This window comes from Anopheles ziemanni, chromosome 3 (assembly GCF_943734765.1).
Source record: "Anopheles ziemanni chromosome 3, idAnoZiCoDA_A2_x.2, whole genome shotgun sequence".
Taxonomy (NCBI): Eukaryota; Metazoa; Arthropoda; class Insecta; order Diptera; family Culicidae; genus Anopheles; species Anopheles ziemanni.
In genome coordinates, this window is record NC_080706.1 from 95,562,220 (window position 1) to 95,695,428 (window position 133,209).

At 45.2% G+C, this 133,209-nt stretch overlaps 27 protein-coding genes, 1 long non-coding RNA gene and 1 other non-coding gene across 34 annotated transcripts; 17 read left to right on the top strand and 12 right to left on the bottom strand.

Annotated features, from left to right (window-relative positions):
* Positions 1-14,106: 14,106 nt before the first annotated feature.
* On the top strand, positions 14,107-16,047 carry LOC131286447 (uroporphyrinogen decarboxylase). Of its 2 annotated transcripts, none has more exons than XM_058315396.1 (2): positions 14,107-14,355; positions 14,728-16,047. In XM_058315396.1, the coding sequence occupies exons 1-2, from the start codon at positions 14,347-14,349 to the stop codon at positions 15,781-15,783; spliced, it is 1,065 nt and encodes a 354-aa protein (XP_058171379.1). In that variant the 5' UTR covers positions 14,107-14,346; the 3' UTR covers positions 15,784-16,047. The 2 variants fall into 2 exon arrangements, with proteins under 2 accessions (XP_058171379.1, XP_058171378.1); XM_058315395.1 differs by lacking the exon at positions 14,107-14,355 and adding an exon at positions 14,505-14,574.
* Positions 16,048-16,233: 186 nt separating this feature from the next.
* On the bottom strand, positions 16,234-17,206 carry LOC131286622 (large ribosomal subunit protein eL31). The gene is made up of 3 exons (XM_058315601.1): positions 17,119-17,206; positions 16,606-16,850; positions 16,234-16,518 (listed from the first exon to the last, which is right to left on the bottom strand). Exons 2-3 carry the CDS (start codon positions 16,827-16,829, stop codon positions 16,368-16,370), a joined length of 375 nt encoding a protein of 124 aa, XP_058171584.1. The 5' UTR covers positions 16,830-16,850; positions 17,119-17,206; the 3' UTR covers positions 16,234-16,367.
* Positions 17,207-17,431: 225 nt separating this feature from the next.
* Positions 17,432-25,613, bottom strand: LOC131289723 (uncharacterized). Its single transcript, XM_058319026.1, has 8 exons — positions 25,243-25,613; positions 23,918-24,087; positions 23,104-23,847; positions 20,371-23,026; positions 19,889-20,310; positions 19,649-19,818; positions 19,318-19,421; positions 17,432-19,249 (listed from the first exon to the last, which is right to left on the bottom strand). The coding sequence occupies exons 1-8, from the start codon at positions 25,574-25,576 to the stop codon at positions 17,502-17,504; spliced, it is 6,348 nt and encodes a 2,115-aa protein (XP_058175009.1). The 5' UTR covers positions 25,577-25,613; the 3' UTR covers positions 17,432-17,501.
* On the top strand, positions 24,186-25,130 carry LOC131288846 (RWD domain-containing protein 2A). Its single transcript, XM_058318023.1, has one exon. The coding sequence runs from the start codon at positions 24,186-24,188 to the stop codon at positions 25,128-25,130; it is 945 nt and encodes a 314-aa protein (XP_058174006.1).
* A 415-nt stretch (positions 25,614-26,028) lies between the features above and the next one.
* On the top strand, positions 26,029-29,035 carry LOC131283975 (Bardet-Biedl syndrome 7 protein homolog). The gene is made up of 2 exons (XM_058312823.1): positions 26,029-27,922; positions 28,000-29,035. Exons 1-2 carry the CDS (start codon positions 26,029-26,031, stop codon positions 28,383-28,385), a joined length of 2,280 nt encoding a protein of 759 aa, XP_058168806.1. The 3' UTR covers positions 28,386-29,035.
* Positions 27,992-30,386, bottom strand: LOC131283976 (alkylated DNA repair protein alkB homolog 8). The gene is made up of 3 exons (XM_058312825.1): positions 30,279-30,386; positions 29,089-30,222; positions 27,992-29,027 (listed from the first exon to the last, which is right to left on the bottom strand). The coding sequence occupies exons 1-3, from the start codon at positions 30,384-30,386 to the stop codon at positions 28,413-28,415; spliced, it is 1,857 nt and encodes a 618-aa protein (XP_058168808.1). The 3' UTR covers positions 27,992-28,412.
* Positions 30,387-32,266: 1,880 nt separating this feature from the next.
* LOC131285933 (putative helicase MOV-10) lies at positions 32,267-35,164 on the top strand. The gene is made up of 4 exons (XM_058314786.1): positions 32,267-32,652; positions 32,713-33,336; positions 33,401-34,442; positions 34,511-35,164. The coding sequence occupies exons 1-4, from the start codon at positions 32,267-32,269 to the stop codon at positions 34,883-34,885; spliced, it is 2,427 nt and encodes an 808-aa protein (XP_058170769.1). The 3' UTR covers positions 34,886-35,164.
* Positions 35,165-36,318: 1,154 nt separating this feature from the next.
* On the top strand, positions 36,319-38,520 carry LOC131286747 (E3 ubiquitin-protein ligase RMND5A). Of its 2 annotated transcripts, none has more exons than XM_058315744.1 (4): positions 36,319-36,456; positions 36,536-37,359; positions 37,434-37,588; positions 38,026-38,520. In XM_058315744.1, the coding sequence occupies exons 1-4, from the start codon at positions 36,321-36,323 to the stop codon at positions 38,105-38,107; spliced, it is 1,197 nt and encodes a 398-aa protein (XP_058171727.1). In that variant the 5' UTR covers positions 36,319-36,320; the 3' UTR covers positions 38,108-38,520. The 2 variants fall into 2 exon arrangements, with proteins under 2 accessions (XP_058171727.1, XP_058171728.1); XM_058315745.1 differs by having other exon boundaries at positions 38,044-38,520.
* A 1,404-nt stretch (positions 38,521-39,924) lies between these two features.
* LOC131289854 (MAP kinase-activated protein kinase 2) lies at positions 39,925-48,576 on the bottom strand. The gene is made up of 7 exons (XM_058319191.1): positions 47,395-48,576; positions 44,028-44,167; positions 43,573-43,637; positions 41,954-42,236; positions 41,633-41,843; positions 41,425-41,550; positions 39,925-41,360 (listed from the first exon to the last, which is right to left on the bottom strand). The coding sequence occupies exons 1-7, from the start codon at positions 47,590-47,592 to the stop codon at positions 41,265-41,267; spliced, it is 1,119 nt and encodes a 372-aa protein (XP_058175174.1). The 5' UTR covers positions 47,593-48,576; the 3' UTR covers positions 39,925-41,264.
* Positions 48,577-49,426: 850 nt separating this feature from the next.
* On the top strand, positions 49,427-51,205 carry LOC131287437 (U6 small nuclear RNA (adenine-(43)-N(6))-methyltransferase). Its single transcript, XM_058316485.1, has 2 exons — positions 49,427-49,580; positions 49,642-51,205. The coding sequence occupies exons 1-2, from the start codon at positions 49,476-49,478 to the stop codon at positions 50,995-50,997; spliced, it is 1,461 nt and encodes a 486-aa protein (XP_058172468.1). The 5' UTR covers positions 49,427-49,475; the 3' UTR covers positions 50,998-51,205.
* Positions 51,206-51,518: 313 nt separating this feature from the next.
* On the bottom strand, positions 51,519-56,571 carry LOC131289620 (exportin-5). The gene is made up of 6 exons (XM_058318914.1): positions 56,446-56,571; positions 55,880-56,150; positions 53,131-55,811; positions 52,692-53,058; positions 52,462-52,630; positions 51,519-52,393 (listed from the first exon to the last, which is right to left on the bottom strand). The coding sequence occupies exons 2-6, from the start codon at positions 55,996-55,998 to the stop codon at positions 52,031-52,033; spliced, it is 3,699 nt and encodes a 1,232-aa protein (XP_058174897.1). The 5' UTR covers positions 55,999-56,150; positions 56,446-56,571; the 3' UTR covers positions 51,519-52,030.
* Positions 56,572-58,122: 1,551 nt separating this feature from the next.
* On the top strand, positions 58,123-59,266 carry LOC131287699 (nucleoporin Nup37). Its single transcript, XM_058316775.1, has 2 exons — positions 58,123-58,339; positions 58,411-59,266. Exons 1-2 carry the CDS (start codon positions 58,190-58,192, stop codon positions 59,233-59,235), a joined length of 975 nt encoding a protein of 324 aa, XP_058172758.1. The 5' UTR covers positions 58,123-58,189; the 3' UTR covers positions 59,236-59,266.
* A 115-nt stretch (positions 59,267-59,381) lies between these two features.
* Positions 59,382-60,388, top strand: LOC131286753 (small ribosomal subunit protein uS2m). The gene is made up of 3 exons (XM_058315750.1): positions 59,382-59,519; positions 59,588-59,647; positions 59,705-60,388. Exons 1-3 carry the CDS (start codon positions 59,492-59,494, stop codon positions 60,337-60,339), a joined length of 723 nt encoding a protein of 240 aa, XP_058171733.1. The 5' UTR covers positions 59,382-59,491; the 3' UTR covers positions 60,340-60,388.
* Positions 60,389-60,399: 11 nt separating this feature from the next.
* Positions 60,400-61,446, bottom strand: LOC131285934 (uncharacterized). The gene is made up of 4 exons (XM_058314788.1): positions 61,389-61,446; positions 60,977-61,324; positions 60,811-60,918; positions 60,400-60,734 (listed from the first exon to the last, which is right to left on the bottom strand). Exons 1-4 carry the CDS (start codon positions 61,444-61,446, stop codon positions 60,400-60,402), a joined length of 849 nt encoding a protein of 282 aa, XP_058170771.1.
* A 234-nt stretch (positions 61,447-61,680) lies between these two features.
* On the top strand, positions 61,681-63,740 carry LOC131285935 (RNA-binding protein 28-like). Its single transcript, XM_058314789.1, has one exon. It carries the CDS (start codon positions 61,681-61,683, stop codon positions 63,694-63,696), a length of 2,016 nt encoding a protein of 671 aa, XP_058170772.1. The 3' UTR covers positions 63,697-63,740.
* A 30-nt stretch (positions 63,741-63,770) lies between these two features.
* LOC131289889 (oxysterol-binding protein-related protein 11) lies at positions 63,771-64,700 on the bottom strand. The gene is made up of 2 exons (XM_058319228.1): positions 64,519-64,700; positions 63,771-64,448 (listed from the first exon to the last, which is right to left on the bottom strand). The coding sequence occupies exons 1-2, from the start codon at positions 64,598-64,600 to the stop codon at positions 63,892-63,894; spliced, it is 639 nt and encodes a 212-aa protein (XP_058175211.1). The 5' UTR covers positions 64,601-64,700; the 3' UTR covers positions 63,771-63,891.
* An 891-nt stretch (positions 64,701-65,591) lies between these two features.
* LOC131289322 (polycomb protein suz12-B) lies at positions 65,592-69,773 on the top strand. The gene is made up of 6 exons (XM_058318554.1): positions 65,592-65,855; positions 65,924-65,970; positions 66,037-67,727; positions 67,788-68,145; positions 68,218-68,512; positions 69,370-69,773. The coding sequence occupies exons 1-6, from the start codon at positions 65,648-65,650 to the stop codon at positions 69,771-69,773; spliced, it is 3,003 nt and encodes a 1,000-aa protein (XP_058174537.1). The 5' UTR covers positions 65,592-65,647.
* A 1,120-nt stretch (positions 69,774-70,893) lies between these two features.
* LOC131286694 (G patch domain-containing protein 1 homolog) lies at positions 70,894-73,920 on the bottom strand. Its single transcript, XM_058315683.1, has 2 exons — positions 73,788-73,920; positions 70,894-73,720 (listed from the first exon to the last, which is right to left on the bottom strand). The coding sequence occupies exons 1-2, from the start codon at positions 73,846-73,848 to the stop codon at positions 70,977-70,979; spliced, it is 2,805 nt and encodes a 934-aa protein (XP_058171666.1). The 5' UTR covers positions 73,849-73,920; the 3' UTR covers positions 70,894-70,976.
* A 755-nt stretch (positions 73,921-74,675) lies between these two features.
* LOC131287310 (methyltransferase-like protein 22) lies at positions 74,676-77,109 on the top strand. 4 transcript variants are annotated; one of them, XM_058316347.1, is made up of 6 exons: positions 74,676-74,710; positions 75,632-75,738; positions 75,880-76,245; positions 76,310-76,495; positions 76,565-76,744; positions 76,808-77,109. In XM_058316347.1, the coding sequence occupies exons 2-6, from the start codon at positions 75,666-75,668 to the stop codon at positions 77,107-77,109; spliced, it is 1,107 nt and encodes a 368-aa protein (XP_058172330.1). In that variant the 5' UTR covers positions 74,676-74,710; positions 75,632-75,665. The 4 variants fall into 4 exon arrangements, with proteins under 4 accessions (XP_058172330.1, XP_058172329.1, XP_058172331.1 ...); XM_058316346.1 differs by having other exon boundaries at positions 74,684-74,710; positions 75,165-75,738; XM_058316348.1 differs by lacking the exon at positions 74,676-74,710 and having other exon boundaries at positions 75,055-75,738; positions 75,880-75,919; positions 75,962-76,245.
* Positions 77,110-77,641: 532 nt separating this feature from the next.
* LOC131285936 (uncharacterized) lies at positions 77,642-78,566 on the top strand. The gene is made up of 2 exons (XM_058314790.1): positions 77,642-77,956; positions 78,027-78,566. The coding sequence occupies exons 1-2, from the start codon at positions 77,672-77,674 to the stop codon at positions 78,564-78,566; spliced, it is 825 nt and encodes a 274-aa protein (XP_058170773.1). The 5' UTR covers positions 77,642-77,671.
* A 517-nt stretch (positions 78,567-79,083) lies between these two features.
* On the bottom strand, positions 79,084-79,744 carry LOC131285937 (uncharacterized). Its single transcript, XM_058314791.1, has 3 exons — positions 79,503-79,744; positions 79,163-79,442; positions 79,084-79,094 (listed from the first exon to the last, which is right to left on the bottom strand). The coding sequence occupies exons 1-3, from the start codon at positions 79,692-79,694 to the stop codon at positions 79,084-79,086; spliced, it is 483 nt and encodes a 160-aa protein (XP_058170774.1). The 5' UTR covers positions 79,695-79,744.
* A 218-nt stretch (positions 79,745-79,962) lies between these two features.
* Positions 79,963-81,374, bottom strand: LOC131287265 (zinc finger protein 277). The gene has a single exon (XM_058316300.1). It carries the CDS (start codon positions 81,318-81,320, stop codon positions 79,965-79,967), a length of 1,356 nt encoding a protein of 451 aa, XP_058172283.1. The 5' UTR covers positions 81,321-81,374; the 3' UTR covers positions 79,963-79,964.
* A 591-nt stretch (positions 81,375-81,965) lies between these two features.
* On the top strand, positions 81,966-83,797 carry LOC131288571 (uncharacterized). The gene is made up of 3 exons (XR_009189264.1): positions 81,966-82,104; positions 82,990-83,405; positions 83,499-83,797. It is a non-coding gene; the product is annotated as an uncharacterized LOC131288571 (long non-coding RNA).
* Positions 83,798-84,366: 569 nt separating this feature from the next.
* Positions 84,367-93,183, top strand: LOC131285939 (uncharacterized). Its single transcript, XM_058314792.1, has 2 exons — positions 84,367-84,799; positions 84,914-93,183. The coding sequence occupies exons 1-2, from the start codon at positions 84,367-84,369 to the stop codon at positions 93,181-93,183; spliced, it is 8,703 nt and encodes a 2,900-aa protein (XP_058170775.1).
* A 3,569-nt stretch (positions 93,184-96,752) lies between these two features.
* Positions 96,753-103,062, top strand: LOC131287798 (kinesin-like protein KIF12). Its single transcript, XM_058316882.1, has 11 exons — positions 96,753-97,231; positions 99,401-99,581; positions 99,650-99,871; positions 99,963-100,103; positions 100,945-101,086; positions 101,148-101,384; positions 101,468-101,586; positions 101,651-102,114; positions 102,190-102,429; positions 102,501-102,665; positions 102,825-103,062. The coding sequence occupies exons 1-11, from the start codon at positions 96,753-96,755 to the stop codon at positions 103,060-103,062; spliced, it is 2,628 nt and encodes an 875-aa protein (XP_058172865.1).
* An 899-nt stretch (positions 103,063-103,961) lies between these two features.
* LOC131289746 (ubiquitin-like modifier-activating enzyme 1) lies at positions 103,962-112,780 on the top strand. Its single transcript, XM_058319054.1, has 7 exons — positions 103,962-104,130; positions 105,054-106,200; positions 107,732-108,781; positions 110,444-110,695; positions 110,781-111,089; positions 111,275-111,651; positions 111,718-112,780. Exons 2-7 carry the CDS (start codon positions 105,304-105,306, stop codon positions 112,130-112,132), a joined length of 3,300 nt encoding a protein of 1,099 aa, XP_058175037.1. The 5' UTR covers positions 103,962-104,130; positions 105,054-105,303; the 3' UTR covers positions 112,133-112,780.
* Positions 112,781-116,267: 3,487 nt separating this feature from the next.
* On the top strand, positions 116,268-118,540 carry LOC131288630 (uncharacterized). Its single transcript, XM_058317781.1, has 4 exons — positions 116,268-116,396; positions 116,825-117,015; positions 117,080-118,061; positions 118,307-118,540. Exons 1-4 carry the CDS (start codon positions 116,268-116,270, stop codon positions 118,538-118,540), a joined length of 1,536 nt encoding a protein of 511 aa, XP_058173764.1.
* A 510-nt stretch (positions 118,541-119,050) lies between these two features.
* Positions 119,051-121,041, bottom strand: LOC131287634 (matrix metalloproteinase-2). The gene is made up of 4 exons (XM_058316701.1): positions 120,744-121,041; positions 119,886-120,683; positions 119,659-119,818; positions 119,051-119,585 (listed from the first exon to the last, which is right to left on the bottom strand). Exons 1-4 carry the CDS (start codon positions 121,015-121,017, stop codon positions 119,216-119,218), a joined length of 1,602 nt encoding a protein of 533 aa, XP_058172684.1. The 5' UTR covers positions 121,018-121,041; the 3' UTR covers positions 119,051-119,215.
* Positions 121,042-132,456: 11,415 nt separating this feature from the next.
* Positions 132,457-132,538, bottom strand: Trnas-cga (transfer RNA serine (anticodon CGA)). The gene has a single exon. It is a non-coding gene; the product is annotated as a tRNA-Ser (tRNA).
* Positions 132,539-133,209: the final 671 nt, after the last annotated feature.

A 133,209-nucleotide genomic window follows, 5' to 3' on the forward strand; every position in this document is an offset into this window, starting at 1 on the left:
CTTTTCACATACTCTTCAGCCATTCGCCTAGGACCTTCGCCAGGCCAAAGGATAAGATCATTACGAATAAAATCGAAAAAAGGTTTGCACCGTCATTGCAACCTTCGTGGACGTTGAATTAAAAAGGCGATGTTTGCGGAGGAGTTCAAGTTTTGGAAGAATATAGGAAACCCTTTCCCCGAAGATCGGATGAATAGGGTTTTATTAGAAAAGGACGAATAAAATGGAAAGCATAACGACTCCGAACGAAAGCGAAAATCCACCTCCAACGCGAGGAACACAATGAAGAAAGTGTATTCGAAAGCAGGTACGGGTTTTGAGGGCTTTATTTGCACACGATCGTGTTGCTGTTCCTTCGGGAAAAAGGTTGAGGTTAGGTCTCAAAGGATTGTCAAACAAACTCATCTTTCAATTGAACAAACCCTACAACCGATTACTTCTCCCATCTCCGGTCAATGCCCTCCGAAGCAAACTGAAGCATATTTGGAAAAGAAAGAAAAGCAAATTGCATAAGAAATGGGCCCCTCAACGAGCGATCTTGCGACACGCAGCAAGCTGATGAGTTCGTCCCTCAAATTGGGCCACTCTACACCGACATCGAATGCAGCGAAACTCGTGTCAACACGCGCATACCAGAGTATGGGCGCCATTTTTTACGAGCAAATCTGTCTCGAAGCAAAGTTTCTTGAGGTTGCTTTCGAAGCTCCCCTTGCTGCCCTTATCAACCGCGGGTGGGGAAGGGAACTATGCAGGGCATTATCGTTCTATCGGGTCCCTCGTGCTCCATTTTTCCCTTCCTCGTGTGCGTGTGTGTGCGGTTCCCGTTTTAAAGGTGTGTGAAACCCAATGGGGGTTGGCCCAGATGTAGCATTCTAGAACCGGCCGGGCGGCCATATTCCGTAACACATCCACGTTCGCAAACACTAAAACAGTGGATAAAACGACGATTGCTGCAATCGAATAAACGTGTTTTTCTTCCTCGTTTCTTCTCCGCCATTCTTCAACAAACTTTGGTTCCAATTATCAACAGCTTACGTACGCGTGTTCGAACCTTGAAGGCCACGTGTAACATGAGCTTCCGGCAGGCTCCGGGGGTGACAAACCTGAACCAGACGGTGGCTGGGAGAGGTGGCCGAAAGAAAAACCCGTCTTCGAAATGCATTCTGCGTCTCCGCAGGTTTGCTTTTCGCTTTCTACCAGCACCACTCCGAAGCCAGGAGAAGGAAATCGCTTCAAGAGTTGACAAACGGTTGACAAATAAATGTGCCAAAGCCACAGACGAACGCAGTTCGATGACCCCGATCCACCACCGGGCCATCCGGGGTTGTGATCGATCGAGTACAGTCTCTTACCCCCCCCAAACTCCGACGACTATGCAACTGCAACTGCCTGAAGCCACGCCGTTGTTCATACAACAGTGATAATGCAACAAACCTTCGGGCGAGGAAAAAAGACGGAAGAAAACAGACTCATTCGGATGGGTTTGTGGGTTTTTTTTATTTGCTCACAATGATGCCAAAGGCTGTGTTGATAAGGCTGCGTTGCGTAGTGAAAGCGAACCATTTTCCAATCGTTTGCAGCGAAAAAACGCTGTGGACGAAGGGCTTCAAGAGAGACGAGGCCGTCGATGGTCTCCGCAAATGGGACTTGCAACTGTATCCGATTGGTCCGCTGGGTTGCATTTGACTTTCACTTATCACCTCAGCCGGTCGGAAAGGTGCAAACGGTGCTCGCAAGCAAGCAAAAATGCCACACGCCGACGAATTGTGAATGATTTCACAATAGTTTTATTCAAAAACTGAAAATAAATAACAAACAACAGTTGAAGAGTTGAGGTGATAGATCCAATTTGAAAGAATAGTTTTAAAATCTGATAACGATAGCACTACGAAAAAGGTCTGACAAATTCAAAACTTCAAATTTGACACACGTCTGTTTGACATTTGACAAACGGATTACCGGTTCTAAAATACTCATGAGACGTTTGAATCAAAGTGGTCCAAAAAATGACCTGTAACGAAACAATTCTTGGGGTCCAAAGAAAACCTGGCAGATCGCGACAAATTTTCCGACACACAAACATTCTTTACACCTCCCTTGCGTGTTCTACTCCATCCAAAAACCTCCAACCTCCGACGGACCGAGGCGACAACATTATCGTTTATGTTAATGGGGTCCCAAAGTGCTTGTGATAATTATTAGTAAGGTTTGTAATAATACTTGTGGGATGAAAGCAAAAGAGGGATACCAATAGAACAGCGTGTACAACATCGCGAATACACGATCACGCCCGGTTGTTGCTCCGTGTTCTGGATAGCTTTGACCAACTCTAGAAGCACGAAGTAAAACGTCGTGTCACGAGCCAAGGTAAACGAATGTTGATTTTAGCAGGTTTTTTGATATGCAAAAATATCGCGCCAGCACTTAACAAACGTCCCAGTTTTTCCTCCTTCACCTCCCACCCTCCCCCCAGCAATCACAACATGGCGGGCGGAAGCAAAACAACACCGTAATTAAAGCACCTGTAATCGACAATCCCGCCCACCCATTAGCAATACAAATTTCTTCTCCCAAACTCCTTCCAAGGAGTTTTCCTCCCCTCGGGGTAGGCTTCGGGTGTAAAAACTTTCCCTCGCCGCGGGTTCATGATGAGGATCTGCTGATAGCGAGAAAACAGCAGTTTAACACCCCGTTGGCCTTCGTTTGGCAAATGTAATTAAAATCAATTCGAACATGCATAAATTTTCGGGGCCGTTTTTTTTCGGGTCGGTTCCTCCGGGACTCGGGGTTAGTGAAGTAAATTTGCCCACTTTCACCCCGCGGGTGGCACGTTCTCAAGAAACCAGAAGAATTAACCAGCTTATTGGATAAAGTGTGTGTTGTGTCGTGTTGTTTCTTTTGGTGTCGCTCTTTCTCTCCCGCGTAAAGAACGAACGCCGTGTGGGAATGATGATCGATTACCAGTATACCAATGTACTTTCTCTAGTTCTTTTTTTATTGAACACTCGGGGTTGTGGGAATTGATAAAAAAGAAAGAAAGAAATGTGCACTCGGTGGCGCAAGGTTGCTGGCGCTACTTTCCCAGGGCCGCTTCGATACCGCCACCATCATATCATATTGGCACCACGCCGCGGGGTTCTGCAACCATCAGAAAGTGCATCCCCGGGATGGAAGGATGGAAAAGGTCGGCGGGTGCACTAAATAGCGGATTTTTCCATCGGAAAAAACGCACGCGTGCGAAGGGCTAAACAAACGATTGGGAAATATCTTTCGGCGCTGGAATGCCATCGGGTGCGATCGGATCGAAACGACCGACTCTCGATAGGGAATAGCCCTTCCCGAAAAACGCTCCGATGGAAGAATTGATTATTTGATACTTCGCCAGCGCCCGCATCGGAACGTTGGGTTTTTACTGCTTTTTTTTTGGGTCCGTGGTAACTAGAAAACAACCATGAGGGTCCTAGTTGGTTGGTTTGGAAATACGCAAAAAAAAAAATTGAAATGCGTTTTGGAAAGATTGAAAGTTGATCTACGGACGGAGTTTGTTTCTTGTTTATTTTTATGTCATTAATTTGATTATTGCATTGAGTGTTGATGAGTTTGATAAATAAAATCCAACATTAAGTTGAAAGTAAAAAAAAAGTTAGTTCATAAAATGAAACAGAGTAGCAGAAGAATAAAAAAGCGATGGCTTAATATTTAAACTTATTTCAAAACTCATCAAGCAATTGAACGTTTTGCATTCCAAACTCAAAATACTAAAACATTTCGAAAACAGTGAAACACATTAACATTGACAAAAATCGAATCAGAACCCAGACCATCGTAGAGGTATTAATTTGTAAAAAATTTTAATTTCCTAACTTAAGCTATCAGCGAACCGTTTGTGGAACGCAATTTCAAGCCTTCAGTTTTGTTCGTTCTCTAAAAACCTAGTCCATGTGTGTGTGTATGTGATACGGTGAGCTAAGATTCCTCCCAATTTGCTCATCTATATTCCGCACGCAAATAGAACGCGATCGTAAAAACCTCCCGAAGGCCAAAGCGGCCACAACCAAGCCGACTGGAAAGAAGACCACAGAACACCAACTTCTTAACTCCTATTCTACCGAAAAAAAAAAAGTCTACACGCATGAGGTGCCAAAAGCGCGCGAAAACAAGAAGAAGACGCGAATTTCAACCCCTTCCGATCTTCCGTCCTCCACCCTCTGCGCATCCTCTCTTTTCCTCCGCTCTCCCCTAAGGGCAACGTCTTTCGCGATCGTCGCGACTAATTTCCATAATCGCGAACAACACGGTCCGTTGCGTACGGTGGTGCGTGCACCCATACACTGGCACTGGTCGCTGTTTTTTACTACCTCCTCGTGTAGGAGATCGCTTACCGCGAAAAAAGTGTCCTTGAATTGATGATGGTGATGATGATGGCGCTGATGAGAGGCAACAAAGGCGAGAAGGGGCTTTCAAGGGCGCCACACGGGGAAGCGCGGGGGGGAGGGGAGAAAGAGACCGGCGCCGCAAATGGACGAATTAAAAAATGTGCGAACAAAGAACGCGAAAATCCCCTCCCTCCTCCAGATTGGGGGGAACCACGATCGTTGCACACACACTCCGTCAGGCGAACACACTTGCGCAAACGAAACACGCACCGCGCGAGAGACGGCGCGCAGAAACCGATCGTGCAAAAATGGCCTCCAAATCGCGATCGCAGCACAAACAAAAAAAAAAAGATGGGGGGAAACCAAGCCAACCAACCAGCCCGAGGTGAAACGTGGACGCAGTTGTCTATTCCCTTGTGTCATGGCGTCGCGGTGCGTGAGTGCGTGTCCCTTTCACTCGCACTCGATAACTCGTCCATGTTTTGCGCACTCTGTGTTTCTGCCTGGGTTTGCTGATAAATTCGCCAGCGGTGGAAACTGACATTACGCAACGGCGAACCGCGGGCCGGAGTTTCGAAGGAAACTGGCGGAACGTTCGAGGTCCGCCAAACGCGATTTACAGAGTCGAAGCCGTTGTTCTGCCATCCGAGACGCGAATACAAAATGGATTTCTTTAATGTATGATTCGCGGAATTAAATTAAACCATCGGGGTTCAGCAAATCTTACCATTTCCCATTGAATGGTTCCATTCGTCTTGTAAAGATCGCAATGGTACTTGATTCGTTTTGAAAAACAAAACTAGTTGAAAGTATCCACTTGGAATTACTCGATTAAAAAAAGCCGTCTCCTGAAGTCTTTCCGAACGAAAGAAAACCACGCCAAACGTTGAAATTGACCAGTATCTTACACCGACCACCAATGTCCCGCCACTTTTGATACGTTCGTTAAGATTGGCGCTCGATATGGCGAATGCTTGTCAGACTACAAGGCAAACGAACAAACCAAACCACACGGAGCAGGAGAGGAGCAGCACACAAAAAAACGGCGGACAAATTCCGAAAATGCTATTTACATAATTTGCGGACGGGAAACGACATTTCGCGCACGCAAATCTCCCATTATTGGACGAAACAAAGTGGCACTTTATCAAATATCAATAGCACGAAGCGACCAAAAGGGGGACATGCAAGCATGTAAAGGCAAAAACAACAGCCGAAAAGAACGGCAAACGGTGGAAAAGGGCAAGGGCATGGGTACAAAAAACACGTCTAACTTCGGCCCGAGATAAGCGAGCGACAGTAAAACAGAACAGCCAGTCCATAAGATGTGATGTAATGACGAATAAAACTGGAAGACTGCCACCAGTCTGGGGGGTTTTTTTTTCTAAATATCCAAGTCAAAACCCACGGTATGGTGGAAGTGGGGAAATGGAGGGGGGGAGGTTTATAATTAAGTTTAATTGCTACCGTTTATTTCTGCGAAACCCTTGACGAAGACGTTAAATGTGTCAGTGTACATTTACTCATTAAATAAAGAGCTCTTAAGTCTGACCAACTGGCAAACGGCTCCTGTGACTTCCATAGTTTTAAAAACCTTCCAGCTTTAACTTCTGTATCGCATGACCCCTTTTTCCGTCTTTGTACATTTTCGACCATGAATATGAAAATGTAAGCGAAGAGGCTTTTAGTTAAATATCAGCTGATAAAAGGAAATGAAGTTGTTAATCTTTTAATTTTTCTAACCGATTCCAGATGATTTTCCTCGGCCAGTTGCAAGCTCAAGCATAACTGTATGAGCAACACCAGCCACTACTCTATGGTAGACTTTTATCTCGGAATAATTTGCACTATCAAAAGCGTGACGAATACTCACCCTCACCATGGAGGAACTCAGGCAAAGCTACGTTAAACCCTCTGTTGCATTTTAAATAACGGGATGGGAGCTTGTTGGATGCGCTTTTAAAAAAAGAGGGTACCTATTACTTGAACTGATCTTTCAGCAGTAAATGTATGACCAACTGCTCGCACACATGCGCTAATAATATCGCAATCAGTGCAATACATAATTGGCCGGCTTGACCTCTTCAAGAGGCGCAACCCGAGAACCGATTAAATACCGACCGCAAACTTTCGACCAAAGTTTAACTTTCAATTTTGCTTCCCCACTATTCGAGCCGGTTCATCGAAGCATGCCATGTCGTGAGGTTGTGATTTACAGTACCTTTCAGATTTTTGGTGACACTCAGAAAAAGTTTCTTATTTGACAGTTTGACCAAAACAGTATTGTGTTAAACGAAGATAGAACATATATCCATTAAATGAAGAACAAAATTAAAAGAATTTCAGAAAGATGTATAAAATGATAGCTACGCACTGTAGTCTACTTATAAACAGGTAAAACCCACATAACGAAAGAAAGTTTGCAACAGGCTAATTCCGCACGATTTCCTTGATTCGAAACCGAAAATCCTCGGTAGTAAATACGAAAGGCCACCCAATGGAAGCCGGATGGCAAACCTGGAAAAAGTGTGCAATATAACTGACGAAGAAGTGAGAGGGGGGAAATGCCACGCACTAAGACCTTAAATTAAAGCATAAATAATAGTTATAACCGGTGCGCGGGCCTGAAAAGGAAAATTAGCCCTTTTTCTCGCCACCCGAAGGGAAGCGGGTGGTCACAGTTGAAGGAAAAAGTAAATCGAAGGAAAAAGACAGACTCCGATCTTTGACGCCATGGTGTTGGAGCAATTTGCGCGCCCAAAAATAACGACCGTGTAAAGTCATAAAATAATAAGTAAGTAATATATAAAAATACACTTCAACGGGCGGGCGAAAGACGAACCAGCGCTGGAGAAACTTTCCTTTTTGGTGAAAACGCGAAACTTTTTCGCCAAACTCTGGCTGTTTCACGTCGTGCGGGGAAAATTGTTTGAACGACCGAACCGATTACCTTTTTTTAAAGCTGCCTTTTGGGGTCTCGATAGCGTGCCATTGTTACTACGACAGGATGATAGGTGATAGAATAATTTTACGCCCCAAGCAAAGCCAAGGATATGGGTGTTGCTTTAACGATCCCTCCCTCTCTCTATTTCCCTGCTCCAGTGCAAAGCAAATAAACCGACCATAACTCGGTTATTTACGATCGCTATAGCCCGCTTAGTTGTTGCTAACAACTTGTACACGGCAGCATGTAACAGTCCCTAAATTATCCTGCCCGACATTCGCACGGCAAATGGCGATTTTGCAGTGTGCTGATCCCGTTTGCCTTCGCCGTTTTATGGTTCCCATGATTGTAACGGTTGTGCTGTTTTAATTTAACTTCTTCGTGACACACCGTCTTCGCAGACATCCTTCGCCTTATTGTTCCTTTTGTGGGAGCGAAGCGCACCAGTTTCTTGTGTGTTGCCCTTGAAACCACCTTCAGCCGAAATGAGGTCACTGATCGGGAGTATGGAAGTGTCGTTGTTTTTTGAGTCACCCATTTTTTCGCCCGATGCTCATCCGCTGCGCTGCGTTTTGAAGAGGTTTACGTTACGTTTGCTTCATTTTCTCTCCATCCGCGGGATAGAGGCCGGGAAAAGCGAAACCAACGCATGGGCCACAGGACGGGGATTGTGTTACAGCGTCGTTTCCTTATCCCCGGCACCGATAACCGAACAGTGACAACCGAATAGAGGAAGAAAAAACGCACGAAACCACGCGCACGCCCAAGCCGGTTGGTCCTTTTCCTGTGCCTTTGGTGTTCTTCTTCGTTGGGAGGCACTCTTCCAGCTCTAGGTTACACAAAACTAGGAAACGTGGTGGATTTTCTTTACGATTTTGAATGTGTTTTGCTTAGGGTTAAAGGCAAAAAGCTGAACCATAATCAGAAGCGCGAGGAGATGCAAAGGCAACCGAAAAGAAAGATAAGGAAATTTAACAGTAGTTCACAAATCAGAAAAAAAAACTTTAAGGTAAAGTTTTTCTGCCGACGAAGAAGAAGCTATATTTTTTGTAATCATTTTGAAACAAATAACAATCATATATATTATATCAAAACCAACCAAATGCAAACAAACTGAAGCAATATAAACTACTCGAGCGGATGCAAAGGCAACCCAAAATGAAAGATAGGAAAATCTAACAGTAGTTCACAAATCAGAAGAAAAATGATAAAAGTGTTGTCCACAAAATTGGAATGATTTTCACTAAATTTTAAATCTCATAATCTGGAGGTTTTAAACAATTTGATTATGCTTAAGTTCCTAAACGTTCCGAACAATCACATAAAGCATATCAAAACCAACCAAATGCAAACAAACTGAAGCAATATAAACTACTCGAGCGGATGCAAAGGCAACCCAAAATGAAAGATAGGAAAATCTAACAGTAGTTCACAAATCAGAAGAAAACTGATAAAAGTGTTGTCCACAAAATTGGAATAATTTCACCAAATTTTAAATCTCATAATCTGGAGGTTTTAAACAATTTGATTATGCTTAAGTTCCTGAACTGTTTCGGATAGTGATTAAAACTTCCCTTAAAGGTAAAGTTTCTCAGCCGATAAAGAAGAACCTATATTTTTTATAATCATTTTGAAACAAATAACAATCAAACCAACCAAATAAAAACAAACTGAAGCAATATAAACTTCTCGTCCATGATGTACCTTATGCGGCGCCGTTTTGAAATCATCCCGAAAGGGGTCCCTAGAAATAAACTGACCGAGCGGGAAACATTATCCCGGAAGTTTTGGACACGTCGCGAAGGATGAATCGGTTCCAACGCCACGATTTTGGGGGGGAAAGGGAACTTAGAAGGGAGGATTAGAAAAACAACACCGAGGACGAGCAATCTCAGGGCCTCCGATTGATGATCCAGATAGGCGTGGGCATCGAAGCGGGAACAACGAAATGCTTTAAAAAACCAAGTCGCGACAGGACAGGTTCGGGCTAGAAAACGGTCTTGGAGGTAACCCTAGCCGATGGCGAGCTGTTCCCGGCCGGCCGAAAGGATCTAGTTGCCCGTATTTATCCGCGCCTTGTGACCCTAAATTATTACGTGTTGTGTTTCCCTTTCGGCCACGGTATTTGGGATGCGTGGATCGAAAACTGGCCGCAATAAAATTGATATTAAAATCAAAAAAACCTTTGCTAGCAAGAAAGGACCGCCGAATGCAGACTGTAGCTAAAACCGCTTGACCACTCGGCGTCCCCTTTTTTTCGTTTTTAGGTTCCCCATACCCGATCCGCCCTACTGGATGCTGTAAGTCGAGAATGGTTGCGTTTGGATAGCAATACGAGAAAATCAAACACCGAGCTGGGCCGAAAAGGATATTTGCGTTTTGATTTCAGCCTCAAAAAGAGAGGATGAAGAGAATGGAATGTCTCGAAAAGGGTCAAACGGTTTTGTTGCTAGGATTTGTAGATGAAATTGGGAACTAGTTCGACGGAATCGAAAAGAATTTCCTCTTTTTATTCTGTGGCATATTCCGTGGATCTTTTCTAGGGTTTTGTTAAGAGTAATATAAGTTCAAATCGAAACTAACACTTGTTGACTTGGTAAACATGCTCATTGTATTCCGCAATTTCAATCCAATGTTGACCAAAAATAGTTAATTATTTCGTTTCATTTTTTTTAAACAACCTCCTAACAAAGGTTGACTCAAAAAAAAATAAAGCGATTCTCTTAAGTGAGATGCAGTGAGCGCATAGTTGATGGTTAAAAGTTAAATAGTCACCGAAAGAAAAGCGAAGCTTAGCGAAATGGGGCCAAAGTGGGGAGTGAATTAGAAAAAAGAGTCATACCATAAATATTTACCACACGATGGCGGGGATTTGGGGAGGAAGTGCAGAGTTGTTACACGTTTCCTCCTTTCGACGATGGTTCAAACAGAGCCAACCACCATCACGACACCTTAATGCCATCTGACGAAGGGAGAGAAAGAGAGAAAGAAGTTCGTTTTTCCCATCGGATGACTTCCGAGTGTGGTGGACATAGTATTATGTGGCTCACCGGAGAACCTTGGGCGTTTGGCCTGCGGGGAAGCTTGTGCTTCAATTATGTTTCCGGGATGCACATTTCAAGCGCAACGGATGCAGGTGAACAAGGGTTTCTGCAATCCGAGGGAAGATGGTGGAGGATGGATTTTCCCATCAATGAGGCGTGTTTTATACCCTTATTACACAAGGAATGTATCTGTCATATTTTTCCAGAAGTTATCTGCCAAACGCTCTTGACAGATACATTCCTTCCTCAAAATCGGAATCAGGCATGACCGGTTCCGATTTTCTTTCGACTGGCATTTATATGTCAAAGTGGCGATTTGTTTACTTTTTGCTTTGTTGTTTGCAACGGATTTTGTTCGTTACTCTAGGATGAACAATACGCTAAATTCAATCGTGAAAATGATCAAATAACTGCAAAACCCTTTTTGTGGAACTTTTCGTTATTACACGAGCGGACATCATTTTTATGTCAAACGCCCTGCCAGAGCCCTCTTTGACAGTAAAAGGATGAAAAAATATGACGGATACATTCCTCGTCTAATAAGGGTATTAGTGTTAAAATAATGTCAAATCAATATCAGAATCTGAAACCGATGACAGTTTAATGATTTTTCTCTCCAAGCCGTCGAAAAACTTGTCAGTATATTGTTTCAATACATCATAATTTTTCCAACGTATTATTCATTGAATTGCAAAACTCAAAGTGGGTAAAAAATGAACTAATAAAGAACAAAAAGGATGTTTATGCATGCAAAAGCCATTAAGGAGCACTCAAACGTTGCAAATGCATTCACAAGACCAATCCAAGTGAAAACCTTACATTAAATTACCCCCGCAAAAAAAAAAAAGGACCACCGGTCTATTGCCATTTTTGTCGTCGAAACTCATTTGCGGTGTCATCCTGTTTTTTTGTAACCTTGTAAGTGTTCTCTTCTCTGCTGTCCATTTTTTTTCTCCTCCACACTACCGATTACTGCAATTGCGTGCGGTTTCGTACTCAAAGCCCGTGGCTGATTCGTGCCACGTGTACGTCCTCGGCTCCAATTCTGATCAGTCGGGTCGGTTTGCGTTTTTTATTCGCTTCTCCCTTTTCCCGCCGTCGACGACGAATCACATTCCCTTTCACCAAACCGGGGGCTCTAAAACGGGGAGAAGGGTGGGAAAATTGGTTGGCGAATGCATGGCTCGGCTTTCATGCTGTGACCACGAAACGTTTGATAGCCATCATTGATGGCATCCTTCCCCGTCGCCGATGTCCATCCGTCCGAGGGAATGCAATTTAATTGCACCACCGGATTGCCATGTCCGGTATGCGGTAGGCGAAGGGGAGGGGAACAAAATAATAATAAAAAGCGAAGAAAAAATCACAAAAAACGGCAAGCTTTCACAGGGCACAAAGATAGCCATCGGGGAGTTCGGAGCTTGGACAGTTTGGCGTCGCCATTGTAAACCCGCTCGCTCGGTCGGGGAGCGAATGGAAATGGTAAAAACACGTCCAGCGGGAGTCCCCGGGGGGAGGCTGGGGGTTGGGCCAGACCAAGGGGGGTGAAAGGTAATTCAAACACCACGCGAGCTCGTGGCGTCCTTGCGCCTATGTACCGGCTCGGAGTGGAAAACATCGGACCCGAGGGCCATGCAATAAAGTGCAATGCCTAGAGTACAGATATTGCACAGTTTTCTCCTCTGTCCATTTGATGGAAAACCGCCCAACAGTGTGTAGAGCGAAAAGACACACGGGCGGAAAATGGTAGAAAAAGCCATCACTGCACCCTAATCGCTTCCAAATCGATTTGAAACGTTCCGTGAGGCCATCCGAGCGAAGAGAGAGAGAGCGAGAGTCCTAGCTTTGGTCCGATTGGCAAATAATTCAATTGTATGAATAAATGAAATTCAATTTATATCAGCACCGCAAGCTGACCTCTCCGGTTGGCCGCGACTTCGCAGGAATTCGATGCACAATTTCTCGCCAGAGTGGGAGAGATTTTACGCGAAAACCCCTCCCATGGCGTTTCCAAGAAGAAACTATCGAAATTTAATAAAATGAATCGATCTTTGAATGCAAGAGGATTGTGTAGAAATATTTCTAAGAACTTCGCCATCCACGTAAAAAGTCCTGCCAAAATGAAATAACCACCCTTAAGAAGGACCAAATGCACCGTTTGGATAAATTATTCAACTTTTCGATTTCATTCGCTGATATTTTTACCACTCCCGTTCTCCATTTCGTTCCCACGGCCGGCCAAGTGCAGTCGCGTGCAATTCGTTTATTGATACGATGCATTCATGCAACAGCATTACACCGCCTGAATCCTTTGAAGTTTGCAAAGACCATTTGCCAGCAACCGGTCGCGCGGGACCTTTGATGTGGCATTAGAGGCCCCGTTTGCATAGCAAACAAATGCTTACCGAACCCAGAGGAGGCCAATCATTCTGTGTCTTTCGTGTTCCTTGCTTTTTACAGTCATTTTGATTTCACCTCCTTGCGAATTAATCAATGAAAGTGTTGGGTAAGGAGTTGAGGTTTTCTCTCGAGGAGCGTTATTACCAAACGACTGACGATGACATCGCTCGTTAGCCTGTAAACAAGCCGTGGTGGATTCGTTCGCAAATAGTACTGTTAAATATTTGCATTCGCAATGATATGATTGAGGTCAATTAAGGTGACTGTCTGCCCATTGCTGCTTCAGTTCAAGAATTAGTAGGTAGCTTTCAAATGTGAAGCGCATGGGAATATGAAGAAGAAGGTACGGGTCTAGTTGGTTACGAAAATTAGCGTAAACTTTTTTAGCAAAAGGCAACGTCTAGCTATGCCGTGGTTAAAATATGATCATCCATACCAACTCGTAATTGGATCGATCTACAAATAGACCACGAACAAATCGTTCCGACGCCACAATGCTCTGTATGTACTTTCATCGAAAGTGAAAAGTAATATTAAACATAGTCTTATGTTAATTTATATTTATGTATTCAATTACATTAACATTTTTCGTACGCTTGTCGTAACCGTTTATGAAATACAATTTTGAACTGTACCTCTTCGTTTTGGCCCCTGCTTTTATGCAAACCTACCTTCTTTACCTACGAATGCGCCTAAAAGGTGGCTCGGATTACCCATCACTAGTTCAATATCTTCGCCGAACGATAAAGTAGTGATGGGTAAACGAATCCCTACAGGGATCAAATCCATCCAATTTCGATTCAAATCCATTCTGAGATCCGGATCTTCAAATCCGAATCCCAGTCCATCTTATCATGCGTGCTTACCAAACTTACCGATTTTTTCATATTATTTGTTACTTTAACAATTATACAATCAATGGTTCGTAAACGTAAAATCGGTCCAAAGAATCAAAAGTTATTACCAAATTGTCAAATTTTTGACTAAATGGCACATCGAGGATTAAGGTACCTTGATCCGTTAGTGTGCACACAAATTAATTTTCTCAAAAACTCAGCAACAGCAATTGTTAAGTTATTAACAAATTTGTTATTTCAGCAGAAAATACCAACCAAGGTTTCTGCACCTACGCCTCAGAATTTCATAAACTAAGAATTACGGAAGAGTCTTTGTTGCACAAAGTTATCAGTCTCTAAAATACCTTTCATTTGAGGGGTCTGGCGCTAAAATTGGCCAAGCCACTAAAAAGTTATTGACAAATTAGTTATTTTAGCCATTATTTCAAGTTTTGACACTTCATGTTTGTACCCGAAACCTCTTCAATTCAGTTGTGTCACAGCTGGTTGGTCTGTGAGACGTGTTTTTGGCCGGTCGCATGATAAGCTAGTGTAGTTTTATTGTTGATTACGTTTTCGCAACACATTTTGCCCAATCCTCAGCTAATCAGTGTTCTCGCAATCGTTTAAATTGTGCCTGCGCGGAAATTTGCATTTCCAGACCCACAACACCAGTGATTGCACAGCGTCGGAGAAAGACCCGGTCCCAGTTCGTTCGCTCGCCCTAGCTGTTTGGCTGAATAGTAATGGAAAAGGTGCGCTTAAATTAATAAGGTTCAATTGGCAGATCATAGAACGGTTTCGATTTCCTGACGGCGATCAGTATGGTGGAACCTCCGGCCAAAATGTTCATCATGCGTATGGCACTCGGTGTTATGGTCGGTATAATTACGATTGCTTTGATCGTTGCAGTCGTAATAGTAAAAAATCCGCTCGAAATGCAGTTAGTCGCGCAGGCGAGAAAATGCTGTGATGTAAGTGAAAGTGCAGATCATTTTCTTGATCATCAAAAGCGCACGCACATTGCGAAGAGAGCAGTCATGAAGGATAATTGAGAAATGCTATGCAGTAAGCCAACAACAAAACCGAGCCGGCTTTTTCATTTCTGTTACCTCTCCCTGTTTTAGGAATTTCCTGCACTGAAAAATGATAATCTACTCCGTGCGGCCCGAGGCGAGGCCGTCGATCGAGTCCCGGTGTGGGTGATGCGCCAGGCCGGCCGTTACCTTCCAGAGTTCCAGGAGGTCCGTGCTAAGCATGACTTTTTCACCGTCTGTCGTACACCGGAGCTGGCCTGTGAAGTCACAATGCAACCCCTCCGGAGGTTCGATCTCGACGCATCGATCATATTCTCGGATATCCTCGTGATTCCACAAGCACTCGGAATAACGGTCGAAATGAAGCCGGGAGTGGGTCCCGTCTTACCCGAGCCGCTAGTTGGTCCGGCGGACCTGGAGCGGCTCAATCAGACCGGCTCGATCGAGCGACTCAAGTACGTAGGTGAAGCGATTACCATGATGCGACATATGCTCGATGGGAAGGTGCCGCTTTTCGGATTCACCGGTGCCCCGTGGACCCTGATGGGTTACATGATCGAAGGCGGTGGAAGTAAAACCATGTCGAAGGCTAAGGCTTGGTTGGCAGATCATCCCGAAGCGAGCCAGAAGCTGCTGGACATTCTAACCGATCAGGTCGTGGACTATCTCGTCATGCAGGTGAAAGCCGGCGCGCAGATGCTGCAAGTGTTCGAATCGAGCGCGGATCACCTCAGCAAGGAACAGTTTCTTTCCGTGTCGCTACCATGTTTGAAACGCATCCGGGATGATCTGCTTCGCAAGCTGGCAGAGCAGAAAGTCCCAGCCGTTCCAATGGTGCTCTTTGCCAAGGGAGCGATGCACTCGCTGGCCGAACAGGCACAAACCGGCTATGAAGTCCTTGGCCTGGATTGGACCATCGACCCGGAAGAGGCACGAAAGCAGGTTGGACCGAATGTGACGCTGCAGGGAAACCTGGACCCGCAAGATATGTACAAAACCCCGGAGGAACTGCGCGAACTCGTACTGACGATGGTGCGAAAGTTTGGCAAACATCGCTACATAGCCAACTTGGGCCACGGTATTACCCCACAAACGCCGATCGAAAGTATGACCGTTCTTGTGCAAGCAGTGCATGACGCACTGTGAGACAGGTGAATGTTTTAGCCACAGAACACACCGGGTGGAGGTTGGTGATAACATAACCGCGGGTCGAGTTTGGCAATCGTGACCCTACCCAAAGCGATAGACAGATACTGTCAAACCTGTTAAAGCTGTTACAACAAGCAATCGACGATGTTTAGCATTTCATCTACAAATAAGCTTTTCATTGAAACCGACACCCTTGATATGAAAAACTTTCAATCAAATAAATTGAGAAATACACAATTTGATTGAAAATACATTCCATAATTTGGAGCATAGAAGTGTAGAATGTATTATTTCCAGAAAGTTCCATCCGAAAGTGTTAATGGCCACCACCTCTATTCCATTCACAACAAATGTTCGTACACTAGTTCTTCTTAACTGTGGAAGATACTCCCCCATTACGCCATTTCTCTACAAACACAACACTGAACACATTCACCCCGATCGCCAAAAAACGGACACTATATGTTTAGAGCGGGAATCCGGTGTTGTTTTCCCTTTTGTTGCACCTCTTTATTCTCACTTAAAGAATCACCCCGCAAAACGAAGCCCTTGTCTATTTACAAAGCCTCGCCTCGCACCGTTTAATCTTCCGTCGATTCGACGTTTTCGGTCTGGAGTTCCTTGAACGACGGCACAGGAACGTAGGTGACGAGCGTGTACAGCTTGTTGGGCGAATCCTCATCATCGTTACGGCGGCGGGAAAGGCGCACACGTATGCGGAAGGGTGGGTTCCTGAACAAAGGACACAAAAACACGAACACGTTAAGACGAGACTCCAGAATCATCTTGCCTTGCAGCAAGGCCGGGCGCTCCACTTACCTGATGCCACGGTGCCAGATAGCCTTGTTCAGGCGGGTATCGATACGCACATCGGTAGTGCCCATTTCCTTCTCGGCGAATTTGCGCACGATCTTGATGGCTCGCGGAGACCGCTTCTTGAAACCGACCTTGTGCAGCCGGCGGTTCAGGTTAATGGTGCACTCCCGTGTCACCACCTCGTTGATAGCCGACTTTGGCTTCTTTTCACGCTTGGCCTTCACCATTTTGGCGGATTCTTAATTAAACTGCAATTGAAAGAGAAAACAACCCATCAACCCATGCCTCCCTTTAAAAATCTTTCATTTCACGCCGCAATGCACCACGATACCAGTCGACTGTTGACATCTCGGTGCACCGTCAAGCGGCTTCGTACACAACACCGACTATCAACTGGAATTTTCTCTTGACATCCACTTGATATCGACAGAATTCCATGTTTCTACAGTTGGTCCACAGTATCTACATCGATGATGCACTGAAGTCAACGTATTTTATGCGAAAATCACTACTTACAGAGTTATTTCTTTTAATTAAACGAAATGTGTCTGCCTAGCACTCTCAGATGCCGGAAACGAAAGAACGCTTACGTGGAGTTTTGACAGCTACTGTCATTTCCACAGAAACGCACACCCGGTCTGTCAGTTTGGCAACGCAAGTAGGAACGCAAACTTTGACTGGTATCCTTAGAGCTCTTGTACACTATACAACGTAGAATTGATATTTTGGTGTGCAATTAAATAATTAATAATAAAATATTTATAAACTAGGAGTACAACTGGCGCTTGCTATGAATAATAAAACACATTTATACAGCAATCTTCATTTAAATAACAATCAATATATTTATCAACATATTCACATCTTGAATATGTTTGAGAACTTTTTTGAAATAACAATCAAACAAAAACAACATTTACAAAATCTGTAGACTCAGGGCCTACTATGGCAACGATTTCTTTTCGTGCTTGCCGGAACTTCAGTACCGATAGCCGTTTCGCTTTCTGACGAATGGTATTGCTAGTCAACACCTCCCTGAATCCGGTTACCCCTTCATATCTATACACTACTAGTGGATGTAACCAATTTTCCGTTAACGTGTACAACAGTAGCTCGTTCGATGGTAGCACTGAAAACTGCAACTGCTTCGGAACCTTCGTCAGTATCAATTGATGTTGTGTGAATGTGCTATTTAAGGTGGAGAGCGATTTACGCCATATTTCTATTGATCCGTGATGAGCTGTGTTTGGGGTGTGCTCCGAATTGATTGCAAGCATTAGCTGATTTTCGTACCTTGCCACACTGATGTAAGATGGACGCGACACGGATATGGTCTGGTGATGCTTAAGGTAAAAGTTGGCAGTTGGGCGCCAAATTTGAATTCTTTCGTTGTTGTCAAGCATCACAAAGTGGTTCTCCAAGGCCACGATCTGTATAGGGGCTACCGTTTCTTCAAGCTGGCGCACATCGAGTATTGGAATCAGGTTTTGTTCCCGCAAACAACGAACCTCAAAGCCGATCATTCCCTTAGAGTACATGATTATGCAATCGAGTTTACCTAGCTTCATCCAGATGACATCCCGTGCTTGAGTGCTATTCATAACGTAGAGAGCCGCAAATTTGTTCACTCCCGTTGGATCAACATGCAAATCTAAGATCTGTTGTATAAAGTAGTTGCTTTTCTGTTCGAAGAACTGTAGGAACATGTGTTGATTTGTTCCTAGATTAAGCCGCTTCATATTTACGATCACACGTTCACGTCCAACGATCGATGGGATGTTTTTAGCAGGCGTTAAACGCGATTCTTTGCTATTCCACAGATAGAAATTAATTGCTGATGGTCTACCAGATTCAGCCAAGTGAACAGCCACGACTTCGACTGGTTTTGGAAATAATGGTAGGGTGAATACTAGCATCCTCACTGCATTAATCGGCAATGATTTCAGTTTATCAAAATGGCTAAAGACAGGACTACTTTCAAAGACATTCTCGGACAGCTTCTCATTCACACTGTTCAATGAGCGTACTTGCGCTGCTAGTTCATTTACACCAGTGTGATAGGAAGTGCTTAGAATCAGATGCGTTATGTTCGTCCCGAATAGCATGTCTCCTTCGAGCAAAGTTTCATCCACTTCTAGCGGATTGACAAGTGTTACTGAGTTGTTTATCGTAAGTGGATTTTTGTCCTTTCTCGCGGCATTAGTTAGAAACTTCGCTACATCTTTACGGTTTATCGTTTGCGCATGTAGCGACTCAAACACTAGAGGGTAAATTTTGTTTTCTTTGGGGAACTTAGTTATCAAACTCATGGTACCGTTTACCCTTTGTGGAACCGATTTTAACAGCAAGTGGTCTATATCGTACCTTACGCCGTTCACCGTCCCTAGCACTTCCACATTTCCAGTAATTACACCATCAACGATTCGAAGAGTGCCCTCAAGGGTTTGATTGCCTTTCAAACGCAGCCCATTCTTGTACCACTCATCCATATCTACCTCTTGTATTACACATGGTGGAGGACACACGATGCTTTCCACGTGCAGCTCACGGAATCGTTTTGCAACCGTAAAATTGTTAGCAGGAACATCGGTACGCATATAATCCGTTTGCACGCTGTGTCCATTTAACATATCAATGTGAAGATCTCCTAGAAACACAAAAGAAAATTGATTGAACTGAGGATTCATCGGCAGTTTTGTCTACTATAAAACAAACCTAATATTTGCAAATTATGGAACATCCAATTTCCCGTGATTTCTTGGTTTTCGTTGTGACGTAAGGCATTTCTATCATATTCGTGCACATCTAATCCAGGAGAGCTAGAAAAAATTAAATGATTATTGAAACAAACTATTAATTCAAATTTTTGAAACGAACAGCAAACCATGCGTTCCACACATGCGTTTCGCTCAGCTGTCAAAACACGTGCGCGGCAGCTGTTTTGATTTTTTAAAGATCTTTGTTTTGTTTTGTTATGGTTAGTTTCAAATCGCAAGTGGCCGTGATCATCATTCGTTGCTTTCCTAAACTATCGGGTATGTCTTACTTTTTCATCGATTTGACCATTCCTTTGAGTCCCAGAGTATCAAATGCGGCACCTGCATAAATCGTGACATCTCCTTCAAACAGCAATGGAGCGGATATATTTTGCGGTCTTTTCCCGCTTAAGCATCGTGCCTCCACTACGTTCCAATCGAGATGATTTACTGGCTGGCCCTTTGAATTAAAAAACAGTGTATAATTTGATAAGAATTTAAAAAAAACAAAGGTTAGTTTGATAGCTTACATTAGTGTGCAGCGAATTTTGAAATTCAACACTCTCAAAGTGGTATCTCCCGGTAAGCACTGTCGGGCGATGGGGTAGCCACACCTCGTCGTACAGTTTTTGAATATTATGTCCGTTCAAGTGGATCATGGTCGGATCGTGTTCGAAGTACACATTGCCACGTACTTCAACATTCGGCGGTAAACGCTCAGCCCTTCCCTGGTCGTCAGCCGGGGAAAAGAACTCCATCAGCTTTGGGAAGTGAATTCCATTCAAATGGTTGAGTATGTGGAGTTCTCCCCTTGCCTCCAGTATCTGCGAAACTTGGACCGTGCCCAGCGATTGTATCTCGGGTGACTGCTTAAGAAGTACATCGTTAGACAGATTCAATCCAGACACCAGTCCGCCTACCGAACATGGCTCGTAGGAAACGATTCCTTCATCTGTTGCAAGGAATGAAAATGAGAACTACGGCATCTTGGAAGAGACAAATTTATACTCACGAAAGATGGCTTGGCTGATGTATTCTTCCCGATCGGTACGATATACATTTTCCAGCAATTGGTCCATTGTGGTATCGCCGTTAAGCTTGCCAGTGACATTCAAATGTTCTACCATTACCGTATCGAACGTTTGCTCAACGGTAAATGTTTGGTCACCCGTTCGCATGAGCCATGCACGGCAGAACAAATTTTTCGGTATTCCGTTGATAGAACCATCGAAATACAGATGGTTCACCGTAATGTCACTCTGGAAGGAGTACAACTCTTGCTTTACGATGGTGCGATTTTCCCTGTCGTCCAAAATATGCTTAATGCTCTCCACTGCGATGGAGTTTATCGTTGAACCATCGAGCAGCACCAGCTGACCGACGGTGAGATTTCTAAAGCTTTTCTGTCCCACCACAACCGGTGCTTCCGTTGCTACATCCGTCTCAGGACGCAGAGTATCCTGGTAGAGATAATCCATATCGTATCCAAACACCAGCGAACTATTGTCGCTCTGCAGCTCCTGGGCGACTACCGCATTTTCCACGTAAATGGTACAGTTTTCAAATCGTACCGGTGCACTGACATTTTGAGGTATATCGAATCGCAGTAGCCTGTCCATTCGTTTCCCTTCGAAAAGGATGTTTTTCGCGTTTGTTACCGACGTGATGATCGTGTCGAAGTGAATTGTTCCCTCGATCGTTTGCTCAACACCTTCAGCTCCGCGACGGAAGATTGTACGATTAAGCTGGTTAAGGTCAACTTTATTGATTTCGTTCGCATCCGCCACACCGTCGATGATGAGGTCTCCGACGAAAGTCTTTCTTCCTGTTATATACTGCACGCTGCCTGCCGCCTGCGGTACGAGGTCGTCTACTTCCAACTCGTTGATTTTGTTTGCACCCAGGTGCTCCACAAACACAGGTTGCAAGAATCGAATCACTTGGTTCGACGCCGGCGTGCCATCCAACCGCAGTCCGTGCGTAGCGAGTCGATGGAAATCGTGCGAACCGCTGGCGGACATAATGTTATGCGCCCACAGTGGACCATTGAACGTCACGTTTCCAAAGATCGTGTAGTTCCCATCCAGGACGAGATCTTCAACGGTCGTTACAATAGGATTCATTTTGCTGAGTGCCTCTCCATCAATCTTCCCCTGCAACTCGATTGGCTTTAGCAACGTCACATAGTCGAACGTTTTCGTTCCGGTAATGGATTGCGTTTCGTTCGAGTCGAGCAAGAGCACCTGCAGCTTACCACCGATGACCGGAATATGGTTAAGACGATCGCGAAGAACCAAACTGTCCACCGTTATCGGCTGCACGAACTGAAGATCCTGTAGGATTTGCTGTGCGCCATTGATTCGTGCGACGTTCTCCCATTCAATGCCAGACAGGTTCGAATCAGAAATAACTATATTATCCGCTGTGATCTGATCGACAACCAGCTTTGAGCCCAACTCTTGGCTTTCAGCCTCATGCAGAAGCACGTTTTCTGTCAGATATCTAGGATCCATTTCGTTCAACAGCCCGGTCAACTTCAGATCATCCACATCGATCGTATCGAAATCGTTTCCATAAGCCTGCGGCATAGCGCCACGAGCTTTGGCAAGCAGTGTTCTCGACTGATCCATCATGCGATGTACGGCAGCGGCATCGGTAGAGTTCAACCGTTTACTTGTCAGCCGATTTACGTTCAAATCTTTCACTACCAGATTATGCCCACTTAGTACCTGATCAACGCCAGGAAGCAGCACGTTACTGGGGTGGAAAAATATCCCGTCGATCAGCTTGTTCACGTACAGATTGCCCCCAACCACCACCTTTTCGGCGGTCACAGAAAGATCCTTCCATTTTGCGGGTGGATCATCGGTCAACAGAAGACTCTCGGCTGCGTGTCCATTCCAGAATCGAACATTGGCGAAACGGTCGACTATTAAACGATCCACCACCGTTGCATCAGCTTCGACTCGTGCAGTTGAATCTTCCGCTTGACGTGTCTTATGAGCACCATTGTTAAGCACCTTCACGTCCAGTTGTTTCATTTGGCCGGCTGGGGCAATCAATTCCGACACTTCAAGATCACCATGCCAGTGTACAGTGCCATTCGTTAGCACGCTTTCCTGGATGGTTTTCTCGACCCGATCCATCTTCTCATTCACTCTCTGCACGTACTCGTTGACCTCCACCACGTACGACAGATGGGCGTCGTCGATCAGAATGTTTTTCGTTTTAATGGAACTTGCCTTTGCCTTGCTCACAAACGAATCCTGCAGTTCTATATGTTTATCTATTGAACGGGCACCGTCCGGTGCATTGTCCGGTAGTTCCGCAAGCCGATTGTACAATTCCTCCAGGTTCACCTGAGCGGTCTGTTCGTGCATTCGTTCGCACCATTCGATGAAGTGAGCGTACACCTGTCGCAAATCATTTTCCACCCCGTACTGTGGAGTGAAAAGATTAACCGACTTCCCAAAGAGGTTACTATTGGCAATGACGATCACGCTTGCGTTTACAATGTGCCTGTAGACGCGCATATGGGACACTCCGGCTGCGAACGCTTCACCCGTGTAATCTATTCGCGAGGGTACCAGCTTCCAGCCATCGTACTCATAGATCAGCAAAGGTTGATCATGACATAGGACAAGTAGCAGGAACTCACCATTTTCATGCTGTAACAGCAAAGAGATCGTATAAGTTAAAAAACGACGATAGTATAAGATTGATCATATTACTTTTTCAAACTTACCACAACAGGAAGAAACATTTTTATCCCGTTCAGTTCCACGGTTTGGAAGGGCACAAAGAATCCATCGACAAACTTGTATACGATCGAGTTTTGATCAGCATCTCTCGATGTCGTTCGCCCTTCTTCATTATTGCCCTTACCACCGCCGGCCGTCAGTGAGTTTCCCGTCATGAGAAAGTGCTCCCGGCGCTCGCGGTCTTCTATGAAGAAATAGGCTATATCGGACACAGAGTATGTATAGATCTGCTGGTGAAGCGTAAGCTTCTGCGTATCCGGATTAAGGACGAAAATGTCGGAAAAGCTATCCTTTCGCGTTCCGCCGGCGGTCATTTGCCTTGCGACTGCAACAAACATCTGTTGTTCAATCGAAAACGGTTCTATCTGGACAGCATTGTAGCACGGCATGTGATCTACTATATCGAAGTTATACCCCGACCAGCGGTACAGGGGACAAACGTTCTGTCGGCTCGCATCCAGATTGGTGTAGGTGTGCGTTAGGTACACGTTCTTTCCATGCACCCATAGATGAACCGTGTGCTGGTTTGGTTGTCCGAACGTTTGCACGATTTCCGTTGTGCCATCCTCTTGAATCTGAAACACGGGCGATCCCTCGTCGAACACATTCAGCTCCTGGTCGTGATAGTTGGCCACCGCTACGAAACCGAGGTGTGCGATCGACACGCAATCAAAATGGCGCGCGGTAACGGCTTGATGTTCGAGATATTTTTCGAATTTTCCCTTAACCTAAAAGAATGAGAATTGTTGAAACGCTTCGTATTTGTTGGTTTACCATTTACGAGAAAAATGTGTTTACCCTGCGATAAAATGACACGGTAGTTGCATTAATGGTTCGGTTACTGGTCTCACTGTGGTGAAGGGCGGCGGCAAATATAGTTTTTCCCACCCGAAGTAAACAGATGTCGACGGGAAAATTAACAGGAACGTAGCCTCGCTCACGGAAACCTTTGAGGTAGAGATGGCGTGCTGGAAATAAAACATTCAACCATCCGCGTTGGAATTAAAAAATGTTTAAATACTTATTCGGACCCTTCTCTTTATATTTTCAGAATATTCTAACAGAAATGGAAGCGAATAATGAAGAAGAAGAATTACAGCAGAGTCTGCTTCTGAAAAACCTGCAGAAGCAGCTGGAGGAATTTCAGATGCTATCGGCGATATTCTGCACTCCTGGCGAACTAGAAGTAGACGATTATGGCTGCATAGAGAATCTAACTAGTTTCACTAACGGTGAAAAGGTGAATCTATCCACAAAGCTGGACTACCGATTGAACCTTCCCCTGTTGGCGGGTGAGAAGGTGCAAATACTGGTGGAGCTGCCTCATCTCTATCCGTCGCTGGAAATACCTCGCATCGTGATCCGTTCGGCTATCATTCAGCGCGACCAAGAACGTATGCTAACGGAACGGATTGAACGGTACATAAGCGAAGAGGTCATCGAACGGGACGAACCGTACGTTTACCAAGTGATCTGTTGGATACAGGAAAGTTTAGAAGAACTTCTACGATCAACCACGGAGAAAAGGGATAATGAACCAAACGGCTCTTCTAGGAGCAAATCTTCCATCGAAAAAGAAGCTATCGTTTTCGAACGTCTGTGGATTTACTCGCACCATTTAAAGAGTAAAACCAAACGGCAAAAGATCATCAAAACAGCTCGCGATCTTGATCTGACAGGATTTTCTAGGCCAGGCAAACCGGCCATTATTTGCGTAGAGGGAAACCAGCACGACACGCAAGAGTTCTGGAGAATCATCAAAGCGCTTAAATGGCAGAAAATTCAAATAAAACTGAACGAAACTTCTGGGGCCGATACGACAAACGATTTCAGTGCCTTGCGTCACTTCAGTGCAGGATTCCACGAGGAACTTTTCTGCGAAACTGACGACGATGAAGACTTGCCCATGAGCATGAGTTTGTTCATGAAGTTTCTTGAAAAGAACAACTGTAGTTACATCAAAAAAATTATATTCGGGTTTCAAGATTCAAATGATCTCGCTGCGAGCTAGCAACACAGAACAAATGTAGAAAGTTGTCAGTATTTGCATCGGTCAATGCTCAATTTGTTTAATAAAAATGTTATCACGGTCATTGGCCCTGGCCACGTTTTAATTCCATTACCTGCAGCTGTATCAGCCTCAATGGCCGCGTCGGCATCGGTGTCGGCATCGTTAGCTTCTCGTCGGGTTCGGTGGCCATTGCCCGCGTACTGTTGCCAATCGTGTGCAAAACTGTTTACTCTTTTTGTAATAATGGCTTCCAATACATTACCATCGACGTTAACATTGTTCGACAAATCCTGTACTAGATTCTTTTTATAAACCTCCTTCAATAGCTCAAACTCATCGTCGAGCTCTGCGCTGGCACTCTCAAATTCATGTTCAGCTTGTACTACTTCCAATACCACAAAAACCACCGGTAACAGTAGCCAGTACTTTTTACACCACTTTAACATTTTAATACACAGGAATCCCAGTTTCGGAGGTCTGCACGACACCAGCATCCAGACGAAACTGATCGGGAATCGGAACAGGGATTACTTTTCAGGCTCGTTTGTGCCTTCGTGGACACACTAACATTTACTTAAATTTCCAATTATAACTCATATTTATTTTAAAAGGATATGGTATTGATTTTACCGGGAAAAAACTAAAAGAATTTTTCTTGTGCAATTTGGACGTATTCAAAGCAAGTCCCCGACTTACCATTTTAAACTTGATCGTTTTACACAATTGAGCTGCCGTTGAATTAAAATCATCCAATTTGAATCGAAGCCGCGCAGCCGCCAGGGTACGTTACTATGGTTTTCTATATTTTTGGTTGCCATGAAACCATTCAACACACATGAGTTTCATTTTGAAAATGCCCACGGTGTTCTTTCGTACAAACGCTGGATAAGTTATCATCATGGAACTAGAGCTAACGCGTGTAGACTACACAAACGTGGGATTAACTGGTCCCTGTTGCTTGCAGCTTTTGCCTCCATCGAGCGGAAATAACAGTAGCGCATCGAGCAGCAGCAATAGTGGCTATAAACAGCAGCAAAAAGTTGCGGTTGGTGACCAGGATGGTGTACTGCAGCTGTTCTCAATGAAAAAGGATGAGTTGCAGATCCACTTCAAAACGCTACCGAATGAAAAAATTTCCTCAGTCAAGCTGGGTGGACAGACGGGTTCGGTGGCGGACAAGATATTTACCGCCTCGGAGAATAAGGTGCGCGGTTTCAACAAGAAGGGAAAGCTGTTTCTCGCTTTCGAAACAAGCCTGACGGAAACGATTCGCTCGATGTGCATCAGCGGCAACGATCTGCTGGTGTGCGGTAATCACGTGTACAACCATTATCGGGACTGCAAGGAAGTGGGATCGTATCTGTGCGGCGATGTGATCGTGGACGTAGCGGCCCTATGTCCGAACAACAGCAGTCGACTCATAACGGTGTTGGCGTGCTCGGGCCGTGTTTTACGAATCCTCGAGCATTCCCGCGTACGACAAACGGTCGAGCTGGAGAGCGTCCCGACGGTTCTGTATGTCCCGAAGGGTCTAGGCGATAGGGTGCTCTGTGGCTTTGCGGACGGAAGTGTGCTGCTGTTCCATCTCAACCTTTTATCAGCGGATGTGAAGCGAGAAACACTGATACCAGATCGCGACCCCGCTTCCGATAGCAGCGATGGAACACCAAGCGCAGTAACGTGCCTCGCTACCTACGACCTATCAGGAGACGGTAAGGAGGAACTTATCGTGGGTCGTCGGGATGGCACGCTGCAGGTGTTTGCAATGAACTCGGACGATTATCAGTTCGAGATGGAATGCACCCAAGTGTATGGGGAAAACTTTCACGAAAGCATTTCGAGCGTCCAGGGAGGGTGTGTTGGGGCCACAAACTACACCGAAATCGTAGTCTGCACGTACTCTGGCCGGGTGTTTGGCCTCACAACGCAGTGCATCAGTAAAAGCCTCAGTGACAAGGGCACCCGTGTGGATGATGCCGGAACACCGGCGGGAACTCCGTCGGTCGATTCATCAGTCAAACTTCAACGCATAAGGGCTGAAATATATGAGCTCGAGCAAACGATCGCCAAAGAGCGGGAACGATATCAACTATCCACGCAAGCCCTCTCGTCCGGTCTGTCCGCAATACCGATGCTACCGGTAAACGATACCTTTATTCTCTGCAAAGACGATGCAACGTTCTTACTGTCGTTAGAAATTCCGACACCAATCGAGCACGTGTTGTTACAGTGCGATGCTCCGATCAGTTTGCTGGATGTTGAAAAGAACACGGCCGTTGTAAGTTTCAGCGAGTGTGACAAACTTAGCGGAAACAGCCTCCTGGCGAGCTACCGCTGCCAACTAAATACAAATCGTATCGACCTTAAATTTCGCACCATCGAAGGTCAAAGTGGAACACTGCAAGTGTACATCACGCCCAACTTGCAGCCCAAGTGCTGCCAACTGAAGCGATATCCTATAAAGCCACTTTCGTTGCACATGATCGTGCACAATATCACCGATGAAGGTCTTGCTAGACCGATGAACGTACTTACGCTCCGGGGACCATTCAGTCAGGCAGAAGTACACAATTGGATGATCAACAGCATTCCTGAGTTGCCAGAAAAGATGTACGAAACTGGGAAGGTGCGGTATTCTTTCCGACACGTATTCATCGGGACACTGTTGGTGTGCGAGTATGGGAAGGGAGAAGCCGTCTTTCGTAGTGACAACATTTCGACAATATCGATACTTAAGGATTTCATCACCAAAGAGGCTACGAAAAAGCGCATCAAGCTTGAAATATCCACTTGTAAGAAAGTTTTCGGCTGACACCATTCGAAAGAGAACTACATCTCAAGTTATTAAATGATTTCTCTCTGTTTCAAGCTCTCAACGAGTCCAGCATTCCATCGCTGATTAAGCTAATTGAACCGAAAATCGTGCACTACAATAAACTCACCAAAGACTATCAGGTCGCCCAGGCCTTGATTGATTTGGACATTCGGGACGACGAAGAGTTCAACACACTTTCCGAGGAGTATCGTGCACTGGTGCGCAACCACAAAACTATAGAAAATGAATACCGAAAGCAACCGACTATACTGAACCGAATCTATGGCATTCTAACCGACTTGTACATCGATAAATTTAAATTCAAGGGAGTTAATGTTAAAACCAAGCTACCACAGTTAATCGAACTGCTGGACAATTACAATTACGATGAATTGGTTCGATTTTACAGCGTTGCCAAGGCGACCGATGAGGAAAATTGACTCATTTGTATTTATCAGTTAAGCTTTCTATAATTCTACGGAAGATCCGTCTTTCTTTTCGAAAAGCACGCACCAATTGCCCTGATCGTAGTAGCTTTCTACTATTTCTAGACGATTTTCGTTTTCATCCAGACAAAGTTTATCGAGCTCATGCTCTTCAAACACGTGGTAGTAGCGAAGAAAAGTAGCTTTTTTCTCTGATGGATTTTCATCGCACCGCAACTTCCAGGGCACTAGAAGGTCCTTATGCTGAAATGGCGTTCGGTTTGTATGTACCGGTAAAGTACAATCGTTGATGCCAGCCACTGTCTCCAACTGGATGATCTCTGCCGTTGTTGCTTGTTCAGTTGATCTACTGTTCTGTTTGTTCTGCCGTAGGTAGCTGGACATTTTGGAATTGGCTTGTTGGTTTTTGGCCCAAACGTAGATCAAGGCCCGACCACCGGGACGAAGGACGCGCATAATTTCCGCTATCGCTTTCTTGCGTCGATCGTCCGTGGCAAGATGATGAATGACCGCAATGCTGATGCAGGCATCGACGGACTGGTCTCGAAACGGTACAGCAAGGCAGTCGCACTGGAATACGTTGAAACTACGTTCACGGCAGACCTGAAGCAAACCGTCGCTACGATCACAACCAAACTAAAATAAAGAAAAGGTTTTTTAAAGTTATGTATGTACCAAAGTAACTCATGGCGCTTACCATAAAAGCGGATCCATTTGAAGAAAGATATTTTCCATTCCCACATCCAATATCCAGAAGAACTGCACCAGGTTGTAACGAGCGCACAAACGATTCCACGCGAGGCCAAGGAGAGTGTCTAGTGTCGCTAAAATGTTTCGCTATTTCGTTGTACACCCGGTGAACGTTTTCTGCTTCAACCTGAGCTGCATAGGACTCCAGCAGTGATGCTTGCTTTTCTGTCGCTTTCTGCACGGTATCACAGAGTTTCGGAAACATGCAATCGCACGCATCGGTTTGTCGTAGTTTGCGAAATGTAAGCGATACACGCTGCGTTCTTCGGCGCACCGTCAAGCCACCGTTCACAGACGGAATTGTGTCCATTTTGCGAGGAGTGATTCCATGCGTCCAATCGTAACGGCTTTCTCCGGACATGATGAGCAAAGAACGGGCCGGAAGGTCAACGTAAAACTGCCTTCCACTTGAGGGATTTTTAAATTCCATGACAATGGAGCCACCAAGAGACAGCGAAAGAATGGGATCCTCAAACGCACTGTGCGTATCCACGTGGGGCGGTATCCCCTGCCCCGGTTCGTATTGGTTCACCGTGAGTTGGTCGGGAACGTGCCAGTTCATAAGAGGATACATTTTTCGCAACCGGTCCCATAGTATGTCACAAACTGATGGTATTTTCCGCTCCAACGGATTCGCCTTATCCACATTGTTTGCTCCATAGATAAACTCGTACCCGAAATGTTTCACTTTGCGATGTTTCAATTCGGCCCTTTCACGTTCCTGGTGAATGTTATTGCAATCGACCGCTTTCAATAGCAGATTCTCCGTTTCGCTATCGATGAAATCCTTCTCTAGAATCAATCCGTTGGGCATTTCCCCACTACATACATTGTGTGACGATGGAGGAAGTTCCCGACAGAAAGCCAACAGGAGTACCGCCCCATCCTGACCCAATTGACACTGCCCGTTGAGGGTCTCGTAGGCCGCTTTGGCTGATTCCATCAATGCAAAGTGTAAATAGCAATAGGATTTACCAGGCGGGAAACACACTTCCTGCACGTTGCCATATAGTAATGCTTCCTTCAGAAGCGCTTCCTGCTCCAACCCCGTGGAAAGTCCTGCATTGCAAACGACGATAGTCTGAGGAAAACAATCAATCCTTTAACTCACGATACGGTAGCAATGTCTGTACCCACCTTTGTAGCATCCTCGCAAAACTCAGTACCGGCATCCTTTTCGATCAACTGTTGGCACCGTTTGATTTTCTTTGCGATCTTTTTTTCAACATTTTTCGACAGAGGCATCGCGATGCAAACCTGGAACAACCAACGTGCGCACTGGCTGAGAAATGTAAACAAATAATGCCGACCAGCACAAAGTTGACAGCGGCATTTTCCGAACATCGGGGCCGACACGAACATGATTGGCTGAACATCTACGAATGTGTTTACAATTGAAAACGTGCACAGATTTTCGGGTTTCTGGTTAAATGCTTTATAAAAGTCATGGTAATTTCTAAAAAGATAACATATTGTTTCACCCGAATTCCCAGTTTAAAGTTTACGTTCGAATACCACTTTCTTCCTAGTTCCCGAATCCAGACCACAATGCATTCGTGGAACTTCAGCCAATAAACACTTGTTCCGCTGGTCAATCGTGTCGGCGCAAAATCCGATCAGTTTGCGGGAGTACGCCGGAATGCGCAGTTCATTCCAAATTTGTGTACGTTCGTGTGTACCGGTCGGGCCTTCGAATACGGCAAAGTTTTCTACTAGATATACAACGGAATCTTTTTGTTCGACACTAAGGATAGTTGATAAGGAAAATAGAGAACCGTGCATCGCACTTTTAGTAGCAAGTTTTAGAGTAAACAGCAAAAAATGACGCTAGGTACTGGATTGTTCTTGTTATTACCTGCATTGAAACGTAATCTACCTCTACTCGTGGATAAATATTTTAAATTGAAAAGTGTTTCGGAGTTTTGAACGTTAACTTTTTTCTAAATGACTAGTTCAATACAACTAGGCATACACTAGGTACTTAAGTGTTAGCTTTAGCGGCGTTAAATATAATACGCAAAAGAAATGAAGTACGCTGAAGTTGATAACGAGCTAAACAAAAAGTTAATAATCGTACGCGATCGTAATTTAACAAAGATGTTTACGGCCATAAACATTTCATCGTGTTAGGAAGACATTAAACAGTTCGAAAATATATTATGGCCCAATGCGTCTCTTTGTTGGAGACGCCAATGACTCAGAACAACAATAGGGAGCCTCAACGTTAATCCCGGGGATTCCCATCAATCAGTTTTGTTTTGCTTCCGTTTTCCTCGAAACATAATGATCGGCCTGTGATCAAATTCAAACACAGTGGTTAAAAGTAATTTTAGAAGCACTACGTCATCATTGGGCGCATTTGCACCGTATTTGCATCTTTTGCTTACATTGCAAACTGCAAAGGCGATCGTGTGATCTTGAATGATGCGCAGCAACATGACCCATAACTGTTGCCGTTGATCATGGCAGAGAAGAAACGCTTTATTTTGATTATTTTTCTCATTCCATTCAACCAAGCACAAAGTTGTGTCGCTGATGCTTGCATATTATGAGTGGCAAGATGATTGTGGATTGGTAGACTGTCGCGTTTTCATCTTATCTTTTGTGGTTTTGTTTGTGTTCTGGGCCGGTTTTGTGCTGTCGTCGACAAGCGTTTTCTTGCAAGGCGTTATGCTATGTGTGTATGTGAATTTGTAATGACCGTACAAACTACGAGAATACGGAAAGACTACACGTAAACAAAGCAGAACTTGTTGCCAGCAGAATTGGTTCTCTTTGACCGTCGGATTTGTTTATTTGCCTTGGAGATCTTGTGTATTTAAGGCTCTTCGACAACCACTTGACGAAAACGGAACATGAAAATGTCGATTTGAAGCATTTTCTTGAAATAGATTTGAACAGTTCGATGAAATATATTAGAATTGGCTTTCAATGATGAATACTTTTTGCTTATGTGTATAATGGTCGAGTGGAAAAGTACTTTGAAACATGTGAACACTATCAATAGCAATCTTATCTCGTGGTGAATTTGTTGCTCATTTTAATTGTTTTACTTTCTTTTTTTTTTTTGATAAAACACAGGAAACAAACGTGTACAACGCAAACATGGATTACAGAAAAAATACATGACACGTTGCCTGCACCGATGGTACGAATCGGCATTGAAGTTACCGGGGGTGCAGGAACCGATGAGGATATCAAAGCCCATCTTTCGCCTCGAGGTGGAGTACAGCATCTCCCACTCGATACTGTCCATCCGCATCCAGAACATGTGCCAAAAGCTTATAATACTACGATCAATCTATCTCTTCTACGGCAAAGACAAGCGCGTATCGTTGTTCAATGACGTGCTTCGAATGGTACCTGGTTACGAATTTCGATTCGAAAAGAATTTCCTATTCCTGCCGGACACATCCTACAACGTCGTCTTCCTGTCCCAACTGTCCAATACCGAGTGTCAGCTACGGGAAATTGCTACTATTTATTTTCTTCAACCCAGACAATTGCGAGGGTAAGCCATTTCTTTTGTCTTAAAACCATCAAAGTACACCATTGTTTTGCTCCTTTTCAGACCACAGTTAACACTGAAGAAGTTACCACCCTTCGATATCCCGGAGTATGTGAAGGAAGTTCATTTTAATGACTACCTGCCCAATCCACACTACAGCAGGAATGCCTCGCTGTGGCTGGAACGCTACAGGGACTACCTGAAGCAAGGGCTCAATCCGTCCAACTACCTCGAGCACCTGAGAACGCTAAACCAAATCGATGATTACACCAGTTACCTGGAGATGCTTAGTTACACCATCAACGATGCACACCTGGTGCCATTGGATATTCCAAAGCAGTACTTACTGTCCACTGACCAATTCCCCACGCCGCCAGTATTGTTAGACGTTGGTAGTTTTGTACGTGCATTTACTTTAGTGAAGGATAAATATGGTGAAGAGCTAGCGATCGTTACACGTGGCTTCATTGCCGAACGAAATGCATCGATCCTTATTGTGATGGAAAATGCACTGAAAGTTGGGTGCAAAGTGAAGATCGATTTCCCGCTAAATCGCACACAGTTTCAAATGGAATATCAGTCACTCGATTACCTGAATCGCATCGATTTTGCCACCGTTACATTCCCTTCCATAGCTAATCAGACGGTGAAGAAAAAGGGTACATTGGTGAGCAAAAAGCACACAAAGTGAGTAAAAAGTGTTTATAAGCTTAGCAAATATTTTAAAGTTGGCGAACTCATTTCCTCTTAGGTTCGACTGGTTCCAGGATCAAATCGCGGACAACGAATTGCAACAGCAAGCAATTAAAAACATTATTAACCGAACAGCATATCCTGCGCCCTACATTTTGTTTGGACCACCCGGGACCGGTAAAACTTCCACCATCGTCGAGGCGGTGCTTCAGATATACAAACTGCAGCCGCACTCGCGTATCCTGGTAACGGCCTCGTCAAACTACGCATGCAACGAACTCGCCAAGCGACTACTGAAATACGTCCAGCCAACCGATATCTATCGCTACATGTCATTGTCTACGGAACGAGATATTAATCTGATGGACCTTTCTATCCTGGAGATTTCAAATATGCACATGGGAACATATGAAACACCGTCGATGGAAGACTTTGTTCAGACGCGAATCCTTGTCTGCACGATCATGAACAGCGCTCGCTTGATACAGCTGGGTGTGAAGACGGCCATGTACGACTACATCTTTATCGATGAGTGTGGAAGCTCGAAAGAGCTTTCGGCACTCGTACCCATCGCTTGTGTTGGCACCGAAGTGAAGACCGATAGACTGATCGCCAGCGTAATTCTAGCCGGAGATCCCAAACAACTCGGTCCAGTTACACATTCCACAATCCTCCGGAACACCGCGCACAATGTGTCGCTGCTGGAGCGATTGATGGAACTGCCATACTACAAAAAAGACCTGAACAACAACGAGTACAACACGGACGTGGTGACGAAGCTGCTCGATAACTATCGTTCGCACAAGAGTATTTTCGCATTTTCCAACAAAGCGTTCTACGAGGGCGAGCTGCGTGCCCGAGCGCCTCCAGAAATCGCCGAGTGGGCAATCGGTTGGGCACGGCTACCGAATCCGAAGTTTCCTATGATTTTCCACTCCATTGTCGGCAAGATGATACAGGACCAGTGCACTCTTAGCTACCTGAACTGCGAGGAGGCCCGAGTAGTGTATGACTACGTGCAGGAGCTGTTGAATAATAACATTAATGGACAAATCATACGCGAGGAGGACATCGGTATAATAACGCCATATTCTAGACAGGTATGGGCCGAAAGCTTACCTATGGCGCACATCGAGTCAAAGGTCTAATCATTATTGTTATCTTTCAGGTCGAGTACATTAAAAAAGGTCTATCGAATCTTGGGCTGGACAACATAGAAGTGGGTAGTGCGGAACAGTACCAGGGCAGGGAGAAGCCTGTGATAATAGTTTCAACGGTACGGTCGGGTCGAAAAACGGTGGGCTTTCTTAGCGACCCAAGACGATTGAACGTCGTGATGACGCGTGCAAAGGCGCTCATGATTATCATCGGCAATCCACTCAATTTGTCAAAGGATCCTACATGGCACAGTCTGTTGCAATATCTAATGACCAACAAGGCTTTCATAGGAAGAAAGTTCACTATGGACAACAACACTCCCCTTGTTCCTCCTAAAGCTAAAGCGTCAACGATCACTTCACAAGCCATTCCTGATTTTGCCTAGCTACTATATTCTATCGGACCGGATTCGATTGTCTCTTGTCTTCTACATGTGGAAGTAGTTGTATATTTTTGTTTAGTTGTGAAATAAGATGAATAATGACCAGACAGTAAAGTAGAATCATAAAGTTTAAGATACATATTTTGCATTTTGGACGATGCAATACATCAAGACTAAACATAGGTATTTACCTTTTTTATATGCTATATTTTTTGGTTTATGCCTTACAGTTTACTGATCTATCAAATCACTTTTATACCAAGTAATGGATTATACAACGTTACCGAATTTTAAAATAAAATTTAAAAAAAACTATCAGGAAATGTATCATTTTTCACCAAGTAATGGATTATACAACGTTACGGATTTTTAAAATAAAATGAAAAAATAAAAACTTCAAGGAAATGTATCATTTTTAGTTAATAAAAGATTAATATAGTATACGATACGTTATAACATAAAAAGTGTGTAAAGAAAAGTAACGTTCTGTTCAAATCCGTCATAGTGACGGTCAACGAAACGGGAAAATCAAAGGCATCGAATCGGGAAAAAATAGTGCTCTAGCTGTCTCGCTCTACCGGTTGATGTGAACAAATTTTTTGTTTTTGAAAGCATAAAGTCGAATGAAAAGTGTATTTGGAAACATCCATTGCAAAGTGCCGTTTCTTTGGGTAACCCAGGAACTATATTATCGCTAGTAGTCGAGAGCAAAGTACCAAGTGGTCAGCACCCAGAAACGGTCCTCATTCCGTTTTGCAACAGTGTTCCCGATGGAAAAGCGGGTCTATTTTACGTCGTGACGTATAAAACTCGATGACGATGAGGAGGAAGATGGTAGCTTAAAAGGTGGCAAGAGATTTGGTGTGTTGCAAGTGCAAAAATCTCGTAAACTTTAAAACCAAAACAATCACCGTACCTTGTTGGCCCCCGTGTCTGTTGTTCGCCCTTAAAAACATACCACCGTGGCGCAGTAGAAGAAGGCGAGAATCGAAACACCACTGTTTCTTTGTTGTCTGATGTATGCGTACGCAAAAAATAGTGAAAAGTTGCGAAGAAAGTCGTCGTACGAGTGAACGAGGATTTCATTGCTACGCCAAAAGGGTTGGAATTAAGAGCGCTACGTGTAACGATTGATTGATAGGTAAATGAACTATTAATATTGTTACGCTAACAATTCCTCCATCATCCATCCACCAAATGCCGAACGAAGCCAATTTCTTCACAACATCGAAAAGAAAAGCCATCGACTAGACATCTCCCTAAGAGGAGGGGTGAAGGCGCTTGCACAGGGAAAGGGGAAACTAATCATAATCTTATCAGCTGTAGTAACAGATTGTTGATACAGTTTTCTGTTCAATGTGTTTCCAAAATAGGTTATACAAGTGCGCTTTTCCATTGATACAAGTGCGTTTTTCCAAGATCCGCAGTATCTTCGAAAATGGAATCTTGTGCTGCCGTTGAGAAGGAGGTGGAGAAAGTGATTAACAAATTTTCTGCCATTAACGATCATTCGCAACGTATAATTGGTGATGTTATATCTCTCATTGAAAAATTACGCGCATCCATCGCGGAAGGTAAGTGAACGTGATGTACCATTGTGATGTTTTTCCAATGGATATTTTCTTATTACCCCTTTCCTTCCATTGTTTGAAGGTACTCCAGATAATAAAGTTACACCTGGACAGGCGGAAGTGCTGAACGATGCTCTCACGAAAACAAAAGATAAGCTGCAGCGTCTTACCACCGAACACCGCGATCTGCACGGAACCGTGAGCAAGGTGGGCAAGGCTATCGATAGAAACTTTGTGGCTGACTTCACTGCCACCTCCCGGACGGACGCGTTCCAAAACGAGCGCAACGTGATGCTGCTGAACAAGATCATGGCGCAGCACTTTTACCGCCAGGGTATGGACGATGTGGCCGACACGTTGATCAAAGAGTCCGGTCTGCCCGCTGAGGATATCGTACCCGAGCCGTACGCCGAGCTACACCGCATCTGGGAAGCGATACACAACGGGAAGCTGGCGCCAGCCCTCGATTGGGCCAGTCGTTACTCGGCCGAGCTGGATGCTCGAAACAGCTCGCTCGAGTTTAAGCTGCACCGGCTGGCGTTCATGCAAATACTGAACGAAGGTGTGCAGGCACAAACGGAAGCGATCACCTATGCACGTACCAATTTTGCCAAGTTTGTACGTCGCTTCGAGAAAGACATACAAATCCTAATGGGAACGCTTATTTACCTACCGATCGGAATTCACAACTCACCGTACAAGTATCTAACGGCGCCGGAGATGTGGATCGAGACAGCGGACGTGTTCCTGAAGGATTCCTGTCAGCTGCTGGGCATCAACAAAGACTCCCCACTATCGGTGATAGTGAACGCCGGATGTACGGCGCTACCCGCGCTGCTCAATCTCAAGCAGGTCATGATGTCGCGCCAGGTTACGGGCATTTGGAATGGCCGCGACGAGCTACCGGTATGTGTAGGATTATGTTCGGTCTCTAACCCTGCTGGACATGGCTTTTTCATTTTTCGTTGAAACTTTTCCAGATTGAAATTGATCTCGAACCGGAAAATCGTTTCCACTCCATTTTCGCATGTCCCATCTTGAGGCAGCAAAGCTCTGAAGACAATCCTCCGATGAAGCTCCTCTGTGGACACGTAATTTCCCGTGATGCCCTAAACAAGCTCAGCAATGGACCGATGTATGTATATCTGCGGCTTTTATGTGTTTTCCCAATTTCCCCGTCCGTTCCAATATGTTTGTACCACTCTATGTACCACAAACTATATATCCTGACCTTTCACTTTTCCTACCGTTCCGCTGTGTTATGTTTGTGTAATTTGTAACAACTTTTTCACTGTGTTGTGAATTTGTCACTCTTGAATTATGTTTACCACAAGATTTCTTATGTTTTCTTTGACACGAAAAACTTTATGACGCTCTCTTTCTCTTTCTCTCTCTCTATTTCTATTTGTTGAAATCTTCCGATGATGACGACGACATCGGTGGCCATCTTACGAAATATCCTGGAATTGAAATATCCATTCCCCGTTTTAATCCCTTGCTCCTGTTTTAAATTTTCGACAATGTCCCCAACCATCCCTCCGACGCGAACTCACGCCTCATTCTAATCGATAGAATGAACAATACTTTCAGATTAAAGTGCCCATATTGTCCCATGGAGCAGTGCCCCTCGGATGCCAAGCTGATATATTTTTGAGCGTCCATTGCTTGCACGCTCCATATTTTGAGGCAGTCCACACGAAGAGGAAGCAGCAGTGAACCAGTGCTAGGAATGGCGCGAATTTTCACCACCAGAATGAAGGGTTTGAGTCTTACGAATAGTTGATGGGGAAAGGTGGTTGACCTGTACCGTGTCCGTACTACATGAAAAAGCAAACATAGTGTTTAGATAAGCAAACACGGTTATTTACGGTTCAGTTATGGAGTAAGTTAGTTTAATACTTCGAATCAGACGCAGTGAGAAACTCTCTCTCCAACTAAATAGTTATCCCAATACTGCGCATAAAACTGTTGTTAGTCGGTCGTTATTACTTCTAACCCCCCCTCTTTCAATACTCGGAGTGTGCATGTGGTTACGAAACCTTTTACTAATTTCTTGTTTTATCGTTAGGAAGAGTTCACTTAGCAAGATGTTGAAGACATCACAAATGTTGGGTTGTTGATTTTATTCTAGTTTGTTCATTTTTCAGTTTGTTTGTGAATCAACTGTGTTCCATCCTACGTAGTTGTATGCCGAGATACTCAGTCCTGGGTTAGGAGAAGGTTTTTCTGGCGTATAGCAAATACATACACGAAACAGAACGTTTCTTTAGAGTTAGGATCAATTACACGGGATATGAAAAAAAAACTCCAAACCTAATTTTCTTTATATTTACCTGCCCGTTCCGTGAAACTGGACAACGGTGTACTCAAGCTCACTCCACCAGGGAACCGTAGGTACACGAAGTAAGGATAAACCATATCGATGATGTTAGAATCTGTAATGTAGGCAGGATTCAAATTATCGATAAAAGTTTATGTCAGCATGATAAATAAAACCGCTTGCTTCATCGAATGCTGCTTAAGAAGGACCTACAAGGCTGTAAATATATTATATGTATAAATAAATAAATTTATATTTTTTATTGACGACTAATAAAACCCACATATAGGAAAAAATATACCTTTAATGGCGGATTCTGACTACAATTCATCAAACTATTTAGTTGAATTTAGTTTTATTTAATCAATCAAGCCTTTTCGCCGCGTTCTCGTCACATTAGGAATATATATTTATATCTACGGATATATTCTTCTCTTGTCTCTGCATGTTGATGGTCAAACATGATTCTGCAAAACACGATCAAGAAGTTCCCATTTCGAGGATAACCCGATCTCGCCTTACTTTTGTTAATCGCTTATTAAAATTTTCGTCTGTAATACGCACGTTTTTGAGACGTTATCATTTTTGCGTTCTGTCAGCTTGGCATTTAACATTGGTAAGAAATAACAACCTTCGTTCCAATGAGGAGCATAAAAGCCGAACGGATTGAGATAGCAGATTTACCGAATCTATCAACAATTACGCAACGTTTCTGTTTATGATTGCAACATTTAAATTGGCTTTTCCTAGAAGAGATACGGTATCGTGTTTCATTTAAAGCGTGTTCAACAAACCATCAGCCTACGATGGTTCTCTATCCACCCTGTTCTGTTTAACGATTGATAAGCACCAAACCTAATGAACACCATCGAAACAAGACAAAATTTCGTTGTATGCAGCAAATATTCTCTGTTGTTTATGTTATCATTCATTGTATTGAACGTATGTATGTTTTCTATTTGAAAAGAAGTTAAACGAACTAAACAATCGGGAACTATGTTCACATAACAAACAATTGTCAAAATAATGAAAGGAATTTTTTTCTATAATAAGCATAAACTGTGTTGTAATGAGGGTAAGATATCGAAGTGTGAAGAGAGATACATCAACATAAGCTTGTCGACAGAATTGTTTGATTGAGCTAGCTCGTGAGGTATTATACTGGTATGACTTTGGAACACGGAATGTTTATAAAGATAAGAGGGAATTGTTTTAAATTGGGACCATCCATCGTCAACTACGTTACAATTTCAAATTGTTTACCAGGAATGGTCTACAGCAAATAGCAAACGTGCGCATTAAGGCAGCAAACAATATTTACCGGATGTATGGAGTAAAGCAGCATGGATGGAGCGGGATTCTTTTTCTTTTAAAACATATCAACAACTTTGTTTTGTTTGCTCGTTAAATCTAAGTGTAATTGCATGCTTGCTTCGTGTCTTTACCAGCCAACCACTCCGGGAGGTTCTTGTCTTTTTACAAGAGTTTTACATGTTCTCAATCTAGTACGTCATACACGTGGATGGATGTAAATCACACAGCCTACCTCGATCGATAAATAAGCAGCATGTATTTTATATAGGCATCTTAATTCCGATGCATTAAAATGGGAAAGGTTGCAATCTTTCCTAACAAGGTTTTGTTTTGTTTTCATCATAGTATGTACTCGTTACACAGCAAGCTGCTTCCAAAATTGCCAATACCGCATCGCATTAACGCGATATTATTCAACGCTGAACTCTGTGCTATGCTTTAAAATTGATTAAATGCTACTCTTTACATCGAAAATCTGTCAAAATTTGGATAAAACCTTCGCCACAACTGTTCCCCCCACTTTCCTTCAATTAGCAAATTTTTAAACTAGATTCAACCCAATCATTCTTGCGATATTCACAAAAATAAGCCTTATTTGTGCGGTTTAGGGAAAAACGTATCGCCGTTACCAACACAGAATAGGTTCAACGGTATTGACACCGTCGTGGTAAATAGCTTTTTCTTCTAGTGATGTATTATGTAAACTGTCTATCGCCAATTGGCTTAACTTGACCTTATCTACCGCTAGCTACCCTTTTTCCGCGTCTTTTCATACTTTCTTCCCGCGATTATCGTGGCGATCGTACCGCGAGCTGCTCTACACATTTAATATGTTGTAAAGAGCCATTCACGTAAAATAGAAATAAAAAAAAGCCGTAACATCAACGAGAGTTTCTCCCAAGCTCTACTCAATCATTAAAAAATGGTTACGGAGGTCAAACTTTTGGATAAAATTTACGCATTGCGTGTGTTCGCATACAAAATGCAACGAAAAAGTTAGTTTTAAGGAGGAATCAATTTCGCACTGTTAAAAAAGGGATAACGAACTCATTTCTACTCGCAGTATTGAACGGGAAAACGCGCTCACGTTCATTCCGCTAAAACAGTCCCTATTTTTTGTTCTTCTAAAACATTCCCCTAAAACCAAAAGGAATTCCGTGGAGTCAGCAGCAACGGTTTAGGATTTGGTGGTACTTCCTCCTTTTTCTTCGCCACGCTTTCTTCGTTTGTTAAGCAGGGCGTTGTTGGAACTGTCCAGATTCTTGATGTGCATCTGCAAGCGCAAGAAAAGGAAGTGTAATCGTTTGTTTTTCTTTTCTTTGCCCACCTATGCTTACCTCATAATCCACGCGCATGTTGGCTAACGATCGAGTCATTTCTTCCTGCACCTCGGGCCAGATTTCCTCGCCTTCTTTGAGCATGCGGCCGGTGTGCAATGGCGTCTGAGGCACCTCAGTGTAACGCTGGAAATAGTAATGAAGCCACCGTTACCACATATGATACAAAAAAGATCGCTGTAGTTCCGCGTGTCGGAGCAAAGCTTACCCGGATCCAAGGATTCATCATCACTTGCTCGATCGTGAGGCGTTTCTCGGGCTCAACGTTAAGCATACCCTTGATGAGATCTTTTGCCGCCTGGCTGACATTTTTCCACTCGGGATTGGGGAAATCATACTGTCCGGTACGGATGCGCGCCTTCATACCGGGCGAAATGGCCAGCCCGTGGTTGCTGTAAAACGGTGGAAAGCCGCACAATCTGAAACCGGGCGCAAAGAGGAAAGCCAAGAACAGTGCTTTTACAATTCTTGCATCAAACCATACGCCGATCCGGGGCCACCCGAAAGCCATGAACGGAAGTGTGCTTACAGAATGTACATGATTACACCTAACGACCAAATATCACAGCTTTTGTCGTACTTCTCCGGCCCGAGCACCTCCGGTGCAACGTAGTACGGCGTGTAGCAGGGCGTCTGGAGCGTGTCCTTGATGAACGTTTCCTTCGAGAAGCCAAAATCGGTCAGTTTCAGTATGGCGTTCGGATGGGGCGACGTGTAGAGAAGGTTTTCCGGCTTGAGATCGCGGTGTGCGATGTTGGAATCGTGTAAATACTTGACAGCGACACAGATTTCATGCATGACCTGGGCCGCTTCTAAACATAGAGTGGATAGTAGTAGCGGTGGCGTAGTGACAGCGAGAGATGGTGGAGCAATAGTGAGAGAAGGAGAAACAAACGAAGATGTTGATATATGAAAACGAGAAGAGAAGAAGAGAAAGAGAGAGAGAAAACGAAATGATAATGTAGTGGAACGAAGAAATTTAACGATTCAATTACAACCGAAAAGTATATGAAATGCAATTGTCTTGAGAAAGATGTAAATCAGGATTATGCTCGTATGGAGAGGAAGCTTGTATAGAGTAGAACAAAATACAGCAAGAATGTGACTAGAGTAGATTATCGTACACGTGCAATAGTAGACACATCATGCACATTTTGTAAGAGTATTATCCTCAACAACAACTTTCGACATAATTGTGGAGTGTTACAAATTCAATGAACAGACATCGTCTGAAAACAAACGCTTAGTAGAAGCTTTATGCTTTCTTTGAAAAAAACCCTGTTCAGAACTCTGGTTTGAACGGCTGGTTTGAATTGTGTAAATTTGTAACGAGTAGATTCCAGTAGGCGTTTCTTGACTGCGTTTCAAGAGTGCAATTTTTTAGCAACGCAGCAGGCTAGGTTAAGTTTTTCCGGCGTTGTAAATCTCTTGCGTTTAGATAGTGGCACGAGAAGCACGCGTTTTTTATTTTGAGATAATTAAATAAAACACAACGTAGGAATCAGAAGAAACTCGGAGCGATAGTTTCAAAAGGGAGTTTCGAACAAAACAAACCCAATGAAACAGGCACATCCAATCCCATTCAAACAGCATCACCAGCAAAGATAGTTACGAAGAAAAGATGAAAACATGTACAGTACGATTACTCAGTGTGCTGTGTGCTGATGGATGATGGATGCAATCTCCAGCATCGCGGTCCGTTTGACGGAAATGTACACATTTAAGCACATTTCTGAACTTTGGACGCCATGAATCACGCGCTTACTCATGCGCCCGGAGGAATGACGCTCTGTAATGGCACGCCGAGGCGCAGCATAGTGGCGGATGGTGATGGATTGGAATTTGACCGTAACCACATGTTTACCCCAAAACTATCAGCGTCGAGTACTGGGGGTACCGTTCGTTTCTTGAACGAATGCCAGGGAGAAGACCAGTGGGTTCGGGGAAAACAACCAAGGACCAAATCATCATCCTCCAGAAGGTAAGGTGGTCCCATTCAACGGGAATGCAATATTATTTCAGCGGCTTTCTTCTAAAGCTCCCTTCTTACTTCTCTTTCGTCTAACCGAGCATTCATATGCGTTGTTGTTCTGCTCGAATATTATCTCGTATCCCAATCGACCACCTCTGATAAATGTAATGCTTTACCTCGTTCAGTAAAAGGTCCATCTTGTCGTTCCTGGATACGTTGAAACAGTTCACCTCCTTCCATGCTGTAATAAAAACAAAACAATGTTTTATTCAATCGTTTTTAGATCAATTGCGCTAGAGATTTCAATGTTTTTCAATCTTAAAATAAAACCGCGTGCGTAACGAAAAACATTGGCATCGTCATTTCAGTATCAAATCATGAAATTAACTATACAAAGAGTTTTACTTAATTTTGTTTCAATAAGATTAAACTACAATGGTTTTTTTGAACCCATCTCCTACCATAAACTGTTGGCCGTTGGCGAAAATAGGCCATTCATAGGCAAATAGTAATCAACAAAACATAAAAATCAACCAATCTGCACGGACACGATTAATGGGGCTATTTCGAACGCTGAAACGCGGGGGCGGCGGTGGTATAAGGGGGATGCAAATTCTGGGGATTGTATTACCATTCCATAACAACGAGTAAGCATCGATTGCCACTGTAGCTATTCTCGTACACGTCGATGATATTTACAATGTTTCGGCAACCACTTGCACGCCAGTGCAGCTCCACTTCGCGTCTGGCCTTGGCATTGTCGTGAAGCACCTGCAAAGGATGAGAAAGAAAGAAAGAAAGAAACGGAGAGAAACTGTAAGTGTCTTGGGTCCCGGGAGGATAAAATTCATATTTCTGTATGAGACAAACTTAAATGGGGAAAACCCTCGCTTTCAACATGTTTGGAAATATGTTTCAGTTTGCGTGAAAAGCACAAGGGTGTAAACATATTTTCAATGTCATATCCTGTTACTTCGACTGGGTGCATTTTAACGAAGCATGTGACCCACTTCACCTCTACAACCAATTGGCGGGAACCCCGTTGGAGATGGTAGGCCATTCCCACGCGAAAGTGCGCCCACCTCCCATTACTTTACCACCTGACGTCATCCGAACGAATGTCGTGCTGGATATTGGAATATACTTATCTTCCATCGAGCTAATGTAATGTTTTAATTTTAGATAGTTGGTCGTACTATTAAAATTTGTTTAGTTACTACGCTGTATAATCACAGGCCATTGGTATAAAATCGCTCTGGCTTTTTAAATTTTACGGACGTTTGATAATGATATAAAAAAACATATAAAACCTTGAATGTACAAAATAAGAGGATCACACACAACACGTGTTTTTTGTTTGACCTTAGAAACAGCCTCAATCACAGTGTTTCCAATTCTCAAAGAGAGTAATTTTCACTCACATTTTTCTTCCGTGACTCTTTAACTCTGATTACATACCGGACCATTCTTTCATTATTTCGTCATGGTTCTTATCATTAATTTTTATAGGATACAGTAAGTTATCCCTTATTGAAAGACTGACACCGTTCGAATTTATCTCACTTTAACTTAAACTTAAATTTAAGTATAAATCTCTTAATAAAGCCCTTGGAGGTTCGAGACCCCTTGCGAGGTCGGGCCCCCCGCGGCCGCTCAGCCGGCGCACCGTTAAATCCGCCACCGAACGAAAGTCAAATTTCCTGCGAAAGTTCACTGACGACATGTTTGATAAATAAGAGTCTTTGAGGAGCATTTTGAATGCTCCTTCATTCATTTTTCTCCCGCGTTTAAGCAGAAAAATTTGACAAACAAGGGTTAGCTTTGTTTACCACGTGATTATGTATCGCATGGATTAAGCATATCAGGTTGAACATCCCGGTCATTGCGGGCCCTTTGTTTGTACAAGTAATCCGATTTACCGAGGCGGGCTGCCCCCGGGCACACGGTTGACATGCCATGCAAACCTTTTAGCAACATTTATTCAAGGCAAATAGAAGCGCCACCAGTCACCCGTCGTGGAAAGTATGTTTTCACTGGACTGCGAATGCAAACCGACACATGTCTGCGTCCGCCCGTATCGCCACACAATCTCCGTTCGAGTGCGTGTGCATGGTCACCTTATGATTTATCGTATCATTTTTATATCATCGGCTGATATGGAAAAGTCGTTGATGTCGTGGCGTGTACTGCCCTAACGGCATGATAAACGAGAGCATGAGATAAACGACCCCACCAATGCTTCCCTCCCCGCGCCTGTCCCATGTGGCCCCACACACTGGTAGGTGGTAAAGATAAGAAGCAATAACTGTCACTTGTGGACGTCGTGGCCAGCCATCCCTTGTAGAAATTACCACCAGCAAAACAAAATTGTCGGGGTGTATTATTTGTGTTTTGCCTAACGCATTGCAGAGGAATTTTTGTACCATCCGATGTCATTCAAGCTGTATTAACATTTTGTAAAACAAAACACATTTTTAATGTCTTGTAGGGCCCCCCGCAGAGCAATTTTCTCCGTGATGCCAATTGCGTGTACATAATTGCTGCTTTCCATACGCAACACGACAAACTGCCCTCCCTTGGCTGCCCTCCTCTTGTTCGGAGGCTGTGATATCCGAGCATATTATGGATGATTGATTGCTACTCGCATCGAGAGGGAAAATTTTAACCTGCTCTGTGTGTCCACCCGGGTTGACTAAGAGCACACGGCCAAGGGGGACTGTTTAAAACAGCGTTGCCCAAGCGTCGTACCACTTTATGGGTGACGGCTCCGTTGGAAGGTAATCTAGGCAAGTAAATTGCATGTGTCGCTTTACCTAGACAGACGGTGACAAGAAAGGCAAGTGTGCAAAAACGATAAATCTTTGCACAATTGAGCTATTGAGAAAAGGAGATTTAAAAACGAGACAAGTGGTATACATTTGTTAAGAGTATGCACAATCAAACTATCTCTTAAATTGTTGTCCATTGCATTTCTATGTAGCAAAAGAGAATGTACAATAGTTATAAAATATATCATACCACGTATTACCAATCCAAATCGAGAAATTAACCGGCAAATTAATCCATTACGACCGAGACAGCAATGTAGGGAAAACATTTATCGTTTAGCCAATTAAATCCAGTTGTCTGTTCCGTTCCGGCATGCGGGGTTTGTTTTTTTAGTTTGGAAGCACAAGAAACCTTACCAGTTAACCCGGACGGAAATAGATTAAAAGGGTAATTGCGAAACGGATTGTGGGAGAAAAGCCAAGACAAATGCTTTCGATGGCTGGGCGAAGTGAATGCTGACCCTGGAATGAATTTAGCCATCGATCACGGGCGTTCAAGTTTTACACAAACATCGTGTAATGCTTCTCCAACAATCCATCTTTGAACTAAATTCATTCTAATTATACTCCTACTCCACTAATGTAAAATTGAAAGCGATACATGGTGACGACAAGTTATTTTTCAACTAACATTTGCTGCTTGAAAGCAAAACGGGTCGTCATATTGGGAAATCCTGCAGTCAATCGGGCCTGTCGCCTAACGTATCGAGCTGAAAATCAATTGGCAACCAGCGATTTGTAGAGAACTCGCGTGCGATGGCATTGAGATCACCAAACCATATACGCACTGCGCTATTCCCAGGAGTATTTCAGGCGCTTTTTTCTCTACCAAGTACCCCATTGATGCTCCTTAAGTACAGTTTCAAGCCGTAGGTACACTCATACGTATGTAACGGAACGGTAGAATCTCGTATGGCGTCTGGGAGGGGACGGACAAACAAACCCGTCGACATGCTGGCAGTAGGAAATAACTGAGCATTTGTGCGATGTAGCGCGTTCCTCAATTCGACGAGCTCGCATAAGCTTCTTGGATCTATGTTTATCGCAGATATGCGTGTCGCGACCTTCCGCCGGCATCAATGTTCGTTAACCCGTGGTGGCAGGGTGTCGCTGCGACAAGATAGCAAATAGAAGTGTTAAAGATACTACGAAATGCATGAAAAAACATACCTTAAGGGCGTTCTTTTGGCCCGTCTTCTTGCTCATGCACTGGACCACTTTGCCATTGATGCCGAGTCCGAGCACGGTGTTGGAGATTTCGTAGTCGTCCGTGATAAGCGTTGTTTTCGGTTGTCGCTGCATGGCCGTTTGCTGTTGCTGCTGCTGTGTGGGCAGCTGTTGCACCGGAATTGGTTTCATTGTATACATGACGATGGCAAACCGAACCGCTTTGCACCGATTCACCACTTCCTTCACTCACCCTTCGGTTGACGTTGTTTTGACTAATCCAAGTCAGATGACTCGATCCCGGGAATATCAAAACGAAGCGAACGCCGCAACGGAGCAGGCTACCCCGCGGGGAATACACACGAGCACCGCAGCACAAAAACACAATGATTGCGTCAGACTTGTTCTGTTTACGCCGAACTTTCTTCGCGGCACGGAAGGAACCAGTGAAGACTTTCGGTTGGCTATTAAATGCGGAGCATCAATGGGACGGTTTCATCTCGTTGTGTTTTATTTTTTAATATACTGTCTAATTACGTTTGTTATATAACAAAACCTTGCGAATGGCACAATCCCGCAGGAGCCAGGAGGATAAATCTTTGCACTTTGGAAACTACGGAACAATTTCACACAACCAAACAGACACACTATACTCCAGAATAACAACGGAAATAGTAGACAGGGCTTTTCCGCCGCGACGGTGACCACTTTGGGCTACTCAGGTAGGGTATTTAATTTTTCTTATTTTCTTTTCTCGCACGAGCACAGTCGGAATCTTTTTGTCATTGTGTCATCAACGCAAATAAAAACTGTACACAGTGGAGCAGCGACCACGCACCTTCCGTTCTTCTTTCGCTCCCTTATGCTGTGGAGGGTTGCGATTTTACAACACGACGCGATTTATCTACTGATGTTCTGGACAATTATGCTAATGCGCTTCCGCTGGAAACCCTGGACAACACGACCACGAAACAGGGAGAGTTGGTTGTTGTTTTGATAACTGCACCAGCAGGAGTACTCCGTATGCCAGCTACGGCAAGACGATCGAGAAACGCAACACAGAAAGGTTGTAAAAGAAAAGCACCGAAAGGTAGAGAAAAATGAGCAGCACGCTATCGGAAGGAAAGCTGGGAATTTCTAACAGAGAACACGCAATTCGCACTTCACGGAAAGAACCTCATCACACCTCCGTAGCCTTTGGGGTACTGACTTAGTGTTGGCAGAATCGCGATTGGGAAGATCCGAAGATTCGATCTCTGGGCGGATTCGGAAGGATTGATTCCCATTTGACAGACACTGATCAGGTTTGATTCGTTTGGTATTTGAATCAAATTTGATATGATTGTTGCAATTGTACGTAAAACTGTTTGTAAACTTTTTTCTCAAACCATAACTTATGTTCTAAAACCCACCATAATTTAAATAATTGAAATACTAGTTCAGTTTTAAAATTACTACTCCGACTGCCATGCTCCACAACGGTGAACTGTCAATCATCTAAAAGATAAACAAAACAAAACACCGGGGCTTCCTTCTAAACACGCGCACCAGTTCCAGTTCGGCGTCGCATCAGAGCGGATGGTTAGCAGTGCACGAGGTTCCTGAAAGGGTTAGCTGAAAAGTAAGGTTATCTTAGGCACGGCCGCGTGGTGTCGCCGAGCTGGAGCTCAAGTCAGAGAAATCCTAGCCGACGCACATCTCGTGCTGTTTGAGTAATCAAGCGGATCACGAGTTTCGTGCGATCTGACAAACGGAAGGAAATATTCCTTTCGTTACGGCGGGTGAACAGCCGCATTTTGACTGCGCACTAGCGTGGTTGGCTAGCAGTGCTCCTGGCCGCATGGTGGCAGTCAAAAGGCGACGCCTACAGAAAATCGAAAACCACAGAAAACCAGGACATATGGCCTTTAGTTGCCAGTCCTAAACCAATAGAGGTCTATGTCTCCAGGTTAGCTTGCGAAGGCCCAGGAAGCTGGATTCAATAGCCGTACTGGAGTAAATCCTCGCCGAATTGAAGAAGAAGAAGAAGAAACACGCGCACCTTCGGTTGTTCCAGCGTTACAATCTCTAAAAACCCATCGAGCATGGCAGTGAACGAGTTTATGCATCCCAGAAACCGGTACCGAGAAAGGCCCAATTTTCAGGACCTTGTTAAACAGTTTCCGGAGCTAAACCAAGTGGCCATAGTGGTAAGACCGATTTGCCAATTCTATCGAAGATGTTCTGTTCAATCGCTTCTATCTATTGCAGGATGTGTCCGGAAAAGTTAAACTGAACTACAAAGATGCACAAGCACTCCAACTGCTATCTAAATGTCTGCTACAGAGGGATTTCGGTTTAAGCTTGGAACTACCCCCGGGAAAGTTAGTCCCTACCTTACCCCTGCGATTGAACTATATCCATTGGCTGGAAGACATCGGGGATATTGCTGGTTGGCACGAAAAGGAACCTGTTAGGGGAATCGATATCGGATGTGGAGCTTCCTGTATTTACCCACTGTTGGCCGTAGTACAGACGAAGCAGCGCTGGCATATGCTGGCAATCGAGAAAGCAGAAGATAGTCTACAGATTGCGAAAGCAAATGTTATTCGAAATAGTTTCGAGCAATTCATTGACGTTAGGCCGCAAGTTGCTGGAGGGCAAACAATTCTCTTAGAAGTACTGAACAACCATCCTGACGAGCGATTTGACTTCTGCATGTGTAACCCACCATTCTACGACAGCGCAACCGGTGTTAAATATCAGAATCGAACCGGAAAACGCCGAGAACCATCGAATGCAAGCACCGGCTCCACAGAGGAACTTTGCACGGACGGGGGAGAAGTTAGCTTTATTGGCCAAATCATCGAAGAAAGTCTGCAGCTGAAGGATCGCGTTTCTGTGTACACTACAATGATTGGCCATAAGAAAAGTTATGAAGAGATATTGAGGAAATTTAAGCACAGCTCTATCCAGAATATTTCGGTCAGCAAGTTTTGCCAAGGTAATACGACTCGATGGGCCGTAGGGTGGAGCTTCGATAATCGAATAGTACTGAATCGTTTGAACGACGCCATAGATATCGAAAGCCATGGGACTGGGAAAAAGAAAACGTTGAACAAAACAATTGAATGGAAAATTTGGAATGCGCCGGAAGGGCATCAAGTATCCCAACTGGCACACCTTAAACTATATCTAATAGGAGTGCTTCAATCCATTGCTCTACACGTTCGCGTTTTGTCTGAAGAAAGCGAAGTAATACTATGCGAGCTCACTGCGCACCAGAATACCTGGTCTCACCAGAGGCGAAAACGAAGATGCAAGGAAACAACTGACCATAAACATGAGAAGCACCTGCGAAATAGCGACATTATTGAATCGTACGATGAGAATGAGAATTCACAAGAAAAAAGGCCAAAACTTGAACCTACTGCTGTATGTGATGAACTAAAGCAATCGGAAAAGCCGTATTTGAAGGCAGCATTGAATCTTCACAGGAAAAGTTGTGATTATTTTGTTGCGCTTCAGTACATTGATGGTAAAGCTGGCAAAGACTCGGTAAATCAAATTCTTCAGTATATTAAAAATATCAGTAGAACACAACCATTCGTTGAAATGTGCCTGTGAGGACTAGGCATTATCGAATTACGGTAATCGTTTGCTACTTACATCTCCAGTTTGTTGAACTAAGTTATTGAAAAAACCAAAATATAAGAAAACCGGTTATGTATTACAGTAATGTTTTGTTTATTATTTTTATATTCCCGGTCTTTTGCTGTAACGCACGCACATTACAAAGTGACATAATTATTACATAGCTCATTATTGCCTGCTACCACTCTTTTTCATTACCGATCATGTCTCGGAAAGAAAACAATGTGCTTGGAACAAAATCTGAAACCAGCAAAACTGCACCAAAAGAAGATAACAAAGATTCAAATTTTCGTAATTGTGACGCGCCATCGAGTAACTTTTACCAGCTGATTTTTTTCTTACCGCTAAACCTTATCTTTTTCGTTATTATAAAAATATTTAACAAATTTACAGCTCCTACCCTAGGAGGTCGCTGGGTGACGATGATCCTCAGTGAAAACGGTTAAAACACATTCAAGGAGGCTTTTCGTTTGTTCAAAGAAAAATGCAGGCTGTAGTTTATAACGAGGAAATTTCATTTCGACTTTCAGCATGCCAAAAATATTGGAGTGTGCCAATTCTTGTTTTACAATTTAGAACAGAAAGATGTTCCGAAAACAAAACCGAACATCAAAGTTGACTGATTTATCAAAATTGATAAATAACTAATTAAACAAGACAGAAAAAAAACAAATGCATGTACGTAACAGTTTTTGAAACGCGATCCCGTGAGTTAACGCTTTTCCTTTGAGGATTCTGCTTGTTCACATATCATCCAAACGGGAATATGCTAACGTTATCAAACTATAAATATATATAAAATAGGACTAAATTATATATACTTCATATAAACACAATAGAAGACGATACATTCACTACATGAAAGTATTCACAAATCGAACGGGTTTTAGTCCTGGCATTGATGTTCACAGCAAATGTTTGCTCCTCTCGCCAAAAAATCCGTCCGTCGGGTCGGATCAGATTTTTCAAGAACTATCTTCTAACTGCTAGCAGCAGGATCCTTCTCCTAGCTGCGTCGTGTAAATAAATGCGCTAGCCCAGTCTCCTGATTCGTTTCGATGAGGTTAAACGCATGGGATCGTTGATTGTTCGGTGGTGGTACGATCGGAGGGAGATTCAATATTTTCACCTCCTTTCTGCCATGCTGCCCAATGTTGCGGCCGATGATTTGCGAGGTAATCTTTTTGAACAAGTCCTTCTTAGCTTTATCGATTTTGTTACCCTTGGTGCCACCGAGGGCAATCTTTTCGTCCAGCTTCTGAATGTCTGCGGCGCTAACGTTCGGAATCTGCTGCAGAACCTCAAGGATGTTGGGAAACTTTGGTCGCAGTATTTCGTACGCCTGCACACCCAGTGAAATGAGCGATGTCTGGATTGGGGAGAATACATTGGTTATTGTCACGGTTTGCTTTGTGAGGGCTTATTAAACAGTCGTACCTGGTTGGATTCATGCTGGCCGTGCAACTGTAGAGCCTTGAGTACGGCGATGATTATATTAGATGCCAGCGGTTCCGTAACGAGCTGCTCCGTCGCCAAGAACCTTATGATTGGACCACTAAGCAAAGTCGCTTTCAGGCTGGAAGTACTGTCATTCCACGAAAGGACGCTAAAGGAAAGAGAAGCTTTTAGTACACAAGCACGATCGTTTCACGGACACAAAGCAGTACCTTAGAACGGTCATAACGATCGGGTTGCAGGTGTACTGGTTGCGCAGCAGTTTCGCTCCCAAATCACTAATAACCTCCGAAGTCATGGCCGATTGTGCGGCCCGTGTCAGTGCTTGCGGAGGACCGTCCATACTTTGATCGTCATGATCCATACCGCTGGCCATGGCAGCATCCCCGGCCACATTTGCCGTTGGATCGACGGCGCTGCCAACGAGCGCCACCTTCAGCACATCAATGTACTCACGCGTAAAGGTTCGATTCAGCATATCCTCCAACACCTCCTGTGTATCACTTACATCCTCGCCTAGCTCGCCCGATTCATAGAGCGAAGTAATGTAATGCCAACGGGCGGTCAGTCTTGTTAACACTGAAAAAGCAACCAATTGCACAATTATTAAAAGATCGATATCGATCAAGTTCAAACTCTATCGATACTTACTGAACGGTGATACATGGGCAAATATTGGCAGTAGAACCGCTTCGTGGAAAACCGGGGGACAGGAATAAATAAATGGCTTCAGAAACACCCGTACGATGGTTCGCAGGCGGAAGTCGGGCACATACTCCAGGCTCGAAAATACGGTACCAATGATCGCATTGGCGATGCCAGGAAGTGCGTACAGATCCCGGCCCAGCGAGGGACCAGCCGATCCCATCATATGATAGCAGTGCTCGAAAATAGTCGATAGAAACGTTTGCATACGCCCGAAAGCTGTCGGGGGCATCTTTTGCGATGGATCGAACGGATCCTGTAACACCGGTGACACACCGAGGAGTTGCTTTTTCTCGTGCTCCTGCATGCCATTCGCATTGCGGAACGATTCCGTAAACGATTGCAACGCGTCAGGCTTCCAGAGCTCATTAAGGACGCGCATCAACGAAAGGATATGCGATAGCAATGGCACTACGTGTGAGGTGGCCGGATTACGACAGATGGGGTTACCAGACTCGGTGAGGGCTACAACAAACCCGCCCCGCGAACATCGATCCGGATCATCCGGCCACGAGCAACGCTTGATGACGCCAAGGACGAGGTTCAGTGCGTACGTGAGCTGCCGCCGGTTAAAGTTGTACGGATCTTCGATAGAAGTGGAGCCCGGTTCGATGGACGGTTTGTTCAGGCCAACAAAGTCGATGAAGGTGTGCGCATTCTCCACAGCCGGTGCCAACAGACAGCCCCAAAGGGACACAGCTTCCCGGATCACCTCCGCAACGAAACCTCTTTGCCGTTCGAAATCGCAGAAATGATTCGATATCAATAGCAGCGCCTCCAATAGCGTCACCTGTTCCACTTTGCTCAACTGATCCGGTTGCCGAATGAGGTTCTGAACGCTCGTGTTGATCTGGTCGAATATCGGCAGCAGCAATAGTGGGTATTTGTGTGCGATCTTTACCATCAGTGAAGCTGCATGCCTTCGAAGGTTTTTAACCGCCGTCGAGCGCGCTTGGCGCGTTTCGCCTGGAGCCTGGAAAACGAGGGCAGCGAAAACCTTTTCCAAAACACGCGGTAAGAGCTGCACACCGGTCATGGCAACACAGTTTGCCGCCGTGATCTGGCACGAGGACATGCTGAGAAATACGAACAGCGAGGAAATGCACGAGAGAAGCACGGACAGGATGAGCGGATCGGTCGAATCCACCTTCAAACATTCTTCGAGCAAGCGGAGGCCTGCAGCAACCGAGGGCCGCTCGGTGACCATCAGAATTCGAGACAATACACCATCGAGGACGTTAGTTAGTGCATCCCACTCGAGGTAAACCGGATCGGAGACGGTGCAAGTGGTATTCCTTTCCGTAGTGGACGTTTTTTGAAGCCTTGCGTTCAACCAGGACTCGCAGTAAGAGAACGTCACCAGCGGTGATGTCAGCGTCGCTTGACGAAAGATTTCCAGAAAATCCGTCCTGCAGCGGAAAAAGAACACTAGCCATTCCTCTTCCCCGTCGTAGTCTAGGCTAGCGAATGTTTGCGGATGCATTGTGACTTCCGTCGGCCGGGTAACTGGATAGTTTACCTTTATGATCTTCGGACCGATGACCTCGATCACCTTTGGAATGTACTCGAGCACCATGTGCTCCTTCGAAATCTGCTCATGTTTCAGCAGGCTTGTCCAAATCAGTGCAGCCGGATGGGCGAGGCTGTAGCTCGAATGGCGAGTGAAAATCAGCACCGTAGCCAGAAAGGTAGCCAAGCATTGAGGTCGAATCGGTTGGCAATCCTCTTTACCCCACAGAGTTGTTAACTGGGAGGCTAATCCGGTAAGCACTTGAACAAGCTTCTTCAGGAACTGGTAGTACGCCTCCGTTCCGAGTCGTTCGTTCTGTGTTGCAGCCTGATACAAATGTTCCACAGGAGCTTCCTCGAAGAGAAGCAGCAGCGGCTTGCGATCCTTCAGCTGCCCTCGACGGTTCGCTATTTGCCCAAGGCACTCCGCTGAAGGCTGCTGGAACTCGACGTCAGTAAGCAGGATACATAAGATTTGGAGTAACCGGCCGTTGGATGCCACGATGTGATTGATAGAGACCCATTCTACGAAGCCGGTCAACGTTTGCAGTGCAACCTGGACAACACGACTGTGCCCGAGAGCCTTATGCTTATCCCCCACCGAGGTTGCGTTTCGAAATTCGTTCACATGCAGTTCTATTAGCCGGAGGAAAAAGTCGAATATCTCGGACATGTTTACCGTCAGCGCCTGATATATATCCTTCCGCCGCTGGTTGGATTCGATCGTCTGCAGCAGCGCCACATCTTCGACCAGGCGAAGAAAAACCAGCAGCACAAGCTCCGTTTGAGCGGTCCCGTTCGAACATGCGTTGCTCAACTCGGCTAGCAGTGTTGTCCATTGCTGAGGCCACTCGCGCTTAATCATTTCTACGATGATCCGCGCCACGCCATCCTTGATGTGCGCCAGATTTACATCTTGCGCTTCCCCGACACCGGCGTTCAACAATTTCATCGCATTTTCTTTGATGAAGATTTTTTCCTGCTGTGAAATGCTGTTCCATTTGAACTTGATCGTATGCTCCATCAGTTGCAAACCGAAATGTCGAACTATGGGAGGAAAGTTGCCCGTTACCAGCGAAAGTCCAGCTTGGGCGCAGAGCGGAGAGATATCTTTGAACCTGAAACAGAAAGCAAAACATTAATCTAAATTCAAAGAATCCCTCAATCAAGTAATCAAGATAAATACTGTTCACATGCAACGTAGGCATCCATCCTTGCTTCCGATGTTGCTTCTGGATCCATGGTGATCTTGACTGCACGAGCCAACTCATTGGCCAGTTCTGCCACCTCGTGGGCCATTTCCATCGACGGTACAGTAGTACAGTAAGAACGCAGGGGTTCTTCCTCGATACGTTGAAAGGGTGGATGGCCGCGAGAGCGCGGGAATAAATTTTAGGCTTTGCGACGCGCACTGATCAGGTTCACTCGCTGGCAGGAAGTTTGCACTATGTGATCGGCTAACTAGATTGAAAGCAGAAAACATGATTTCATTGTAACCTCTACATCATCGGTGAAAAACAGTTCAACAAAGTTCATGATTGGCAGTACGTTGCACACTGTCCGGGAGCATTTCAACATTGAATTATAGTAGTGCATTGTTTATATCTCCAGTTTTTGACTCATGCTCCACGAAGAACGCCAATGCAAAAATGTGTTTCCCCCATCATCTTGCCCACCGTGACTTCCAGTATGAAGCATGCATGGGTTGCCGTAGGCCTTTGGAATTGGTACATAAACTGGAAGCTTTGGAACTTACCGCACACTTGTCCTGGTATGCTTATGCTAACACTTCACCATTTCTTATGCTAGTTCACTGGGTTTTTCACTTTTCCTCAAACGTGGACAGCGAATATGGAAAATTTGTCGCACGAACTAAACTTGTAAACGCGGTCTCGCAGCGAAATCTTCTTCTCTTCTTGCGCGTCCCCCTTTTCTTTGGCTCTACCAACGACATCTGCTTCTGTCTAAAAAAACTTCAGTTTTGACATCTTGCAGGTCGAGCAGAATTCAGTTGGCGCAATGAGGCAACACTTTTTACCATCTCGCACCGAATTCAATGTATCGACAATTTATTTATCGTCCGCAATATGTGGGGGATCTTAAAGAATCCCTAGATGAAGCAGTTAAGCTATTTAATTTGCACAACCAGTGCTGACAGCCCAAGGAGAACCCTGCTGCACTTGCCTACCAAAGGTATCCATGCCTACCTAAAAGAACCTTGCCAAGTGTATTTTTGGTAGGCATGGACACCTCATAACCTACCAATAATTTGTTTTGGGAGGCACCGCAGTGGAAAGTGGTACTGGCTGTCAAACCTTTGTTTGTTTACTGTTTACTGTGCAAGTCTGGCCAACTAGCTGCGAGTTAAGAATAACGCTTTCGCGGGTTTGAGTGTCGGAATCGGAGTGAAGTTTATTAAACAATGTGTTAAACAACATCATGAAACATGGTAGGAAAAGGGCAGGAAAGGAAACAGGATGAGACGATGACCCTTAGCGACAGGCGCCGAAACTGCAACTCAGTGTTAATAGTTGGTCGGTGTCGGTTGGACATCACGGCGATCATCGGTTGTTACCGGGTGTAACATAGCATCGGTGGCCCGTGTCCGATAGCAGCGCTTGGATCGACCGACTCGGGGTGGTTAACCGGGGCCGGGTTAACTCGCACCAGACAGTAAGTACGTGTGTAAGAACCCACAGCAGAGAGTTCTTTCTGATGATGATTTGTCCGCACTTTTCACACATTTCAGTGTCTCGACAAGGAGGAAGAAGCGGCTTGAAATAAACATGAATGCATTCTACGTGTTTTCAATGGGCATGACGGAGTGGTGCTGCACATCGTACATCGAAGGAGCCTGCTACGATCCGTGGTCGCTGTTTGCCAGCACGAACCAGAGGAGGCGTCGGACGATTTCTGAACATTTCCCCTGATTGCCTTCCGAACCGGACGATATGTATATAATATTATCGTTGTATCAAAATAATAAAACAATCAAAAATATTTTCCTGCATGAAAATAATTATTTTGGGAAAGAAAAGATATCCTGAACCCAGCTCATATAATCTACTACGAATGGGTATACGTTTTTTACGCGTATAGCCAGAAATAGGTGTTATAAACACGTTGCACAGTCACGTTGTCAAAACAGTTCTCTTTTGCGGTGTCCCGCAAGTATCAAGAGAATTGTTTTACCATTCTTTTCAGAAGTGTTTTACATCCAAAATTGCATAGGAAATCTGCTGCAAAAGAAGGTGTAAAACACTTCTGAAAAGAAGAGCGATCAGGTCTCAAGAGAATTCTTTTACATCAAAATGACGCCAAAATTTCTCGTTGGGAGCACATTCCCGCGAAATCCAGCAACTGCTCGACGAGAAATCATGACCTGACAGCATTTTGCTGGCTGTCAATATACCGGCAATTGCGCTTGTTTGTGTTACCTTCGCCAAAACGGAATCGAAAGAATTTTGTCTACGCGAGTATCATTTGCCTGATCAAAATGATGGATTTGAAAGGATCGCCAGCGAACCACACCATTACCCTTATGGACCAGATCATCACGTTCGAACTTTCCCCATACGAGTGGTCCCAAAATCTGCTGTGCATTGCGCTGCACAATAAACTTGTGCTTGGATCAGTTCGCTTTCCGGTAAGATGGCTTGCAAATCGCGTGAAAGATCATGTCCGTACTTATTCTCTGATTTCCCGTCTTCCCTGTAGGAAGAAAGCGAAAACGAGGGTTTCAGATGGCAACAGCTGAAAGATATTTATCACGAATGCCTCCCTCGGTGCGTTGCGTTTGCACCGGAGACATCGCTGGTCGTGATACCGAAGGTGGTAATACTAGCAACTGCTAGTTCGGATAACAAGATTCGTATTTTTAAAACGGATTTGGACGACGACAAGAAAAACGACACCGTCCAGATCTTAAAAGGACACCGCTCGCACGTGAACCATGTTAGCTGGGATCCTGATGGTGAATTTTTGGCATCTTGTAGTGATGATAAATCTTGCATACTGTGGGAGTGCGCTGAAGGCTACAAACGGGGGCCTACGTTTGTATTCGACGCAGCCGTGATGGTATCGAAATGGCACCCGGAAGAGCCAGGACACTTGTTGATTGCGGTAAAGTCAGGGGCTCTCCATATCTACAATGTGCGTGCGAAAACATCAATTTTGGTTGTGGAAACGGACACCAACCCACTTACGTGCATGGACTGGAGCTTGAACAATTCTAGCTACGTTGCAGCAATGGCTAGTGGCATCATTTATCTCTGGGATCTACAAAATTCAAACTGGCCAATGGATACCAATGCTATGCACAATGAATGTGGACATGTGGTGAAATTTTCACCCCGTTCAGATCATATAGTCGCCTCAATCGGAAGGCCAAACGCAACGCTGAAGGTAATGCATTTGAAAAACAAGCTACCGCAGATTGAATCGAAATTGGCTACCTACGGTGGATTGTGCTGGCATTATCAGTTGCCATATGTTGTTGCAGCATCCGATAAAAAGTTGAATTTTTGGAAAATCTCATTCTAAAAACTACTGTTCTAATAAATTCCCTTATTTCTTTCAAAAACTGTTATTTTTCTTTTTTTGCCACTCTATCTGAATCGTGAGAACATCCTTGTTTTCCAGCAACCTTATGTAAAAGGGATAGTCGAAGAAATGTCAAGGGAAGTCAACATAAACAGCACGCTTCGGCAAAACACCGAAATATAAAAACATTTTACAACACTGAAACTGCGTTGAAGAACTTCGTAGAGTGAAGTGGTTCCAGCCTGAAGCTGTAAAAATGCTCTCACGAAGATTATGTTCTGCGGGTATGTTGGGTTTTCATGAAAAAACCGTAAATTAGCTCTAACATTGTTACATCATTGTGTGATCATAGTGTTGCCCCGCATGATGTCTACATTGCCGATACCGGAGCAAGCGGTAGTGAGTGATAAAGGTAAATTCACATTAAGTTTTTATGAACAGGTAACGTGAAATTTCGTTTCTTACACAGGCTTCGATATGCTCAACCACCCAGACTTTTTCGGAGTTCACAAGCTGTTCACGGTGGAAGATCTCTTCAAATCCCGGGTCCACATTGGCCACAAGGAAGGCACACTGAACGATGGCATGAAAGGATACCTGTACGGTAGTCGGCTGGGACATTGCATTATTGATCTCGACAAAACTGTGGAGCATTTACGTGCGGCGCTAAATGTCGTTGCGCACATAGCGTACCGTGATGGGATTATACTATTCTTTAACCGGAATGCACTGAATGCACATGTCGTTGAGAAAACTGCCAGGGAATGTGGAGAATTTGCCCATACGCGCTACTGGCGAGGGGGAGTTTTTACTAACTCCAAGGTTCAGTTTGGTGCCGTGACCCGTTTGCCTGATTTATGTATCTTTTTAAACACCATGAACAATGTGCTTGATATGCACACTGCTGTACGTGATGCGGCTAAGATGAATATTCCAACAGTTGGTATCGTGGACACGAATTGCAACCCCAATCTCATCACCTACCCTGTTCCAGGAAATGATGACACTCCGGCAGCCATAGAATTATATTGTAAACTCTTTAAAAAAGCTGTCCTTCTAGGTAAGGAAGCAAGAAAAGCGCATACGGTTGTCGAAAACAAGTAAGTTGTGCTAGAAGATAGAACAGATGCGTAGATCAAATACAGTACTTCAAGATAACGTTGTTCAACTACTTTCACTTTTATTACCACTGCCTGCCCATTCTATTGTTTCAAACTGTACTTCGTTAGTGCATGCGTCGATGTACGCAATGACACAGAATTTATTCACCACTACCGAGAGGCGACAAATTCGAATAATGTACTTTAAATCAAGTTTTTGGGAAGAATTTTTCACCACATGCACCATATGGGAAGCGTGAAAACAAATTGGATCTCCGGGGTACAGCAAGAAATCGCATCCAAAAGCATCTCCGGATGTTATGAAGCCGCCATCATTCCATAGTGATTCGAAGACTTGATACTTGATGAGATCTTCGGCATTCAGAATCAATTTTGGTTCTGGGGTCGTTGTCTCTGAGGAAAGAAATTTTTATATCGTAGTTTTGTTTGGTTGAAGCATTTTTTTTTTTCTTACCAATATTGAGTTGATACTTTGTTGGAATTTGCACTAACGTATCAAACTTTTCCTGCTTAATCTTCTCCATTTCTTCGGCAAGCAACTGTTCTGCACTAATTTTAATATCTGAAAGAGCAGCACAAAGTTTAGAATCATCGCTACAGAGCAGCAGCATTAGCAGCACCTTCAATTTTCGTTCCTGATTTGAGCAGTTTCTTTCTTTTGCCCTCCACAATCTTTGGCAAATGTTTGCGAAAAGCTTCCATTCGTTTTTCGATTACAGGCTGCCGTATTTCTTCCTTCTGCTTCTGAACCAAACTTTCGTGAAGCTGGATCTGTTCATCACTAGGGACATTCATGAAGGCAGCATTTCGATCGACTAGTTCTATGGCATTTTTCGCCAATAGAAATTTCAACTCCACCGTCGAAAGTACAGCGGGCAATCCCTGCTGGTTAATATTCCTCGGGTGAGACACTGGCACACCAATCAGATTGCCAACAATTCGAAACTCGGACCGCAGCCTAAAATAATCTGTACAAGCGATACGTTTTAGTTACCGGCATTACAGTACACGAAATCAACACCACAAAATTACCATTCGCATCATAAACAAGGCCTCGATCGTGCTGAAAATTCACAATTATTTTTGCCATGTTGGTTGGCGGCAGTTTAGCACGTTGTATCCGGACCGAATTGTTTTGCATTGCGACCGTGGTGTATATATCTCAAGGTGTTATGACGCCCCTTCTAGCAACCTTGCTTTCTATGACAGCTACTAGGAACAAAACAAACCTAACCACACGTGTTTTTGTTGCGGGTCGTCGTATCACGCTGTTCGCCAAAAATAAGTAATTTATCCATATCTCAGACAATTTACTTAAGAAAAAATGTCTCCCATTAAAAATACAAGCAAGTGTGACGAGAAACAAGTGAAAGGAAATTCGACAAACCTTGACGAAGACGAAGATAAAGCGGAGGTGCAGGCAGATATCAACCGGCAGACGAATGCCTCCGACAAACTCAGCCGCTCTGAAATTCGCAAAAGGAGCAAGATATTCTTTCATCGTCAGCATCGTGTCATTATACGGAATCTTTCGTATCGAATCACCGAGTCGAAGCTGCGAAAGGAATTTGAGCGTTTTGGAACATTGGAGGAAGTTAATATTCTAAAGCGCCCGGATGGAAAATTGGTAGGATGCGCGTTTCTTCAATATTCGACAAAGGAAGAATCAGATCGAGCTATCCAGGAGATGGATAGTGAAATATTCATGGGACGGAAAATAGAAGTGTGCTACGCAGTTGATAAGTCGGATTATAAGAAGGTTAAAAACCGAAAGGAAGTCAAAACAGAGGAGATAAAACAGGATCCCGAAGAAGTTATCGACGACGATGCTGAGGTAAAAACTGAATCTACCGACGATGAAGATGATGAAGACGATGATGCAAATGAGGAAGAGGAGGAGGAGGAGGACGACGACGAAGACGACGGAGACGACGACGATGATGATGATGATGAGGAGGAGGAACAGAGCGATGATGATATGGATGAGGAAGAGCAGAAGCCAGTTGTTGATGAAAAACCGAAAATTAAACGAAAGGACAATCATTCGGAAGTTGAAGAAGGACGTACCGTGTTCGTCAAAAACATACCTTACGAGGTTGAAGCGGCCGAATTGAAAGAAGTCATGGAACAGTTCGGTACGGTCCAACAGGTGCTGATAAACAAGGATCGTATTTCAGGACACTCGAAGGGGACGGCGTTTGTAATTTTCAAACTGAAGGATTCCGCCCAGATGAGCTGCCGTCAAAATTTGAAGCTTCAAATCCATGATCAATTTCTGGAAATTCTTGAGGCTCTGCGGAAGAAAGATATAACTGACCGTACGAACGCAAAGGCGGAGAAGAGATCAAAAGATTCACGTAATTTGTACCTGCTCAAAGAGGGCATTATAATGGCTGGTTCACCCGCTGCTAAGGATGTTTCCAAAACCGATATGGCACAGCGTTTGCGCTTGGAGCAACGAAACAACGAAATGTTGAAAAGCTTCAATCGTTTTGTAGCGAAAGACCGTCTTACGGTGCATAATATTCCGCCCCATTTTTCGAACGATGATTTGCGCAAGATTGTTATTCAACACACCTCCTATAAGCCGATAGAGTGCCGTGTAATGCGTGATTCTCGCCCATCGTTTGGCAACCCGTTGGGCGCTTCCCGTGGATATGGGTTCCTTTCGTTTAAGCAACATGAAACTGCTCTAGAAGTGTTGCGTAAACTGAATAACAATCCTAGCGTGTTCGGTAAAAACAATCGACCGATCGTCGCTTTCAGTATAGAAGATTTAAAAGTTCATAAAATTAAGCAACAGCGGTTGGAAAAATCCCGTTTAAAGAACCCAACCTACCAAAAGAAAATGGAAGAGATTAAACAGAAGAAACAACAAAAGGTTGTTAGTAAGAAAGCAGCAAATCGACTAGAGCTTCAAAAGCTTGCCGTTGCGCCCAGCGTTGTTTTACAAAAGTTGAATTCGAAAGGAGCCAATTTAGTTGACACGTCCGGTATAAAGAAAAAAGAACGTAAACGGGATATCGAGATAACGCCATTTACCGGAGAAATTGCAAAGAAAGGCCGAACGAGTATCAGGTCGAATCGCAAAATTCATCATCAAGCCAATTCCCACATGGAACGCATTAAGGCAGAGCGCAAGGAGCAAAGAAAGAAAAAAGTAAAACAGGAACACGCACAAAACCGATTGCAAAAAAGTAAACCACCACAAAAGAAACCGAAGTTGGATCAGGAACTTCATAAAGAAGATTCCTACTTCAAACAAACCGTTGGCAAATATAAGGATATGATTAGTAATATAACAAAACAATCAACTAGAGGCAAATGGTATACCGGGTAAATCCTGTCCTGGTTCATGTTATGGTACAGAATAAATAGGAAATAAAATCACTTTTACAGAATAATGGAGTTTATTATTAGTTTCATTTGGATTCGAAGTTGACAGAGAAAGTTTCGACGTAAAGGAAACGGTAAGGACCAAGGAATCATTATTTAGATAAGAAAATACGTTGTGTGAAATAAACGGCGATTAGCTTTAGAAACTTTGTTCTAATCTTGAATCAGGAGCAAGTTCTTGATGTCGCTGTAATAATCCCAAGCATTGCAATAGACAATGAGTGCTTGCGGCGGACAATGCCTTCACTACCAGAAGGTCCGGATCGGTGTGTGATAGTGGGCTGCTTAGATTCTCGATGGCTCTTGCTAGAGCTGCATTGCTCAGTTCCGTCTGTTGCAACTGCTGTCGTGCGGCACCAAACGCATCATGTGCGGCAAGCTGATCCCTCGGTGGCAACGCCGTTCCGGTGGAGTTTGAATGGCTCTCCACAATCGCCCGCAATCCGTCCACCCATTCCTGCCGAGCACGAGCATCAACCGCCCGAAGCTTCAGCATATCGCCAGAAGCGCAATTGACGGTGAATGTTTTGGAATCCTCATCACTGGGGCATATCACAGCACCGGCTAGATGCACCTGCCCGCGGGGCGTACCGCTCACGATATGGGAGCTGCTTGAATCATCTCCAGATGGTTCGCACAGATAGTAGCTGAGCAGTCCAGCCTGTGCATCGACGCTAAACCAGCGGTACTGCCAGCCTGAATGAAACATAAACCATTGGATTAGTACAGTTGTGACTAATGTTGCAACTTTCTCCCCTATCACTACCTTTTACCACGTTCGTGTATTTGTAAAGCTGGCCACTCAGTGGCTGTCGATTCATGCTTAATACTTTGCTAAGGTTTTCCATGGTTGATATGATTTCGCGGGGGTACGAAGATACTTTTTACACGCCAACTAAACAATGCAGCAGCTCTGTTCCTAAGATAACAAACACAAACAATGCCAAAACTTTTTCCAATGTCTACAAGCTGTAAATTTTGTATTTGTCACAATACCGCACGATCAAGGTGTACACAGGCTTGTCTTTAAAGTTGAATAAATCACCAAAAAAGTAAAAAATAACTCGATGAAAGTCTATATTTAACTAACTATTTCCAAATTGTTTTATGTTTCTAGAAGCAGCACGAAAAGCAGACTTATTTTAATAAGTCTTGGAACTTTAATGCCTACCTTGAACTAACCGGTGTCCAACGATCTTGAGCAATTATCATGTTTCTGTCAAATTATTTGAGAAAAAAAACGATTGTACTAAAATACCAAGCGTCACTGTCAAGCGCTCGCTACCCTTTTGAGCGGGCAGTGAGTTATTCTGATATTCTAGAGAAATTCTTGGGAAAATAAGGAACGACTGAAAAAAGGCTCTATTCGTATAGTTTTCTTATAGCTTGACGAAGCATTGTATCATACAGGGTAAATTACTAAGGTAAGCAATAAGAGAGTTGACTGAAACATGGTTTCTGGCTTGTGATTTGGGTAATTTGGTCCGTGAATATGAAAAGCCATTGTAAGTGTGAAGAAGCGTAACATTGCAAGTCGTTCCCGCGTCCATTGCTCCGTGTCAAGGCAGCGATGGTTGGTTTTCTGGGATTTTTACTGCACGCGGTTTTATCACGGGGATATCGTGGGGCGAAGTATACAGACTCGCCAGACATACGCGGCTAGACGATTGCAAGATAATGCATCTGGCACTGTTGTGTGAGAGGGAACGGGACGGAATTGTTTTAGGAACAACACAGAACCACAAGAAGCCGCGTAACACACTGGTGCAATTGTTCCAGATAGTGTGCTGTATTGATTAATGGGGTCTAAAGTGGCTTTCGCTTTGTTTTCCAGTTTCTATTGAGTTCGTACGAGTAGGTTGACTCCTCAAATTGTTCGGTGATAGCCAGCGATCATGGAAAGACATGCTATGAAACACGCAAACGGTTCACCAACGGAGGGCAGTAGTACCCCTCCTATGGCCAGCGGAAACGACACTGCTAGCGGCAAAACCAAAAAGATGATGCCCAAGAAAAAGGAAAAGGAAGGCGAACTGGTGTACAAACAATGCAAGTCCGAGTTCTTGCAAACCGAACAAGAGATTTTCTTACAGGCTTTCGAAAGTAAGTGTTGCTCAGATTGTTTTCGTTCTTGGCCATGGATTAATGGGACACTTCTTTTCTCCTTCTAGAACCTTCCCAAATATACAGAACATTGGGAACAAGAAATAAGCTCCAGGTACCCGAAGGATGTTTTTTCCTTATGGCCATTGTCTAACACATGTCCTTTTTTGCTTTTCGGTAGCCAATCTTTCTTCATCGCAATCTGTCGTACATGCGCAACCGTATGTCCCGATCTCACAAATCCCGCCAGTCTTTCAAAATCGATTCGATGCTTGCGCAAAAGTTGAGCAAACTTCGCAGCGAAAAGGCAAACATTCTGTCCGCTTGTGGTGATTCTTTGTCACTGCTGTTTTTAGGAATTTTCGACAAGAAGAATGGAACGACCAGAATCACAACCGATGCGGCGGACGGTGCGTTTGACGATGAGCAGGATGAACAAAAATTTAGCTCGAGGCGATACGGGCTCGTTGAAACGTTTCTGCTCAAAATATCTCACAACAAGCGGAAGGACATTTCGTCCACGCTAAAGCAGGTCTCCTTTGGGAAGACCGATGTATTGATAAACCCCAAGGCTGATCAGATGACCACCAGAGACTTTGACGAAAAACCACCGGTAGTGCACATACCGACAGAGTCGTTCAGATATCTGTGTACACCAAATCACGTTGCAGGCCCGCAACTGTCAATCCTACTGCTGTTCCGTGTCCATCTCAAGGCTTCACCAACGGCAGCCAATGGCAATGGGTTCTGTGACGCTACCGCTAACGGTCACCTCAAAGCGGAACCTGCCAGCGATGGTGAGGAACCATCGGCGAAGAGACAGAAGCTGCACACCTTCACCAAACTGATGACCGGGGAGCTCAATATTTGGGGTAAGGAAGGTCCCATTAAGCTGCAGGAGGGAGAATACGAGCTTAAACTGCGTGAAATGATGCCACAGCAAAGGGCTTTCGTCGCGAAGAATAATTCCCCGTTGAAAAACTGGGGCTCGGAAGGGAGCGAAATGATGGACTACGAACAGTCGGATGATTGTAGCAACACCTCCAGAAACGATGAGCAAGCCGAACAAGAGCTAAAAGATTACTTCGAGGAGTTCCGGAAGCACCCGAGACTGAAGTTTCGTGTGCAGTGGACCAAAGATTCCGAGTGCGGGGTTGCTGAACTCAGTGCTGTGGGAAATGGGTGCAGTGATAAGGAAAACTACAAGCCACCGTCCTCACCGTCGGAGTCATTCAAGAAGGGTTTGAACATCAACATCAATAACAATAGCATTCTTACTCCGGCAGCTGCCACCGGGCGCATGAATGAAGTGGAGCAAGATCAATCATCATCCGATGGCAGCGACTTGCCTCCCAACAATATATTCCTTCCGGACAGCAATGCCTTAGTGCCTACCAGCAGTAGTAGCAACGGTGACGAAAGACGCATCAGCGATATTGCGGGACTGGAGCACGGCCACGAGGTTAAGCGTGTGATCTATCAGCTCATCCACAACAACTACACGCGCCAACAGACCGAGACGACTGAATTTACCTGCCCGTGGTGCTCCCTCAATTGCTGCATTCTATATTCACTGCTAAAGCACCTGAAGCTGTGCCATGCGCGCTTCGTCTTTAACTTTGTGCCGATTGCCAACGGAGCACGCATCGATGTTTCGATCAACGAGCTGTACGATGGGTCGTACAACGGATCGCCCCACGATCTGCTCGGTCCCACGATCGGATACTCCAGACGGGGCCCGGTACGACGAACGGTGGTGACGAATCTACTTGTCTGCCGGCCCCGACGACAGAAGCCGAGCCTGTCCGAGTTCATCGACACGGACGAGAACGAGTTTGATAGCCAGCGACCGTACATAACTGGGCACAGCAGGTACAGCAACAGTTCACTTTCGTAAGTGCAATGTAATTCTAACCGTTTCGCTCTTGCCAGGATGTATCACCACACCATGACCTGCCTTCCGGTGTACCCACGGGAACTGGACATCGATTCGGAGGGCGAAAGCGATCCGCTCTGGTTGCAGCACAAAACGATGCAAATGATCGACGAGTTCACGGACGTGAACGAGGGCGAAAAGGAGTTGATGAAAATGTGGAATCTGCACGTAATGAAGTACGGGTACGTCGGTGACTGCCAGATACCGATTGCGTTGGAGATGTTTATCGATATGCGAGGTCGCGAGCTGTGGGCTCGTAATCTGTATCGCAACTTTGTACTGCACATGAGCTCGATGTTTGACTTTGGGCTCGTGTCCGCCGATGTAATGCAGCGAACCATAAGAAAATTGCGTGTAAGCATAGTCAGCATTGGCGTTGGTTTGCGAAGAGTTTGAGATGATTTAGTCTCACTCTTTTTTTTTTAGAAAATTCTACTGAATGATGTGGAATTGCAGCAGCAAATCCGGCAGTCTCGCGACCAGCAGATGAGCTATTGGAACAACGTAACCGTACACAAGCAGGCGCAAAAGACGGAAGCCAGAAACGGCGTCGGAGAGCGAACTTTAGGCGCGGGCGCAAGTTCATCTTCCGGCAGCAGTATGGCGTCATATCACAAGGCTGTGCATGGCGGTAGTAACAGTGGTCCGGCCAGTGCTAGCGACGGCCAGCAGCGCAAAGTCAAGCCCACGATTACGCCGGCCAAAAACACTGATCCTTCAGGTGGGTATACGTTCCGCTGTTGTGCGGTCCAGCTTTAGCGGCACTTTTCTTTAGGACCAGCAATGCAAAACAAATCTCGTCTAGTTTTCGATATCGTCAGCTTTATGGTGCACGCTAGTGTTATTAAATCTATGATAATGTGTTGTACAGCATTGTTAGTGCAGTACAGCAATTTCAAAGTAGTAATGAAACATAGTGAATAGGCTTCAAATGTATCCCAAACAATGGAAAGCCTAACGGTTACAGCATGAGAAGCCATTTTCCCTTACCACACAGTTACCTTCAGACAATTCGAACGTTGCTTGAAATGTTTGTGGAGAATCTGGGGTGTTAGTACGAATTTTCTGAGCACAGTCCATAATATTTTTAGAGAAAACAAACAATCAAGAAAAAAATCCAATGATTGGTTGATCTTTTAATTTCAATTGGTACTTTTGCCGATTTCTTACCATTTTGGCAATCCAAGACACCGGTTCTTATTCCTTTGCACTCATGATTTTGGTTACCCACACTTTTAGTTATTCACCACAGATTCGTATCGTCTGAAAGCACCTGAAATTGATGGAAAATGGTTTTAATTTATAATGTTTTATGCTGGCTTTGAGATATTTTATTTTTTGTTGTTCATGCTCTCATGCACCATTACGGTTTATGGTGTCTCCATTCCGTCCATTTGTCCGTTAATCCTTTATTTTCAGTATCTTCGTTTGCTTCTTAAACTAACTTTGTTTTATGTTTTTTTTCTATTTCGTTTTCATTTTCTTTTATTTTCGTATTGCTGTTAAATAACCCTTGCGTGTTATGCGCTTCGATTCTGGGTTCGCTTGTTACTGTTGGCTGATAATTTTGTCATGTAGCCATATCTCCTCCGCGTCGCCGAAGCGCCACTGCTGCGGTCAATGGTGCAGCAAAAGGCACACCGTCCAGCTCCACGCAATCATCATCTCTATCATCATCCAGTCATACCAATACACATTCCACTGGTACGCCGTCCAAGGGCGGCACGGGGAAGGCGGTGCTGAAAGCGCCGGCCCCGCCATCCTCATCGACTCCCACCTCTGCTAGCAAGAAATCATCCTCCGCTTCTTCGGCGGTGTCCAGTAGCGCCATCGCCACATCCTCCTCCTCATCAAATCATAACAAGCACCACCAGCATAGCCAATTCAAAGCCGCCATGCTGTCCCCTGTAATGACGCGAAGGAAATCTCTTTCTCTAGGAACGCATCTTTCGCAGTCGCAGCGCAAACGGTCCCTCAACTGAGACTACGCGGCAACGGCTACGACTCACCAATGAACTCATAGCGGACAAGTGGAAAAGGAATATCCTGCGAAGAAAACAAGACGAGTAAAAAACCGAACTACCTAAGCACATAGTACTGCGAACTTATAGGATAAGATAAGTCTTATCATTCTTTTTTTATACGTAAATAACAAACAGAGAAGGTACAGGAAAAGGGCAACGAGGGAATGCCGCATAAAAGCAAAATTCTTTAAATTGACTCGGAATTGCAAGATAGAATTTGTTGGGTTTTGGAGCTTATTCATCGGCGATGTCGTGTCATCGTCCTTCAGCAGCGAACGACTCATTCGCTTTAGTTTTTGGCTAAGGTAGTATAACAATTTTAGGTCTAGATGATGGTCACAAAGATAAATTTCTTAAAATGAGGACAGTGAGGAATAGATGAATTTATGCCGACGCATGTGATCCTCGAATTGAACAAAGATATATGAATATTACAAGTAAAAGTATTCTTCTCCGGCGATTAATTTAATGACCCCTCCGAGGAATATAGATACAGCGAAAGTACTGCCGTTCAAAAGAAGACGAAATGTCTTTGAGGTCCTGGAGAACCATTTCAATATACCCCTCAGGGAGGATGGTAAGTGGAGGGAGGAGAGGGAGAGAAACTTACAAAAGCTGCTGTGGTTGTAGAACAAAAATGGAATAGTTCTGTTATTTTGGATTTTATCTGGTCTAAGCCGAGAGAGGATTATTTTCGACCATTCACTGCCATTTATTGCACGGATTTTTGTATGGAAAATTGTTTGCACGGATGCTTTATTCTCGCTCCAAATTGTTTTATTGTAATCATTATTGTTAGAAAAAGGGGGAGCTTTTTGCTCGATACACTATCAGACATAATCTTTTATTGAACTCCACAATGGCGGTAATTTTATTTTAGTTTTTTTGTTCCCCGGGGGGCAACACTGCAGTTTATACTACTTTCTTTTGCATTTTTACGTTCTTAAATGCCTTAGATTTTGCCCCTTTTTTGTTTAGAATTGAATTATAAACGCAATAAACATTGAACTAAACGGAATGTCTATTTTTTAACAAGTGAATGCAAGGTTTAATCAAGTTGAGAAAGAAATGAATAAGATAACGTGTGTGACTTTTTTATAAACAAGATTTTATTATACACACTTTGTATCTACATGCAAGTACACGATAGTATGTTACGTTCTATCTTCTACTTTTATGTTTGTGACTGCTTTTTTTCTTGTCTTTTTTATGTTTACTCTTCGATTTACTCTTCTGATGTTCCTTGTGTTTTTTCTTCTTTTTTCCTCTTCCGGATGAGTGTCGGTCGCTGTCCTTTTCGATCCAAATTTCCTGTTTACCTCCTTTCGTTCCGCCTTTATCGTTTGTACCGAGCAGATGCCGCAGCCGGTCATCTAGATGCACCTGCGGAGCATCGCCGGAAGATCCGGAGGCAACCATCGTCGTTGGTAAACTCGGTCCATAGTATTCGTCCTCCGAGGATTCCGAATCACTCGCGGAAGAATGGGTTCCGGTTTCATTTGCTCCATCGACTGCAGGAACGGATTTCGCGGTCTCTGTGAGCGCATTTAAGCTAGGTTGTTCTCCGCCGGACGGTTTTTTAAACTCGAACAAACTCTTAAAGATTCCTCTCGGAGGCGAATTGTTTCTCAAAATGTTTATCTGTTGTACCGGCTTAATGGCGACGATGCTGTCCACCATCTGCATCTTTTGCTCATCAGTTAGTGCTGGCTTAAGGTCCTGTTTCGCGGTTTCATTGTCCTGCTGCTCGCTTTCCTCATCGCTGCTGCAGAAGATTGATTTAAACAAGTCACGTTTTTCTTCCGGTTTTTTGTTGGTCGCTTCAAGCACCTGCTGTTCCAATCCGGATAGTTTTTTCACCACCTTGGGAGGATTGGCCTTTGTAGTGGGATTTTTTTCCACCGGTTCGTGGGAAACCTTTTCAGCAAGTTTCTGGCCTCCTGTTGGCAGAGTGAGGGATTCGTCCGATGCGAAAAAATCTTTTGACGAAAGTCTCTGACCAAAACTACCCGCATTTGCCACGTCAGCAGGCTTAGTTTCTGTTGGCTGGGAAGTGCTCGGTAAAATGACAGGTGTTACGAAGTCTCGTCTATTGGTCACTGGCGTCTCTAGATAATCGAACACCGAAAATTTTCCCTTTTCTTTGCTACGCTTTTCCGTCTCCGTATCATCGTGCATCATTCCACCGAACGGCTCGGGGACATTGAATCTTTTACATAGCTCCTTGTGGGGTTTCCACATCGTACGGGTGCGTTTCATTTTCACCTCGCGCTTTTCGGCCGCTCCATCTTCGCTGATTGTTTTGTCCGCAATCAAGGCCGATGCCGTTACAAACCGATCCGACATCAACCCATCTAGCGGGCGGTACATTCGTTCCGCTTGAATAAACTCCTTCAGTTCCCGTTCTCTCTCCCAAGCAGAGAGATTAAGTGGCTGCAGTGATTCAAGGTACTGTTCCCTAGTAAGATATCGTTCGTTTGGTTGGAACGTTAGGAAACGCTCGTACCGATCTTGTTTGTCAGGGATTGCGATGAATGGCTTGAAACCTTCCTTCGTTGATCCTAGGTACGGATTAAGCAGAACCTTCGTTTCGTTCAACAAACCCTTCGGGACGGTTGAAACAGGAACATCCTTTTCCTTCGCAATTTCACCATTTTCCATAAGTTCCCGAGTTCCTTCGTCAATCACATCTTTCGGTACGAATTTTGAACTCTGCGCGTTGATGCGTTCCAGAATTGGGTTCTCAATTTCCCTCTCGCCGAGTATAGCTCCTCGTTCTTTAGGATCGAGATCATGTCTCCCGAGACCCCTGACTTTGTACTCGTTTTCCTGTTGAATTTTTCTCGATCGCTCCTCATTTAACGGGTCAAAGCGGCTCCTTCGTTCAGTCCAATTGCGGGGTTTAAAACTGTCCGGCATGCTCGAACGGAACACCTTCTTCACCAGCTTCTGAATGTTGCTCGCAGGACAAAAACCATCCAACGAAGCTCCTTGCTGTCCGGATTTGATTGCTGGTGTACCACTTTTCGTTTGCTTCCCATCTTCAAGTGAAAAATCATACCGTGACATGTCGTCCCGTGCGTACACATCCAGATCGTCGTCGTCCTCGAGCGCACCGATACCAAAAGCTTGGCCACGAATGGAAAGTTTTTTGTTATTTTTATCGACCACCTCAAAGGTGTCGAATAAATTGAACCGCTTCGTAGTACCACGATCCAGACCACTGTAGCCCAAGCCGAAGGTGTTGTCCTTAAGAGCCGCTACCAACGGATCGAAATCATCCGGAGCAAATGTTACATCGTAATCACTGTCCGAACTGTCGGACGAATCGTCCTGATGTGTATTCTCAGGTGGTTCACTCCGACCAGGTATTTCGCAGCCGTAGGTTTTCATTACATACCGTTCCTTGTTGTTTCGCTGTGTAGTGCGTTTCTTTTCACCCTTCGACTGGCGCTCTCCTATGCCCTGCCCTTCACGCCAACCCATTTTTTTCAACATCTTTACGGCCGTTTTTTCCTTTGCGGGTTCAAGTAACGCGCGAAGTACAGGTTGCCCTGGTATTGGACCCTTGGAAAAGCTTAGATCCAGCTTTCGTTTAGTCGACTTATCAGTGCTACTACTGTGCGCGAAATCTTCCTTCGCTTGTACCCGTTGCGGGGCGAATCCAAACTCTCCCAAGTCTTCCTCGTCCATGAAATCCATTGCATTCTGTTGCAGGTGGGTCGATGATTTCGCAGAACGGGAGCTTTTGAATTCCTTTGGCTTCCAGCCTTCCTCCGACCCGACCGTGTTCCAATATCCGGCCGAAAATCCACCGGTGAAAGCGCCATGGAAACGTCTCTTGCCATTGCTGTCCAGCACGATCTGGTCCTCAACCGTAATCGGTCGCTTAGATGGTACAGCATCTACATTGTAAGGATATCGAAGCAACGTCAGCCTTTTTTTGTCTTGGTGAAGTTTTTATTCACTTACCTTCTTCGAATGGTGGCAGTGCCGTTCCGTAGCGACACAACGTTTCTTCCTCGTCCTCCATTGGACCAGTTATTCAGGGCAGGATGTATTGAAAGTTACCAAATTTTGCTTCGCATAAACCGTAATCTTTCTGTTGTTTACATACAGTTCCGAGTGCCCAACTAACAAAATTGCCAAGATGACAGAACCGTGGGGGGACTGCTCCGCCACTCGCGAGTTTAACGCGCGTGCTGTCAACATTTTGTATGGAATTTGACATGTACGCGCAACAAAATCAATTCGGATTATTTTATTTTAACCGTACATTACGCGCATCAAAAACGCGAGCAACAGGGAAGTAAAATTAGCCTGACTTCGAACAGAGCGTTTTGCATAGCACCTGGCGAAAAAAATCGTGATGAACCGGGAGAACGAGAAAAATGTTTTGTACACATAATTTTTACTTGCATGTACCAGCGCAACACGGACGTTTTACTCGGGGAATTCACCCTTTTCGTAGGTTCGATAAGGTCGATCATCAAATATCAATTATTATATCAGCACTTTTGTTTGAAGGGTGGAAAAAATGGGAACTGTCAACTTCCCGCCGTGAGTACTAAAAATTTACCATACCCTCAATTAGTACTTATTCAAAATGTCAGCTCGTTAGATTAATTTCGGTTTAAATTGTTGATTAAAAAGTTGATAATGAATTAGTATACTAGGTACAGTTAATAGGAAATATATGATACGGATAAAATCCTGGGAAAAACGCACATATCTCATTTCCATAAATTGTCATGCAGTCAAGTTTACAGTGATTAGTTTTAGAGCATTTTCGCTGATGACGCCATAGAACAGCTGTTTTAGCTTCCGAGCATGTTACAAGTGATGCCTTGTTTTGTTTACATCCGCCCCAGACGCCACGCGCAGCAAGCACGAAAGTGAGTAAATAGCAGCATACCGTGAAGAACGTGGTTGAACTCAGTCGGTGGTTTCGTCTGCTGACGCAGCTAACGACTAACGCAACCCAGGTACCAATAGAAAGCATCTATTTTTAACCACCAGCCAGGGCACCATTACTCTCTGTGGACCGATCGTCTCCTGCATAATCGTTATTGCTACCGGATTCCTGCTGCCTTTTGACCTAGACCTTTGATTCGATCAGATGATTAATGTCACACGACCAAGCCGGAGTTTAGGAAAAGGTTCATAAAAACGTGGCATTCATATGCTGGAAGAGTTGGAATAATCAAGGTAGCTTGCGGGAGCAACGAACGTAGGCCGGATCGATCGTAAAAATAACTTTCCAAATCACGTGCCGTTTTCACTTTCTAGCTCAAAAATAGAACAAAACAAATAGGTGATTTACGTTAGCCGTATTCTTACTATTGAAAGGAAGCTGTGGCATAATGTGCGGCCAAGAACAACGGGTTTGGTCACACTATTTTCTATGTATGCAAGGGCTTGTTCTATGTGACACGAACATTGGCGATCTTCACTAACATCATCGATTCTAGCTCGCTTGCCATGGGACATGCTGGCTTAGCAGATGGCACAATACGAAAGATAGACAGTGACCGTCACGAAACGGTAAATTATTTATAATCAACACATTTCGGTTCGCTGTTTAGTTGTTAAACATTTTCAGTCCTGTTTCGTGCGCAGAACCTACCGAAGCTGTCTCTGGCAGAGTGGTCAGGTCACACAATTCTAATATTGTCGTCAGTTGAGCATGAATGCTCCGTAGCAACACGTTGGCGGTTCGAATTGTTAACAAACCCTTGTTCTTTCTGCACCGTAGATGGTGCCAAGTAAAGAATAAGGAATATTAAAAGCAAGCCATACAAACCAACGGTCAACAGGAAAACAAAAATTCGTGGATAACTGTTAAACATCATGTCGACGTTTGAAGTGACCTCAGAATTGTACGCTGAGGCAGAGTTTTGCAGTACGGAGACGGGTAATGGTCGTGAGTATTTGTTCAGTAATTAAACGCCTGCCATACTAACAACGCGGTAAAACGTGCTGCAACCCGCCCGATTATGTGATCTGTGTTATTTAATAATAATTTTTCTTTTTCTCTTTTTGTGTTATGGGACGCACCACACAGATTCGATTTCTAAATTTACCTTCGTCTATCCAAATCAACGGCATGACCATCAGCAACCGCAGCAGACAGTCACCGTTGTCAGCGCGAAGGAAGTGAAAGGTGATCAAACGGTTCTCAAAAATGGTTATGATAAACAAACAGCAGCCGACAGCCAAAGTCCACGACCATCTTCCAGGGAAAGCGTTGCAGATAGTGTTGAACCTGAAGAAGATACCGAAGAATCGGAATTTGATTATGATGATGGAGAATGTGATGAGGAATCGGATGGGACGACGACGGCGACTACAGCTTCTCCACTGCCCATCGAAATAGACAAAGACGGCGATCTCATAGTTGAACGACAAAAACGAGGAGTTATAGAGATTGGTAGATCACAATATTATAGGCATTTTAAATAGTTTAATACTTAATCGGCGTTTTTTTTTCACAGAACATAGGAAATCTACTAAACTGGATTTGGTAGGTCTACAAATCTGGCGCGGGGCGTTGCTTTTGGCGGATTACATTTTTCACAACGAGCGAAAGTTCAAACAAAGTCATATTCTTGAGCTTGGATCTGGCGTTGGATTAACGAGTATTGTCGCCAGCATGTACGCCAGGGAGGTGATTTGCACCGGTAACATTTGATTGATACATCTGCTGTAGGGAAATCTTTAAATAACTGATTACTTTTCCTTCTTTTCAGACATTGACATTGGCGGTCTGCTAGACCTAATACGAGGAAATCTACAAAGAAATTCACACCTAGCAAACCCACACTGCCGGGTGGATGTGAGTGAATTGGACTTTAAAGTAAGCTACCAAGACTATCCTCGTCAGCTGAAAGATCGACTACAACACATTCAATATGTAATAGCTGCAGACGGTAAGGTTTCTAATTGCAAGACCGCTTGTACGACAGTTTAATATTTTATTTGCTTATTTGCAGTAATCTACGATGACGACATAACGGAAGCATTCGTTCGGACGATTGTAGGTCTGCTGCTGAAACTGCCAAAACTGAAAGCGATTTACATCGCGTTGGAGAAACGCTACGTTTTTACGTTGGAGGATATGGATTCCGTGGCACCATGCTACGATTATTTCCTCAACTATTTCCAGAAGCGCAATAACCGGTTTGGAGTAAATCGCTGGAAACTTATTAACGTATGCATCGATTTTCCTCGGTACTTTGACTACGAGAAAGTGAAAGACCTAGTGTTGTTGAAAATATGCCATGCTAGTAAGTGATAAGAGAAGGCGACACATGTGGTCAAGCATGTAAGAGTGTTTTAACCAAATTTGGCTGAATACAAACAAACAAGCATTGTGATGTGAAAATAGTTATGATTTGTGCTAAGAAGTTTAAAAGGTTCGTTGGGGAAAAAGAGATATTTTCGATTGTTGCAACTGTCAATTCGAATCAGTTTCATGCCGATTTTCGAACTGGATTTGATGCTCACCTTTCTGGCAGCACTGGCTTTACAATAAAGATTCAAATCAATTCTTTTGATTGATTTGTGACTCCGTGGGATAAGGCAAAAGGTAGAACACCTCATATAATCGACGTTCTACTGTATTTCTTTGATAAAAATAGATTCATGATTTTTTCCTATCTCGCGCCAAAAACTAAATCTGATTCAAATCCCAAGCAAATCAAATCCGCTCCGAATCTGTCAAGTGGGATCCAATCCTTGCAAATTCCGTCGAGGGATTGAGTCTTTGGTCTTCCGACGAATCCAGGTTGGTACATCACTAGTTTACCTTCAAAACAAAAAATTAACCGAAACGCAACAACAAACTGATATCCGAAATGAAGCAAACAAATCCAATCAACATCGTACTTGATGTGCCACTTATCACACAGAAATGTGCTTCCAGAATATTGAGGACTATCGTGGAGGTATCGATGTTTCAAAGAAATCAGATTCCTTTTGTCTATGAGATATTTTGTGGTCAGATAACGAAGTGGGATTCACCGACTGAAAACACGGCGTCCGACGATGATGCTTCTGTTCCGAAGATGCGGAGCATGCATTTGACGAAACAACGAACTAAAGCTAGAGAAACGTTAACAAGCACACAGGTGCTATTTGATGTATGTATTATCGCTGCTCCATAATAAACGCGAGAACAATATTTTAATCTTTTACATCTATCCTTTTCAGACGGTGGACAAGATCATAACGGAACATTCAACAGTTCGCGAGGTGATGATTTTATTTGGTAAAACAATTTATACTGCTAAAGAAGCGATCATTGTTAATCTGCCATCGATTAACACGAACCATGTGGGACAAAATCATCGAAATGGGATGAGTCAAAATCTTCGAGAAATAGCTAAAACGTTATCACTATCTAACGAAATTTTCGACAATATGCAAGTGAAGGATACAACAAACATGTTTGTCCTTTGTAAACCTTTGTTAATTCCGCAAGTTTCCGGAAATGGCATCTTTCCAGTAGATGAGTTTCAACTTCCTTCAAAGTGTATACAGTTCGTCATCAATCTGAACACTTCGGAATTGGTACCCGCCACAGCTGTGTTTGAAATATTTGACGAAGATCCTGAGGCGCCCAAAGTCAGCAAAACCGGGACGGAACCAACAGCACCACCACTAGAAACGGCTAACAAATGGTATCAGCTCGACGTTGTAGTCAAAGGGTTTAAGCTAATCCGCAGGAAAGGGTGCCACATTTGGGAATGACTTTGAATACATATTTTATTTTACAACTTGTTGGTTGCATGTCTTTCATTTTAGCTTATCCTTATTTATTACCGTAGGAATGTGGTTACAGTTGCTTGCATGATGAAGATGTTATAAACTTTCCTCTGTTGATTGGTTAGCAGTATTTGGTTGCGTGTGTATACGACGCATATGACCGGTTAACTCGCTGGATGTTGTGAAACTTTTACTGCATTGTGCGCACGTAAAACGTTTCTCTCCTCTGTGAACTTTCATGTGCACATAAAGCCCATTGCGTGACGTTAGTTCTCTGGAGCATTCGGTGCATTTGAACAATTTAGTTGCTGTATGCGTCAAGCAATGTTCGTTTAATTCAGACCACTGTTTGTAAGCCTTGGGGCACATGTTGCATTGATACGGTCTTTCTCCGGTATGGGTGCGGATATGCCGAGTCAAGTCATCGGATCGTAGAAAGGTCTTGCTACAGAACGTACATGTTTTCACATTACTACCGGATTTATCATGCGTTCGGCAGTGTCTACGCAATGTCTGTGATTGGGTGAAGCTTTTGTCACATTTATCACACTGAAAACGTTTCCGTGTTGGATCTGATTTACTGCTTTCGCCCTTTCTGAGCCGTTGTACCGGTTTGATGGATGCAGCGGATGAGTGACGGTCACTGAGTTTTACAGATTTTCTGGGCGATTCCTTTTTACTAGGTGAATGTTGATCTTTGTGAGGGACTTTAAGTTTTTCAGTTAGTTTAAAAACACTGAAATGAGACTCTAACAACTGATCCGTTCGCCGACATTGTTCCACAAATTTGTACGCATCTTGTGCTCGTTTCGCACAATTCAAACATATCATAGAAGGCAGCGTTCGTCCATGCGTCTCTATCTGCAACAACAGAAGAAATTATTAATACTGAACCAGATGAAACTTTTGTTCCATGCTCACCTCGTCATTAACAAAAACGGTAAGAATATCGCGAAACGAAGTGACCAGGTCAGTTAGCTGACACTGCTCCACATAAATGTCTTCGACTGGATAAAGTTCAACTTGGTTGTTTGGCTCCTCGTCACTCGACAAACAAATACGGCATATATCGGAAAGAGTTTCTAGGGTTGATATTTGTGTTTTGTTTGCCATTCTTCCTAATCACGCACATAAAACAGAAAACAAGCGTTGTTCAAAAAAGATGTTCGTAACTCCAAAAGTAAACATCAACTAAAATGACAGAAGCCAAGCGCTCATATGATCATGTTGATCATGCGGTGATATGTTGTGCTATGAAAACAATAATTTCCTGGGTCCATAATTAGGTCAAAAATATATCCATTGGCTACCATATTCAATCAATAATAAATGTATTTTATTTCTTTTAGAAACTGAAGCGAATGGTTGTATTCTTCATTATCTTCATTGTAAGCTAAAATTTTCCAACGATAACGATTCCGCATCGATATTGATGCGGGCATTGAAATCTTCCGAAATAACTATCGATCCATCCTCTTCCGACGTGGTAGGCTCTTCATTATCAATCTCCTCCAGATGACACAGGAACTGGTCGTCCTCGTACGTGGGGAAGAAATACTCCGGCTGGTCCCAGCCACTGGATTCCTTGCTGAGCCGGTAGTGCTCCTCAGCGTCCATGTGTTCGCAAAGGCTTTTATAATCGTTAAATTGCTGCTCGCATGCGATACATTTGCGGATGTGCATCTGGCGACGGATGAAGTTTACCACCTTCACACGCTGATAGAAACTCATCCCATGAACCGTCTGTGTGAAGTCGAAGGAATGTTTATCCACCATGTGCTGCTTCAGTTTGTCGATGTTCGCTTCCGAGTGTGTACAAAACAGGCAGGTCGTGGTTTGCTCTTCCCCGTTCCAATCGGACCAGTCCGAATCGGAATCTTCGTCTGAATTGAAAACGCTGCTCTCTTCTTTACGCTTGGCGATTGGGACATACTCTGGCTTCTGTTTTAACCGATAGTTGACTAGGAAAAATCGATCGTAGTAATGATTGTCCGGGTTGATCCGCTTGTGTCCTTTCTTCCGCATATGTTCCTTTAGCGTCGGCCGGTCTTTAAATACCTTTTCGCAGTACAAACAAATCAGCTGATTCAGCTTATCCTGCACAATCTCAATCAGCTCGTCTACGAACACCAGATGCTCCGATTTGCCAAGCAGCAGAAAATGTTTCGCATACAGATGGGAAATAAACTCTGGCCGTGTTTCGGAACGAAAATCGCGACAGTATAGACAGTCACGACGGTAATTTCGGTCCGTACGTTCGAATTGGTGGCGTGTTAGAACCAGGTCGAGCTTTTCCCTTTTCAATCGTTGTCTAAGCTCATAGTCCAAGGGCTCAATATCGCTCAGAAGGAAATATTTTTCATTGCTCGAGCTGGTTCCGTCCGGCAGTTGATTCAGCAGCATGGAGGAACAATATTTATCCGCAGGTTCGCTGCTAAACTTGTCCTTCCAATAATAACAATAGCTCGGGAGACAGGCTATTTCCTTCACGTCGCCCACAATGAGCCGATGCACGAGGTAAAGGTGGGCCAGGTATTGGTCAACGCCATTGTCTCGACTGTGGAAATCGTAGATGTTGCTGCAGAACATGCATGGTACCGTACGTTCGTTCACCAGCGATGTTGGAGGTTCCAGGTTGGATGTGTCTTTAGCAAAATTCAAAGGGCCCACAATTGAGCTTCTTGATGATTCCTCGTGGGAACCTTTCGAGCTAATATTATTTAATGTATTTGCCTCCATCTAACTACGCTAAATTCACTACTTTTCTGTGCCAAAAATTTAACTACCTACGGAAAACTAACTCGCAACGAACCAAAACATTCACTTTTTATTGACATTGACAGTGACATGTGGTAATCCATGCAGCACAATTGTACATTTTTTCCAAAGTAGAAAGGGCAAAATATTCTTTCTTTCGATCATGCTATTTGTCTTCTAGTATAATTGGTCAATTGTAAAAATTAGTTGGGCAACTAAAAATGTTCATCTAAATCGAAAGTTTCAATAATTATTTCAAAACTTATGAACTTGAAGCTCGAAGCTTGGTACAACTAACCTTGGTTTGTAACCAAGGCAAATATTACGATTTTAAAAGGAGCAACTCCGCTGTCAATCTAATAGTGATGTGAATGATGCTCCGGGAAAGAGATCTAATCTGTAAACTCTTATGCATAAATTAACAAATTCGTACATAAATCCCAATCTCTCAGATAACAAAAATTATTACATCGTTTCACACGATACATTTCCAGTCATGCAACATAAGCAGGTAATCATACTAATATTGGGATCGGAACGAAATTACTCCCCTTAGGGGTCGGATTTAAACTAATCAGTCCAGCTCCGATGTGGCATCTCTAGAGTCAAATAGAAGAAAAATAATACGATCGCCATTACGTTTTAGTTTGCTTGATAAACGTGTTGAGCAGGAAAAATCGAAAAATTACCCTCTTAAACGCGTCCGAACGGAATAAAATCACTTGCAAATTGTAGCATCGTACGCAAGATGCTAGGAAACAGTGCAGTAAGTTGGAAATAGTTTGCGTTTGGTGGTTAATTTTGTGAAGCAAAAATTCGCACAGGCGTACGGTGTGTAGCCCGGGACCGTGCGTCCGCGGTTGGTGCGGCATTGCACACATCGTCTCGCTGTCACCGCTGCCGCTTCCGCCGTTCTCTGTCAATCCGCTTCAGTAAAGTGGCGTTCGGGTGCTTAAAATCTGCCTCCTCTGTGTGGCGTATGAGCAATGCGTGTTACCGTTTTGCAGCAGCATCGTGACAAGAAGGCGCATAGGACGGTTTAAAATTAAGTGTTCTTCGTGTCTGCTGATCATGTAATCAAACGAAAAATTAGCGGGAATATCATCCCAGTACGGCTTGTGTTCTTGAGCTTGAGGTCTTCTGAAGCCAGTTGCGTCGTGTTTTTTTTTGCGTCTTACAAATAAGTGGTTTCCAACTAGCCAGCCCCTACTGTTTATAAGTAAAGAATATTGGTTTGTTTGTGTTATGGGAGGGGTGATGGAGCAAAACTCATTTGTTTATCACACAAAACAAATGTTGAACCGATGTATGAGCCCTCTGTTTTATGATCTCGCAAACATTCTTTGTGCTAAGCATCAGCTTCCTTGGCGATGCGACTGGGTTCCAGTTTACGGCAATAAACCGAGTGTTTTTTCGCTTTTTGTTCTGCATCGCGGAAGCGCAGCATCGTACAGCGTGAAGTGTTCTGTCAAATTAGCTTTATGTGTCATAAACACGCGTTCGACCATGGTTGGCCAAAGGAAACCAAAAGCTGATTTGCTATTTTAGTGACACGAGAATACGAGTTCTTCTGGCGCACTTTCATTCCACATGTTTGGCACTAGTTTCAAAACGGCATTAATGGTTTACACTGTGTTTTTTTTTATTACAGCAACAGAAAATGTGAAATGGTTATCTCCATCCCTAGCAGTGAATCAAAATACATCAACAAGGAAGGAAATATTGAGTGATTTGTGCAAAATCATCGTCTAGTTTCATCCGCAATCTGTGTTGGCAAAGTTCATAAAGTGAAGTGACGCAGGCTTGTGAACCACATGACTGGCTACGAAATTGGTTGTGTCGAACAACGAAAACGAGCCGGTTGTGTAAAAGTACTCTACATGAAAGCGTTGAGTTTTTTATCAAACATCCTGTTGTCATACTGATACGAAAACAACACTCTCAACCATCCATCTGGCTGTTTCATTAAGGATTCGGATAAAAACATACAACCAGCGGAGACACCCACGGGAGATAAACATTTGCACATATGTATCTGTGCGATTAATCTGAAACAATAATAGTGTGGTAAGCATAAACAGAGATTCTTTCGGGTGTTGATAGTGTAAGCCTTTGTTGTTATTGCAACAGATTTTTAGACGAACCATGTTTCTATTTCAGTGTCAAAAGTATGGACGATGAGAATGGATCAGCAGCAAAGGGAACTACATCCACCGCAATTACAACGGCAGAAATCGGTACATACGAGAAAAGCCCAAAGTCGTCGCTCGAGAAGCTCACTCTATCAACCGCAGCCGGCAAAGAACCAACGGATGGTGAATCAGCGGGGTCTGAGTTTGGTATCGAGCAACAGAATTCACCAAATAACACTGCCGATCGGTCGGAGACAGAGAACAGCGCGGCGGAGGTGGAAAAAACAATGGACGCAACGAGGCCATCGTTCTCGGACGGTAAATGTAGCGATGGAACGCCTGAGTATAGAGAGCAGGAAGAGAATGTTGGAAATTCTGAAACTACTAGCATCAACGGGGGTGACGTCGAAGCAACTAGCGAATCGGATACATCCGCCGAGCAATCGTCACATATGGCATCGTCTCAGTCCAATGAACAACAGGACCGGTTGGAAAAAGACGCAAGCATACAACATGTTGTTCACAAGAAGAAAATGTCTAAAGAGCCTAAAGATACGTTGTCAGAAGATGAACTGTCGGCTGCAAAAGACGACCCAACTAACACCGATAGCTACAGAATTGACGAGTCCTGTACACGCCATTTAGATGGACAAGCTCGTTTTACTGACTGTCCAGCAAACGATGGGTGTGGAGTCAGTTGTAATTCACCTTCAGAAGAAAAGTTGGTTAATGAAGATGAAAATGATGCTGTAAGGAGCACATACAAAGCTAAGTCTGCTACTAATACTACATTAAACCGGGATGGAGCGACCCTTTCCGAGTCATCCGCTGAACAATTAGATAACGATAGTCAGATCGAGCACACTGTACATAAAAATAGTATGGAATCATCAGATATGCATGTAAATGAATTAACAACCATAGCCACCACTAGTAATGTAGTAATTCCAGAAGACACAAAATATCCTATAAAGAAGCTGAAAGAATCCGAGCTAAATATTAGAAACTCGCTCGATTCGGAGGCAGAGCAGTCCAGCATACTAAATGAATCAGTCGATTCGTCGAGTAGTGCTGAAAGCGCAGCTGGCTCTGACGATAACAACGGTTGCCATACGAACGGGGGTGGCATTAACGGGACGGGTGCTTTCGACCACTCGTCGTTGGAAGGTGAAACCGACAGCCATTGCGGAAAAGCGGAAAATACAGAAGCAAGCAGCTCATTGACAATGCTACCTGGCAGACTGGAAACATTGAACGACGGTAATGGCGATAGAAAAGGAGCGAACAATTTAGATTTGGAGTTACCAGCTAGTATAAAGAATACGGCAGGTAAGATACGATTGCTGAGATATTTTTTTTTTTTTAAATCTCAGACAGCCATGCAAACAACTAACTCTACTGCTCCACTCTAACGTATTCTTGTGATTTAAAATCTTATTTCAGACTTAAAAATGAACGGGGAATCCAGTAAATCACCAGAAAACGCTTGCGACGAAGAGTATCCTGAGGATGAAGTGATTGACCAGTCACAGACGAATGTTAGTAACACTAGTATTACAAGTACCAGTAGCAGTAGCAGTTCAAGTGGAAGTAGTAGTACCGCCAGCAGCAACAGCAGCGGCAACAGTGGTTGTAAAAGGAATGAGGACCAGGAACCAGCGATAGGTGAAACTAATGAAAGGTGGCTCTCAAACATCGACTCTCCGATTCGTGATATCGCCATGGCCCATGTTCCTTCCTCTACACCAATGTCGGTAAATCCACTTAAACGTCGTGCATCAGAAACACCGTTGGAGCGAGACAACGAACGACGGCGTAGGCTTTCCAGCGGTGAAGTTGATTCAAAGCAGACTAAGCTTAGCCCGGATCCTTCGATTGTCCCAAATTCGCCGGTAGCAATCGCTAGCAGTGTTTTCAATGAATTTTCGGATCGGAATAGTGAAGAAAACAAACAAACGGGTTCGTGTGAGTCGATCGTAAGGGAGACGGACGAAGCTATCCAACAACCTGCTACAGATGTTGACATAAGCAAACCGAATCCGGAGGAAAGCGTCAATAGTTCCAGTGATTGTGCTGATGTTTCGGTGTCGGCCGCGTCTGATGTAGCGCATGAAAATACGCCTGGTGCGTATCTGCTAGAGCCAGCGGAAGATGCGGATAAAGAAGATGTGCCGGTCGATCCCAACCAACGACCTATGGAAGAAGGAAAAGTTAGAGCGGATGAAAACGAGGAAGATAATGGCCACACCAGTAGCAGTGGCAGTAGTTCGAGTTCCTCGGACAGCTCATCATCGTCTTCGTCATCGTCATCCTCTTCCTCGGACAGCGATAGCTCTGATGATGAGGCGGAAGAGAGTGCATCTGCCGCTGACCCTCCGAGACAATCATTGGACGAGATTCACCACAATCAGCCGTTGGTAGAAAGTCAGCAGTCGACACTCACGCATTCCATGCATCCTACGTCAGTTGAACGAGATCAGCCTGTGATAGCCGAGCACGAGGACATGTCGGAGGACGGAAGCCGGGATAGTGCTGCGATGGAAATTGACGAATCGCCGATGGAATCGGAGGACGAAGACGAAACAAAAGGGGCTGGTGGGGATGAGCTGAAAATCACACGCAGCGAGGGATTGAAGCTTTCGATTTCCCTCAAACGATCCTCTGCCGTTGCAACTCCAACGCGACCTGAAGGTTCACCGGCGGTTAAAACTCCATCGACAATGCTTCCTCCTTCGAAGCAGCAGCAGCAACAGCAATTTCCGTTGCAACCGGTCGATTTTAGTAATTTTCTGAAGAAAGGATTTCAGTTGAATGAAAATCAGGAGCTGAGAAAGATTGACTACAATCACATCCCTGACTTGAACAACACTACTCCCCAACAGATCAGCAACATGCACGTTCTGCCTAAATCGGCACCGGCAAGGATGTTCCAACAGCGTGCAACTGAAAACAGTCAGCCAAGTCCTGCGCCTTGGAACAATGATGCCGTTTTTGGCGTCGCGGGAAAGAACATTATGCACCCATACAAACCGAACAACTTGGGCGGAAAACTGGCACACGCGCCCTTTGTGGCGCCGCCATCGCATGAAGAGTCGTCCGATACGTTGGACGAAGATAACCGGCTAGTTATAGCGGAAAAGAAGCAGCGACGGTCTCGTAAAAAACCAACTCCGCAAAATCATCCACCAATCCCAACGACGTTGCCATATTCTGCCCCTGACAGTAATTTTTTCTTCACGTCAAGCGCCGCGTATGCTGCAATGCAACAGTTGCCGTACGGTAGTGCGCCTCATCCAATGTTACCCCATACCAACGGGCGGGATGCAAACTTCCTTGGGGACGGTTTCCAAACGACGAATATCGGTGGTAAAAATATGTTTCCGGTACCAACGTCTATTGCAAACGTAGCGCCCAGCTCTCAACCGTTGAATCAGTTCAATTCGATCAGCTCACTGCCGGCCACGAAGGGAGCGCGGAAAGGAAATGGAAAACGGACAGCTGCTGAGCGGCGGAAGAAACATTCGGCAACGATGGGCGCCAAGGTTGCTAGTGATACAACAATTCATCATCCAGCGCCGACCGTCGGAAGCGGGAATAATGTCGAAGAACAACACAAGCGAGCCACAGATAACGTGAGCAGTCGATCGAACTTGAAGTTTTCTACCACCAAACCGACGACGGCTAAATCGAACGTTGGCGTGAATTCACCCTCGGTACCTGAAACACCCGCTAGCGAGAAAAAGAAGGACAAGAAAAAGGTGTTCCTGTGTTCGCCCTGCGGAACGCACTACGAAAACTGGAATCTTTTCCTTCACATGCGCGAAGTTCACCGAAAGCACATTTGTCTGTACTGCCTCGGTATTTTCCCGTCGGCGGAACGGCTGGTGAACCATCTCGGGACGAAGCACGGCGTGCAGAAGAAGCATCATGGCAGCTTGGAGGAGTACCTTCAGCAGCATCACCATCATCAAGGGAAAAATGGGACGACAATGACCGCGATAGGTGGAGGAGGGCAACAACCACCGACAGCCGGTAACGCCGTGCCGCAGTTTCAGCAACCTTTCTATCTGATGTGCGCCCGGTGCGAACACATGTTTGAGAGTACGAATGAGAACGATTTGCGAACCCGCGAACAGCAGATTGCAGCTCATAACTGTGCCGACTTCCTCGAAACCTGCGGCAACTGTGGGCAGTTGAAATTGGTCAAACATCGTTGCAGCACCGCTACTGAGGGTACGCCCGCAGTTGCTGGTGATGAAGGTGTTGGTAGCAAAAAGAAGTCATCGAAAAAGTCTAACATTGCGAGGAATGTCCAGGCGGTTCAATCACCCAATGCCAGTGAGTTTACAACGAAGAAAATGTCGCAAGAAAAGAAAAAGCAGCACCTTCAGTTCCAGCCGGAACCACTCCCTGTTGGAGGTTCTATTTTACAAACCCAGTTACTTAAAAAAGCACCGCCTACTACGACCCTCAATCTGTCAGCTTCTGATCACAGCATCCTTCACGCACATCATGCAGCGCCTGCTCATCCGCCCTCGGGCGAGGTCCGTTTCGATCAATCCACGACGACGATAGCGCTGCCTCAACCGCCGGACGTCGCAGAGAACCCTCATCATGCTCTTGTAAATGGGGAACAGCTACATCATCGTGAGGAGGAATTGCCGCCCATTGTTCCACCGGTCGTCGGTTCGTTTCCTACACCGACATTCACGAACGAAGTGCACGAACCGCCAGTGCCACCGGTGCCGGCGGAACCTGTCCCGGATAATATTCCTCCTCCATCGACGACTCCTTTAGTGCCAAAGTTGAAGGTGAAAATTCCCGTTCAATACCTCACCCCGATGGAAAGCGAAGAATCATCGATGGAGAGTGAAGATGACGACGAAGAAGACGAGGAAGACGAAGAAGAGGACGAGGAAGAGGAGGAGGCGGAAGAGGATGGAACATCAGCAGAGCACCGTGACGGAGGAGAGCCTGACAGTCGCGACGACCGTGGGGTGAAAGAAGACGAGGGCAATGGTCATAATTTACCAAAACCGGAGTTCGAGAATACGCCGGAGGCATCTTCGTTAAATCAGATCAATCCGATGGAAGGAAGCGATAATTTAACATCACCAACAGATGTCGCGGTCCCAAGCCCTATGGTAATGGGGACGTCAGAAGACACGTGTGAACAGGAGCCAATCCCAATGGAGATTGATGAAACGATTTCGACGGATAGAACTGCACGCGTTAATGTTCTGGATGTTCCTTCGGTGGCACCCGATACCCTTGCCGATACGCTTCCATTGTTGCAGGCTGAGCCAGCTCTTGCAAATGTGCCCGAAGAAAGCTCACCAATGGAAACGGTCGAAGCAGCAGCCCGACAGCAAAACGAAACGGAATTGAATGCTCCTCAACTTCACGATGAAAATGACGATGTAACTCAAACGCTTTCGCAACGGGATGAACCTCCCGTTGTCGATCCCTCGGCCACCGTTGAGGAAGAGCAGTATGGAAATGACGACCCGACCGAAATTGGTGCCACAAATGAAGCGGAAGTGACGGTGGAAGATGAGCAGATTGCAGAGAATGACACGACTCAGGCGAACGATCTGCTCGTCATTGCCGATTCGGATGCCCAGCTGTTCCAGCTTCTGTTGGATGAGCCGCTGGATCGGATTCCCGTGCGAGAGTTTATCAAAATCTGCCTCCACATGACGGTGCCGTTCTGTCTGTACTGTAATCACGCGCGCCGCATAGCCGTCAGTGCCCGTCAGCTCGTCCGGCACATCATCGCAACGCATCGTTTCCAAGCGACGGTCAACAGCATCACGGGCGAGGAGCTGCAACCGGAGACGATTTTGCACCGCTTCAAGTTGGCGCTGGACGAGCTGGATGCGGAAGCGTACCTGAACGTGGAAACGTTCGACAACAGCTGGACGATGGAACAGCGCACATCGGTGCCGTTCGTGCGCCAGTTCGAGTGCTTCCAGTGCCGCTTCGTCACGCTGGTGCACAAGGAGCTCTATCTGCACAATCGCAAAATGCACCAGAAGTCGGTACTGGTTTGTCTGATGTGCCGGGGAAGCTTCTTCAGCTACAGCGAACTGCTGTGCCACCTGTGCCCGGGACTGCCCAACCAGATGACGATCCTGGACTACACGTTCCGGTGCTGCGTGTGCAACGTGGACGGCATTCCGTCGGCGTTCCGGCTGATGGTCCATCTCCGCAAACGGCACTTTGCCTGCGACGTGTGTCTGGAGGAATGCCAGGACCAGGGCCGACTGTCGAACCACGTGTGGAAGCACAAGCTGCACCATCTTTGCTACCGGTGCGGCATCGGCTACCGCAACAAGGCGGACATTCAGAAGCATCTCTTCTGGAAGCACGGCACCGAGGGGGTGCTGTGCAAGCGGTGTCTGCAGAAAAAGTGGCCGCACGTGTACCATTTCTGTATGCCACCGGCGCAGTTCGTTTGCGAGGTTTGTCAGGCGTCGTTCGGCCGTTCGGTGGCGCTGAAGGTGCATCAACGGTTGCACAACGGCGATGCGAAGTATCCGTGCACGGAGGATGGTTGCGAGAAGCGGTTCATTTCGAAGAAGCTACTGCTGAAGCACGTGCAGCGTCACTTTCCGGAGGTCGATGTGAAGCAAGAGCCGAGCGGGGAGGAGAATGTGAACGCGAGCAAAGAAATCGACGATCCGGTTGGGTGTAGCGAAGAAGGTGTAACGGAGGCGAAGACAAGCAAAGAACCGCAGTTGGGTGAGATGTGCCCTGGGAAGTCGGAGGGAAGCGAATTGGAAAGCAAAGAAAAACACTCCGACGATGAAAATCAACTAAATGCAACTGTAGAGCAATGTTTGAAAACGGAAAGTGTTGGCGAACCCTCCGACGCAGCGAGACAAACCGAAGGATCGATTGCTGAAGCCCTGCCTTCCGGTGGCGGGGATGATAAAACATCCCAAGAGCACAAAGAAGAGACCCCCTCGCACGTTGCGAACGAAGAATTAACGCCTGCCAAGAAGAGTAAGAAAAAGCGCAAAGCGAAGGATGATGACCGGTCGATGGTTGATCTTATGAACTTGCCGGCATTGAATCTTTCCGAGAGTGACAGCAGCGACGATTCGGACAATGAGAGCTCGACCTCGAACAGCTTCAGCTCGAAGCGTTTCCAGGAGCATTGGGCAAACAATGCCGAGCCTTTGCCGAATACGAGTGAAGTACCTTCAGCAGCAGCTGGACCGTTTGAAGATGGCGAGGGAGCACAGGAAAAAGTGGAAAGCATGGATACGACGGAGGTGGGTTCAACCGTAGGTCCTCCGACGTCCCCGAAGGATCCCAGTCAGCAGCTTACGGAGCACCGTGAGGACAAGGGAGTGGCGATTTCCGAAGGCGTCACCAGCGTGGTTGATCCGATAGCAAACATTTGGAATAACTTCAAGCGATACCAGGCGCACAATCGCACCGCTAGCCGGCGTCAGTCCGCGGACGAGGAGCAGCGGATGGAGGACGAGCTGGTGGAGAAAATGCTAAAGAACACGATCCTGCATGTGTCTCAATCGGATCACGACTACTGTATGATGTATAAGGCATTGCTGGTGGCCGAATTGGAAGCGACCGAGGGAGGAGAGCAACTGTTGCAGCAGGAATCTCTGCTGTTGAAATCGGACCGGGGAATGGAGCAGGGGGTTGGGATGAATGTTGACCGCGAGGCCGCGCGGAAATCGCAGACCCGCGCGCATAAACGTACGACGGATCATTCGTCCGATAGCGATAGCAGCGATTCGGATTCGAGCTGTGCATGTGGCTCCAACTGTAGCTGCAGCTCGAGTTCCAGCAACAGTTCCAGCTCGAGCTCGGACGATTCGGACAGTTCGGACGAGGAGAGTAAGAAGCGCACGGCAGCGAAGAGAGCGCAAAAGGCCGCCAATGCTGGAAGCCACGAAGAAACGGTTGACCCGAAGGCAGAATCAGCTGAGATTGGGGACACAGCAGCAGGGGTGGATGAAATTCAGTTGCCTCCCCCAGAACCCCCGGAACCGATCGATCCGGACAGTGTGATCGTAGATTCGGATCTGCAGACGGACGAGTCGGAAACGGACGAAGAGTTTTACGACGAGCATCCGCAGAAACGGGCCAATCAGATGTTGGCGGAAAAGCGGCGTGAACTGCTGGCACAAACGTACGCGGCCAGTGGAAGTGGGGTCGGCGGTAGTCCGGGCATAATGAACTACGGTATTGTGGAGAACAGCCGGCCATCAACACCGTCCCTACCCCCGGAGGAGCAGAAAGAGCAGGGCAAGAAGAAGCTCAAGGTTAAGAAGCGTAAGCGAGAACGAAAGTCATCCAAACGAATGCCAGTTTCGCCAGTTCCGATCGCCAACGTGACGACCGTTGGGGGCGAAATGGTTCTTCCGGGTAGTGAGCTGGCAAGTTATGGTACGGTGACAACTGCTGTTTCGCACCATTGGATGGACCAGCAGCATCAGCCGGAGCTGCTATCCGGATCGTCACACGAAGTTTCGATCGTGAGCAATCCGTCTTCAATCGGTCCACCGTCGCAACATTATCAGTCCGTGGCTACAGGAGGAGGAGGTGAGGGTGGAAAAATAAGCGCACCAAGGTTGAGCACAGGAAACAGCTCGGAGTCGGATGCTCCTCTCAAGCGGTCGCAACGGTGCCGGAAGCCGAACAAATTCTACGGCTACACCAGTGACGACGAGAGCGCCGCCGCGTCCTTACCCCTTCCGGCAGGCATACCTTTATCGGTAAACCCAGAAAAGTCCATTCTTTCGCTCATGAAACCGACTCCACCGCCAAACTTGGTGTGGAGCAAAGAGGATCTTCCGTCGCCGCCGGCCAAGTCTAGCGGTGGTGGTGGTGGTGGAGGAGGTAGCAAGGCCACGGCTCATTCGAACCAGCGACGCAGCACTGATCACCTGACACCGGTTTCGTCGCGGCGTAATTCGGGTGTTGGAGTGCCGCTCGAGTCGGACCTGGGTGGTGGACTGCTCGTACCCTCGATGCAGCCGGCACTACTGAGCACCGTCCCTACGACACCGCAACTTCTTCTCCAACGACCACCGTTGCCGAAGCTGAAACTCTCGCTGCCCAAACGGACTTCCGGCACCAAGACACCGAAGCGAAACCAAACCACACCCGGTAGCAAGCGTCGACGCAAGGCGCCACCGAAGTCGGCGCCACCGCTGGCCGGCGTGCCGCCCACGATGATGCCGAATTCGGCGCCTCTATCTGCACCGATTGTACCACCACCAGCTTCCGCGTCCACCTTCCAGCCCCCCATAGTCGACAATCGGCCTAAGATTCCCCCGATCGGTTCATTCCCCTCCGTGCAGACGGACCTGTTTCGCCCGAGCCAAATCCGGGTACCGGCTGGGTGGCGCGCCCCGCGTGAGGGTGAATCGGTGTACTGCTATTGTCGCGCGCCCTACGACGAGGTGTCCGAAATGATTGCCTGCGATGGCGAGAACTGCCGGATCGAGTGGTTCCACTTCGAGTGCGTCGGAATCATTATGGCACCGAAGGGCAAGTGGTTCTGCCCGGAGTGCAAGTTCAACCAGCCGCCGACGGTGGTCGACGACGATGAGCAGCGGCCCCCGCAGCATGAATATGGTGGTAGAGTTATGCCACAACCGTCAGCCGGCGTAGCGCATGGTATGGCGTCGTCGTCATCTTCGACCGGTGGAGGGGTATGGGGACACCATCTCTAGTAGAAACGGGATTGAGACAGAATAGATTAAACCGACTCAAACATACATACACACACACACGCTTATTACTCATAACCATGAGGATGGCTGATGAAGGAATCGTAACAAGTGTAAGTTTTTACCTCGACAGCCTCGTCCCCCGTTTAGTTTTTTAAATGACATATGAGTAAAACAACAATAGGTTAGATTATCCTGTAAGCGAGCTACTGTACTTTTAATGTGGTAGGACGGTTGGCTTATGATACACATACGTGCATAATACTATAGACGTGTGGAATAATATTCACGGAGGCAAAATAGTAGCTCCATTATGTATGTGTAGTTTTGCAAAAGGACTCGGCAGCAGCATACAGATCGTAGATGAGCCTCTATGTTTGTCCCTTTGTGTGTATGTGCCCGCGAGCGCTTGTGTGTGAGTGTGTGTGATATAAGAGAGGTCCTGGGTGGGAGTATGGCGAGGGGGAGAAGGCGATCGGTTGGCGTTTATTACTTACTACTAGAAGAAGGGCACTGTAGGGAAACGGCAATATGTATGCAACACTTACACAAAATATGGCTAAGCTCAGTATCATCGAACGCAAAGAATGCAGTAGTACTGTATACTAACCGGAAAGCTGGATACCCTTTGGCGGGCGTAAGATACACTCATAGAACACGTCTAGAAGAGCGATGGTTGCACGATTTCGCTATTGCGCCCTACCGAAGGCACGCGCGTAGGAAGGAATGATAGGAAAGGCAAAACAGAAGAAGACAGTTGATCTCTACTATGCACTACTAGTGAGGGAATAAATTGTTTATAGTCGAAGATTAATTTGTGTTTGTTTTCCCTTATGTTATATAGTCGTGCTCACGGAAAGAAATGTAGTGCTTTCGTAGATGTACTGTTTAGTCGGGAAAGGAACATGATTGTCGAAGGATTATGGGAATGTTACTACCCAATGAACATATAGGAATGGTAAAAAAATGGCAAATTCTACAATTTAACTGTTTATTTCTACTTTTATTTTCATTTCAATACCCAATAGCAACCAAATAATTCTGCAAAGAGTAGTATAGCATTTAGTATCCTTGAACCGTCTAGTGTGATAATGTAAATCGATTTACAATCAGTTTTGTTTCGAAAGGTTTTCCGGCTTGACGGAAATGTAAAATATCACCTCCTTTTCATGGCTCAAAATTATCCGATAGATTTCTTTTCTACAATAAACTAATAACATACGCCGCCATGATGGAATGCGGAGAGGTTATGTCCCAGCAGAGATTCGACGAATTTTGAACAAGCTGTTGAAGTAATGTTTAATCTTGGCAAATAAAGATCAATCTCAGAGATAGAATATACATGCTATAACCCGGCCACAAAAGGTTTAGAATGATTTAATGTTATATTTTCGTAGACAACAAATAGTGCACGGTTCAAAAAAGAAAGAAATTAAAAGAATTCTACTTTGCCTAATTTTTTCCAAGCTTTTATGAATGAACACAACTTAATTAAAATAAGCAATAGTATTCCTCCTATCAACGTGTTCCAATATCCATTATAATCACTTCGGTTGATTTTGTACGGAAAATTTGCCTCTGCCTCGAGTCGGTAAAGCGCACGTGGTTGTGTCACAGAAGATTTGGAACCCCCAGGAAATGGCGCTTCAACTAAGGTCCGTGCGAAGCGAGGGCTCTCGTGGTCATGTTTCTCTCACACAGTATGACCACTAGTGACGTCATTGAAGGCGAGCGTGAGCAAAAAAGGATATTAGTAAAGGCTACCTAGAACCTTCGCTTTCATTCGAGTGCTGATCGTCGCCGGACGAGGACCGTTTGTGCGGACGAAATTTGACCCTTACGGCAGCGGCCTACAGTGAGGCGATGGTATCTTTAATCTTGCAGAGTGTTGTTAAGAACATTGTTGATTAGACAGTTGCCGATGTTGTTGGTTTTTCGCGTAGCATGCGTTGAGCGCGAATGGCGGTTATAGTGTTAAATCCAAGCAACCTGCCACGTGTCGAGTACATTTCGATCATTAACGGTTAATGGTCCCCGTTATTAGTGCGCTGGGCTCGCGTTGTCTGCCGTGAATTGTGGAACTTGTTTTGTCCCCTCGGGTGTTTGTGTGTGTGTGACGATGATAATGTCCACAAGGTGCTGTATGCGTGTTGCATCATGAATAATTAAGCAACCTTCTCGTGGGCAGACCGTTGGAAAAATGGAAAAATACGTCTGTCGATATGGCACATAATGAGCCCGGAAAAAGGGGGTTGGGAAATGCCTGTGTGTGTCCAGAAATGTGTGCCAGACGATATCCGGGAGTGCGGAGGTGGCCGACCGGTTCGAAAAGTCATAAGTTATGCAATGGGAGCGAACTGCTTTTGTCCCCTTTTTCTGTTGACACTTCGCGGTACAGCGAGTGGCCAAGATAAGCGTGTTGAGGGAAGTGAAAGTATCAGTAGGCTAGTCAAATAGAAATCCGAACGGATGAACATTATTTTGGGAGCGAAAAAGGACAACTTCTTTCAGTTATTCGTTCAAACTGCTGGACATTTCGAATGCAGTTGTTTTAGCTGTTTAAAGTTTGGAGACACACATATTTTACTATGTTCTTTTTTTTATACAACATTGACACGAACTAAAGCGCACAAAGGTGGCAGGTTGATTGATTGATTGAAAATGAATTAGAAAGTTTATCAGCGACACGGATCATCCCTGTCGTTGGCACCATTTTTCGACCGGCATGACGCAGACAATTTTCATCGAAGATCCATTTCGTATGCACGAGAAATGACCAATTGCAATAACTTGCGACTTGTGTCTTTCCCGCGAACACATTCCGTTTTCGTTTCGTGCCACATAATTTTTATCGTTATCCGTTTTGGAAACAATTATTTCGTCGCGAAGGAATTATCATACTTTTGTCAACTCTTGGCTGCATTCCTTTGTCCAAACATCAACCAGTGAACGATCTAATTGGATCCGTCAAGATAAATAGATGGCGTGATGATGGGTCTCATGGGTCAACGAAGGTTTCGTTTTCTTTTAAAATATAGGTCATTCGAGGGTTCCTCGTCAAATTGCTTGAAGCTTGATGCTTGCACGAATTATCATGGTGGCACATGGAACGGGACAACTGACCTGAACTCAACTGCTATGTCGTTTTGAGGTTAAACATGTCCACGCTGTTTAGCGATAGAATATTGATGTGCGAGTTATTCGAAACAACAACCGATACGACGTGGTTAACATAGTGGTGCTTTAAATGATTCCTGTTCGGAAACCACAAGTCCTCAATGTTTCACCTAACCATCGTTGCGATTAATTTTTCAGCATGTATACTCGAGAGACCACATACCGTGAATGACAAGTGAGTGGGGGTAAAAAAGGACGAAATAAACCTCTAATGGACGCAGGACGTTGGGTACGGGGAAAGCCAAACAAATCTACACAAATTAATGACAAACACACGCCACCGGTCGTGTATCAAAGTGTCGGGTTGAGTCGCCCCCGATTTCCGCATATGACGTACAGTTGCGTACGTTGACTACAAGTGAAGTGCGTCGTCGATTCTCTATTCCGGCAAAGGGATGGTGTACAAAGCACCAGGCACCTCCACCTCGTCACGTGGTGTGTCACCGCAACGGCCGCCACACCAGCACAAGCACCCGTCAACAATGCCATCGTCCTCGTCGTCGTCATCCCTGGCTCGCGGTGGCCAATCGCTGATGAACCTGAACAACTACCGAGATAACACGGTCGTCCGGGGCCGACGCCGGGACGCTTTTCACACCAACGGAACGGTGCGCAAAGTTAACAACACCGGCAGCGATGTGGCGGCCGGTGCCGGCATGAAGCGATCCAACAGTCTCAACAATAAGTACAACAATGGCGCCCAAGCCCGGCGCTCCAACAGTATCGAGCGAATGAACAACGGAAAGGTGTACCGGGGACGTAGTCCGTTGCGAAATTCCACCTCGAATTTGAACGCCGGCGGAACGGGATTTGGGGGAACCGGTGGCGGAGGTGGCCGCAACCAACCTATTCTGGTCCGTTCGCGAGGAAATGAGTAAGTAGAAAATCCTGGGACCTTTGCAAATAACCTTCAATTCACCGTCATGGTCATTAGAACGTCTTATGGAAAATGTTTCCATCGTGAAAGCGTAACAATGTGGTACCAGAGGTGAATGCTCGCAACCTCAGACGTATGCTGAACAATGTGTTTATTAATATTTTCCTTCGAATAGAAGATTAAAACGCAAAATTATAACAACTCAGAAAACATTTATTAATATCTTTGAATCAGAGACATCGATAAATCAAGCGATTATGAATTGCTTTTATTAATATCAATATTACACTTGAGGACAGCCTAGAAAGCGGTCAGGATATCGGTCTGTCATGTAAGAACTGTAGTTTAAAATCACTGACCTTACTCAGGGATTCCTCAATGTGATGTCTCGCTTAACCCAAACCGGAAATTCCTATTCCTCGGCCTAAAAGTGTACAATTTGGTTTGCGTGACACGATTAAAAAAGGCTCCGAGATGTCACGCAAGGTGACGAATATTGAGAGACAGTAGGGCACCACAGAGTTATGCACTTTACAGTTACAGATAGTAAATGTTCATTCCACTGAGCTTTATGAAATGATAAAATAAGTTTGTATTTCAGTTAGACCTTGTTGCCTACAGAGGGTAACCTTGTTGTGAAAGGTTCGATTAGCCTTTAATGCTTCTATGTTGTCATCAGGGTACCAGTTTATTGGTTACAACCACTGGAATGTTCCTCACCAGAAATTACACCGAAATTGGAAGCTATTATCCGTGGCCGCGTTGACGTATTGGATTGACCGTTTCGTAAAGTTTTCGGTCAGTTTTCCGGTGTGGCGTGTTAAAGTGACATGTTCATTACTCATGCTTAGAGGTAGATCGTCCCTGGAAGATAGCCGGAAGCCACACAGCTAGAACTACACGGGGGAACATGAACTACAACTAAAAGAGATCACCCGATGTCAAAAGCGCACGGAATGGCACCGTTCGAAAAATGTGGCCGTAACGCGGAGTAAGCTTCATGTTTGCGGCCCCAAAAGGTCCGTTCAGCCATCGATTGACCACAGGGCTAAAGTTGAATATGTTCATAAAAATCAATATTCGTTTCCGCTATGATCCACTCGTGGTTCCGCTCCGCGTGAACGTTATTGTGGGGCATTATTAGAAATTGTCTGGCTGGCGGCTCCAACTAACGTGTTTGAGCACACCAATGCTGTCAGCTATAATGGTGTGCAGTTAGTGAACACGTACCGATACCCGTTCCGGATACGTAAGGACATTCAGTAGTTTCCAACAGTCTCGCCATGGCTTTTCCATAACATTTTTTCTGGACTGCTGTGGAAATTACCGCTTTTCAGCTTGCCAACTTTTTATCGACTCAATTCTGTAAACTTGCTGGCATTGGCTGGCGAAGGTCAAGAAGGATACATGGGCCCTGTGTGGCCCAAGGAAACACTTCGGCCCATCGTCGGGGTCAATAGACGTTCACTCGAACTTGACACCCCTTAAACTGCGCACTCTTTCAGACGCTCACACCTTGGGTAGAACGCCGGACCCTTATTTGCATATTGTCGACCGTTCCTTTTCCATCCGATGTTGAGCCTGTAAAGTGAGACAAGGAAAAACTAGTTCCTACGTATCAGCAATCTTAGTTGGGCGTACAAACAACAATTGTTTTCCCCTAGGTTTTCTCAATGGAGGAATGGAAGTGTTTCAGTTGGACTGCCTTCGCGTGACTATTAACGCTTGTTAGCTTTGCGCGGATTACGGTAAATATGGTCCCTTCTGAAGTGAGTTTTCGTCGTAAAATCCGCTTAACGGTGGAACGGTTGGGTTTCGGGGTTTTGGCTAAGAACGGTTTATTTTTAGTCAGATTGATTATTTCATATTCGTAAGTTGAAAGCTTTAGTTTTTCTTAGGAAGGTCTTTTACAGAATTAGGAAAACTATGAGGCAGTCGTATTGAAAAATATGACCATGAAGTTTTTCAGGGCATTTTTAGATTGGACAGATTGGAAAAATTTTGGCGGAATAAATGGAACACGAATCAAAACGAATTGAAGAGTAGAGTAGATGGATCTAAGTAGGAGTAGTTTTTTCATCAGCTACTTGGAAAGTGTACATGAAAGGGAGGAAACATGTGCTAGAGATCCATTTACTAAGAATGCCTGTATGAATGGTTTCGCAGCATCGGCAGCATGGACAACTTGGATAACATCACCCAGGCGTCGACCGGAAGCAGCAACTCTATGCCTGGCACACCGGAAGATAACATCAACGTCGTCGTGCGGGTTCGGCCACTGAATGCAAAGGAGGCCAGACATGGCGACGAAATGGTGGTGCAGTTTCCTGGCAATGGACAAATAGTGGTACGTAGCAAGCGGTGAAAATGTGGCGGGAAAACTTGTAAAATTATCATCAACTATTTTCCGGTTAGTGCGAGGGAATCCCGCTGCCATCGGGTGGCGCAAGCCAAAAACCGAAACTGTTTTCGTACAACGTGGTCTTCGAACCGGGTGCCACGCAAGATGACGTGCTACAATACTCCGGTATCAAGCGGTTGATCGAGATGGCAATCGAAGGCTTCAGCTGCACTGCATTTTGTTACGGGCAGACTGGATCCGGTAAAACGCACACACTCACCGGGCCACCGGAATTGGTAAAGGCATTACACATTCGTTCGTTTAACTTATAGGGTTTATCGTAATTTTAACAACTTTCCATACGTCGTCTCTACTTGTGTACTTTAGTTTTACAGTAAACCAGATCCTTCGCACGAGGACCATGGTCTGGTGTTTCGTTCGTTTCTTTATTTGTTCAAGCTGCTTCAGGAACGGAAAGATACGAACTTCATCCTGAAAGCCTCCTTTCTTGAGATTTACAACGAAAAGGTAAGCAATAATGGGCCCATTCCCACTCGTATGGAAATCAATTTAAATTATATCGATCACACCGGTCGCATTGCACAATGGAACAAGTAGTGGTTTGCAGACATGAAACTGCGTCATTACTATTTAGAACTTTGCAGGCCCGCATTTACGGTTTATCGAAGAAGCTGATTAAAATTTAAATTTTCATTATCATCAGACCGCAATCCGGAATCCGGAATGGAAGGCTGAACCACCAATCGATTGATTATTGGATGGGCTTGATTTGAATTTTATAGCTCGTCTTGTTTACTCCATCCATCGTGGTATAGATTTCCGAAGCTGATAAGCGATGCTCTTTCCAAAATTAAGCAACCCGAAGGTAATGCACATATTGTGTACCATTCGCTGCAACCGGTGTTGAGCAAATAAATGCCAGCGGTACGGTATCGTATAAAAAATGAATGAATAATTGGATAGTTGCATGACTGGTACTGTCTGTGTGTGGCAAGCTGATGGATCGCTTTCCCTGAGGTGGAGCTTGACTGACCCGTGGTTGGCATAAACCAGGTGCCCTGAAGTCAAACTGACCTTGACTGTGGTTCATAATTTGTATGGCCCATAAATTGAATCGATACGGGAGGGAAGGAAGATATTTTCGCACCATTTACCGTCCACCAGCTCCTGAAACCTGCCAGGACGGTAGAGAGATACCACAGTGCCCCTCCGTTAGATTACCGGCAGGGTAAAGTGGCGTTGATTTATGTATGCAGAATTGAGATCGATTTTTGCCTTGAAATCGAATGTTTTTGTAGCGTTAGACTATAAGCAAAGGTTCTTATTTATTATATTTTTTCATCCGCAGGTTATAGATTTACTCAACCCCGGCACAGCAAGGAAACCACTTGCGGTTCGATGGTCGAAAAAATCGCGTGGTTTTTTCGTGGAAAACCTTTTCACGGTCGACTGTGAAGAGTTGGACGATCTGCTGGCAGTTCTGGAAGAAGGTAAACGGAAGAAGGCCTACGTGTTTAAATTCATCCTGCAACGCGTTTCTTGTTGTTTAAGGCATGCGAAACAGGCACGTTGGATCACACCTGATGAACGATTATTCCTCCCGGAGCCATACGATACTGACGGTGCACATTACCTCGGAGCAGCAAGCGGAAGGCGGTGTTTTCATTTCCAAGCAAGGTAAAATCAACTTTGTCGATCTGGCCGGTAGTGAGATGACGAAGAAAACGCACAGTGAGGGTAAGACACTCGAGGAAGCGAACAACATCAACAAGAGCCTGATGGTTTTGGGTGAGCCTCTTTCTACATGTGCATCATCAAGCCAATTTTCTTGATTTTAATGAACAATGATGTTTTCTTTTGAATATTGAAAGGTTACTGTATTGCATCACTAAGTGACTCAAAGAAGCGTAGTGGACATATTCCGTACCGGGATAGCAAACTGACGAAACTTTTGGCCGATAGCCTGGCGGGAAATGGTGTGACGCTAATGGTTGGTTTCATTTTTGTTGAAAAGTTTCTTGAAAAGCAAACTCTACTTGATGCTATTCTTACAGATTGCCTGCATATCGCCAGCTTATTCGAACCTAACGGAAACGGTCAACACACTTAGGTACGCAGCACGAGCCAAACGTATCCGAACGAAACCCATCATCGTGATGGATCCGCGGGAAGCATTGATCCTGAGCCTGAAGCGAGAAATTGGAGCATTGCAGGTTGAAAATGAGCACCTAAGGACGGCGCTAAATTTGCAGACGGAAGCACAGGATATCAACAGCCAGGTGGACCTGCTCGAACGGAGACCGATTCCAAGCACGCCGCCCAAGGTGGATCTTGATAAAATAACCGACATGGAGAGCAACGAGCTGAAGGAGCTGGTGAAGGTTTACATAATGGAAAACCAAGCCCTGCGACAGGAAAACTCCGAGCTCTACTCTACTCGTGAGCTGATAATCAGGGATCAAGAACTTGTCTGCAGGGAAAACGAGCGGCTATTGAAGAAGCTGGAAGATGTTAATTCGTGAGTACCAATGATCGTATCGTTGATTCAAATGATGGTTATAACACGCGATCGTGTTTATTTCTTTTTCCATAGAGTTTGCTGTCGGTCACCGATCATACCAGCTCGGCCGACGTTTTCGGCAGAGATGCTCAATTTGTCCGCGGCGAGCGGAGATGGCGACGTGCCGAATATTTGGAGAAACCCGCTTAGTTCTAGTGCCGACAGTATGGGCCGCTACCGGAATGAATCGTTGGATGGACGGGTGTCGGCAAACGAAAACAAAATTCCCGATTTAATACAAAAAGAGCTCGATAAACGTAGGATCGGCGACAGGTGAGCATCGAAGGAGGAGGTAAGGCTTAGTATAAAATTGAAAAAGTAATTTTTCCACTTATGTTTCACAGCATAAACACTATCGCCAACAATTTAAAGCGCAACAACTCTTGGGATAATGCTAATCGTGCCGTTGGATCTGGTCAGGGTGTGAAATTAGCCTCTCGTAAAAGCTCCGCAGATAGTCGCCATTCGGATCCAAGTCAGGCGAGGACCTCTCAAACACGGATTATCGAGTAAGTCAACTTTTACGCCCCAAAAGAGCTGCAGTAAACATGGATGCCTGCGTCTCAGAGAATATTCTTCAGATATCTTATTTCGTTAAAGCATGTGCATTTGATGGAATTGGTTTGCGATTTGTATTTTGATCATTACCATCCCGTTTTTAATCGTAGCCTCACGCAAAGCCGCTATCCGTCGGTTAGTTCTAGTGGTGTTTCTCAACCACCCTGGAGAAACACAGTGAAACGAGCATCAAGTGCACAGAAACCGTCGTCGCCAATGTTTCTTCGGAAACAGAACAATCTGCTCGCAAAGAGCAGATCGACAGACGAAGGCATTGTGCCACTGAACAGAAACATATTTGGCAGTCTCCTATCGCTCGATGTCGAAGAAGACATTGCGCTGTTATGATGAAGACAATAAAAATTATTTCTTATTCGATCGCTCGCTGCCTCGTCGGTGATTAGTGTATGTACGTAGATGTTGGTTTTCCGTCCTAGAAATTACGTCTTACTTACCGGTAGATGCAGGATGAATGTTTAACCTGTGTTTGTCTAGTTTTAATGAACTATGCATGAAGCTGCTGAAATTTTGTTTGTCGATACATAATCCCATGCTTAATAGTGCTTACTACTTTCACACTAATCCCCTTTAAAAAGCACTGCCACGCGAAAGTCGAACGAGAAAAGTGTAAAATGAATAATCATAGTGGTTTACTCCTTTTTTATTTGCAGCATGATAAGTTAAAGGACACAGCGGGGAACGACGAGCTTCGCAGAGGCACTTTTTGTGATACAGTACTTTTGAGCAGGGATTTTAAGGTATGGCCGAAAAGAGTGCAATATAGAATAAGCGACAAAATGTAAACAATTACGCTCTACATGCTGGAATAAAACGATAGAACCAATAAAATCGACTTGCAAAGAAAGGAGTTCCAAATTTTTAAGTTAACCATTATTTCAAGTTGTGACCAAGGTTTCTGAAACATGTTGGCGCGCTGCTGCTTCGTTCTAGTGGTGGGTACATCGAATCCCCAAATCCGAATCCCAATCCATCGTTTATTCTAATCTGAATCCCCATCAAATCACAACTGATAACTCGCTTTTTCTGTAACAATAGCATGACACACATTTCCGAAGTGAACTTCACACGCGAGTTCTGTTGATCTCGAATCGCAATAGAATTATATCTTTAGAATCCGTCAGATGGGATTCGAATCTTTGGAATCCGTCTAGGGATTGAATCTTCAAGTCCCTCAAATCCCGATACTGCCAACACTAGTCATTTCGTTTGGCATTAGTCGTGGGTAACACAGGTCACAATTTGTGGTTCAGCAGCGAGAACTTGCAATTTTTACAATTCCAACTACGGCTTACATTTAGTTATTCCGGTGTAACTATTAATTGCTTTCCAACCGAAAGACCTGCAGTCGGTGCACGATCCAGATCGATATTTGATTGCAAGCCAAGCAGCGCAATGGTAAGTGTTGGTATTCATGTATCTCCCGCATCCCACACAAGCCACAATGATCGTTCTGGATGGTACGAAAGATATTACCGGAGTAGCGTGACGCGGTGTAGATCGAAAACTACGTCAATCGAAAGGCATGCAGTGGATGAGTAAGAAAAATACGGCAATTAAACGCAGATCAAATGTAGAAGCATCTGCGAATGAATGCCGGTGCTGCCTAAAAGTAAATCGGCGTGTGTTTCATCATCGAACAAGTCTCTACAAAAGTTACTACGGTTCCGGTGTATTAGAATAATAGTTCGTGTATGCTCTTCGAACAAACAAATAAGTCTATATTGTGTTTTTAATGTTTTACCACAAAGTTATTTTTTTACAAAGTTTAATCAACATTAGCAGAAGTAGAGTAATGAAGCGTGACGCATAAACGTGCACATATGCTACCGGCGACAGGCATTTTGATTTCATTGCTAGGCGAACAAAGTTGTTCTGCGTTAAAAGCTTGTAAGCACGACGTTTTCATTAAGATTCGATTGTTTAGGTATGTAAAGAACGTGAAAGACACGGGATCGCATTTCGAAACGATTCCAGCTTGAACGCAGTGTCGAACGAATCAAAGTTTGGTTGAATTGGGGCAGCAGCGACTGTGGAATTTGCAATTGAGTTGCATTTTGCCCGAAGCAGCGAAGAACGAATTTATTCCGAGGAGTGCGAATGTGTGAGTGCGCGTAATTTTGTGCAGTCGTCGTTGCAGTCCGCGGCGACATGGCAAAGTTAGTGGCCTTATGTTAGAAGAACGATTGACACTCGAAAGCAGCAAACAGAAAAATTCCTTGTTCGGTCTCGTGTGTGTGGTTGCGCTTTTCGCCTTCGCATTGAAATCGGTTCCTCCATGTCGAGTTGAAAGTGTTTTACGTTTCCAATCTACTTCACAGCAACTTTAGCTTAGTCGAGTCGCCCTCTACGATCAAGCAGTCTTCATGGTTGTGTAGCGTGTGGTAAAGTGCTAAATTAGAGTGTTCCAACAGCCCCTGGTTGGTGCCGAGGGCCTGGCATTGTAGAAATCACGTGTAGGAAAACGAAAACGTATCGGACGCTGAAAGTAGCCACCAGCGGTTGGGCCGAAGGAAAGGAAAGAAATCATCCCCGTCTCCGTCTTCGTCACGGACGCACCGGTTTGGCTTAATGTCTAGTGCTGAATTGCGTGACAGTTTCGTCGATCCCCCAGCCGCCAAAAAGCGGAAGCTGCCATCACCGACGCCGTCGCTGACACAGCCGCCCGAGCAGCAGCAGCAGCCGCCGCAGCACACGGAACAGCCGCTGCAGCAGCCGCCGCATTCGTCATCGCCTAGTGAGGGCTTCGCACCATCGTCGGCCGCAGCCGCCGCAGTAGTAGTAATGGCGACGTCCAATAACAATGGCTCGGCTCCCGTTCCGTGCGAGAATAACTCCGTCGGTGGGCAGGAAATCGACGAGGGCCTGTACTCGCGCCAGCTGTACGTCCTGGGGCACGATGCGATGCGCCGTATGGCCCGCTCGGACGTGCTGATCTCCGGCCTGGGCGGGCTCGGCGTGGAAGTGGCAAAGAATGTGATTCTCGGTGGAGTGAAATCTGTCACCCTGCATGACACGGCGGTTTGCACGGTCGGCGACCTCTCGTCGCAGTTCTACCTGTCCGCCGACGATGTGGCCAACGGGCGCAACCGGGCGGAGGCGAGCTGCCGCCAGCTGTCCGACCTGAACCACTACGTCCCGACCGTGGCCTACACGGGCGAGCTGACGGAGGAGTTTCTGCAAAAGTTCCGTGTCGTGGTGCTGACGCTGGCCTCGCCTACCGAGCAGCACCGGATCGCAGAGATTACCCGACGTCACAACATCGCGCTCATCACCGCCGACACGCGCGGCCTATTCGCACAGGTTTTCTGCGACTTTGGTGTCGATTTTACCGTGTACGATCAAAATGGGGCCACTCCGGGCACGGCCATGGTTGCCAGCATTACCAACGACGTCGAAAGCATCGTGACGTGCGTGGACGAAACTCGCCATGGCTTTGAAGATGGCGATTATGTTACTTTTACTGAGGTAAGCGAACGCAATGTTGGGTGGGTCGAGTGTGGTGTGTTGTGTCACATACAAATTTCGCTAAAAGCGAAAGGTAGGAACCGTGTGGAAGAACATGCTATGTTGCCGAGAAGAAATTTCCTGCACACAGCAGCACGCAATGCGAAGAAATCATTCACCGTGTACCTTTGTGTGTGTGTGAGTGTGTATGCGCGATTGTGAGCTACTGTAAAATTTTACTCCGCAAGGAAAATGATTTCGAAATCTTGTCTCCGTTGTTTCTCAAGTGCGAATGGAAATCCACATCATGAATTATCATCGCAGATGTGTTTACGTGGGCTGTGCATGGTTGCAAAATTGTTATGATTAAAATGAGCCCAATATCGATTAAAGGATGACATGAGTCATTATTTTCATGTTTTCTTGTTCAATGAATGTTCTAGAACCGTCAGAAGCGCTGGAGTACATAGGGAGTTAGTGGCTCTGAGCTTAAAAAACATCACTTCGAATATCAAACACATTCACTTCATTTCGGTGTTTTCATGCTACGGAACTAAAGCGAATGATGGCATGTTTATTTTCGCTGATGGTACTACCAGTTTTTCTTTATTTGAGCGGTTAGCTGCAGCTCTTCGCCCCATCATCATCATCATCATCGTGATGTTGTTGGCTCAATCATCACACTTACGTGAAAATGCAGCTCGATGAAAGAAGATATACGAACAACAATGGTAATGCGTCGTTGTTGCGTTAACGTTACGTCGTGCTGCGGATTTCTTTGTCCGACGATCGGTTCATCTTTTTTTTTGTTAGTTGTCTCTCTGCTGCTAGAGGTGCAGGGAAGGGAGGGTGGAAAGTGCACCAACATTTAATACCCAAGGTACATTAGCAGAGAGAGCTTGTTTTCCTTCCTCAGTTTGAATCCAAGACATGATTTTCATATGCCATGACAGATTTTTAAGTATGTTTCAGTATTTTTGATCAAATTGTATTAAATTGTTAGATAACACTCATTCGGTCATGATTTGATCAATATACGACCGGAAGACTGATCGGAACGAAGGGCAGGGTGATAGAGTTAATGCATATCGGTTGTACATCAATGTGTATGCGTATTAGCCATGGTAACCGCTAAAGAAGTTGCCCTCGGTTGCCACCGGCACACGGTGGTAATCGATATTTTCGATTTCCCTCGGGGCGACTGCAGGACGTTTGTTTCAAACAAAGCTTCGAAGGCAATCCCGCTTGCTTTTCGAACGAAGAAGTATGCCATGATGTCATGTTTCATGGCTGAAACAAACAGTACAGTAAACTCAATTAGTGAAAATCGATGTGATGAAGTAAGCGCCTACTGATGATCGTCATAACCTTTTTGACCTGGGATTTACCCAAATATACAAAACATAGTAGCGCACGGTTCGTTTGGCAGTTACTTTCCATTTTAAAATTTTTCGAATCATGCCTGGGGAATTGATATTATTTTGTTATTTATTCACATTTTATTGCACGGTTTATGTATAATTAATCTTATTTCTCTCTATTTCACTTTAAGGTTGAGGGTATGACCGAACTGAACGGTTGTACGCCGATGAAGATCAAAGTGCTTGGCCCGTACACGTTCAGCATCGGCGACACGACCAAGCTGAGCCCGTACGTGCGCGGAGGCATTGCGTCGCAGGTGAAGATGCCCAAGCAGATGACGTTCAAGCCGCTGGCGGAGGCGGAGAAGGCGCCCGAATTCATTATGACTGACTTCGCCAAGTGGGACCACCCGGCAAATACGCAGGTTGCATTTACGGCCCTCGGTCGCTACCAGGAGAAGAACGGTCGCCTGCCACGACCCTGGAACAACGCGGATGCGACGGACTTCGTGGAGATGTGTCGCGAGCGCGCGAAAGAGCTGTCCCTCGAGGAGCTCAACGAGTCGTTGCTGACCAAGTTCGCAAAAGTTTGCTCGGGTGATCTCTGTCCGATGAATGGCACCATCGGTGGCATCACGGCGCAGGAAGTAATGAAGGCCTGCACGGGCAAGTTCACGCCGATCTATCAGTACTTGTGCTTGGACGCAATCGAGTGTTTGCCAGAGACCGATCTCACCGAGGAGGAATGCGCCCCGACCGGTTCGAGGTACGATGGCCAGATTGCCGTGTTCGGGCGCAAGTTCCAGGAGGTGCTGGGCAAGCTGAAGTACTTCATCGTCGGTGCCGGCGCGATTGGCTGCGAGCTGCTGAAGAACTTCGCCATGATCGGTGTTGCATCGAAGGACGACGGCGAGATCATTGTCACCGATATGGATTTAATCGAGAAGAGCAATTTAAACCGACAGTTCCTTTTCCGGCCGCACGACGTTCAGCAGCCGAAATCGCGGGTTGCTGCCCAGGCTGTGAAACGCATGAACGGTGACATAAAGGTGACGGCCCACGAGAATCGCGTCGGTCCGGAAACGGAGCGCTTTTACGATGACACATTTTTCAACCGACTGGACGGCGTGGCTAACGCACTCGATAATATTGATGCACGCATCTATATGGATCGGCGTTGCGTCTACTATCGTAAGCCCTTGCTAGAATCGGGTACGCTCGGAACACTTGGAAATGTTCAGGTAAGATAGTTATCAATAATTTGGTTTGGTAAGACAAAGAACGTAGTAATAAGAGTAGGGAATAAGCGTTTTCTGTTTTCCTGGGGATACTGAATGGATAAAAATTCAGATGCCTACGTCAGCATGTTCGAAGATTACTTTTGTTTTGTTTAGCTAAAACCAGAATCAGTTTGTTTATGTTCCTGTTTTCCATGAGATGCTGGACGTTTTAAATTTCAGTTGTCTACGATTAAGACAGGAAGAGCATAGTTTATCGGCTTGTGCTTGCGACCCTTCTGGCGATCATCGCTTTCAAGGAAGTGTACATACATAAGTTGATAATAAATTTTCAATTTACCAATAGAGTTAGATAAAATTGGTTTCGGTTGAATTCTTCTCGGTGTCCATATGAACACAAGTGTTTTCAAATGTTCCTGTTTTCCATGAGATGCTGAACGTTTTATATTTCAGTTGTCTACGATTAAGACAGGAAGAGCATACTTTATCGATTTGTGCTTGCGACCCTTCTAGCGATCCCCGCTTTTAAGGAAGGGGACATACATAAGTTGATAATACATTTTCAATTTACCGTTAGACCTCTATTTTGGTTGTGGTTAAATTTATGTAAAATTTTTTCTGGCACTCCCCAGTATAACAAACGGCTGACCACCGGTTTTAAATAATATACCGTCGGTTAATAGTTCACGGAAATCTCCTCGAAGAAGAGGGGCCAAGAAGTCCCACTCCCACCTCAGATCAGATGTCGTTACCATCTAAAAATAAAAAGCAATTATGAATAAATTCACTCCTGTTTTCCATGAGATGCTGAACGCGTAAAATTTCAGTTTTCTACGATTAAGACAGGAAGAGCATACTTTATCGGCTTGTGCTTGCGACCCTTCTAGCGATCATCGCTTTTAAGGAAGTGTACACACAGAAGTTGATAATACATTTTCAATTTACCGACAGAGTTAGATAAAATTGGTTTCGGTTGAATTCTTCTCGGTGTCCATATGAACACGAGTGTTTTCAAATGTTCCTGTTTTCCATGAGATGCTGAACGTTTTACATTTCAGTTGTCTACGATTAAGACAGGAAGAGCATACTTCATCGGCTTGTGCTTGCGACCCTTCTAGCGATCACCGCTTTTAAGGAAGGGGACATACATAAGTTGATAATACATTTTCAATATACCAACAGAGTTAGATAAAATTGGTTTTGGTTAGATTCTTCTTGGTTTCCGTATGAACACGAGTTTTTTCAAATGTTCCTGTTTTCCATGAGATGCTGAACATGTAAAATTTCAGTTGTCTACGATTAAGACAGGAAGAGCATAGTTTATCGGCTTGTGCTTGCGACCCTTCTGGCGATCATCGCTTTCAAGGAAGTGTACATACATAAGTTGATAATACATTTTCAATTTACCAACAGAGTTAGATAAAATTGGTTTCGGTTGAATTCTTCTCGGTGTCCATATGAACACAAGTGTTTTCAAATGTTCCTGTTTTCCATGAGATGCTGAACGTTTTAAATTTCAGTTTTCTACGATTAAGACAGGTAGAGAATAATTAATCAATTTATAATCTTGCCCTTTCATCAAGCATTTCTTTTTATAAGAAATCAAATATGTGGTCAAACAGATTCTAAATATATTTTCTATTTTATAAATTATCGCCCATTTAGGTAGTTGTACCGTTCTTGACGGAATCGTATAGCTCATCTCAGGATCCTCCAGAAAAGTCCATCCCGATCTGCACGCTGAAGAACTTCCCGAACGCCATCGAGCACACGCTCCAATGGGCACGGGACACGTTCGAAGGCATCTTCAAACAGGCTGCAGAGAACGCGGCCCAGTACATAACGGATCCAACATTCATCGAGCGTACTCTTAAGCTGCCCGGCGTTCAGCCACTCGAAGCTCTCGAGTCGGTGAAGGTAAGCTATAGTGAAAGAAGGGAGAAATCAAACGATTAGTTAGACTCAGTTCGTTAATATTTTATTGTTGATTCTTGGTTTACAGAAAGCACTGATCGACGAAAGGCCGAAAAACATTGAAGACTGCGTCAAATGGGCCCGACTGTACTTCCAGGAGCAGTATTCGAACCAGATCAGCCAACTGCTCTTCAATTTCCCTCCCGATCAGACTAGCTCCACCGGGCAGCCGTTCTGGTCGGGACCGAAGCGTCTGCCGGAGGCGATCACTTTCGATCCGGAAAACTCGCTGCATTTGGACTACGTTCATGCGGCCGCCAACCTGAAGGCGGAAGTGTACGGCATTCCGCAGCAACGCAATCGGGACGCTATCCGAAAGATAGTGGAGGCTGTTGAGGTAAGGTTGGAAAATTATTCATAATTCGTACAGGATCGGTTCCCTTTTGGACCTGCTTGCAAGCGGTTGATGCTTGTTCTTTCAATATTACAACAGTCAAATAATGGAATGAGCTGCTCATCTTATTGGCAAATGTAACATACAATTGGGAGTGTTATCTAATCGCATCGTTAATCTTTTCGTAGGTGCCCAAGTTTACGCCACGCTCCGGCGTCAAAATTGCCGTCACTGATGCTGGCATGCAGGCGGAGGAGAATGGAGGCGGTGTAGGAGGAGAAGAGCTCGATCCCGACCGCATTAGCCGGCTGCAAAACGAGCTGGCCTCGTTAGGAAAGCTCGATTTCACCATCACCCCGCTCGAGTTTGAGAAAGATGATGATAACAACCTGCACATGGACTTCATTGTGGCCGCTTCGAATCTGCGCGCAGCCAACTACAAAATCCCACCGGCCGATCGCCACAAGTCGAAGCTGATCGCGGGCAAGATCATGCCGGCCATCGCTACCACGACGTCGCTTGTCGCTGGCTGCGTCTCTCTGGAGCTGTATAAGCTGGCCCAAGGGTAAGTGTTTTAAATTTCGTTGAAATTAGCGTCCCATCCTCTAACGGATTGGTTGTCGTCCCGCAGCTTTACCGCACCAGAACGTTTCAAGAACGCGTTCCTTAATCTGGCCCTGCCGTTCGTTACCTTCTCCGAGCCGAGCCTGGCGAAGAAGTCGACGTACTACGACAAGGAGTGGACCCTGTGGGATCGGTTCGAGGTGAAGGGTGAGCTGACGCTGCAGGAGTTCCTCGATTACTTCGATCGCGAGCACAAGCTGAAGATCACGATGCTGTCGCAAGGGGTCTGCATGTTGTACGCATTCTTCATGACCAAGCAGAAACAGCAGGAGAGACTGAATCTGCCCATGTCCGAGGTCGTCCGGAAGGTGTCAAAGAAGAGCATCGAACCGCACGTGCGCGCCCTCGTGTTTGAGATCTGCTGCAATGATGAGGCCGGTGAGGATGTGGAGGTTCCTTACGTGCGCTATGTGCTACCCTAAGGCAAGCTTCTTTTAAACCCCGTAGCTTGCAAATTGAATTTCAAACAACAAACAGTACAGAAAATAAAAGCAAAGAAACATAAAAAAGGAAGAAAAAAAAAACAGAACCGATAATCTATAGCAGCAAAATATAAGAGCAGGAAGAAGAAAAGGGAATATCTTACGCGTCAAGTGATTCAATCTAGGTTTTCTTAAGTGGGAGTAGTAGTTCGTTTGGACATTTGCCACGTGCTATTATCGATCGATCGCAAAACGCCACGCGCCACACACTTCATTAACCTGTGCACTTCTGTTTGTCTAGCCTATATGCTTGTCTCTGTCCATTTAGAAAGGATGAAAATAACAATCTTACAAGGAGAAACAGTATTTATCGACACCGAATGAGGATACTGTATTCTTTCTTTCTCTCAAGAATCAGGAGCCGTAGAATCGCTGGTTATGTGGAGAGAATGTGTGTGTGTGTGTTGTGGCTGCGTTTTGAAAATGCGTGATCAGTTAATCCCATCGCGCATCTCGTCATACGTGGTTTGGGAATCGGTAATCGAATTGCCCCATTTTTCCTCTAGTGTGTTTTGAATGTTTTGGACCTCCGTGTAACACTTAGTATTTATTTTATTAATATTTGTACGCGTCTCGTGGAGGTTCCGAGCACAGCCAGGAGAGGTGACCGAAATATAGCGTGCGGGTGTGCGAGCGTAACGAAACAGCGGATTTAGAGTGATAATCGCTCGAATGGATAAAAGCAAAGCTTTTTAACTTGTTTTTTCACACCAGCTTTTAAACTTCTTTTGATCCACGGGGATGTCACGTTTGTCCCGGAATAGAGTCAATGTTCAGGGTAGAAAAAATGGGGATGGATGATGGGGAAAGAGCAGTATATTGAGGAAGAAACTCCCCGAGTCGTTTCACCTTTTTCGTCGTAGTATAAACTTGTGGTAGATAATGAGCAGTGTAGTAGCATCATCTCTGAGAGGAATGCAACTTTGCGCAAGAAGCTGCAGAATTCCCCTCAGTGGACGGCTTTGGCACAATCAAGCTGTGGACGGGAGGTTTTAGGTAAAAGGAGAAAAAGGAAAACAGACCTAACGAGCAAGAAGTACGTTTATCCTCTCCCCTCGAGCTGTAGAATGATGATTGGAAATGAAAAATTCGCTGTTTATTAAATGTACAAGGACACGTAAGAGTAATTGCATTATTTTCTTCCCCTGCCCCCCCCCCCCCGAATGGTAATATTAAAATAAAACAGTTTTTTCGTATCTTATTTTATTTCTAGTCGTCATTCTTCAATGTTTCTGTTTCGATGACCGATCGCTAAGATTTACCCATATTTTTCACCACTTGAAAACACTCAATATGTGTTCAAATTTCGATTTTATTGTTTGCGTTTCTATGAATTCGTATGAATGATTTATCACAATGTTAGGATACATAACGTGTATGTACATAAACAATATAAAGTGCTTCGCCACCCGATGTTGGAAGCACTTGACCTGAATTGGATTAGGCGTTAACATTGTTTTTTTTCTCTAGTTTTACAGTTCGTGCCGTATTTGTAAGACGTTAACATTGTGTTAAAATGAAACACGAAGTCACAGACATAGAATCTACGATTACAATTTTTAGATTGTTTTTCCAACTAAAATATAGTTAAGACAAAAGCATGTCTGTATATTTCAGATTGACCAGGGAGGGCAAACAGTTGAGTAATGGAAACGAATCGAAAATAACTAATGATTAGTCGTATCAGAGTGCAACAATGTTTATGCTTGGCAATCAGAAATTGTTTACTGTGTGGGTTTCTGCTCACTTCCGATGCCTTATGGTTGGAGATCCTCACTCCATGTATGCGCTGACATCATCGATCGTTCCAGCAGATTGTCGCTGCTGTATGGGTCGGCAGTGTTACAAGTGCATCCGTTGCAACCGGACGCATATCGTAGGAACGTCGTAAATTGATTCATATGGTGGTGGTTTAATATAATTTCGCCAAACGTGAAAGTGTTCGAATCGAGTCAAATTATCGCCCAAGGGTTGATCACCGTAATCGCTTTACTTTCAACGCCCACCGGAACTGTAGACGTGCTACTGAATGGTGTAAATTGATAATTCAATTGTCAACTGCAGGTTACAAAGCAATTAGCGGGTTTGTTTCTTTGGCAGGGTATGATAATCTACTGATCGATCACCCGTAATCAATCAATGCGTGGGGGGAAAGAGTGTACATTGACGAGACGTCGGCGAAACAATTGATGTTTTTGACTACTTCTAACACTCCGATCATGGTAGTTCAAGTTAAATGCGATTGATAGCTGGTTATGGAGTCGCTAGAATACTTTGTTTCTGGAATAATTTGGATTTGGGAACACTAGTAAGTTGAATAATTTGAATGTAATCCAATCAAGTGGTAAAATGGGTGTATTTTTCTCTAATCTGTCTTCTCTGTTTTATGCATCGCAGGAAGAAAGGCAAACGGGACAAAGGGATAAGTTAAAAATAAGTTTGACTGTTGGCCAGCATCCGCTACAAAATTTTGTGCGCAGCATGCAAATTGTGCGCATACAGTTGATAAACACCCTATACTCGTCGGAACCTTAAGCGATGTTTTCAAAATAAACGAATTGGATGGAGTTTGAATCAAACGATTGCTGTTCGGAGGAAAGTGCAAGTGGTGCCACTTTGATGTTTATTTGGTTTGGTGGTTGCTGACTAACAGACGAGTGTGTTTCAATTTTGCTGTACACTTCGTTACCATACTTACTTGTGACTTGCTACAGCATCTTTCTACTGTGCGTTATAATCATTCGGATGATTTTTTACGATGGGCTCTTGCAAGCAGAGTTTATTAAATTATACACCCCCATATTGTCCAAACGGTATGGCTAGCAAAGAGTAAACGCTACTTGCTGGCAGCCACAACATGCGTAAAGAGAAGGAGACGCATGAGGTAGAGTTTGTGAAAAAGTGACTTCTTATCGCTAACATCTACCGGAGTGGCTATAAACATGCTGCTGCTACCCTTTTTTTGATGTACCAACCGGAATCCGGTGGACTACGAGCTGCCAAGCTGCCAATAAAATCACTGCCACCGTCGTTGAGCGATGTTCGGGTCGTTTCTCTGCCTTTCGGGTAGAGGATAACTCAGTTCCAGGGGGGCAGGGGCGACGAGGGTGGGACCCATACGAACAGCGCCAGTCTTTGGCGTAAAATAAAAAGATATCGTCGCATGAACCCCGCGATAAGAAGGGTGCCTTGGTGTAGATTTCCGCTTCACCCCGTTTTTGCTAAAGTTTGGCAGTGGCAGTTGAGCGCAGTTTGCTTTGAACTTGGCCGTGGAACGGACTCAGCGCCGACTCGATGGGTTTTCGATTCGTCAACCCGGCCTCGATCGTGCGATTGAATGTGCCTTTTAAAATGTGTCTCTCTGCAGGAATAGTGCAATAGAAACAGTAGTCAAATAGTGATTGAGGTGTTTTGGATCTGTGCATAAGAATATCTTCTCCACTAACAGTGTTTCTGTCAGTTGTGTGATTGGCAATCGTTTAGCACTTGTAGCACTTTTTAAAATACAGCACGTGTTGTAAGTGTAGTAACCATACCGATGGTACAAATGATGCGTTCTCGTTAGATGCCCTTGTATCTTAGAAAATTAAAATCAAAACTATCTTATCGATACAGACAGAGTTCAGCCGACGATAACTCTCAAATTTGCTATCGCATTTTCAGATAGGGTTCGTTAAGGCCCCCCCAAAGCCGTAGGTGGCGAATAGAGCATTCGTCATCGGTTTCCGTTTCATTACCATAGACAGGGACGCTTAAAAGTCGATAAGGTTTGCCATCCAAGTAAGCAAAAAGGGTGCGGAAGAATATGCCTTGGGTTTGGAAAAAGGTCCAGACAAAGTGATAAACGCTGGTAAACAAAGTTCAGTTACGACTAAAGTGATGTGGTGATCGAAGCATGCGGTGACGAATCAAATCGTAAGCAATTTCCGTGGCAACCGTAACCAACGACACTCGCGTGTGCGATTCGTCAAACGGCAGATAAACGTCGAGCTTCGAACATCTAAGCGCTGGTGGTCCAGTGAAAAGCGTATTCGATACGGTGCAGAAACAATTCGTTTTTCAACTTCACGGCGAAATGGATATCGAACGGTTAAAGTGCAAGCTGTGTGGCAAGTTTCCGGATGGGGAGATTTTTGAGTGCGCCGCCAAGGAGCACATCATGTGCGTCGGTTGTGCGGAGAAATCGAAGAAGATTCTTTGTCCGGTAAGTGATTTGTGTGAAAACCTGGGTAACGCAATATAAACTATTCGTCATAGAGGGACGGTTACGACAAAAGTGCTACTGGAGTAAAGCAATTGATTCTACAACCCAATGGTGTGTTTGCCATTCCTGAGCTCTAACAACGGGAAGACAGCGCAACTGACTCAATTCGATTTGCTTTCATACACGCCTTCCAGTTCGACGATAAGCATGTTTGATAAGCAGTAGGCCGAGTTAGACAATCTATTTGTGTGTTTAGAATACTAGATGTTTGTCGATAACCGTGCAATGAGTAGATTATCGATTGATGTGGAGCATCATAAATTTTTGGGCGTGTGCAATCGATGCGAATCTGACAATCACTCTATATTTTATCGACCGTCTTATCTTTAACGTAATCATTCTTCGCCAATCATTCCATTTCATTACAGTGTGGCGCAAAGCTAATCATAAGAAAACAACGAAATCCGATAGAGCTGCTGGTGCAGAGCCATAAAACGATCTGTCGGTACGAGGAAAACGGTTGCACATGGAAGTTCACGGCGTCCGAGATGGATGCGCACGTGCAGGAATGTAAATTCCGTCCATATCGGTGTGTCGCCTCCACATTAAATGTATTGAAGTACGTATCCCCCGGTATTCTGTCTGTTTCGAGTGTGTTTCAAACTGATGTTTTTCTTCCGCAGATGCGACTGGATTGGGTTGCAACACCAAATCGAACATCATCTGGTGGAATACCACAAGGAGCTGGGTCCGGTGTTTCGTTTCTGTGAGTCCTCGTCGATGGTCTTCAAGGAAAACGTTTCGCTCGGCGGTCTGAAGGTGGTGGATGCGTTTAGCAAGCACTTTTTATTTCATTTTTTCTCCGATGCGGCCAAAAAGACACTCTCTTTCCTGATGGTTTACTTCGGACGTCACGAGGAGTCCGACCAGTACTTTTTCGAGCTCCACCTGCGCTCCCTGCCGGGCCCGGAAACCGTTCAGAAGCCGTCCGACGCGAAAGGGGTCGAAGCTGCAGCAGAACCTTTGAATGCCGGTGTGGTGGAGAGTGTAAAGTTTGTGGAGCGCTGCTACTCGGATTCGGAAAACTTAACCGAGCTGCTCGAGGAGGAGCAATGTATCACACTGACGCATCGGCAGGTCCAGAAGTACCTGCATAATGGGAAGGTATACTTCAGCTACAAGATTCGCAAGGTGGATCCTTTGGGTAAGGAGCGAAAGGTTTCGGAGAAGGAAGGAACGGCTAGCACCACGGCGAACCCGGCTGCCGGGAAGCCCAAACCGCGTCCACCGCCGTTTAAGTTCGTAGACAAGGGAAAAGTTTCGAGTAATACTAAGCGTTCGGGATCGTCGTCCTCCAGTACCTCCAGTTCCACCACGTCTTCGTCAACGAGTGGAAAAAGCACCAACTCGAGTGAAAATAGCTCGTCCGGGAAGTCCACTCCCACTGCGGGACCCGTGGCATCACGGTCCCCGTCGTCCGCCTCAACTCTGACGATCACATCGGAGAGAAACAGTGCACTCGGAACCCCCGGACCGTTCCTAAGAAGTAACAGCAGTACCCACTCGCTGTCTTCCATTAATCGGCACATGGGAGGACCGGATTCGCCGTTCGAAAAACCGGGTCATTGTCCCCTACTGACTCCGTCGATCAATAAGCTGGATATGGTGAGTGGTGAGGGGCGCCAGGGTAAAAAGAAAAAGGCTTATCGTGGCGGGCGCGGTGGAGGAGGTAGAGCAGCAAAGTAGGGAGCTGTTTCATGGTCTCTGTATGTAACGTGTAACGTGCCTACGTAACTATGTCCACATGTATGTCCTGTTTTTGTTTAGCTTATGAAAGTGGCACATGGAGTGCCTCACATGCGAATGAATGTCCCTCAATAACGAAGTCCAACGGTGATACCTAATTTCAGCCACCTTCCTGGACTACCTCGCAAACAACGACGACCAGCTTCATGCTCCAGCAGAGCACCGAGTACCGGCAAGTGCAGGATCTGCACACCGGTAAACGGTATCCGCCGGCCGAAGTTACGACGAATGCGGCCGTATGCAAAGAGTACACGCAACCGTACAAGGTTAAGGACGACCGACTCTATCTGCTGAAGCACCCTACGAACTGCTTGTATAAACCACAACCGAAGTGGTGATCGTACTGGAGGATGTTATATCAGTTCATTTCGAATATGTTACTAAAATGAAATAATAAAACTCAATCATTTTCTTTCACTTTGTTCTAAATCCTTTGTCATCCGTGTTTACCAATAAATTGCCCCACGTTATCTTTCGGAATATTCTTTATCGTCTTTCGATTTATTATTGGGATTATTCTTCATTGCCTGCTCGTTGGTCTTCTAGGCCAAACTCGGTAGCAGAAGCGTTTGCACAATAAACAACTAAAGTGAAGTGTTGTTAGTGAGTAACTGTCGTTTGGATGTTCACTATATTTGAGACTAAAAATAATGCTAAAGAATCACGTTCACTTCCCGGAGGCTGCGGTGCCAAGAAGGGGGGGTGATGATGGCAAGCAATAACAGACAAAAAGGAAACGAAAACACCGGTCACCAACCTCTCAAGTGTTGATTTTTCGTTCATATTTAGAAGTAGGTTCTCTAACACTCAAACGAAATCTTCAAGAAGGAAGGCGGTCTAAGGACAGATGTATGAATGTCATGGTTATGCTTGCTTTGGAAATAGATTTACAATGGCAGTATCAAGCACTTCCGTTTCTCGTGGCTCGCTACAACCTTAGGATGGATTTTTCCTTTAAAAGTACTCCCAGTATCGAGCTGAGTCTCTATTGCCTATACCCCTATGCACAGCGTTTAAACGAGCTTGAGGAGAAGGATCGCCAGGAACGAGAATAGGAGTAGCCTTCGATCGTGGGCGGGATTCTCGCTCGAGCTGACCATTGCCGTCGTGTAGATGGTGGCTTCGCTGACCACCTCCACGTCCAGGTCGTTCACTACCTGCCGTTCGTGGTGGCACTTCATCCACCGCGTCGCCGACGACTTCGGGAACTCGTGCGCAATGCTCATGCGCATGTCGTTGAATCGCCAGTAGCCAAGGCCCTTGAAGAAGTACGTTTTGCCGTCGCGGTACTGGAAAGCGGCATCGATGTTGTAACCGATGCCCTTCCACATCGACATGTCGCGCGGATAGTCCAGCTCAACTTGGTTCGTGTCCTCGTCGAACCTGGTGAAAACGAAAGGGAGTTTAATCGAAAGCCACCTTCGAGGCGCTCCTTTCGAGGCGATACGACACTTACCTCCAGTAGAGCCGGCCACTGTACAGATACGTGCGGTTGTTGTGACTCCAAACCAGTGCCGCATCGATGCGCTCGATGCTCTCCGGAAGGCCGAGGTCGGTAAGCGGTTTCGGATAGCCCGGCTCGAGGTATTGCGAGTTGAACACGTAATATTGTTTGCCTATCCGTGGGAATGAAAGTCAGTTGGACATCACCGCAAAGGAGTTCGCTGGATATTTGGTACTTACCGATAAAGAATATAATCTTCTGATGCTTGTTCTCGTAGACCGTGTCGATGCGCTCAAAGTCCGCCGGCAGTCCGAAAAACATGCGATTGATCTCGTACGGGTTGGGTCGGTGGATGTCGTTGTCGTTCATGCGCCACAGCCACCGGTCCTTGAAGATGAACAGCTCGTTGCGGATGAGCGTGATCGCGTCGAAGCTGGTGTTGCACGGATCCGGATGCTCGTCGGCCGTCGGCCGATGGTAGTGTGGCCGCGTCCTGGTTGTGGTCGTCGGGCTCGTTGTGCTCGTCCGATGATGCGGTCGATGGTGTGGTCGGTGTCGCGCTGTTGTCGTTGTGGCCACTGTGGTGGAATGATGGTGATGGCCTTCTCGCTGCGGTGGTGATGCGGTCGGACGGGGTGGATTCGGGTAGTACACTCGAGTGCGCGGAGGTTCCATCGTGGTCGTGGAGCGCGTCGGCATCGCAGGGCGCCCCTGTGGGTCTAGACCTTCCCACGGATGACCGGTGGTGTTCTTGACCGGGTAGTACGGACGCGTCGCAGGTCGCCGGGGTGGCGTTGGAGTTGTTGTGGTGGTCGTCGTGGTCGTCGTGGGCGTTTGTCGCTCCGGGTTCTTACCGTAGATCTTCTTTCGCGGACCGTAGATCGATTGGATGCCCAGCCGGTCGTCCTCAGAGATGGCGTCCTTTCCACGGTAGGCGATGTGATGCCAGGCGTACATGATCGCTTCCGGTTGCGACGAATGGCCCAACCCGAGCGAGTGTCCTATCTCATGCACCGCTACGGCATACAGTCGAGTTCCTGTAACAAACATAGCGTTGAGTCCACAATAGTAACACCTTGGCAGATGAGGTTACTCACCATCCGCGTCGAGCGGTTCGTGTATCAACCACGTTTCGTCCGCATCGAAGTGCACATCACCACCGATGCCGGAGCCGGGGTAGAAGGCATGCGCCAGAATCTTTCCCGGCCCATCGAAGTTGTAACCGTCGCCGTGGTACTTGCGCGCAAACAGTACCTGGATGTCCGCCTCGGTGCTGTACACCTCGCGGAAGTTGATGTTGGCGTTCTGCGACCACAGATCGAACGCCTGGTGCAAAATCTGACGAACATGGCCCGCGTCCAGCTCGGACATCGATTGGTTCACCAAGCTGAAATAGAGCAGAATTTTGTGGAACGTTCGATTAGAAGTTGGTTTAATCGACGCTATTCATGACCCGAAAGATTGGGTAACTTAATTATTGGCAACAGTTTCTAGTCAAAATGATTTTTATTGTTGGTAGCAGGAAGAAGGTATAGTAGGTCAATTTTATTTTCCTTTATTTCTTGCTGTTTCAAATACTTTACTTGTTTAAACATAGAGTCAAGTGAATTTCTTATGGAGCAAGTCTTGGTCCAAGTATGCGGGAAAGAAGAGTTAATACAATTACGTCCTAAGTTTTGCGTTCTTCTATCTTCCCTGTGTCATCGCCTACTTTGCTACCACTCTTCACATCCAAGCCATCAGCAGGATGAAAAAGATAAACATGAAGGAGTGCACCACTTTCGGTCGTGGTGGTGCAGTGCATTAGAAGGGAAGGAAAAACTGATGAAAAGACCGATGGTCCCGACGGGTTTCCCGACCTCCGGGTTCGGTGTGGTTTTTCAGGAAGAAACTTGTCGAGATTCGTTTAAAATTTCGCAAACGACGACGGTGCCTCGCTGCCGATGGAATGCAAACTCACTTTGCTGTTATTAGTGTCAGTGCAGTCGCAGTTGGCGATGCAGTTGGCGCGGAACATGGCGCGAAGGAAAATCTCACATGATGGATGATGGTTCCAACCCGGTGCACCTTGCAGGTAGGTTGGTGGAAGAAGGAAGCCGTCGTTTGCTTCACCTCATTCCGTTAGACCATGTCAGCAGTCCGTCTGTTTCACGTTCCGTTCCGTTGGAGGAACTCGGCGGCATCATCGTTCATAAACGCGATGAACGTAATTTTCTTTGACGTTAAACTTTCATCAACGTTCCTAATTTCCGCCCGGGTGCTGCTTTTCCGCGCCTTCTTTTTTTTTCTTTCATTTTCCCTCCTCGCCCCGCCATGGAGTTTGTTTTACGCAACACCCTGGTGGTGTGGGAATCGAGCCTTTTTTTTCTCCAATACGCAGGCTTTACCGAAATGGTCAACCAGTTTTGGGGGCAGACCTTCTCCGTGTCGGATTGCACGGAAATACTTGGAGTGGTTTGCAAATTGGTCGGGGAATTGGATGGGAGCGCCCGTAAATCCCAGAAAAGCCGTGTTTGCCGGATGCTATTTCCTATGTAGGTTACAGCGTGGCCGCGTGCCCAGTCATGGCTCCCGGTGGAGGAATGATGGTTTTTAATTGAAAATTAACTAAATTATTATGCTCATTTGTTCGGTCGCATGTTGGGCCGCACCCTGCGATTGAGGTGGAGATGCCCGGTGTTTTACGGTTGGCGGTTGGGGAATTTTCACGTTTTCCCTGTCGACCAGTTCCCTCCCTCCTCGAGCTCGTTGTGGGAAAATGACATTTCAAGGAAAGTTTAATTCGACGATAAGTTTTAACATTTCCTACACTACCTCGTGGAACGGCCGGACACCTTTTTTTCTGTGTGTTCGCAGGCAAATCCACATTTAGCTGCACTCGCTGGTGCAATTGCAATGCAATTATTGTCTCGCTGCTGCTGCTGCTGGTGCTGCTGCCCAGTTTGATTGCCTGTCCGCGCAATTTCCTCGTTCCGTTTCGTTTCGTTTTTTTTCTGCCCCGGTATTGTTGGCCAATGGGGCGATATCTAACCGGACCAGGTTTCGGCGATGGAGCGGGAAAATGGAAAAATCGTTTCATTTCCGCGGCAAATTGGATCCGTTTCCGCCGGTTCCCGACGGACACCGTTTCGTGTCTCTCGTTTGACGCGTTTTTGACGGGGGATGACCGTTGGCAAACGGTAACACACTCTGTCAAACATACTTCCTACGCGAGGTGTGTGTGTCTGTGTGTGAAGTGGAAAAATGCTTTAAAATGTCTGGAAGGGCGGGATTCAATTTTTCCAAATTGTTACAACTTACTGTGAGAACTAAGATTGGATAACATCATAAAAGTTGATCAAATTTGGGATTCGAGAAGCTTTCCATCGAGATGCAAAATGGAGTTGGGTACTGTTCCGTTTGGATTCGAAAAATTGAGCCAACACTCGCCACGTTGGTTACGCCATCTTCCTTGCAAGTGCACTGATATGGTTAAAGACCGACACACACACACTCTACCTTGCCTGCAGGAAATGTCCACCTTTATTCCGTGTGTTAGTTCCGCCGTTAGGGTGAAGGGTAAGTGGAATGGGTGTAAAAGGGATCCTTCCACCACCCTGCTACTGACTGCTGTCGGTAGTACTCTCCTCCTCCCACCCCGGATAGAGTTTTGCAGTATTTTAATTCAGTAAATTTTAATTACATTCATTTATGACATGATACACGTCACCGACGTGTCCTTCGTGTCTGTCTCGTCTCCATCCCCGCTCCACCCTCTGGCAGATTATGGCAGACCTTTTGCAGTGTTTCACACACACACACATGCTCGGGTTGGACAGTTTGGTGTGGTTCAGTGTTTTGGGGTAGTGCAGAGTGCCGATTTTCGGTGCAAACAACCCAGAATGGGATCCGGTTGCGAAGTTAGAGCTCCCGGAGTTTTTGGACGATGTGATTCGGAATGATGACGATGATGATGGTGGTGATGAAGATGATGATTTGCTACCCGCTGCTGCAAACCCGATGATAAATATGGAGGTGGCAAATGGAACGGGGCAAAGTTAAAAGTTGTCGTTCGGGTGGTTTCGGGAGCTTCCATCATACTCGTGCCAGCGCGCCATAGTTGTACTGTTGAGAGACATATTAACCCTTTCCACTCGAGCGGCGCCGATACGGCGCCCAACAGTAGCGTAGCACCAACTCGAGCGGCGCTGCTACGGCGCCAAGCCGGTTGAAGCTGGTGAGCCGATCAAGTCTTACTCAATTTGCAGTTCTTGATCCACGCGCTTCATCGTTAAAAGTGACATTTTTATATTTACGATTAATTCATGAATAAACTACATAACTGTAAACTTTTTCTACGCTATTTGCAGCTTTTTCAAATGTATGGCAACATCTAAAAGGACATGTCAAAAACGCATTGCTTGCATTGAAACTGCCTATGCTTGACATATTCCAAAATTCTGTTGGTTTTATGCAAATGTTTGCTTTTTTACAATTGATACTATTCAACTCTGATTATATACCGCACCATCCTTCGATTATTTCGTCATGGTTTTTGGCAAAAATTGTTATAAGATGCAGTAAACATATCCGTAATTGGCCGGTTACAATTGAGTACTTGTCGATCTTTTAAAAAAAATGATGAAGTCTATATAATTTTTGTTTAAATATGAAGGGAAACCTTGAAGATTCAGGCCCCGTTGCGGGATCGGGGCCCACCGCGGCGGCTCAGTCCGCGCACCGTTAAATCCGCCGAAATTTGGTCAATTTCCCCTCGAGTTGCTGGTGGGCTTAGGCGAAAACGCTCTCGAGCGCAAAGGGTTAAGGGTTGGCAATGCGGGCTTTAGTGTTGAGTAAGAGCAACTAGGATAAAATAAAAAAGACCGAAAACTCAACGAGTGTTCGTTCACTGGAAGTTTGATCCCGGCGTCGTTGTCCTTCGGTCGACACCATTTGCATGTTTATCGAAAACAGTACATATACTGGAACGTTCTCCGTCCACCCGTTCCCGACAACCCACCTTCCTCCCAATCGACAGAGACAGAGAGAGAGAGAGTTTAGGCCGGAATCGTTGGAAAGGTTGACTTTTAGCCCCGGTGCGCTTAACCGGGATCCAGCAAACGGCTCACTTCCAAATAAACCCACACCACATATTCCGGCTTTAGACGGCGTCATCGTCAAGTACTTGCATTCAGGGCTCTCTCGCCCCCCTTTGTAAACTTTTCCACCCGCAAACACGCGCGCAGTACCCGGCGAGGGCAGAAGTTTCGCTTTTTCATCGAGGGCGACATTGTTTTGCACCGTAATTTCGTGATAAACGATTATGGGCGACGAAAGCTGGCTGTTCATTTGAATAAGCCGGGGCAACCGGGATTCGATGTGGAAAGTGGGATGTTGTTGTGTGCTGTTTGTATTGCATAGAGGGGGAGGGAACTTGTTGAATGAGCTCTACCGTCCTGCGTGTTGCTTGGAGCTCGTAGGTGAAATGTGAAACTAGTGCCGAAATAATAGCATTTGTATTCGATATTAATTAAAACCACTATTTTATGTTTAATCAGTCCGTGTGCGTCGGGAAATCTGCTGATTATGCAGACACTTTGTTCTTGCGGAAAACTTTATTTTACAATTTTTTAATTTTGATTTATCCAGTTCTAGGGCTTTATTTTAAATTAATTTTACAACAATTTTTTAAACACTTGGCTTCCGTGAAAAACTGGTTAAAAATTTATCACAAAAATATGTTCACTGTCCTTTGAGCTCCTACACCTCATCTAGTGATGTGCAAACTGAGTCAGAGTGAGTGAGTGAGCCAATTCATCGCAAGGAATGAATTGATTCATTTCACCAACATGATTTATTTTGGCTCATCAATGATTCGGCTTAGTGAGAATGTATTGGTTCAGTGTGAATGTATTGACTCAGTGAGAGTGAATTGGCTCAGGAAGAAAGAATTGGCTCAGAGCGAGTGAATTGACTCAGGAGTGAAATGGCTACCTCAGAATGATTTAACTATTTTGCGAGCTCAAAACTGCACATTTTTTCGATGGATAATCAGTGATTGGCAGATCAGTTCAGTTCATCAGTAATTATCCACCGAAAAACTACGTCATTTCAACTCGCGAAATAGTCAATTCACTCTACCTGAGCCAATTCACTCTCACTGAGTCAATACATCCTCACTGAGCCGAATCATTCTCACTGCGTCAATTCATACTGAATGAATTAAAGAATTGATGCTCTATTCTAACTCACTCACTCTGCATTAGAGTTGTGTAAATCTGATTCAGATTCATGAATCTGAATGAATCTCTGCTATTTAAGGGATTTATGAATGTTTCGTCGAGAGATTCATGAATCCTAAAGACACACCAACTGATGAAAAGTCACCAGCCAAAATTTTGGCTATTTAAATAGGTTGAAAGACTCCTTTTTTTTTGGTCGCTTTATCTACGCCTTTGAAAGAATCGTGGAGATTCGTGACAGATCCATGAAAGATTCATGAAGATTCATTATGCTTTGAAGATCCGAATCCGCAAAGATTCATGAATCTATCTGAAAAAAATCTTAGGTGAAAGATTCATATGAATGAATCTCGCGAAAAGATTCATTAAGCACAACACTACTCTGAATTGAATCACGTTCCCACTGAATCGTTATTCTCATCACTATTCTGGTGGCATTCGCTTTGCGATTTTAAATTCATCCGCCAGATAAGGCCACGTTTAGTTTCCCGATAGCATGGTGCGAAAATTGTTTGTCCATTGCAATGTTACATCCATCCAGCGCACAAAAAAGGACCGTCCGGTCGAAGTGGGTGGGCTTGTGGGGGGAGTTGCCGACACCCAGCCGGCAGCTTACCAGCAGCTTTGTGGAAAACTTTCGATGGGATGTTTTGTTGAAGCAAACGGTTGGTTTTTCGTCACCTTGTCGTCGCTTTCGGGGGGAGGGGGAGGGGCAGGGCAGCAGCTGTCTGTGTCTGCCAGTCTGTATTGTTTGGAGCTGAGGGTGGCATTTTTCCGAGGCATGGGCTGTGGCCTTTCTTCCGCTCTAGTTGGTTCGTTTCGGGAAAGGAAAAAGATATCATTTTTTCGTATGATTCCACCCAGTTTAGTGTTGTCCGTCTTTCATAGCACAGTTGGTTTATCGTATTTCCGCCAAACCGTTAGGATTTGAGTAGACCCAAGTTTATTTATTTTAATAACGTTTGTTTTATTCCACTTTCGAAAGTAAGTGTGCACCACAAAATGGATCCACAAACAATCCCGTCGCAGTACAACTTCAATAACCGATATCAATAACTTCTTTTACGAGCAATAATGGAACAATTCAACCGTCCGTCCAGTAACCAAAACAAAAGTATTCCTATTCGCATTCATGAGGAACACTTGCTTTCGCATTTTACTTTTTGATTATGAGACTCCAATCCCCGTCCCCGTTTATCCGGTGGTCTTCCTGTTCCGGTCGGTGGTGGGCAAAGGAAAATCGGAGGAAAATGAAGTTTTATGAAGAACTAGCTCATGTTTTCTCGCACACGTCGGGGCGATGACTTGTTTTGTTCGATGTACTTTCATTTCACTACTTCTACTAAAACACGCCCCATGGTTTGGCCGGATGTTCTTCCTGAACCCACCCTTACGCCCTTTCATTCCTTTCTCTCCCTTCTTCTCTGCTCGGGAGTGGCCCGGTACGACAGTTTGCAATCGTTGAATTTGAATTTATTGAGTTTACTGCAAAATTATACGAATTATGCATGCAATGGCAATAAAAGACGTTTGGCAAAAGGGCTGAGGCATGTTCCGGCCGTGCACTCTTCAGGCGTACACTTTTTTTTGTGACACGGGCGCCCTGGGGGGGGGGGGGGGAGGGCTTCCCATCGTCCTTGGAGGTCCGCAAAAAATCTCTTGCAGACAAATAAAACACAACCGCACACACGCCACGCCGTCGTACCGACCCGACACTCGAGTGTCATCGGAAAATCGATGCCAAGTGGGAGGGGTGGAAAAATTAAGGACACCAAAACCGGGCGGCTGATGTAGGTTTTGTCTTTTCGGTCGAGCCCCGGGTTCGAAATCAAACCAAAAATGCCACAAACAAACAAGACACATTTGTTGGCAATTTGTTAAATATATTTCCTCCCTCGTCTGGCGCGTGTGTGTGTGAGTTTTTGTGTTTCCCTTCTCTTGGTCCTTTCAAATGTGATGGTTGTGGGTTCTTGCCTTGGCGCCCTGAAAAAGGGTGTCGCTCCTTTGGGCAACTCTTTTCTTTTTAACGCCCAAGTTTGAGGTCCACTTGGTCATTCTTATCGTCAATGGGGAATCTCAACGACACTCGGTGTGTGTGTGTGTGTGTGTCTGTTGGCAAGATAAAGAAAATGAACTCGACCCAAGGAAAAGGGAGGGTTGAAAGGGAAATACAAGGGACATTCTTGGCATTGTCTCATCCTGGAGCGGTCCGTTGCCTTCGCGCCAATAAAAGAGACAATCCAAAAGTGCCAAAAGTTAATGGTCTAGCTGTGCGAGCGAGTGAGCGGTTTTCCGCACGTTGCAGGGAGTGAGGAAAAGCGATTCCTTACTGCTCGGCCGGCCGAGGACGACGTCAGCATCGTCCCCGGTTATTAGGATCAAGTGCAATAATAAGATAAATTTCTTTCCTACTTGCGGGACTAATTCAATATCTTTCGGTCGTTCCGAGCGCCGGGTAATGGGCAGCCGAGAGTCATCAATCAGCGGCCCACCCTCGTCCCTTTCCGCTTCGTCCCCCCACCCCCTTTTCCCACTCGTTTTTTTGATGGGCGGGCACTTAACCATCCGATTTACGCCAACGATTTTTCCTCCCAGGTGGTAGGAGGATAAGTGAGTGAGTTTAGATTAAAACTTCCCACTTCCTTCACGAGGTAGTGGTGTAGGTGTCTAGGTTAGTTTTCGGACTGGGTTTTTTCCCCGGGAGAAAATTCGAGTCCACCGGGGGCGAGTCCATTTGGTTTCCGATTTCCGCATCGCAATCAGCGGGAAATTGGGGGGGGGGAGCGGATTTTATCGCCCACCCCGACACGAGATTACATTCGGCACAAAGAAACCGAGAGTGCACCGGTTTTTTTTTTAGCCACAGGATTTTCCCACAGTTTTCCACACACACACCCGACCCCCGAGGGGGTGGCGGTTGCGGTTTGCAGAGTTTTCGATGCACAACGCAAAACAAACAAATTGAGCATTCCGCGGTGCGCCACTTGAATGTAATCATTCGATTCCGTTCGGTGGTTTCGGTGGCTTTTCCAATTTCTTGACCGGTCGGAAAATGGTGGTGGATTGTAATTTTAGTGAATACACCCATTTTTGGAACGCATTTCACAATGGGTTCTTTTCGCTGATGAGAATCATTGAGAAGCGATTCGCAAAAACGTCGCTCTTTTCCCAAATGTAATTAGCTGTAAACCGAAGAACGTTTGTAGCGATTGGTTTAAATTTAGCCAAAAAATAATCTCCAGCACCATTTTTCCAATCCACATTCGATTAGGTGGGAAACAAATGGAAAATGCTACCGGGGATGTATCCCGGTGGTGGTTTTCTAAAGTGTGTTTTACACTTGCTTGCGTTTAAAAGGGGTTCTGTAACAACGATACGGGGGTTTGTAACGCTGTTATCTTTGGCCATTAGCCGAAGTCGAACCGGGAGCGAATGAACGGTGGATGTTTGTGTAAATAAGGATTAGGAGTTTGTGTTGTGTGTGTGTCCATCGGTTGAATCTCGCATTTTGTTGGGTTGTTCAATGGAGTTTTTGAGGGCGAAAAAAAAACATTTAAAAAACAAAGCAAGCGGTAGGTTTGATTTCCAGACATTACACACAAACACACTCAATCCTATATCCCGTTTTCTTTGTTTCGCTTTAGAGTGGGAGAAAGTGCACAAAACGAGTGCAGTTATGGCCGTTCCGTGTCCAGTGCTGATTGGATTTGTCGTGAAAAATCCTTCCACTGAAAGGGTTACCATCCTCCATTCGACGACGGCTCACAACTCCGAGGGAACAAAGCAAGCTGGAAACCGGGAATCGATTGCCGTTCTTTCCGATCACCTGATGATGTGAGTGACATGGGCACGGTTTAGCTTCCCGAGAGCGCCTACTATGTTTTTGCATAGCGCAGGAAGGAGGACAAATTGGAAAATTGAGACCCTGACAAGGGTCCTGAAAATCCATCTATTGCGTACCGATCTGCAGGTTTTTTTTTTCCCGGATGCCTCTTTGTCATTCCACTTATTACGAGAGCTTTGCTTGGGATTGGATTTCCCGTTAATGCCCGGGGCCATCGAAGCGGAACTAGTCGGCGTCGTGAGGTCGGTAGCGGCCGTTGTTTGGTTTCGGTATTCTTTTCTGTCAGTTGGATTTGTTTGCAGAGGTCGCAAAAAGCAAACATTAGCAACTTTTGCAAACGAAAAGAAAGAACACATTCACTGATAAGGAAAAAGAAATCTCCCATTTACGCATCATGTGCACGGAGCAGGCAGGATAAGACTTATATGATACTTCCTCTCCCGATCACGGTTCGCCATTTTGGAGTTCCGGAAGTTCCACCAGTTCCTCTCGGGAAGGTGTCATTGTTTCGGGGAAAAACGTACTTCACCTCCACCTTTAAAACCGCTCCCGGGGTTTCCAGCGTCATGGTAAAGAGTTTTCGGTGCACCGGAAGAGGTTTCCCGTGTACGTATCGGAAAATACAACCTTCACCCCCGGAAGCAATGCGTCGTGGTGGCGGCAGCAGCACTCTCGTTTGTGATTTTATTTAATCCCCAGCATTGGGAAGCACTTTGCGGTAAATCTACACGGTACACCTGGTGCGATTTCCTCGGGAAAAAGGATGCATACACCCCGAGGTGTTCTAGCTGCAAGGTGTGTGTACCCTTGTGTCGTCGTTGTCGTCGTGTCGCTTTTGGGAGGGAGAGCTGTGTGTTGCGCCAAATCCTTGGCGAGGTTTTCCGGTAACAACACTTTGCGTATGGGTTGTGGCTGACAAGAACCAACGGGAGAGGTGTGATGTTGGGGGAACTTGCGTTTTTCTTCACCGTCCCTTACATGCTGGCGCGAACTTTGAGGGTGGTGGAGGGAAGTTTTCAGCGAAAATTGGAAATTGAATGTTTTATGCGAGATTGAGTAAGTAAGTAAGTATGTAGGTGTCGCTTGTCGGAAGAATCGGCTAAAAAAGGACCACAAGAGATATAGCCGCCGTTCGAGAACTCACGGAGAGGGAAGACAATACCTCCAAAAGGAAAGGAAACGTTGGAGTAGATTTGAATTGAGCCGTAAAATCTTGTCGCTATCCCGAACGGTGTCGACTTCTTCTCTGGAGCTTCCACTCCTTTGGGTTTGAAATTCCCCTTTTTAGCTGAGATCTGGCACAGGAAATATGGCCAAAGGTGTGTTCCCTGAAAAAGCGTCTTCCTGGTTCATTGTTCTCCGCGCAAATCTTATCCAAAGCCAGCCTCCAGCCGACATCGCCGACCTTCTCCCGTTTGCCGTTCCGGAGGTGAGATTGTAAACGTTGTTTGCGAGCTTGTAAGATAATTTGCTTGTACACTTTCCTTTTATCGCTGTGCTCGGAACCCCGAGCACGGGCACACTAACAGCACTTGAGCCGGAGCATCATGTTATCGTACCTCCCGTTTTGTATGCCTCCCACTGTTCGGTCGCTTGTTTTGATATGATCACTTATGTATGTGCTATTTGAGGGCTACGAAAGGCCTCGACGTTCGGAGACGAGGCTGTGTAGAGGGTAGGGTAGAGGCAGAGAGCTACATATAATATTTGGCTACCCGTTCTTTACGAGTGCAAAGCTGCTCCCCTTCCCACATTCCCTTGGTTCGGAAACTCGCGTGGAGTTTTTCATTGGCGCTGCTGGGGAATGGTGCTGCCGCTTTTTCGAGTCTCTCAGATCAAAAGCACATACTATTAACACGTCTCGCATGCTTATGGGGGTAAATCGTCGCTCTTCCGTTGGTCGCCTCTGCCCCTGAGGAGAAGGGTGGAGCTCAAGATGAACCACCATGAATCGAACGGCAGCTCTACATTAGCTTCGACATCGAGGTACATCCCGAACTCGTCTCGTGGTGAGGCGTGGTATGGAAAGTTGGTGGTGTGGAGGGAGAAGAGCACTGGTACCAGTTTACTTTAGTGCTTCAGCATCGGGAAAACTCAACCGAGACGAAGTAAGTTCAACGTCTTTGAAGTTAGCAAACACCGCCAACGAACGTTTAGGAACGAAGGAACTGCGTCCTATCGGTGAAGTAATATGAACTACTTGGAAATTATTGCATGCACTAGAGTGAAGGATGCAAGTGTTTCTGGCGATATTATGGTGCAATATATACTCTTGACTCTTCCTTCGTGATTTAAACTACATTAAAGATTTCCCTTATCCCTTATCGGTGAAGTATTAATACTAGTGTTACTAGATCTTCTTTCACTGAAGATTCATTCAGATGGTTTCATGAATCATTGCGGATTCGAAATCTTCAAAGCTTAATGAATCTTTCGAAACCTTAATGAGTCTTCATGAATCTTTCATGGATCTGTCACAAATCTCCCCGATTCTTTCATATATTGCGACAAAAAAAAGGGTCCCTCAACCCATTTTTGGCTGGTGAATTTTCATCAGGTGGTGTGTCTTTAGAATAGGATTGGAATCTCTCGACGAAAGATTCATGAATCCCTTATAAGGCAGAGATTCATTCAGCTTCATGAATCTGAATCAGATTTACCCAACTCTAATTGATACGCAATTTAATAAGGTTTCTTTGTCAAAGAACATGTGTTAAACTACGAAAAAAGATGTGAGTGTATTTTCGCAGCCGGTAGGATTCGAACCTACGCTCCCAGAGGGAATCTGATTTCGAGTCAGACGCCTTAACCACTCGGCCACGACTGCCGCGTTAATCTTACGCTGCTATATCGGCTTCACGCTCTGTTGACCTACAATCAGATAACGCCATGCTCGTTTATTTTTCGTCATGCCACAGCTTGATTGCGCAATTCACACACACACACACACATACAGATAGATGCGAGCGTGTTTAAATAAAGAATTTATTTTTTGAAAGGTCAAATATGTGAAAGTCATGCGTGTGGAAAAATGTTCATGATGAAAGTGTTCCGCTTGGGATGTTTGTTCGGCATTTTGAATGTCGTAAGGGGTTTTTGCGATGCATGTTTTGGTTTGGGAAGTGTTAGTTTTTTTTTTTGTCGAAAGCAGTGGTCCTTGAACGATAAGAAAAAAGTATGTGAACCCGTTCCGAAGTACGAAACGAAAGCATCGATGCAAGTGCAGCTTCTGGAGCGATGGTGTTTACCATCGACTCTGCCGGGGACGCCCCGTTTTTATCGGCACATCGATCTTTTCTGATCACCTCCTCCACCAAACCCACACCCCCGGGCCCGGGGTCGCGCCATCCATCGCGGTAAATATGTTATCAAATTTGAATAAACTGCGCTCCCTCGCGCCGTCTTTTCTTCAAGTGGCGCAAAATTTACACACACCAAAATGGGCCGTAAACGAAACGAACACCCGGGAACCAGGGAGTTCCGACAGAAGGCGGGTGT

Bases quoted from the DNA above. Each gene is read 5' to 3' on its own strand.
- LOC131286447 (XM_058315395.1), top strand. From the start codon at position 14,539: ATGCAGTTAGTCGCGCAGGCGAGAAAATGCTGTGAT. The intron at 14,575-14,727 runs GTAAGTGAAAGT...TCCCTGTTTTAG, and splicing joins AGGCGAGAAAATGCTGTGAT to GAATTTCCTGCACTGAAAAA.
- LOC131286622 (XM_058315601.1), bottom strand. From the start codon at position 16,829: ATGGTGAAGGCCAAGCGTGAAAAGAAGCCAAAGTCGGCTATCAACGAG. The intron at 16,519-16,605 runs GTAAGTGGAGCG...TCCTTTGTTCAG, and splicing joins ATCTGGCACCGTGGCATCAG to GAACCCACCCTTCCGCATAC.
- LOC131288846 (XM_058318023.1), top strand. From the start codon at position 24,186: ATGGAAGCGAATAATGAAGAAGAAGAATTACAGCAGAGTCTGCTTCTG.
- LOC131289723 (XM_058319026.1), bottom strand. From the start codon at position 25,576: ATGTTAAAGTGGTGTAAAAAGTACTGGCTACTGTTACCGGTGGTTTTT. The intron at 19,819-19,888 runs GTAAGCTATCAA...TTTAATTCAAAG, and splicing joins AAAATTCGCTGCACACTAAT to GGCCAGCCAGTAAATCATCT. The intron at 19,422-19,648 runs GTAAGACATACC...AATTTTTTCTAG, and splicing joins ATGGTCAAATCGATGAAAAA to CTCTCCTGGATTAGATGTGC.
- LOC131283975 (XM_058312823.1), top strand. From the start codon at position 26,029: ATGGAACTAGAGCTAACGCGTGTAGACTACACAAACGTGGGATTAACT. The intron at 27,923-27,999 runs GTAAGAAAGTTT...CTCTGTTTCAAG, and splicing joins CAAGCTTGAAATATCCACTT to CTCTCAACGAGTCCAGCATT.
- LOC131283976 (XM_058312825.1), bottom strand. From the start codon at position 30,386: ATGCCTCTGTCGAAAAATGTTGAAAAAAAGATCGCAAAGAAAATCAAA. The intron at 30,223-30,278 runs GTGGGTACAGAC...TGTTTTCCTCAG, and splicing joins TTTGCGAGGATGCTACAAAG to ACTATCGTCGTTTGCAATGC. The intron at 29,028-29,088 runs GTAAGCGCCATG...TCTTTATTTTAG, and splicing joins CAAATGGATCCGCTTTTATG to TTTGGTTGTGATCGTAGCGA.
- LOC131285933 (XM_058314786.1), top strand. From the start codon at position 32,267: ATGACACGTTGCCTGCACCGATGGTACGAATCGGCATTGAAGTTACCG. The intron at 32,653-32,712 runs GTAAGCCATTTC...GCTCCTTTTCAG, and splicing joins CAACCCAGACAATTGCGAGG to ACCACAGTTAACACTGAAGA. The intron at 33,337-33,400 runs GTGAGTAAAAAG...ATTTCCTCTTAG, and splicing joins GTGAGCAAAAAGCACACAAA to GTTCGACTGGTTCCAGGATC.
- LOC131286747 (XM_058315744.1), top strand. From the start codon at position 36,321: ATGGAATCTTGTGCTGCCGTTGAGAAGGAGGTGGAGAAAGTGATTAAC. The intron at 37,360-37,433 runs GTATGTGTAGGA...AAACTTTTCCAG, and splicing joins ATGGCCGCGACGAGCTACCG to ATTGAAATTGATCTCGAACC. The intron at 37,589-38,025 runs GTATGTATATCT...TCTAATCGATAG, and splicing joins AAGCTCAGCAATGGACCGAT to AATGAACAATACTTTCAGAT.
- LOC131289854 (XM_058319191.1), bottom strand. From the start codon at position 47,592: ATGTATACAATGAAACCAATTCCGGTGCAACAGCTGCCCACACAGCAG. The intron at 44,168-47,394 runs GTATGTTTTTTC...CATCCTTTGCAG, and splicing joins GCCAAAAGAACGCCCTTAAG to GTGCTTCACGACAATGCCAA. The intron at 43,638-44,027 runs GTAATACAATCC...TTTTTATTACAG, and splicing joins TTACTCGTTGTTATGGAATG to CATGGAAGGAGGTGAACTGT.
- LOC131287437 (XM_058316485.1), top strand. From the start codon at position 49,476: ATGGCAGTGAACGAGTTTATGCATCCCAGAAACCGGTACCGAGAAAGG. The intron at 49,581-49,641 runs GTAAGACCGATT...TATCTATTGCAG, and splicing joins TAAACCAAGTGGCCATAGTG to GATGTGTCCGGAAAAGTTAA.
- LOC131289620 (XM_058318914.1), bottom strand. From the start codon at position 55,998: ATGGAAATGGCCCACGAGGTGGCAGAACTGGCCAATGAGTTGGCTCGT. The intron at 53,059-53,130 runs GTAAGTATCGAT...TTGCTTTTTCAG, and splicing joins TGCCCATGTATCACCGTTCA to TGTTAACAAGACTGACCGCC. The intron at 52,631-52,691 runs GTACTGCTTTGT...TCTTTCCTTTAG, and splicing joins ATCGTTATGACCGTTCTAAG to CGTCCTTTCGTGGAATGACA.
- LOC131287699 (XM_058316775.1), top strand. From the start codon at position 58,190: ATGATGGATTTGAAAGGATCGCCAGCGAACCACACCATTACCCTTATG. The intron at 58,340-58,410 runs GTAAGATGGCTT...TCTTCCCTGTAG, and splicing joins TTGGATCAGTTCGCTTTCCG to GAAGAAAGCGAAAACGAGGG.
- LOC131286753 (XM_058315750.1), top strand. From the start codon at position 59,492: ATGCTCTCACGAAGATTATGTTCTGCGG. The intron at 59,520-59,587 runs GTATGTTGGGTT...GTGTGATCATAG, and splicing joins ACGAAGATTATGTTCTGCGG to TGTTGCCCCGCATGATGTCT. The intron at 59,648-59,704 runs GTAAATTCACAT...TTTCTTACACAG, and splicing joins AGCGGTAGTGAGTGATAAAG to GCTTCGATATGCTCAACCAC.
- LOC131285934 (XM_058314788.1), bottom strand. From the start codon at position 61,446: ATGGCAAAAATAATTGTGAATTTTCAGCACGATCGAGGCCTTGTTTAT. The intron at 61,325-61,388 runs GTAATTTTGTGG...TCGCTTGTACAG, and splicing joins CCTTGTTTATGATGCGAATG to ATTATTTTAGGCTGCGGTCC. The intron at 60,919-60,976 runs GTGCTGCTAATG...CTGCTCTTTCAG, and splicing joins ATCAGGAACGAAAATTGAAG to ATATTAAAATTAGTGCAGAA.
- LOC131285935 (XM_058314789.1), top strand. From the start codon at position 61,681: ATGTCTCCCATTAAAAATACAAGCAAGTGTGACGAGAAACAAGTGAAA.
- LOC131289889 (XM_058319228.1), bottom strand. From the start codon at position 64,600: ATGGAAAACCTTAGCAAAGTATTAAGCATGAATCGACAGCCACTGAGT. The intron at 64,449-64,518 runs GTAGTGATAGGG...TGTTTCATTCAG, and splicing joins ATACACGAACGTGGTAAAAG to GCTGGCAGTACCGCTGGTTT.
- LOC131289322 (XM_058318554.1), top strand. From the start codon at position 65,648: ATGGAAAGACATGCTATGAAACACGCAAACGGTTCACCAACGGAGGGC. The intron at 65,856-65,923 runs GTAAGTGTTGCT...TTCTCCTTCTAG, and splicing joins TTTCTTACAGGCTTTCGAAA to AACCTTCCCAAATATACAGA. The intron at 67,728-67,787 runs GTACAGCAACAG...CGCTCTTGCCAG, and splicing joins TACATAACTGGGCACAGCAG to GATGTATCACCACACCATGA.
- LOC131286694 (XM_058315683.1), bottom strand. From the start codon at position 73,848: ATGGAGGACGAGGAAGAAACGTTGTGTCGCTACGGAACGGCACTGCCA. The intron at 73,721-73,787 runs GTAAGTGAATAA...CTTACAATGTAG, and splicing joins ACTGCCACCATTCGAAGAAG to ATGCTGTACCATCTAAGCGA.
- LOC131287310 (XM_058316347.1), top strand. From the start codon at position 75,666: ATGTCGACGTTTGAAGTGACCTCAGAATTGTACGCTGAGGCAGAGTTT. The intron at 75,739-75,879 runs GTGAGTATTTGT...CGCACCACACAG, and splicing joins TACGGAGACGGGTAATGGTC to ATTCGATTTCTAAATTTACC. The intron at 76,745-76,807 runs GTAAGGTTTCTA...GCTTATTTGCAG, and splicing joins ATATGTAATAGCTGCAGACG to TAATCTACGATGACGACATA.
- LOC131285936 (XM_058314790.1), top strand. From the start codon at position 77,672: ATGAAGCAAACAAATCCAATCAACATCGTACTTGATGTGCCACTTATC. The intron at 77,957-78,026 runs GTATGTATTATC...TATCCTTTTCAG, and splicing joins GCACACAGGTGCTATTTGAT to ACGGTGGACAAGATCATAAC.
- LOC131285937 (XM_058314791.1), bottom strand. From the start codon at position 79,694: ATGGCAAACAAAACACAAATATCAACCCTAGAAACTCTTTCCGATATA. The intron at 79,443-79,502 runs GTGAGCATGGAA...CTGTTGTTGCAG, and splicing joins CCGTTTTTGTTAATGACGAG to ATAGAGACGCATGGACGAAC.
- LOC131287265 (XM_058316300.1), bottom strand. From the start codon at position 81,320: ATGGAGGCAAATACATTAAATAATATTAGCTCGAAAGGTTCCCACGAG.
- LOC131285939 (XM_058314792.1), top strand. From the start codon at position 84,367: ATGCATGTAAATGAATTAACAACCATAGCCACCACTAGTAATGTAGTA. The intron at 84,800-84,913 runs GTAAGATACGAT...ATCTTATTTCAG, and splicing joins TAGTATAAAGAATACGGCAG to ACTTAAAAATGAACGGGGAA.
- LOC131287798 (XM_058316882.1), top strand. From the start codon at position 96,753: ATGGTGTACAAAGCACCAGGCACCTCCACCTCGTCACGTGGTGTGTCA. The intron at 101,087-101,147 runs GTAAACGGAAGA...TTGTTGTTTAAG, and splicing joins GCTGGCAGTTCTGGAAGAAG to GCATGCGAAACAGGCACGTT. The intron at 101,385-101,467 runs GTGAGCCTCTTT...GAATATTGAAAG, and splicing joins CAAGAGCCTGATGGTTTTGG to GTTACTGTATTGCATCACTA.
- LOC131289746 (XM_058319054.1), top strand. From the start codon at position 105,304: ATGTCTAGTGCTGAATTGCGTGACAGTTTCGTCGATCCCCCAGCCGCC. The intron at 106,201-107,731 runs GTAAGCGAACGC...TTTCACTTTAAG, and splicing joins ATTATGTTACTTTTACTGAG to GTTGAGGGTATGACCGAACT. The intron at 110,696-110,780 runs GTAAGCTATAGT...CTTGGTTTACAG, and splicing joins AAGCTCTCGAGTCGGTGAAG to AAAGCACTGATCGACGAAAG.
- LOC131288630 (XM_058317781.1), top strand. From the start codon at position 116,268: ATGGATATCGAACGGTTAAAGTGCAAGCTGTGTGGCAAGTTTCCGGAT. The intron at 117,016-117,079 runs GTACGTATCCCC...TTTCTTCCGCAG, and splicing joins TCCACATTAAATGTATTGAA to ATGCGACTGGATTGGGTTGC. The intron at 118,062-118,306 runs GTGAGTGGTGAG...ACCTAATTTCAG, and splicing joins CGATCAATAAGCTGGATATG to CCACCTTCCTGGACTACCTC.
- LOC131287634 (XM_058316701.1), bottom strand. From the start codon at position 121,017: ATGTCCGAGCTGGACGCGGGCCATGTTCGTCAGATTTTGCACCAGGCG. The intron at 120,684-120,743 runs GTGAGTAACCTC...TGTTTGTTACAG, and splicing joins CGAACCGCTCGACGCGGATG to GAACTCGACTGTATGCCGTA. The intron at 119,586-119,658 runs GTAAGTGTCGTA...CGTTTTCACCAG, and splicing joins AGTGGCCGGCTCTACTGGAG to GTTCGACGAGGACACGAACC.